General features: G+C 35.0%; 2 protein-coding genes across 4 annotated transcripts in view; one reads left to right on the top strand and one right to left on the bottom strand.

Annotated features, from left to right (window-relative positions):
- Positions 1-8,817, top strand: part of LOC145694595 (G-protein coupled receptor Mth2-like) — a 54,317-nt gene extending 45,500 nt beyond the window's left edge. Inside the window, exon 5 of the mRNA XM_081770965.1 lies at positions 5,779-8,817. Coding sequence (XP_081627091.1) covers positions 5,779-6,091 — 313 coding nt within the window. The 3' untranslated portion in view covers positions 6,092-8,817. The remainder of the gene's footprint in view (positions 1-5,778) is intronic.
- An 18,886-nt stretch (positions 8,818-27,703) lies between these two features.
- Septin4 (septin 4) lies at positions 27,704-118,612 on the bottom strand. Of its 3 annotated transcripts, none has more exons than XM_081770961.1 (9): positions 117,867-118,612; positions 65,658-65,838; positions 61,680-61,772; positions 59,115-59,280; positions 55,717-55,867; positions 52,458-52,623; positions 39,120-39,276; positions 37,081-37,159; positions 27,704-31,040 (listed from the first exon to the last, which is right to left on the bottom strand). In XM_081770961.1, exons 1-9 carry the CDS (start codon positions 118,266-118,268, stop codon positions 30,912-30,914), a joined length of 1,524 nt encoding a protein of 507 aa, XP_081627087.1. In that variant the 5' UTR covers positions 118,269-118,612; the 3' UTR covers positions 27,704-30,911. The 3 variants fall into 3 exon arrangements, with proteins under 3 accessions (XP_081627087.1, XP_081627088.1, XP_081627089.1); XM_081770962.1 differs by lacking the exon at positions 117,867-118,612 and adding an exon at positions 100,025-100,405; XM_081770963.1 differs by lacking the exon at positions 117,867-118,612 and adding an exon at positions 99,782-99,817.
- Positions 118,613-144,179: the final 25,567 nt, after the last annotated feature.

The raw sequence follows: 144,179 nt of genomic DNA, 5'->3' as shown, positions 1-144,179 counted from the left end.
TCTGGGATTGGGTTTTATTTAAATATATAAAATGAGTAAGTTTCCTCTCCTGGGGGTGCAGTCGCCATGATCGCCCCCTGGATCCGCCACTGCTGTAAGGCCAGAATTGAGCCAAACACTGAGGCCCCAGAATTGGCTGAAAATATATTCCTTCAGAATATTATGTTGCCAACACTTCCACAAATATTATGGTGGTGGGTTCCGATATCCCTTTTTCGTTTATATGTGCTTAAATTCATTATGAAGTAAATGTAGAAGTGTTTCTTTCATTCTCTTTCTTTCTTTCTTCTCATCTTTCTCATCCTCGCTCTCCTTTCCCCACCTTCTTAAAATTTGAATAGTATCCTCCTGTAAGATTGTTTCTCTCCAAGGCCCAAGGTTTAGAGACCAACCTGATATAGTTAACTATTAGCAGAACTGTACCAATAAATTCACATTAGAGACAGCGCCGTAACTTAGATTTTTCTGGGGGGCAAACATTAATACGTGTATTTGGGCCTCCTAGAAAAAGTTTTTTTTCTCATTCTTGGGGCCCCCTCTTTCTATCTTTCTCTTACTATTTATGCCCCCCGGAGCCTGTGGGCCCTCCCTCACGGCAAGGTCTGCGGGGCCGTTACTTACGCCCCTGGGCCCGTTCCATTCATGACAAATTAATTAAGGGGACAATATTGACAAATATCAAAGCCATGCGAATAAATGTTATTTCTAGGGCCCCTAATAATAGACGTTTCTTCCTGAAGTGGGCCCACGGCTCACTTTTGTTTTATTTACCTTTTGTGCGCTGCTTTATGTAATGTAGTGAAACTGTTTGATGCTTCATTAATAATTTCATGTTCATATTGTCTATGGATTAAGAAAATTTTGTCTCCAAATGGGCCCCTTCGAACGGCGGAGAACCTCCCTGTGAGGCAGTTGCCCCTCCCCTGTCCCACACAAGTTACGGTCCTGATTAGAGAAAAAGTAAACTCTTTCGAAATTTACGCAACTTGCAAATACCAAACCCTACTAGTGCTAAAATTGATGAGTTAGTGCCACTGTTACCACTGCTATAAGGGGAAAATAGGGGAAGGACTGCTAAGATTCGCTGGCCAGGTTTTGTGTCAAAACACAGCGCCAAGCTACAGTAAACCGACAATACAATATCATTGAAAAATTCTTGTGATGACCCACAGATTACCTGCAAACAGGATTATAATCGCAGATCATCTTAGTCATGGCATCTCTGCAATATTGTCTATATCAGTAAATAAAATATAAGTTACAGGTAATTATTGTTGTGTAATTGCAATACATCTTTGTTTTAAGTGAAAATTTAGAATAGCAAGCGGCCATTAAATATATTGGCGAAGAATGATATGAAGATAACATAAATGCATAATGATATGAAATATGATCTGGGGACTCGATTTCAAAACTTTAAATTGTTGTCATTTGGACATTGATTTAAACGAAGTAGTGGGAGCCTGAAAGATGACCCGCGAAGTTGAAGACGAAAATCTGTTACTATAATAAATTGTTGAAAACGTCCATGATATGACATTCAAGGATCACTGATTAAGGGCAGATGACGAAATCTTTACACATTTCAGGTAAACAAGTGTTTCACATTTCTGACCAAAGAATTGTGCAGGAAGAAATTGACTGCAAGGTGAGTGTCACGCATGGCAGTAGATACGGAGAGGCGAGGGGGGACATTGCCCCGGACGCTGATAGCAAGAGGACAAGGAACGAGCAACAAGAAAGAAAAACTGTTGGGAAAGAGTAAATGGCGCGGCGCTCTATTAAATCAATATTGTTGTCGGTTTGTAGATATAGATCTGGTAATATATATATATATATATATATATATATATATATATATATATATATATATATATATATATATATATATATATATATATATATATCTTGCTCGCTCCACTTGCAATTCAAACGTTTCAATGAGTCAGAAGTTTATACTTATTACTAAAGAAAATGCATATATGATTTGTTAATGACTAGGGCAACCCAAAAGCATAAAAAGCATAACAGCAGTTTACACATATGGTTGGTACCTTGAACATGGTTGTGGTTGTCTAAGGGTCCAGAAGAAACTAATTTTAAAAGCATAATAAATCATAATTTTAGAAAATAAAGTATAAAGCATAATTTAAAATATATAGCACAATTCTTGGAAAATTCTGTTTAACTGCAAGTTTAACATACAGTATTAATATTTTTTAAAACCAATATTTACAATGCAAAATCATTGAGAACATAACAATGCAAAGCTTATTTTTATTTCTATAAACTTTTCGGTGTAATCCTTTGAAGTGAAAAAAAAAAAAGAAAACTTTACGCCAACAGTAAATAGTACACAAGAACTCCACACTATATTGTTATGTGTACCTCTTGAACTTGAGCACTTACTGTGCTTTTTGGTGGCATCTTTTACTTTCCCTTTCTGTATATATGGACCTCTAAGGCGAACACGAGTGATAAAAAACACTGACTCGTGTATAGCATATCTCTTTACAGTGCATTAAATAGAAAGTTCATTAAACTGGTTACATAAAATATTAATAAATAGATTAAGATATTTAGAATATTTATGTATAGTAAATATTATACATTAGATATACACGATTAATGTAAAACAATGATTAAAATTAACAATAAAGCATAATTTGGAAAAATAAAGCATAATGTGGATTGCTTTATTAATGACTATGCAATATACAAAGTGCCGAGTAATGACTTAATAATGTACTCAAGAGCGTTCTCAAAATCAGAAACTGTCAAATTCTGAATTACATGTTCACATTTTGATAGTGATGAATGTTGTTAATTAATTCCGAAATATACCTAATCGCATTAATTACGACGATAGGAATGAAGGTATGAAGATGAGAGGGGTAAAGCGACATATGCAGGCTGCTGTTTGCACGAGATTAAAAATGATGGTAAACAAGGGGAATAATAACATTTTCAAACTTAAAGCACTTGTAGAATAGCGCTCAAAATTAATTAAAATGAATTTTATCTTTTTCAAAGACTAGTCACTACCAGTTTTTTTATTTCATTGACATATGAAATGCTTGCAATTTCAAGGCATTTATTGGGATTATTTCTCCATTTCATACTACTTGTATCACCAGGATATATACAGTATATTGTGCTTTCGTATCTAATTGTGTGGTATTTTTTACCTATCTATACACATACAAAGATACATACGTACATATACACACATTATAAATATAGCTATGCGTGTATATGTGTTAGTGTATTTTCATATGTTAATTAATATTAAGTAACCTTACATTCAGAACTCACATTCATTAAGAAATTAAGTAATTACCATAATTTCAAAGATATGTAGTAACCAAATTAAACCTTGGATTTTATTATCCAAACATTAAATATATTATTCAGCTCCATAGATCAAATTGAGAAAATTTGAAAGAAGGCTGGTTCTGAATTTCCATTACATATCGCAAAATATTTTGTACAGTAAAAAAAATCGAAATTAAAATGCTATTTGTGTAGTCACATGCAGAATAAAATTTCAGTTTACAATTATTCCTGGGAATTAATATTGTTACTCATTTCGAACATTTTAAAAGCTTATAGTTTCTAATGTATTGAAATTTCATTTCTTATCGATAGTATAAAATGTACATAGTTGTAAATCTCCATAACTGATCTTCAAGTGGACCAACCAAAGGTAATTTTATACACCAAATACCAACTGTATACTAACCAAAGGTAGTTTTATATATCAACTACCATCTGTATACCAACCAAAGGTAGTTTTATATACCAACTACCAACTGTATACCAATCAAAGATAGCTTTATACGCCTATACCAACCACCAACTGTATAACAACCAAAGGTAGTTTTATATACCAACTACCAACTGTATACCAACCAAAGGTAGTTTTATATACCAACTACCAACAGTATATCAACCAAAGGTAGTTTTATATACCAACTGCTAACTGTATACCAATCAAAGGTAGTTTTATATACCAACTACTAACTGTATACCAATCAAAGGTAGTTTTATATACCAACTATCAACTGTATACCAACCAAAGGTAGTTTATATACCAACTGTATACCAATCAAAGATAGCTTTATACGCCTATACCAACTACCAACTGTATACCAACCAAAGGTAGTTTTATATACCAACTGTATACCAATCAAAGATAGCTTTATACGTCTATACCAACTACCAACTGTATACCAACCAAAGGTAGTTTTATATATCAACTACCAACAGTATATCAACCAAAGGTAGTTTTATATACCAACTACCAACTGTATACCAACCAAAGGTAGTTTTATATACCAACTACCAACAGTATATCAACCAAAGGTAGTTTTATATACCAACTACCAACTGTATACGAACTAAAGGTAGTTTTGCCAAGTTTAATAAAAAGTTCGAAACAAGCCTCTTGAAAACAGCTCTTATTTGTAAGGGAATATACGTATAATGATCATTTTTGGCTGTTGCAATGTTCTGTCGAAGCAGCTTGATAAAATTTCAGCGTAGCATAACAAGAGCTGTTTCTCTTGTATAGCTATATGTATATGTAAGACAGAAGGAAAATATTAGTTAGATGAGTGTAGGGGGCACCAAATTCTCGTCTCGCCTCGGGCTCCGAAATTTGTGGCCAGGGCTCTAGTATCACGACTGCTGACATCTGATGGTAAACGAATAAGAATACAAAGCCCTAAGGACAATTTAACTCATTTTAATAAAAATTCACGGTTGATTTCATTCATTAATTTATAACCATCACTGCTGAAAAGCATGGGTACACACTGTTATATACCAGAAATGAAACAGCAGTGAAAACAATGAAAACATTCAGATTTTTCAATTCCAAAGAGATTCGTATGAGGAGAAGAAGTCTGTCGGTCTTCACTTTTTTGGGGGAGGGGTTGAGAACGATATCCTTCTAATTAACTATCTCGTACTTGTAAAATCATGTCCACTGGATATCATACAAAGATTTGAGATTAGATACGGGGGTAAGGGATCAATTTTTATTATTGAAGTAATTATATTGTAAAATGGAGTTTCATATCTTTAAACGTTGATAAATGCTCTTCATTATGTTTGTACAATCATTTATAATTTATGTTTGTACAATCATTTATACAATCATTTATAATTTATTAAAATAATTATATCGTACAATCATTTATACCGTAAATCATTGAAGTAATTATATCCTACAATCATTGAAGTAATTATATCGTACAATCATTGAAGTATAATTATATCGTACAATCATTGAAGTAATTGTATTGTATAATTTATTGAAGTAATTTATGTTTGTACAATCATTTATACAATCATTTAGAATCATGTATTGAAGTAATTATATCGTAAAATGGAGTTTCATATCTTTAAACGTTGATAAATGCTCTTCATTATGTTTGTACAATTATTTATAATTTATGTTTGTACAATCATTATGTTTGTACAATCATTTATAAATCATGTAACACTAAAATATGTTTGAAATTTAAAAAAAAACTATGTAAAGGAGTGTTGATCACGAGAGTTTAGAAATTTCTAATTTCAATTTGAAAATGAGACGAGCTCTGCCATGTTTCTAGTCTCGTCTCGAATTTGAAAATACATTTCTAGTCTCGTGGGAAACAGTACTTAAATGTGCAGTGTGTCCAATGATGAAAGTATTAAATTGCTCCCAATAATAAGAAATATGCTTATTCCAGAAAATTAATGTTATTCTTGTACTCTCTTTTACGTTAGGTTCAACTTATACTTGAAGCTTTTCATCATCATGGGAGTTAACTGGATTGTGGAAGTCGTTTCCTGGGCGATTGGAGGACCAAGATACATCTGGTACTTACCGGATCTTAGCAACACGTTGCAAGGGATCCTGATTTTCGTGATTTTCGTGTGCAAACGAAAAATTCGTCAACTTGTTAAATCCAAAATTTGTCGTCGCACAACAAAAGACTCTCTTGTTTTCATAAAACCAGTTTCATCAAGAACTTCTTCCAATAGAACAGAGAGCACCGAGATTGATAGCAAGGCTATCCAGTTGAAATGCGTATCATAAGCGGGAAAATTTAAGTCATTTAATATACTGTACAAGGCAAGTCAAAATGATGGACCCGATTTCAGAAATTTATTTTGTGAAGTCTGATAAGCATATATTATTATGAGACATGCACTTGCTGAGAACGGTTAGCTTTCAAAGTTTAGTTTCCACGCAATGTTTCCACTTCCTACCGCTAGGAGTCAGCACCGAGCACGAAATGAAATTGCTTATATTAACCGCAATATGATACAAAAGGTTTGACAGAAGATAGACTATCGTCTTGATGTGTGTCGTGTTACGCGAGGTGCTCGCATACAGGGTCGTGCCGTGGAAAATCAGCGCCCGGGGCGAGAGTATACGACGGCTCCCCCATTCCAAGCAATTTTTCCTATCTTTTTTCCTTTTTTCTCCCGAAATTTTCGCCCCCCCCCCCAACGGCACGGCCCTGCTCGCATAGAACACTTGTAGTATGTTTGAAGCATGGACTTCGATTCTTTACCATTTTTTTAGGACATGTTCATTAGATTCATAGAATATATTTCTGAAATCGAGTCCATGATTTTGATTTGGCCTGTATTTAAGTAATACAAATATTGACGTTTGTTCGTCCTCGTTATATTCTGAGAAGTGTAACATGTTTGCATTAGCGTCAAAAGAAAGAATTAGGGTGTCTTAAAGCAATCAAGAACTCCGAGAGGGGCGTGGACGCCATTGAAGTCAAAAGGCTTGATTAAAATGTTTAACTGATATATTTTGTATTAGTTTCGGTCATTCGTTCAGTTTACAAATATGGGCCTATCGTAATTTATAAAGTGTAAGATTACTACCATCAAAGAAGGAGTAATTTTCTTACTGCATTCGAAATTTATTCAAATTGAATATGTTTTCGAGGGGAGAAAGTTGAATTCATTTTAAATAGTTCAGCACTGGTTGCTCGACCAACTCTGAATTTATTTATTTTAATATATGATAAAGTGCTTAAGGATCGGGAAATACAATCAACATTGTTTGTTTTCTGTGTAAAAGTTGTGGCCATGTTTATTTCGTGTGTGTCAGCATTCCTAACACTTGTAAACATTCCCTCAATGATCCAGAGCTTCTTTATTTCACATGATACGAACATTACAAATGATACGAACATTACAAATTAATCTAACACTACAAATTATACAAACATTACAAACGATCAAAACACTACAAATGCTACAAAGACCACAAATGATCAAAATACTAAAAATCGTACAAACACTACAAATTATTGAAACACAAATGATCAAATCACTACAAATAATACAAAGACTACAAATACCCCATGAATGAGAAAAGTGGATTTAAAGTAGGAATATAAATTTGTCTACCTACATCTAAGATATTATCGATCATAAAAAAGTGTCTTTAATGTATCGTAAATGATATGATAGTATGATATACTCAAGAAATTTCTTTGTTATGAATAATATCTTAGATATAAACAGGTCTTCCATATCCCAAATTGGACGGATATGATTAACAATAGTTCAATTGAGTTCTGCGCCCTCAAATTAACTCAAAATATGCAATTGGAAATTTTCCATCCGAGGGCGCTTTTACCATTAACATGAAAGGAAGTGAGCAAGGTTACGAAGAATTTCGTTATCGTCGGGAGTACTTCCAATAATCTCTACGATGGCAAGTATGTCATATATATCGGTATTTTGAATTGTTTTGTGGTTTTGTGTGCCACATTTTTTTGCCCCTACTTGTATTCGAATTTTAAAAACTTCGAAAAGGTTTAATCTTTGAGTACATACAACATATTATATCGTTTGTGTATCAAATTTGGATATTTAATCTCTGATATAACTTGGGTTCACTCGAGCAGACGGTTCTACCAAACAGAAAATTTATAGATAAAGTACGATGTGGAACAATTTTCGTGAAGGAATCAGAGTGTGAATATAAGTAATTACTGTCCGTGCACAGCATATTGAAATGAATTTTGTGTATGTGTAAGTAAGTACTGTATGTGTAAATGTGCTCTCCCATTATTTTCGTTTATGCAAATACCCCCGTCGCTGACGCGCTTGCTCCCTGCGAACGCAACTCCTCGCTACCGCTCGCGCCCTCCTGCGGCGCTCCTGCCCTGACTCGGTTAGATAGCTTTCGTGCTTTTTAGTGACAACCCAACACAAATTGGTTGTTTTATGTACTGTAGATTTTTTATGCCATAGACCCTACGTCCACATTATATTTATACTGATTTCTCCTGAAGGCAATCTGCTAGTAGTAACGGAGCTCCTCATTTAGTGCATGTTCTACTAAAAGAAACACAAAGCTCTAACCTAACCTGAAAGTGTAAGAAATGTCTCAAAATTTGGTAGAAACATCTGCTTGAGCAATGCCTATAACTTGCACTTGTATTTATAAAATATTATTATCTTGAACGATCAAGTCAATGAAAAAATACGAGAATTTATATTAGCGAATAGGTTTCTGGTTTCGAGTCACCTGTACATGCATTTTATTACATTGCATTTTAGTATTATAATTAGTTTTTATTACATTGTATTTTAGTATTATATTTAGTTTTTATTATGTTTTTATTATGTGGATTAGATGAATAGCACAGACTTGTTACAGTGTTTCGTTGCAATACGTGACGACCAATTACCACGATTTGAAAATAAATAAATAAATAATTTTAAAGCCACATCGAACAAAATGTGAAAGTAAAAGGCATTAAAATACAGTGATATGAGTGATTTTTTTTTTTTAATGTGGGAAAACATTCACAGATCATGAAAAGGAATATTCATATTTTTGCATGAAAACGCATGGATGAGTCAACTAATTTCATTTTTGGGGTAAACGAAATATAGTGCGAAGTTCCAAAAGTTACATTTTCAGGATTCCAAACAGTAGGGCTGCTAGGTAAACAAACCTAATTTATTTTCATAAAATATGTTTCCACATTTTACTTATTTTTCATTTATATTTACAAGTAGTATATTCGTAAAGAAGTATGTATGTGTCACTGTTAGAAAATGACAAATAACAATCTACAAGTTAACAGTGTATGTTGCTGCATATACGAGTACAGTACATAAGTATAGAGGTCTATGTCAGTTTTTTTGAGCAAAATAAAAACTGTCAAAATTATTATTGGGAACGAATAACATTTTTTAACTCCAGAAAAGTTTTTTTTTTCGATTTTCTCAAAACTACACATGAGAATTTGCCGTCAATCATGCTCCTTTGTTCAGATCGATCTGATTTATTGACCAGTGATGATAATACCGTTCCCATATTTTTTAAAGCGATATTCAAAATATTAACACAGTTGAAAAACAGTGCTGAGGAGGATCAGGGTGAGCAGAGTTGTCTTCAACATTAGGAGGCGGGCAGATTTGAGGCTTATTCTGGAGGGACATCAATTTAACCTTAGTCTCCTTTGTGACAATCGGACACAACTCTTCACATTTCTCACCAAAAAAAAAAAAATCAAATAGGATTATTGGGGGGACAGGCCCCAGTTCCAAGATTGGAAGGCACATGTCCCCCTCATCCCCTAGGATTTGCGTCAGTGGAGAGAGGGAATATATATAATAGTTTAAACATTTGCTGCGATGCCCTTTTGAAAATAGAACGCTGATTAAGTGACAGTTATTTGAAAAATTTTTCTGTAAATTTTTTGATGCAATGTATTAGCTTGCAGTAGTTTGTTTTATAACAGTAAACAGTGAATATATATTTTTTGAAACCTTTGCAAGATAGTAAAATTTAATAAACATAAAAGATGATGTAAATAAAATGAGGTTGAATTACTTTTATAATATAACATATTGTAACTTCTTTTTATTTTGAACCCAATTACCTCAATGTTACTTAACTATATATATATATATATTGTTAACTAGAAATTGTATTTATAATTTTCTGTGTTCTTTTAGCTGACATTCAGACAATCCTAATGATCTCTACTTGTAAATTCTAGAATATAACATTAACATATATTCAAAAAATGTCTAAAGATGATACATACGGGGTTTGTCCGGAAAGTAATAGGACTGTGTCGATTTAAAAAAAAAATTATTGAGCCAATCGTTACAATTCTTTAAAAACTTTCAAAATAGGCTCCTTCTGCGTCGATGCAGCGCTGCCAGCGCGATTTCCAAGCATTGAAGGCGTCACGGAAGTCATTCTCCGGAATAGCCTTGAGAGCCGCGGTGCAAGCTGCTTGGATCACCTCTGTTGTCTCAAAATGCTTGCCTTTCATCGGGATCATACTCAAAGATCCATGATTCGTAACCTGTGATTACGTTATTCAAAAATTGGGGGTCACTTTCACACATGTTCAAATTTTCTTGGCACAATTCCACTCGTCGAAATTTCTGGTCGTCAGTGAGCACTTTTGGGACAATCTTCGCGCACACCTTGCGCATGTTCAAATGCTCCGTCACAACTTCATGAACCACAGTTTTTGGTAAATTTAACATCTGGGCAATTAAACGAATACTTAGTCGACGGTCTGAGTTCAAAACTTCGCGCACACGAGTCACATTGTCGGTGTTTGTCGAAGTCGAAGGTCTTCCAGCACGGTCTTCATCGGCGACCTCTTCCCGGCCCTCCGAAAAGGCCTTGTGCCACCGAAACACACCACTTCTTGCTAAAGCATCATCTGGGTAAACATGCTTGATCATATCAAACGTCTCTGTCGCAGATTTACCGAGTTTAACACAGAATTTAATCGCGTACCTCTGCTCTAAGGAACGCTGCATTTTCGGCTTGCACCACTCACAGAAACACGTCGCGCGAAAAAGCTTGTCCTGACTCTCCGTGTGCTCGGAGACAACTGACCAGCCGCTCGTTCGTTAGCTAGGAACGCTCTCTACCGGATCCAGTCGGTGCGCGCACGCTCCAAAGTACAGTCATGGCGGAATAAAATCTGTCCTATTACTTCCCGGACAAACCCTGTATATCAATTGAGCTGAAGAGTGGCATACTTGATGGTAAATCCTCATGCAGAATTCTCGGTAAAATCGAAAAAAAAGTTCAATTTTTTGGCGCTAAAATATACGAGAAACGTTCGTTATATTCTAAGCCTAAACGTGACGCAAGCAACACCCGTGGGATAACGAAACTTGATGAAATAATTGTATCACTCTTCCTTAGCATAGAAACATAAGTAGAAGGCGCTACCATTTATTCTTCGGTTTTAGTAAGGTGCGGAACGTGGACACCCAGCAATGTCTACGAACAAGTCGCAACGTATACAATACACGGTGAGCAACTGTTTGCAAACTTGTTATTCAACAGTGCGGATTTCATCTTTTCTTACCCATCCATCCTATTCTCCACATTTGGCCACAAGTTACCGTTTCTTGTTTTAAAACTTAAAGGAAGTCTTGTTTGGTTCACGTTGCAACAACGATGATGGGTTAAGCGTTGATCTTTTATGCTGTCCAAGAGTATTTTGATGGCTGTGACAAAATCTTTTGTGTGTGTATGTTTGTTCGACGTGTTACTAAAGGGTATGTTAAGGGAAGTTGTGTAGAAATCCGAGTAAACACTTTCACCTCCTCCTTATACATATGTTAGGCGTAGAACATATTGAACGTTCCTCGTATGCCATTCGTAGCCAACATACTAAAATATACCCCTTCCAAGTCTTTAATCATGACCAGTGGCGTATTTACGATTTTTTTCGGGGGGGGGGCTTTGCTAACTTTCGGGGGCGGCTTTGCCTGAAAATGTGAAAATTCTGCAAGATATTTCATATGCTTTATTACAGTAAGTAAGATTTCGGGGGCTTAAGCCCGGAAGCCCCCCTAAATACGTCACTGATCATGACACTGGCAAAATTACAGCATACCTTGTGGTAAACGGTATATATATACTAAAACTCGTAAGCTCTATTTTTCTGATTTTAAAGTGTAGTATTTCCTGTAATAATTGCAAGAAAACATTGTTTTTTTAAAAAAATTCACATGATAAAATACTATGAAATTTAATGTTCTTAAAAATTATGTTTTTCATTGTGTATATATATTGTATTATTTCACTATTGTATTCGGTAATTAAATAGTATCTATTAAAAGATTGAATAGATAGTATATCTATTAATGTGATTTATGAATATCAATATTGGTTTCATATCTATTTACAATTAATAAATGTATGTGCTATATGTTCAGAAGATGTAATTCCTATGGAGGATTGTGGGGAGTTCATTCTGTGATAAATCATATCCATAGCACGTTAGAACGTTAATTTACTATACGTATATATACTTAGTATGGACACAATGACAAACGATATTGTTAATATAACTTTAAATAGGGAGACACGACAATATTACCTTAGGTATTTTGTATACTATATTATAAGATAAGAGACTGACGCCGATTTTTGTACTCCTGCAGCTGAGGGTATTATAATATTTCATTATAAAGCAGTTTTATCTTAATAAACTCTTTAATTGCTAAACTTATTTTTTAGTTTTATAAGTTGTCACTTTTATACCGCAATTAATATAAAAAAATAACATACCTCATTCAAACCCGGCTCTACCATATTTGCAACACGTGCATTTGAACGGGACGCAAGTTTCGAGACGCGGCAAAATTTGTCATAAATAAATATTTCTTGTTGGGAACAGACTTCATGATGATGGTAGTTAAATTTACTAAGCTGGCCTTTTATTTGAATATTACATTCAAGAATCATGTTCTGGTCGCTTTATTTAAAGCAGGGTATAAAATGTCCTGTCGCCAGGTTTCCATTGGCGACTAGAAATTTAGAGCTGGCGAGCAGTGTTCAGTAAGAATGGTTTTTGCCTAAACTCACAGGTCTGCGCAGTTTCCGTTTCGCACGAATATAGTGGTCACTGAGTGAGAGAAAACATGGAATGTGAAGTCTTCACAACGGACATGGAAAGTGAAGTCTTCATAATGTTGTAACTCGCCCCTCCTTTCCCACCCTCAATCGAAAACTTCATTATGAGATTCTCAAATCTTCTTCCAATTGTCACATTTTATGCAGCTTTACCTGTGAGTACTGCTTCATGTGGGAGAGATTTCAGCCGTCTTAACAGAGTTACGACTACCTACAGAAATTCACTGAAGACTGACACACTGGATGATTTGCTGACAATTTCCATCAATGTCTTTCACTTAAGGACTTTGATCCGAAAACTGCAATCGACAACTGGTACTTCAGTGCAGAGAGAAAGAGAGAGCGATACACAAACGTGAAGTCTCAAGGTAAGGTATTTTTTAACATGTATATGAATTGTTCAATTCAAAATTGATTATTGTGAACCTAATTCTCTGGTTTTGAAAATTTTTGCCCTGATGTAATCTCTTTCTTTGTCAAACCAAAAGCCGTGAGGGCAGGTGTCGGTGAACTCTAATAATTTGTACGTGAAAGATACTGGCGGCCATCATTTTTGGATTGGCGAGTGCGTGTGACTTTGAAATTTTGTGCCCTGCTTTAAGGTCACGTGGACAGTGCTAAAGCAAATGGTCAAAGAAATCCCGGCATGAATTACTTGATTGTTCCAAATACAAGAACTCAATTCTTGAATTTCTTATAAAATTTTAACAGATGTAAAAGGAAAATCAAAAAATAAATATATAAAAGAACTAGTTGCACTGAAATTGCAAACTGATACATTGAGATTGAAGCTTGATATTGAAATCTATAGAAAGGATTAGAATCTCTCCTCTGCAGATGTGTTTGCTTCATCTTTCACTAACATAATAAATTATTGTTTAAAGAAAAAGCAGGCAGAACGAGATTGTATTTAGGTCTTTCTGAGTGCGAGTGCAGTTTCCCTTTCCTTTGTTGTTCATGATAGGGTAGCATATTAAAAATCGTGGATTTCAAGATTTGTACTTTCTGGAAAGAAAGTAGAGGGGGCATATATTGCTATTACACGGGGCGGCAAATTGCCTACGGCCACCCATAAAAACTATCTGTAGCGTCCCTTTCCTAACTAAGCTTATAAATTCAATCTCGTATATACTACGGTGCTTGTCTGCCTCAGAAAATTTCTTATTAAAAATGCTACAGGTTGCATTTTCCCTCTACAATTCTCCTGCGACAGACATCCCGCGATGCTCTTCCCAGCTCCGTCGACGTTAAGCGTGAACCTTTTGTTCAAGTCCGGAGTCTTAAGGACTACATTCTCCACCAAAATACTCTTTAACTTATCCAGTATTTTTTTTATGTTCTGAAGTTCAGATAAATTTTGAATTTGTAGATTTTAATTCACTGAGAGGGCCCATTATCTCTAGCATCTGTGAAGCAAACTTAGCATAATAACTAAAGAAACCGAGAATCATTAGGCCCCTCCGATTTCGAGGTGAAGGTATATTCTTTGTGGCAGTAATCCTAGACGAATCAATTTCCATTTGATCACCCGAAATTACATAATCTAAATAATTAATCTTAGTATGAAAGAACATACATTTATCGGAAGAAGAAATAGTTACATTATATTCCCTAAATCTTTGTAATACATTAGGAATTGTCCTCTTATGATCATTAATATTATCCGATGAGATTAGGACATCATAAAAGTAAGATTTTACTCCTTTCTTCAGATCCCCAAGTATCTTGTGCATTACACGGGATAAGATGTTACTTCCTGTCTTAATACCTACAAGAACCCTCAAATATTGATATAACCCCTTGGGGTGACAATAGTTGTTATGTCTCGTGAGCTATCATCCAATAAGATCTTATTATACGCTTTCTTTAAATCGTATTTTGTGCAAAATTTCTTTCTGTTAGCCCTGCCAAGCATTCTTCAATGCTTGGAGATGGGTAAGGATCATTTACAATTAATTCATTTGCCTTAACGTAGTTACCCACTATCCTAAAGGTGTTATTTTTATTCTTAACTAAAATACAACTGCTAGCACAGTTTGAGTGATTAACCTCTACCAAAATAACCTGACTTATTAAATCTTGAATTTGATCAAAAATTTTCTCTTTATTTTTCGTAATTTGAAAAGGATTGTGTTTGAATTGCTTATTCTCAGACAAATAAATTCTTCCAACGAAATTTTAATACATCCTACACTTTCGGTGATGACTTCAGCACAATCTTTCCTAACTAAATCAATGAACGAATCAATGTCGGTTCCCGATAACTCCAAGGTTCGTCAATTTTTCGCTTTTCATCCTCTATGTTTAATTGGTTTTTCACCTGTTCGGATCGACCGAGCTTTGGCTTCCGACGAGGAAAGTCCTCCGAAACGCATTTCTTATTCCGAGGTAGTAGAGCATGGAAGTTTTCTGCTAACTCGACATCTGCATCCGAAGCTTCCGAGGAACTACTAATCAAACCTTTTTTTATCTGGAGTTGAACACTGATGAACCACAGTATCTGTTTTTATCTAACGTTGTTCCCTTCACTTCACATTGATCTTGCTTTCCTTGGGAGTTATTCATCTTTTTCTTCTTCTTCTTCATCTTCTTAGTTCACCGCTTTGAAGATTCCTTGTGAACAGAAGAATTCTGTTGGCAATCTTTTACAGACGAAGAAATAGCATCCAGATGATCATTAGTGTCTAAAGAGTCTCCCAACCACGGACGATCATCCACCCTTTCAACCGGCTCACAGTTGGTTGAAACCATAGCCAAATCAACGGAAGTTTTTCTATCATATCTCACACTACACTTCACTAAGTCTTCATGATCACTAAGATCTCGATTGACCAATCCAACTATGTTCTTTTCCATTTCAGGATTCTCGCCAACAACTTTATAACTTTTCGATAAGTCACATTCAATCATATTTCGCAACTCCAAAATTGCGAAGGATTCGGTGCGTTAATAGTTAACAACTGAGATTCCAGCCGCTGAAGATCTAAATCACACTGGATTCTTTTATCGTTAATCCCGATGAAAGAAATATCACCACGATCCCCTGATCTTAATCCACAACTACTTCTACTATCACATCATGACGATATGGAAGTCGTAACCTCTTTCTCCCATTGTGAAGAATCAAAAAGTTATTGTTATAATCTAAAACAGCAGACGTCGCACGAAGAAAAGAGATTCCAAGCAAACAATCACATGGCAATTCTTTGACCACCCTGAAGAAAACAGCCTGAAAACACCCTGACAGATTTATATTCAGTACAATTTCTTCGTTGGTCACGAAGATCAACCCAGAAGGAGCATTAACAGTCTTCTCGTCCACTTCGCGAATATATTTTTCTGCACCGCACGTCTAACCAGATTAATGGTAACGAGGTTATAACTCGACCCTCTGTCGACATAAATATTAGTTAATACATTGTTCACCTTTCCAGAAACAAAGGTTACCACAACACCGTCCATTTCTGGTGGAATTCTATTAAAATTTTTACTAACAGCATCTTCTGATCGATCCTTATTATTACTTTGACGGAAACCTGAAGTAACCGAATTCCTAGACTCATTCCTAATTTGATCCAGCTTTACATTATGAGTTAAAGTTTTTCTTTAATTCTTTGTCCTAACATCATAACATGAAGGCTTACTATTGCTGGACAAAACCATATTTTGCTTTCCCTTGCTAATTCCCATGTACCGATTATATTCGAGTTGTTCTCTAGATCTAAGAACAAATTGCTCAGAAATTTCTAAAAGTTCAAATCTATTCGAAGGTTCATAAATAATAAGCATTTTGAACCGTATGCTGAGATTCATACCACACAGAATGATTTTTACTAAATCACCTTCCTCCAAATTCATATTCAAAACTTTCGCGGAAACTACGATAGACTTAATATGACTATGATAGACTATTCATTTACAAATTCTGTAATTGTTTTTATAAACCCTTTCACCTATTAAAGAGTGTACAGTAATCGGTGTGAAAAATTTCGTTAACATATTTTGCTTAAAAATCTCCCAACCCAAATTTCATTCAAGGCTGAGGTAACTGATTTCAAAATCTCACCTTCCCATTTCGGAATCAGAACTGACAATAACATTCCTAACAATAGTTATTATCCATTAGTATCTCCTCTATTTTCACTAACATTTCAAAAACCTGCAAACTATTCTTACCATTAACGTTCTTAACTTTTTAAATCTATTTTCTAAATAATTTAGAGATCGCATATGCGTATATTTTAACATCAACTTATGCTCTATACTGATATCAGAACTATTCGGTTCCAAATGCGAGACTGCATTTGTCAAACCAGCATTTTGATTACCTGGATCGGAATTTCTAAGTTCCGATTGAAAGTTGGGATTTCTCTCAAAAATATTATTACAACCGGTTCGAGGTGTTGAATTTCTTTTATAAAATACTCTCCTATAATAGCTTCCTAGGTTAAGGTACCTATTCCGTTATCGCTCATCGCCAATAGGGTTAACATTATTGGAAGACCCTGTATATATATCACTTAACAGTGGTCCAGTAAAAGCTTCCCTCCAGTCAGTGACGCGTTAGTGTTATGACCTAATATTCCTTGTTTGCAAAAATAAACAAATGATAAATAATCAAAATATATATAAAGAAAATACCAAGTTTCAATTTTTGGATAACAAACTTTATTACAACAACTTGTCGATCGATTGTGTATATACATTAATACGTTAGATTAATATATATACACAAAGCAACAAATAAATCTATAGAATAATCAAAAATATAGTCTGATATTTCAAGAAATATTTAGTTCTCCTTTGTCAAAAATCGTTCAATTAACATTCTTTCAAAAGCTATAATTAACCACTTCAGAATAATCATATAAAATTTCATTAACTAAATCAAGTTCCAATCCGAACTGATATAATATCCGTAATATCTGATATAATATCTAAAGCAAATTCGGCTTTAGATATCCGAATAAATATCAAGAAATTTATCAAAACCGAGGAATTTAGATTTCTTCAAATTAATCAAAATCAAATTCAGCTTAGTCTTCTCAATTTTTCCACAATTGAATAATACAATTTAAATAAGAAGCAAATTCTTTCCAAATCATAAACTCCTAATTAAAGCTAAGTTTAAGGTAATTTTCTGGTTCAATATTTTTTTAACAACCTGTATGTTATTCAATAAATTCATAAAGTTCATAAAGGTCGTATTTGAAATATATCAATGTTATGTTCAATCCTATTCATTAGCAACATAAATGTACACTTCGTTAAATTTTATTTCTGATTTTAGTTTTTCATTCTTTACCATTTTAAGAGAGAGAAGGAAAGCTTTATGCGTCAAAATGGACTTCAGCCAAAAAATAAATCTAGGAAAAGCAAAACTTATCAAAATATAACAGATAAAGTTACGAGAAATATTGGATCACTCGGATGCGCTTTCGGTTTTTTTTAAATCTTCCAATCAATCAATTCTCCGAGAAAAGAAAAGTCGGGGGTGAATCCAACTATAACAATTAGATCTCTATTAGAACAATACGACCGAAACTTTAGATCATACGAAGCGGAATTACAAATCACAACCCCACAATAAGAGAACATGTGACGTGACACAACTACTTGTTTAAAAGGTAATTCACATTCACCTAGTATAATATCCTTTTTATTTTACCTTCTCATTAGCAGTCACAAAAAATTGGTCTCGGTACCTTGTTCCGACTGAACTCTTGATGTTAAATGCAATTGAACAAACTGGTCGAAAGTATTAGGACACCTCGTACAAAATCAAAAGTGCCGCTACTTTGCAGCGTACATAAGATAACAGATTGGATTCTATGTTGGAAACAAGAGGCAAATACGGTCTTTTATTTGCATGTATACATATTAAAAAATATGAAAATTATACATTATAATATCGAACGAAAGATAACAACTGTTGACAGTACAACAAAAAAGTATTTGGACACAACGAAAAATGAACATAAAAAAGCTACGAAATGAAAACAAGGGGACCACTCAGTACTTCGTCTGATACCCTTTAGCTGCGACGACTGCTTGAAGACATTTCGACATTGAATTGATGTATTTACGACAAATTCTGAAATCAAATTGTTCCCATTCCTGTCGAACATACTGAGCCAACTGTTCTTTGCTGGTAGGGTTGCGTTTACGGATATTTTTCTTTAGTTCAAACCATAAGTTCGCCAGTGGATTCAAATCCCGTGATTGCGGCGGAGTTTCCAGATAATGGAATGCATTGTAAAGGATCCATTGGCGAACATCGTAAGCTCCGTTTATGGAGTCGTTATCTTGTTGGAACATCCACTTATCACCCAAGCGAAGTTTTTGCGCGCAATCCTTTAAGTTTGATTTTAAGATCTTCAAACATACTCTCGCAGTCATAATATCATCAATCACATAGATATTTTCCACTCCCTTAGCATTTACATATCCCCACACCATCACTGAACAGCTGCTATGTTTAACTCTTGGAACAATATTCTGTTTTTTGAATGCATTATTCATCTTTTGCCACACATGTTGGTAGCCATCACTTCTAAATGCGTTGATTTTAGTTTGACCTGTGAAAATCACGTTGTGCCAAAAGTCTACAGGTTCATTTTGGTATTTCTTTGCAAGTTCTAGTTCTTTCTTTCTGTTTGTCTGAGAAATATATGTAGCACCTAGCTGCACATCCCCGAAAACCTGCTGTTTTAAGCGCATTTCTTACTGTTTGAGGTGTAATATTGACTTGCATGTCTTGCGTGAGTGACGTAGCCAGTTATCTTGCACTTGTTCGTGGATTTTTCTTCACAATTCTAATGATGTACTTTTCTTGACGAGGATTTAGCTTCCTTGGTCGGCCTGTTCGCGGTTTATTTTGTAGTATTTCTTCTCTTTTGTGTTTCTTTATAATATAATGTAATGCCCCACGTTTCGTGATGGCATTACAAACTCCTAGATGGCAGTATGATTACTCAATGTTTTATTTGTTTACAATAATCATGACTAAATTATGTTTCTAATTTTATTCTGAAATTTCAACGTAAGGTTATCAAAGCTACAATCATTCCAAGTATTGACGAAAAATGTACAATTCTGCACCATAAAATTCTAACATACACAAAAAGGAAGAAAGTAACTAAGACCTAATAAATTATTCTTTTGTTGAATAATAAACAAACTAAAAAACGAAGAGATTTTAATATAAATATGAAGTTTTGAAAGCGAGATGGAAACTGAAGAAATGAGGTACTAATAGTTGAACCCACTCCGGGTTCTCACTAATAAAATCAGATGTCGTTTAATATGTTCTAAATTCTAGTTGGTACTTTATCTAAATTTTAGTAATTATAACCCATTATCTGTCCACGGATCAGCGAATGGTTTTGGAGGTTCCACATATGATTTCGATGAAGACCAGGAAGGTATGCCTGCTGAGGGATCAATAATGTTGATGGAAGTATTTGAAGTTTACTAGGATATGCTGCAGAGGTATTTTAACTATAATTCCACTTTTATTCAATCTATTTCATACTGAAGCTAGCGATTGTTAAGTGTTTGGTACAAGGGTGTTGAGGTATCTAATTATAATATATGAAGAAGTAACAAGACTACATAAATATAATTTACTAATTTTATTAATGATGATGATACAAAATGTGGACTACTACAAATAAATATTTTTATGAATATAAATAATAATATTTAGAAGATGATAATATATCAACCTTGTTTACCAAAGCAATATACGGCACCTGCTATATTTATCTGGAGATCTTAAGTAAATGTAGGTCCAGTACAGACAACTGTAATAAAATAATCATATATTATTAACAGCAATTTAACTGATGCTAGCATATCCCAAGTATATATACTCATAAAAGGAAAATAATCTATACAAGTTTCCGCAGCTACCTGTAAAAGAATAAAATTGGTATTAATATCATGTACAGATAATATGATTTATCAACGTCATCGATTCATGTATGCTGATTTATGTTTGTATGTTTCTATGTATATGGATGTATTATGTTACCTAGTTTCTTTTTATTCAATAATATCATGAATCTTAATCACACTTTAGATATTTTGATTTTCTATTATATCTAATAATAGTTTCATTTTAAATATGTTCGATTCCTTGGGGTACGGGCTCCCTACATTAAGAACTTGGATGCGTTACTGTTGCTTGGAGCTATGCTCTAAACTGGCGACTCGGGCCATTCAAAGTCGCCTAGCACGGTTTTCCTTGAATTATGCGTTGGACGACTTTAATCCAAAAAATCTATTTCCGTTGCGCATTAACATCAGAAGATTCCAGGCAGGACAAATGTGGCGACATCCAGCATCAGGATCTATCAAGTTGCGTCTCTCTTGCTTCGGTATAAGAAGGTCGTCATACTAACTTGTTGAGCATGAATCTTGGCAGGCATTTACCAGAAGGCGCCAGAGGTAAATTCTTCCAAGGAGAATCATTGGAGGTAGTAAGTCATCTTTGTGTCAGATTTATAGGAAATGGAAGTGAGAGAGATTCGACTGCAGAATGTTCGGAGTCTTGGACCTGGGGAATTGATGTGTCTAAATTTGTGAAAAGAAATTTAGTGGTCTTTTAGGAAACAAGTAAGATTTGAAATTTAGTAGACATCGGATCCTAATGTTAGTGGGAACCCAAATGGGTTATTTAATGAAATAAAAGAATGTCACGTATAGTAAATAAGAGAAAGAACTCTGTCAATGATAGTGATGAACAATGTGAATTGGTAAACAATCTAAATGAGAGAAATTTGAATGAGGAAGAAGGAGGAACGTCAATAACAAATAGTGTTAAATCGAATTTAAGAATAGAAGATAAATTAGATTTAATTTTGAAAGAACTCTTCAAATTAAGAGGTCACGTTCAGAATTTTGCAGAAGATTTGAAAGGAGAACATGCCGATACTCTAAAAGAATTTAGAAGACTTACCAGCCAATCGATCGCAAGGTTAGATCGAGAAATTCCTAAAGAGTGTCCAGAAAAACAAGAAATAGTTCTGAAATATGATGAGTTTGACATCGGGAAAGTAAATAAAGAAGAAGAAATCCAAACTGGAATGAAAGAACTGAAAGTCAAAGAAGACATCGAAGATCGTAGTAAAGAATATAAAAATGAACTAGAAGCCAAAGAAGTGGAAATCGAAGAATGTGGTAAAGAAGATGGAACAGAAGATTTTAATGAAACCACACCTGTGACTGAAAATGAATCTGTAATGAACGAAACATGTCAAATATCGGGAAAGAAATGTGTAACGGAAGAAACGGAGCTAGAAAATAACGCGTCAAGTAATGAACTGGAACAGAGAGATAGCGATACTGAAACTACAAGGATGAAATATACAAATGTCTTTCCCAAGCTTCAACTAACGAGAAATAGAATTTGGTTTGGTTGGAAAAGGAGAAAAAAGAAATGTATTAGAAAGATAACTGATGGAAGAAAAACCACATGGAGACGACAATCGAATAATGAAATTATAGATATCCAGAAATGTTGGAAAGAAGTAAAGAAGAAACGTATGGATGAGCACATGAATCTTCCCAAACGGATGGAAGGTCGACTCACGACAAAAGCTCTAAGGAAATATCAAGACCATCGGAAAACTAAAAGAAAGAAACAAAACTGGATGATCATTAAATCAATGGGACGCATATATCTGCAGTTTGTTAGAAGTAAGAAATGCAAAAAGAAAATGTTAAACAAGAAGAAGGAATATTTTAGAGACACAGGATAAAGATAATTGGAAACTCGTATATTTGAACTTATATTGTAATATTGTTAATCGAACGACCAGTTAATTATTAAAGTTATTTATTGGCTATTACCATGTTAAAAATTAGTAAAGTAACACATTTTAAGTTTTGAAAATAATAATGTAAATTCAGGAAAAAATTAATTGGACCTTATATAGTCACGAAAATCAACAGAAATTGTGTGCTGTAAATTGTTAATATTTAGGTTAAGATATATTCAAAATTTTATCTTACGATAAAATTTTTAAGCCTCCACGGGTAAATTGTAATGCCCCGCGCTTCGCGAAGACATTACAAGCTAAAAATTTAGTTTCGGAATTTATTTGTTTATAGTTGGTTGTGAGTTGTTAATAATTTACTACTAAGTTATTGAATTATCAGTTACATTTGTTTTGTTGTTAACTGGTTGTGAGTTGTTAATAATTTATTATTATTTTGACGAACAGGGTCTAATTCTGCACCATAAAATTTCAACAAACAAAAAGGAGAACGTAAATAAAACTAGATTATATAAATTATTCTGTTGTTGATAAAAAAAAGTGACAAAATTTGTTAAAACTATTAAGTAAAAGTTCTAGTTTTCAAATAATAAATTGTGGAACTGAAAACGTCTTTAGGATTTTTCAAATATATGACGATTTGAAGTGAAAGTAAAACAATAAATATACCTAAAGATTATTTGTAATCTGATCTAAGTGAGATGGAAATTGTAAAAATGAGGTGCTAATAGTTGAACCCACTCCGGGGTCTCACTAATAAAATCAGATGTCTTTTAATATGGACTAAATTCTGGTTGGTACTTTATCTAAATTTTAGTAATTATAACCCATTATCTGTCCACGGATCAGCGCCACATATGATTTTGATGAAGACCAAGGAAGTATGCCTGCTAAAGGATCAATAATGTTGATGGAAGTATTTGAAGTTAGTTTACTAGGATATGCTGCAGAGGTATTTTAATTATAATTCCACTTTTATTCAATCTATTTCATACTGGAGCTAGCGATTACTAAGTGTTTGGTACAAGGTTGTTGAGGTATGTTTAATTATATATATAAAGAAGCAACAAGATTATAGAAAATGATTTATTAATGTTATTAATATAATGGTACAAAATGTGGAATACCACTATTGAATGATTTTATGAATATAAATAATAATATTTAGAAGATGATAATATATCAACCTTGTTTACCAAAGCAATATACGCCACCAGTTATATTCATCTGGAGATCTTAAGTAAATGTAGAACCAATACAGACAACTGTAATAAAATAATCATATATTATTAACAGCAATTTAACTGATGCTAGCATATCCCAAGTATATATACTCATAAAAGGAAAATAATCTATACAAGTTTTCGCAGCTACCTGTAAAGGAATAAAATTGATATTAATATCATGTACAGATAATGTGATTTATCAACGTCATCGATTCATGTATACTAATTTATGTTTGTATGTTATATATTTCTTTTAGTCAATAATACCATGAATCTTAATCACATTTTTGATATTTTGATTTTCTGTTATATCTAATAGTAAATTCATTTTAAATATGTTCGATTCCTTGGGGTACGGGCTCCCTACATTAAGAACTTGGATGCGTTACTGTTGCTTGGAGCTATGCTCTAAGCTGGCGCCTCGGGCCATTCAAAGTCGCCTAGCACGATTTTCTTTGAATTCTGAGTTGGGCGACTTTAATCCTAAAAATTTATTTCCGTTGCGCATCAACATCAGAAGGAAGAGCAGGACAATAACCAACAGTGCAAGGTAACTTGTTCACTATACGGCCAATTTCTCGGTAACTTTTACCTTCCCCATACAATTTCACAATTAACTTTACTTCCTCTAGGGTTGTCTCTCTCTTTTCTCCTCACGATAGTAGTTTCGTCTTCAACTGCCATGAACTGCCTCTCTCTACTTTTAGACTACCCAGATGCACTGAAGCAACTTTTCAGCTCCTATTTTTGCGTGATTTTTTGGCGATCACAGCGCTCTCCAAATAGTTTTTTTGCTACCCTCCTACCTACCTCTTTCCTTTTCCTTCACTCATGGTTGTCAGGTGGAGTACATGACAGTACTCAATAGGCGACACAAACTATCATACCTTTGATGTTAATGGCCCAATAATCTTTTGCTCTATACTGATTTTCATATACAATATTTTCTTGTGTTTTCATCCTAGGTCTACCTGTCCAAATACTTTTTTATCCACTGTATATGAGAACACAAATTGGTTATCAAGCCTAATTTTTCTGCACACAAAAGCAGATATATTCCCAAAAGGAAAAAATTAGGCATTCAAAGAAAGCTCTCGAATAAGAAGAAAAACCTTTAGAAGACTTTTGCTATAACTTATTAACAGAAAACTAGTCTTTTCCACCACACAACTTTTAGCTCCGAAAAAGTAATTTCCACCAGAAAACTCAATCCAACCACTAAGCCACTATTCTCTAAACAATTCAGAACACCTATAAAAACAACTGTATTTATTAAAGAATACTCAGGTGACACAAAACCATCATTATAAGCGGCATGAAAAAAGACCCACTTTCGCCCCCGGCTTTTTTTCAAAGCAAGTAAACGATTCAGAAATTCACTATTCTCACGAAACTTACTTATAATAGTGAAACCATAACAGATTTCCAAGCACAAAGCTCTATTATAACTTATTTCTCTCCTTTGGCACACACTTCCAATTTGCCCAACGCTGACTACTTCGACAAACAAGCGAAGGAACTGCTGAAGCAACACACCAACATAGACAGTACTCAAAGACGAAGTTCCGCTTCATGCGGATAATAAAGAGAAAGTCAGCGACCATAGAAGGACACGCTGACTCGAAACCTCATCGAAAAAGCCACATCCACCTTAAACCCTTTAATTGGCAAGCATTGATAGCATTACCAATTAAAATATTTAGTTTGCTTTTATGGTTGAGCCATGTCTTCCTTTCGTAATTTTTAAAGTACTTTTGTACTTTGGTTACAAAATACAGGATGTTTATTTCAAAGCAACATTGCTATAAAATAGGTCTTATGTGTTGCTACTGAGTAGCATTGCCCTATTATGCTCGAATATCATAAGAATATTCTCAGTAATTAGCAGCAGTTTCGTTGAAATATCTCCCTACAGAGCAAGAAATCACAAATAAAAATATATATATAAAAAGAACTTTCGCGGAAAGTATGAGATAAAGCTTCTACAATACTAAATTTCAGTGTCCCCTGTTGTCGAAGATTAGAAATATCTAAAGAAGCGACCTCCAAATCATGTAGTATATGAATATTGTATGAAAGTAATAATGCCAATTAAATAATCACTGAAGTTATAATTCGTGCGGATAACGCAATAGAATGCGATGTTGCTTCAGAGCAACAGTGCCAAATAAAGGGTTAACGCGATAGCATTCCTTATTCTCTCTTGTAAAAGCGCAGTCTATTTCTATTCCTTTTCTTAATTAAAAAAAAGAACAAATCCAAGTAAGCAGTACAATTCTTGAAACTCTGATTCTCGATAACTATTAAAGAACCTGGCCCCTTTTAGAAATTATCAATTATTATATCTTCCATATAAAGAACTGTTGGAACGAGTCCATTTTTCTAGAGGTAACAGAAAGGTCCGAAGACGACTCGTTACATAGTTCTAGTACAGTCAATCTAATAACAAAAAACGCGAAGTAAGTCAGAGTTTCATTTAAGTGCCACCGGATGACAGTGGAAGTTTTATTGATAAAGGAAACAGCTGTTTAGTTTATCAGTAAAGTGTTGCAAGTGAAAACAAAGATAATATGACTTGCACCACAGTTTTTTATTTAATTCCTCGAAATCTATAATTGTGCTGAAAACTTTCACAATAAATTATTGGAAATCTCTATGGAACAGTGTATATATTTGTTTCTATGGATTCCTACAATGTTCATTAATCGAAGTGGTCTAGATAAAATATATTTTTTGGATATTCTTCATTTGATTCACCACGTTTTAAAAGTACATGCTCAGAAGGTTTTGTGAAGATATCTCAACAACTGATGTTGGCACACCTGTTTTCCTTTGTTCATGCATGGCTGGAAATTATTCAAAAATCGACACTGATTTCCTCAGACTTCCTGGGACTCCTTTCAATTTTTGTTCTCTCGGAAAAGAACGACTCATTTGAAGTATGGGAAAAAAGGAACATTCCTAGCTGAGTAATTCGATTTATGGTGTGTTCCTTACACACTATCAGTAATTGATTTTTATTTATCTACAGAAATTACGAGGTTTGTTCAAAAAATATCCGACCTTTTTATTTTTTTGCGTAATCAAATGTATTTAGGGAGGCTTAGTTTGATGCAGGTATGTAGGTGATCCTAATGCTCGTTTCTCTCTCGTTTTTGTTTCTTTTTCAACTTGCAGAAACACTCAGTTGTCGGCAGACCGCCAATAAGTGAGGAGGTGGAAGTGAGCGGCATCGAAATTTTATGTCAAGCTTTGAAAATCCCAAGTCGAAACATTCGCAAGATCAAACAGGCTTTCAGGAATGATGCCATGAGCATCTCACCGGATCAAGTGTGGACAACAGATTCAAACTTTCTTCGTCAAACACGGCATTCCCGTGATCATCAGGCTTCCTACTCTCCTGATCCATGTGCTTTCTGGTTTTACCCCAAGCTGAAAATGCCCGGAAAGGAACAAGATTTCAGTTCAGAGAACACAGTATGCAAAATGTGATGGACAGCTGCGTGCAATCTTAAAAGAGGCATTCCAGCGCTACATCTAACAGTGAAAGGACCGTTGGGAGAAGTATACTGCAGCCCAAGAGAACTACTTTGAAGGAGATTAATGTAAAATTGTAGTATCTGAAAGTACATCTTTTATGACTAAAAGTCGGATACTTTTCGAACAAATCTCATATTTGAAAATCTTAATTAAATACTTTTGTCCAGCTAAAGGAGCAGCAATAGTTAGCAGGTAATAATAAATGAAACTTTGAAATTATGTTGTTTCTTTATTCATTTCAGTTTAAGACAATCATAATAATGAACATATCTCATACAGTCACCTGACACACTCTACTTGTTTAAATATGCAGCACCACAACAAGTATAATGTAGAAAACTTATGACGCTATATATTCACATATAGGCCTAACTTTTACTGCAAGTAAGTGTCCATAGGTTCTTGCACTAAAATAGGCATTATTATTGACATGAATACTGTTATGAGTTTCTAATGTTCTTAATTTTTTTCTTTTCTTACCGAGATTCTATTTGTTTGATTCTACGTGTTGCTACCACAGTGTACACACTAGTTTTGTCTTTTTCTTGTAAGTTAGAAATGCAATTAGAGAAAGTGAGCATTAAGTCTTTCATTGATAGTACGATTGGCCAGTAAGAGTAGCAGAGTTCATTATTTTGTATGATGAACAGGCCACTGAATGGCAACGCATTCTTCTAGATATCATACAAAGAAGATTTACAACCTCAGAGCCACATATGTTGATTTCATATACACAATGTAATTAAATATTGTTTCCCATTTAATCATTTCTGATATAACTAGAAATATTATAATCAGTGATAGGTGGAATTTAACTTACATTCCACTTTTTTATGCGGTAACAAGTTACACTTTCCCGTTTAATTCGAATCAGCTGAAGAAAAATTTGTGTCCCTCTTTCAAGTTTTAAGGTGTTAGTTTGTATACAATAGCTAATCAAGTGGAATAAAGCAAAAAAACATTTAGAGATCACCCTAAATTTATCTTAGCCATTCCAATAGAAGTGTCATTACCAACATTTTCTTTGAGCAAACATAATCTAAAATTTGGTATAATCCTTTATATTTACAGTACAGTGCAATAATAATAATAATAATAATAATAATAATAATAATAATAATAATAATAATAATAATAATAATTGCGATAACAAATAAAATAAGAAAATATGAGATATCGTAATGATTACTCTTCTTACATTTATGCCTTATTTGTAATATAGTTGCTGCATCAAGACATAAATAATTTTTTGTTTTATCTTTTTAGAAACGCTTTTGTTAGCACATTCCTAATTGTGAATGGAATTTGATAATATATAAGGTAAAATAGAGCAATAATATAGATTATCTTCAAATATCAGTTCTTTTCCTGATGTAGTATTTCGTTATATTTTCTGAAATATTACATCAACTTTTTATTATTATTATTTTTACACGAATAACTTTTGTAATGATATAAACTATGATTCTCTTTCAAGAAAATTGTTACCTAATCCTAGAAGTAATTTTTATTTTTAAAAATAAATAACTACCAAATAATGCGTTTCAAATAGTTCTTTTGAAATTGTGCTGTGCTGCTTCTATACTTAGAAAATCCATTTTTTCTTTACATCCACAAAATAATACAATTATTTTTATCAGTGTGTACTTTTTCCTATTCTTTTGGTCTCATGTAGTTGGTTCAATAGTTTTTATTATTATTATTATTATTCAACACATCTATGTCATATAATTAAATCCTGGTATTTTGGTGTAGGAAGTCAGAAACAACGGCAATGCGAATTGGATGTGTTAATCACATATCGCTGAACGAAACACCATTTGGATAGCCCTAGTAAAGCCAGGAAGTTTCCCTTTATACAACACTTTTTATCTTCACATCATTTTTATACAACTAGTGACTAATAAATACATATACAAAAATAACAATTACTATATAAAGGTGGCTTAGAATTGTACACTCAGTATACACACTACATTGAAAATAAAACATTTAATATAACAAATAATCGGTACGTACACTTATCAATATACGTATATACACATATAATTTTTTTTAAAAATGAATTTTTGAATATTTTATTCAAGAAAAAACAAACACTTTAAAAAGTGTTGCATGTGCGTATAAACCTAAACTATAATACAAATCTTATTTTACAAAAACATTACAAATAAAACAAACGAAGTAACTCTATTAGTTTTGGTAAAATTTTTAAATATTGACGTATGTTTAAAAAGAAAAGATTGTCTTGAGTTACAATTCTCTAGGCGAAACATGAAATTGTGGCTGAAATTCACCGGCAGCTGGCAGAGGTTTACGGGGAGATTGTACTGCTTTGTCAGTATGTCGCAGAATAGTGTTGAAAGCTTGCGACTGGTAGAGAAAACTCACCGACGAGGAGCGCAGTTGTAGCAGTTTCGCTGGGACCATCCTCCCTACATCCCGGACCTTGCCCCAAGCGGCTTTCACCTATTCCCCACTTGAAGGAGCACCTAAGAGACCGTCGCTTCGCTTCAGACGAGGAGGTGAAACACTTCGTAACAACGTGGCTGAAGGATAGGATTTTTACCAGCAGGGAATCTTCAAACTCATCCCACGATGCGACAAGTGACTGAACCGATATAAAGACTATGTCGAAAATTAACCCAATATATGTGATATCTGTTGGCTGTATTGGTTGTATGAAATAATATATAAACGTTTCACTGCAGGCTTTGTAACCTTACTTTCTGAATACTCCTCGTAATAACCAGGGGTGTAATGGAAAGTATGTGGAATATAAGGTTCACTGTACACCCACCTATTTTTTTATATAGTCCAGCGTATACTAACCTCAAATTTGCGGATGAAAGAGAGTATGGAGGGGTGGCTATATGTTATTAAATAGTTGAAACGATCTAGCGTATACCTACTAAACAGTCTAGCATTTCGTCACTACTAATAACCAATAATTAATTCAAGTACATGTAAATTACTTCCATACAAACACAAATCTTCATTTTTTACTTGTATCAAGGTGAATCATGAAATGATGATCTTGCAAATGAGCTATAGTCCATTAAATGTATTTTTCTTCGTTGTTCATATTAGAAAATTTTACCAAAATGAATGAAGGTTTACTTTACACCTAAAATCGGAATAGTTTTTACTTCACACTAACAAAGTTATAACCTATACAATTAGCACAAAACGCTTCTTCAAACTTAGAAATCTTTACATGTTTGATATAAAATTTCGTGAAAATACAAATATAATTTTATATATATAATAAGTATATATATATACACGGAGGTCAAAAATATCATAAGCGATTACGGTGTTTGTTCTTTTTTTTTTTTTTTCAAATTGACTGATGGCCTGCATCTCTACTCATTGCAATGTGTTTGTTCTAGTGGAACATGTCTTTGGTTAAATATGTTACACATTCACAACACTATCTCGCTTGGGCTCTTCCTTTCCGGGGAGCTGAGTTTTGAACATTGGGCTATGGCCGGACGCTCTCAATTTCTCTTGCATTTGGGTCAGCATATCTTGCATTCGTCGTATCTATAAAATAGAAAGAGAATTTAATATTAACAAAAAGTCACCAATAAATTTGTTGTCTGTAAATTTGACAATGAATGGTTTGTTTACTAACAAATGACTCGTAAGCTATTGTGGCTGTTAATATTTTGAGGTTCCTTCTCTGCGTCAACTATATTGCATTTCTGTACGTGAATGACAAAATTTGTATATAAAAAAAAATCTCACATATATTAGCCAATTTGCGGAATAACAGACCTAAAAACATCTGTCTATATCTCTTTAATTTTATCGTCAAATTAAACAGGTCAACTTAACAACTTTTACTGGAAGATTAAATTCAAATATTGTCCTCAAAGAAATTTAGAAAAATGAAACACGGTCTTAGTTTTTCAACACGATAAAACTTACATACTAATTTAGTTAAACACCATAAAAAGTGTTATAGGAGTGAAGGGAGCATTCCTGAAGTTGGACAAAAAAATCGAAACAGGTAGAATTTGAAATCAATCAAGGAAAAATTACACTTCTGTTTGTCTCTAGGAACAAAATACAATAAGAGAACTTTCAGGTAACATCTGAATAATGGTTCATAGAAATTTGAAATAATCAAGGAATACATACACCTGGGATCCATAATCGCGTCAAATAATAATCATGGCACAGAACCTCTCATTCCTATTAAAATATTTTTAAAATGTCATAACTGGAACCAGAGGCAGCTCTACAAGAATTAGAACATTAGATCTCTATTCTTCTCTTAGGTTGTAGCCATTATCATCTCATCTCAGGTCAGTAGTGTCTCGACTAGTTTGGCGCAACTTTGTACCCTTCCCTATCCTTTCACGGCCAGACTTTTCGTTTTTTTCTAGCTTTTCTTCCCTATATCTTGTAGTATTTGGTCCGTATATTTGAATCGTGGCCTTCCTCCAGGTATTTTTTCCTCTGTCATTCCCTCCACAGCTAACAATATAATTGCTCATGTCTCATAATGTGTCCAACTATTCTATCTCTCCTTACGAAATATTTTTCACTATACTCTTTATTTCTCCTATAATTTCCAATACTCTCTCATCTGATACCTTGACCCGTCTACATCTTCTATTAGTTCCACATTTTATAACAAAATACTTTGGTTTGTGAACCAGGGACCTTGTAAATTCAGTTCCCGAAGAAGAGTAAGATTGAATTTACTTTTATACTACATTTAATGAATACGTACTTAACCATATTGCGAAGTGGTAAAGTAATCATAAGAAAAATGGTCAACGAAACAATGCAGCAGGAATCAAATACTAGTGACAGCGATGAGACTAGTGTAACACCAGGATTGACATCGGAAGATATCTTGTTAACTTTACAGCGACAATTAATGCAGATGTCTACCGAGATAAACAAACAAAATGAAGAATTAAAGCAGACCATGGAACAGAAGTTCAACGAAGCTAACAAACAAAATGAAGAATTAAAGCAGACCATGGAACAGAAATTCAACGAATTTAACAAGACCATGGAACAGATGTTCAACAAATCTAACCAGACCATGGAACAGAAGTCCAACGAATCTAACAAGACCATGGAACAGAAGATAGAACTGAGGTTTGACGAAGCTAACAAGCAATATGAAGAAAGTTGTCCGAAGAGTACTGATGAGCAAAACATAGATGGTGTGACGACACAGCATGTCATGGATAGGAACTATCACTCAACGAGAACAAGGAATGAGAAAAAGAAGGTAAAGTCCAGTGTTAAGATGCGTGAAATTCGAGATATGAGCAAATTCATTGGTAAGTGTAATGAAAATGACTTTTTGCTGGCAAATAGAGATGCCACCCTTAGAAATCAACACTTCAATCCTCGATTGCATAAATCTGTTGTAGAGTTTGTTGTAAATGTCTACAACGAATTAAAGGTCGTTAATCCATTGCAATCGGAATCGAGAATAATAGCATCGATTCGAAATTTGCTTCCATTTAAATTGCAACAGATCTTATTTTCCACACAGTGTATGAGTTTCTTATTGATGCTTGTTCAATGCTACGAAACTCAATACCATACTATGAATCCACAATCCATGAATCCACGATCAAGAATGGGTAAAAATAAGAATAATTTAGATCATTTGGTGCCTGTTCGGAATTTAAATATTCGGAGTGTGAATAATACAGAACCTAACCTAAGCCGAGTATACTCTAGCAATCAAAATGATCAAAATAGACAAGGTTATGTAGGGAATCCGCCTAATCTAACTAATCATGGTAATTATGATGTCAGATCACCCAACAACAGTAGATATAAAAATAATCGAAGTACTGAGCGAAATTCCAGAAATACAGCGAACTACGTGGATAGACGTAATTGGAGATCAAGAGATGGGACTTCATACCAAAATCAGAATCATGATGAAAGATATGTACAACATAATGTAGAACCTAATCATGATTGTGCGGTACAATGCACTTTATTAGATTCATATGCAAGTACGAATGTAACATGATTACCGTCAATGAAATTAGGTTAAATTCATATTAGTTATAGATTCTTGTGAATTTTCATTTTAAAGTTTATGTGTTAATATCAATAATGAAAACGATTCTTAAAAATACTTGAAATGCTTAAATAGAGTTTTAGGTAGACTGGAAAATTAATTTTCAAATGATTTTTATTCTTTCTTGTTAATATGAGGAATTATAATTCGATTTATAATTAATTAAAAGCAAAGATTATTTATATTAGATTGATTTGTGTTGAAAATTTAATTGTCCAAGATTATGTTAAAAAGAAGATCCATTCTATAAAATCAATTATTCAACGACTACCTTGAATGATATTCTTCTTTATTATAACATCTTAGTGCTACGATGTATACCTTTAAATGCAACATCTGACTTATTTGTTATTTAATGCGCCCGAAAAGATTAATCTTATTTGTAACCCACGTTTGTCCTTTACATTTTTTTGAAATCGCACTCTCCGACGATTAATTGACATAATATTTTTAATGTCAAAGAATTACTACCACTTCGAATTTTTATCTCAGCAAACGAACCAGGTTTACGACTATCTTTTTGATAAGTCGTTATAATTTCAAAGAGATTCCATTCTCGGTTTTTCCTATTCTCCTATTGTCCATATCTCACATCCATATAATGATACATTCCGCGCATTTACATTCAACAGCCTTTCCTTCAGTTCTATCCCGACTCTTATGGTTAATAGCTTGTTTTTCTTCAAATGCCTTCTTCACCTGAGCTACTCTGGATCTTACATCTTGTTTGTATTTCTTACCGCGAGTTATTTTACTCCCTATTGGAGCCATAAAATCGTACTTTTTTTTCCGATGTGACTTACCTCCAATGATTGAACCAGAGCCTACTTTGTATTATTTCCCTTAGTAAGATTTAATATTCTCTCCAAAAATACGAAGACCAGAATCTTCTTCATCGTCATAGGTATTCTGCTCTTATTGGCAGGCCACTTGCCGCAGCTGAGAAGCTTCCATGCTCCACGAACTTCCTCTAACCTCTTCGTCTTCACGTATGATCTTTCTGCTTTTATATAGTCCATTAATTGTAGCCTCCTTCGCCCCCTCCCTTTCTTTCCTGCCACCATACCCTCTAACACGTCCCTCATGATACAATTCCTTCTTAGGCAATGTCCCAACCAATTTCTCTTCCTCTTCTTAATAATATCTAAAAATATTCTTTTCTCCACCACCATTTTTAACAGTCTCTCATTTGTTTTTCATCACTTTTGCGTAATGTCCCTGTTTCCATCCCATACAATACAATACTTCACACGAAGCATCTTATGAGTCTTTTTTTCAACTCTTTATTCAACATTCCGCAAAACAGACTTTTCTTCCTCCTAAAGGTTTCTTTCGCCATTCCTATCCTTGCTTTTATTTCACGGTCGCACTTCATGTTATTACTAAGAATATTACCCAGGTATCGAAAACTGGGTATTCACTTGTTCTATTTTCTCCCACCTACTATTATATTTAACACTGACCGCTTCGTTCCAATCATCATGGCTTTTGTCTTTCTAACATTTATTTTCATCCCATATTCTTCACAGCCCTTCCACAAGTTTCCTAACATCCTATCGATTTTCTTTTCAGATTCCGTAACAAGCGCAATATCATCTGCAAATCTTATAGGCCTATATCTAATCATTCTACCTTCTACCGAAATACCGTCTTCATCATATAGGCTCTTTTTCACTATCCCTTCTAGACATATATTTAATAATGTTGGCGAAAGACAGCATCCTTGTCGAACTCCCCTTCCAACTGCCCTCTCCTCTGACAGTTCTTCTCTTATCCTAAAACTTACTTGTTGATTTATATATAAGTTTCTTATAAGCCTCCGATCTTTTTATTCCATCCCAATCTTTTTTTAAAACTCCCAACAATTCCCAATTCACGCGGTCAAAAGCCTTTTCTAGATCAACAAATACCAGATACACCTCTTTCCCTTTTTGTATAAATCTTTCACTTAACGCCCTTAATATTCCCTCATTTGGATCTCCGGGAAGGGGATGGCTTGGGAAGGACTGTCGGACGAGAAAATGAAGAATAAATAGATAAATAGAAAAAAGAGACCAGAATCTATAGAGCATTAATTAAGCCTAAAGCTACATATGGATTTGAATGTTGAATTTTGCGGAAAGAAGGGATGCAATTGTTAGGAAGGTTTGACAGGAAGGTATGAAGGAAATATATATGAAGCTGTAGAAACAGACGAAAACATACCGAATAAGATATAATATCAGTCTATGTATTAGATACAAAGATGCTGACCCAGTAACGTACATAAGGCTTAGCCGTACAATGGACAGGGCATTTTGTCAAAATGGGCGACGGAAGAGTAGTAAAGAAAATTTTCGTAGCTGATAAAGAAGACACAAAGAGAAGGGGAAGACTGAGAGACAGGTGGTGATAAGTGATATTAAAGAACATGAAAAACGCTGGAATACAGCACTGGAAAGCAGTAGGGTAGTGGGTAGGCCAGGTAGGCATGGGACTACCCAAAAATTTTGAAAAATATACAGTATAAGCGCTAGAAAATACAATAAAGAGTAAATATATTTCCCACTATTTATATTAATGGTAGATAATTATTTTAAAAAATAGCATCAGCCACTTCTGTAAAAGTAATTTCCTACTGTCAGTAATCAATCAAATGTGTATATATCCACAAGAGAGGGAGCGGGCCTACCCAAAATTAAAATCCTAAAGCCGCCCGTAGTGGAGAGCAAATGTAGCGGACTAGAAGAAGTGGACACGCATTTTAACAAAGGGGAAGGCTCGTCTAAGAACTGTAGTGTCATAGGAGGAGGAAGTACTAATTTTTACCAAAACTCCTTCCATATTTACCCTGTCTATTCGTCCGCCCAGGCCGGAGGACAAAAAATGTGTGTCCGTCCGTTAGGTAGATTAAAAAGCTCTCAAGAAGTAGTAGGTGGATCACCATTCATTTTGGCCAGGATGTAGAAGCGCTCAAAAATTAGGAATTGCATTTGTTCATGGATGTAATCCAGCCAACGGAAGGGGTATAAATAAACCACTTTTAATTTTAGCGTTGATCACTATAGAACAATAGTAGTAACAGATAGCAAGAAGCGATTTCTTACAAACGATTAAACGTTCCAAGAATAAATTTTATATTTACCCTTAACTTTCTACTGAAACCGGAAGTGATAGAAATTTACTAGAACTTCCGGTGTTAATATTGATCTACATAGAGCAAAAACGACAAGATATAGCAAGAAGCGTTCTTTTAAAATTGAATTAGCATTGAAAAAATATGTACCATCTTCTCTCTTAGCACTCTATTCAAAACGAAAGTGTCAGAAATCGTTTAGTTCCAGTTTGAATGTTGACCGCTATAAAGTAAAGACTGCAATAGATATCGATAAAGCGGTTTTTTGCAATCAATTAAGCGTCCCAAGAATATATTCCAACTCGACTCTAATCTCGCCATTCAAAGAAAACTCGTTCATGCACTGTACACGTGACACTGATACTTTTTTTATTAATGTTAAAAAGACATTCAAGACTCACCTCTTCATCTTTCTGCTGAAGTAATCGATCTGTGTCTGTAATGGTCTCGAAATGTGGTCCAGAGTCTCTCTTCAGTTTACTGCAAATAAAATAATTATTAAAATAATAATAATAATAATAATAATAATAATAATAATAATAATAATAATAATAATAATAAAAGAAAAGAAATACTCATGCATGTTATATGCAAGACTTCTCAAAGTAACTTAATGTAAAATTTCTAAATGGTATACAACGCTAAAGTGTGTTTTCTTTATTAATTATTTATTCCGGGCAAAAGTGCTATTCAAATATGCACTAGCTAACAATTAGAAGAAGAAGAAGAAGAAAATGTAATATCTAATGTCGCAAAAAGAAATGTTGATTTGTAATGATTATTTCTCGGTTGCCATATAAACGAGTTAGTTTATTTGTTGTTATGGCAATTAATCTGGTTACTAAGGAAACGATTCTGGTTTCCAGGAAGATGTTTAAGATTGGTTAACAACATATAATGAGCCAGGGCATCGTGTAAAATATACAAACATGTATTGTGATTGCTGAAAAGCAATTAATAATTATTGCAAAATAGAGTGAGTTTGAAGTAATTCAGCTGGTGTGTAATTCTTTAATAAATTAATAGTTAGCTGAAAGTTCTGAACTTTAACTGAAAAGTCTACAGTTAATCGTCCTCGTGGGCGTATAAAGAAGATGGAGATGGCGTATGGCTGTAGAAACTAACTTCGATTTCTCGTTGTTTGCGACTAAGGTCAAATAAAGCATTATAACAAAATACATTCTTTTTCTCAGTCATTACAGTTTTCCGTTGCATTAATGTGATTCACTTGAATGGAAAAATGTCCTAAATCCCTCAACTGAACTGAATATTATTCGAACTGAACCGAACCGAACTGAATATTATTCTATTCACCTGCAATTATTTTGTATTGAAAATAAGATTTTGAGTTAAAGTTAGGCTGTAGTATTACCCAACCGAATAGCCCTTTGGAGCATAAATGCCGACAAATAAAAACAGAAAATACAAAAAAAAAAAAAAAAAAAAAAAGTGGACTTGAGGAAGTTTTTAATTTAGTTTCTCAGCTGTTTTTGGCTTCTTAACGGTGTGGAGCAGGATTACTCAACCTGTGGTACGCGTACTACTGGTGGTAACGAGCTGCTTTTGGTGGTATCAATAATTAATATGCTTTGGTAGTAGGCCTACACCTGTAGCAAAGGTTGAGAACCCCTGGAGAGTATCTGCGAAATCTTTGTTTCTATCATATTGGTTTATATGAATCTTTGTTTTAATTATATTGGTTTAGGTGAATCTTTGTTTTTATCATATTGGTTTATATGGGAATGTATTTTCTTTTCTTTAAAATAAAATTGCATCCTAATAGTTTGGTTTCATTGATTTCTTCTTGAATTCTTTAAAAATGTTCTATTCTTCGTTAATAATAAATTGTCTGATATTTAATTTTATTTATTTATTGTTTCATTGAAGCGGCATTAAATTTATTTTTTTCTAACGCAAACTATTTTTAAGAAAGCAACGGATATTTATCTACATTTGAAGAAAAAAGAATTAATAAAGATCAAACTATAATAAAATCCCATTTTATGTAAAAAGAAAAAGAATATTTCCCTATATAAATCAATGGGATGAAAAACAAAGATCGCTCGGTGGGAACTCAACAGCCTTAACAAAAACTGAAAACGGGGAAGGAGATAAAAAATTATGAAGAACCTTTTTATGTTTGGATTTTCATTTTCCTTCTCTCTCCTTGCTTTCCATATCCGCTCAGCTAATTTTCTTCATCATCAATACTCTAAACACTTTTTAATTTTGTTCTGTGAAATTTTGCAGTTAATTCATACGTCAAATCAAATTTGTCGTTACATAAGGACCTACTCAATATTACAACAAATAAGGTAATTTTAATTATATTCTTCAGTAATTTAACTACGATTTTTGGTCAGCGTATTTGTCAACTTTTCATAATAACTCAATTGAGTCATATAGTGAAGATGTATGTATGTCTGTGTAAATTGCTTACCTTCTTTCTCTGATGGCTTGCTGAGAGATCTGTGATATGCATTGTGCTCGGAAGTTCTCGTAATGCACATCCTGAGTAACGTCTTTCAGATCTTGCATGTGAGTGGAAATCAACATCGTCCGCAGCTTAATGAAGTCACTGTGTTTGGGATTCTCCACTGAAATGACATCGAAGAAACAAGTTGAAACATGTTCAGAAATACGACTCGATTCGTCAATAAAATATTCTCTCTATTCATTTCAGTTTCAAATTGAAATGTATATATATATATATATATATATATATATATATATATATATATATATATATATATATATATATATAATTACATGAATATCTTATGCCACGTACATACATCGTATTGCTAATATAGTGGTAACTTTCACCACCCCTTTTATAACCCCTGTATAACATATTTTATATATATATATATATATATATATATATATATATATATATATATATATATATATATATATATAATCAAATGAAAAACGCAAAATTGTCATAATTTTTTTTTCAGCCGTTTGGAAATTTCCAGACAGTTCTTGACGTCTTTCCGAATGCCGGTAGATGGGGATGGGGCTGAGTAACAACTGGTTCAATATGACGGTATCACTACGTAGTTACATCAAGGAAGAACAGCGTGCAGTTATTAGATTTTTATGGAATGAAAGTGTGTAATGGATTGATATTCATTGGATAAAATACGAAATATAGGAACGCCTGTCTGTCACAGCAGCAAGTCTATGATTGGTGCAAGAAATTCACAGAAGGTACAGCTTCGTTGACTGATGCTCTCTGTCCAGGTTTAGGCTGGTATTCATAGCCGCGGCATATAGGCTTGTTCAGGAAAACCAGCGTGTCACTCTGGCTGAAATGTGTTTCATGATGAATATGAGCTTCAGTTCAGTACAACACATAGTGCATGACGAACTCCGCTACAGAAAAGTGTCCGCCAGGTGAGTTTCTCGACAGCTGACCCAGAAACTGAAAAATCGTCGTCCAGTTGAGACATGTCAAGAGCTGTTGAGGCGTTATAAGCAGGAGAGTAAGGATTTTCTAGCTTACATTGTCACCAGGATTGAATTTGAGTGCACCATTTTCAACGGGAGACGAAACGTGCAAGCAAAGAGTGGCGACATTTTTCTTCGACGAAACCAAAGAAGTCTCGCAGCCAGCCCTCTGGTCATGTTGACTTTATTCTAGGATAAGAATGGTCCTACTCTGGAACACTACATGCCCCTAAGTACCACAGTGAATAGTGCCACCTACATCAACCTTCTTGAGAACCATTTGAAGCAAGTAACTTAATACGCACAAAGCGAAGGGGATTGCTGATATCAAGGGCCTTGCTTCAACATGATAACGACCGACCTCATTCTGTTCGTGCTACCAGGAAAACCATCGACGACCTACGCTTCAAGTGGCTCCCAATACCGCCATAGTCGTCAGACTTGGCACTATCTGAATTCCGCATGTTTGGGATATAAAAAGCCTAGAAGGATTTTTCCTAATTCGACGGGGAAGGGGGGATTTGGGTGTGGCAATTATTATAGTAAAACATCGATATCTCCAAATCTCAGAAGGGCAGAGACTTTTGGTATTTGGACTTCCTATTTAATATTTTAGAGACTGAATGGCATGAAAACACACAGCCGGTCGGTCGTTCCGTTGATAGTGAAGTACATAAACACAATATCTGGACAGAGAGGACAGGTATGATTTATAAGCCTCAGCTGCGTTTAATTTGTCAAAAAAAAAAAAAAAAATCACTCAATACCTAACTAGCTATAAGCTTAAATGGCTTTTAAGGGTTCCGTGTAAGGGTTCCAAAGGATCCAAATACTAATCAGACATGTGTTTCACTGTTTTTTTTTTTTTTAATTCCCTTAGAAGGAAAGCGAAAAAGGAAGAAAGAAGGAAGGTTGGGGTTACAGTCGTTATAACAGCATGATATCTGGAAATTCTTTAACGTTGAAGGCATGAATTTTGGTATTTAGATTTTTCATTTGAAATAATTAAAGATATGTTTTAGCATTTTTTATATGTTCCCTACAAGGGGAAGAAAAAAGTGGAAAGCAAAACGGGTTGGAATGACAATAATTGTTGTAATAAGATGGCTATATATAAAAAATCCTTTAATATTAGAGTTATATTAGGGGAATAAGAAGTGCGAGACCATAGGCCGAGCAAATGAAGGGTCTGGGGGCGAAATCCCTAACTAGTCGAAGTCTAGTTGAAATATATTGTCTATTCTTCTCCTCCCCCCAAAAAAATGTGAAATAAAGTTTTTGTTTTTAAAACAAATATTTCCGCTAGTAGACATATCCTAGTCAGTACCAGAGATTCTCATAGGACGGAGTACCACGTCGCAAAATGTGGCATTGGAGTTTTTGGGAAAGTTCAGCGTAAAACACAGTGACGATGCCAGTTTTAATGTTGGGGGGGGACAAGTAAAGGGGAAGAGACATTTTTGGGGGAACAGTTATTTTTTGTACACCGAATAATTTTATATTTCTTAACCTACATATTATAATACAGTCTAGGGGTAGTTGAGGTCCGCATGATGTCACCTAGGACACCCCCTTTGACCCCCTTCTAACACATTTGAAACTAACTGACTGATTCTAACTGAAAACACATTTGAAATCATTAAAACTGTTAACACTAAAACGTGCATAAAAATTGTATCATAATATATCATTGCTGCACAGTCATAAAAGCTTATCATTTTTTTTTCAGATAAGCCAAATATAAGTAATCTTCAAATCAAGTCGTTATAAAGCCTTAAAACCGACAAAATTTTATGAAATACGCTGAAAGGAACATTTCGCATTGCACTCAGACATTTGTTCAGAATACCAAATGAAAGATAAGGTTTTTTCTAGTTAAAAATCTATCACAAAGTGCAAACAACCAAAAGGTGACAAGATGACTGTGCACCAAAGATATCATGTTCGTTTGTGTGTGTGTGTGCGTGTGCATTTGTCATCAGATTTTCTCGAAAAAATGAATCACCTACAGAAGCCAAATTTTGTATATAGATATATCCAATAGCTTACGAAGCCGTTTTTTTTTTTTTTAAATTCGATTCGATGGGGCATTAAGGGCTCCAAATTATGCAAAAATACTTTATATAAATAATGAACCATAGTGTGTTAGGTAGAAGATTCAATCGCTTTTCCGGAGTTCCAGATTCAGATTTAGATTAACCATATTCATCCCTGACAAGAGCAAGCATGGCAGCTGGCATGAGAGAGACAAAATCGAAAGCATTGTTCATCGCTATATACAGGGTGATTCAAAGAAGTGGGTAATTTTGAAAGTTGGGTTGGCAACAATGAGCGTTTGGTAACATTGAATAACAAACATACGCCAGCCTGTCAACGACACCTTGTTATTTAGTTATCATGAATGCTTGGAGTGGTGCGCAACGTGCTTTCGCGATCAACGAGTTTTACAAGAACAATGACTGTGGAGGGGCCACGCAGAGATTTCACCGTCATTCTAATTTAGGACACCATAACCGTGTTCCATCAGCACATGCAATTAAAACATGGATACGTAATTTCGAGCAAAATGGTTCGGCAATGAAAAAGAAACCTCCAGACCGTGTGCGAACCCTTCGTACACCAGACAATACCCAAACTGTTCGAGATGCTGTCATAAGAAGTGCACATCGGTCAATCCGTCGTCACTCATCATCTTTACAATTGCAAAGTTCGAATTGAAAGCCAACATCTGGGAAGTAATTGCCGAAATTCCAGTTGAGATGTTACGTCAAACCACGAACAATATAAGGAAGAGGCTGAAGGAATGTTTGCATAGAGGAGCTCACCTGCAAAATGTCATCTTTAAAAATACATTGTGCTATATGTATTCTAAAATAGCATTATTTTTACTATTAAATGAGATAACTTTTAAAAAAATATTTTCATGAAATTATTTAATTTCAAAATTTCCCGTTTTTTTGAATCACCCTGTACTTTATATATATACATACATACATATATATATATATATATATATATATATATATATATATATATATATATATATATATATATATATATATATATATATATATATATATATATATATATATGGTGCCTTCCATTTCAATTCAGGCAGAGCATGTACCATCACCACCTCAGATATTGTTGAAACTTTTTTTATAGCAACTAGACATGTTTTTAAGAGACCCATATTTTTTTGTTTTGTCGAAAAAAATTTTCCCGCCAAGTAATGGGCCATCAAAGACCGAGAGTACAATTTATGAATTGTAGAAGACATGGAAAATGGTCAACTTCGGAGCTTCACCATTCGGCTATGGAGACAGGTAGAGTTATAATTCTTGTTGTGGTATGTACATAGGGATATAAATAAACTATATTTTATTATAGTTTGGTTTGCACATGCGTATCATTTTGTACATAAATTAACAAATGAACGTCAATTTATCTGAAAAGTCGAAGTTTGCGAATTTTTTTCGAGCACTTCCGGTTCGAATTTTAAAATTCTGTTTTCACGGTTGGTAAGACCTAGCTACCCGCTTTCCGAAACAATTTTTGTATCGCTTCTGTGTGCAACCGTTTTGTCGCAAACAATTCGAGAAATTGTAAAATTTTCAAAAATCGCCATTTTTGGGCGCCATTTTCTCGAAAACACCATCTTTTAAAATTCTGAAATTTTGTCAGATGGTTCAATTTTACATGAATAATAAACACACCAAATATCATTCTCAACCAATGCTTCATGAATTAACTGCAGCCTTTTAAACTTAGCGAAGTTTTATTAACTTTGATGTCACAGTTAGCAACACTGGGAACAATAAAAGTGCAATGATTTGATGATGTTTGTGGTTCACATTCATTAAATGAAGAATAGAAGGTTTTCTTGACTGTTTTTTTTTCATTATTTTGATCAAGAAGGCTCTCTGAAATAGTAAAATGAACCTCCCCCTACTCCTCCGTTTTCTTAAACCGAAATAATTTGAGGTGGAAATTATGATTACGAAACACACAAATTTTAACTTTACTTGAAACGGCCATCCAATAAATTCTGATGATCTTCAAAAAGTCTGAAGTATTACCTCAGTGATGATTTGGAATGCTCCAGACAAAGTCACAATTAAGTGCGATGTCATTACAGTGATTGAAAAAGGGCAAAAAGTTTAAAAAAATCGAAACGTTTTCTTACGCGTTCCAAAGAAATTTACTGACTTTTTAAACAGAACAATCCCAACATAAGAATGGGTCACTCGGAATTTTACAGTGTTCGACTAAAGTGGGTCAGTCCGCAACCTGCGAGGGAAGTATGTGTGTGTGTGTGTGTGTGTGTGTGTGTGTGTGTGTATTGTGCAAATTTTAAGTTAGCTGCTACTGCGTTGCTACAAATCAAAGGTGCAGCCTGTATTGAAGCTGTCATGAGTGACCTATTTCCTTTAGTAGTATGATCCGTAGAAAATGACAACTGTCTTCTTCAAGAATGTGGTGAATGTCCTGGAGTGGAAGGAATAAGTGTGGAGTCTTTAATTATTGATCCTGATGAAAATGAAAGTGTTACGTATGCCATATGGGAAAACAATAATCTCGTTAAAAAACTGTGCCACTTTCTGTTTTCGTATCGTACATTGCTGGTTTAACTGTAAGAATTGTAATTCATGACTACATCAAGAAAATCAAAGAGAATTAATTGCTACCGAAAATCACCGTATAAAATTTCAAGATACAAATTCTATTTTACATCATATGGACTTCGCTGAAAACTGGACTGTTATTCTGCAAAGTGAAATTCAGAGTTATCACCGGAATATGAAACAACTGACAGTTTTGATGTAATAAACGACGATAAAACACATGATTCGGCTTATGTACTCATAGCCATAGACAAGATTCTAAAAATACTCGAAGAAAAGCGAAAATATATTTTATAGAAAAAGGTTTGAATACGAGAAAATAACTGTCTACAATTTCCCAAATCGTGTCAGTGATTTCTGATGGTGCTGCATCCCACTTTAAAAATAGCTTTCAGATGTTCCAGATGCAGACAGGTCCGATAAAGCAGTGGTTTGCAATGAAACCGGCCATGCAAGGGTGTCTGCGACGGTATTGAGGGGGGGGGGGAGGGCGTAAAGAATGTGGCAACGCGGCATAAACTTAGGCAAATACAGATACACAGTATTAAAACCACAGAAGAAAAAAATGAAATGAAATCTTTAAGTTTTACGTCCCACGATTATGCCGGTTACGCTAAAGGAGACGGTGATTATGAGAAATGAATAAAATGGTGGAATGCAGAAAGTGGGAGGAAACGGGATAACCCCGAGAAAACCCACGAGCACGGTGTTTGTCCACCACAAAGCCCACACGGCGCGATCTGGGATCGAACCAGGGACCCCAAGCACCGGAGGTGAACGCTCTAACACTGAGCCACCGCACCCCCACTAAAACCGTAGAAGAATTCGTGAGTATAGTGCAAGTACAAACTCCGGGTATTACTCTCGTTTTGTTGCCTGGAACTGAATTCGACGACTACCGGAAGAAAAAAGGGAAAGTATGCGACCGGTAACTGGTATTCAACGAAGTCATCTTTGGCTTTCGGAAAATGGCGAAGTTTTTATGGCAGTAACGGGTCACCATGAATTAACTTCATGCTTCCCCCAAAATCGAACTTCTGCAATTCAAAGTGTAGATTTAAGAAATCTGCAAAAAGGAACTTTTGTTATATACATATATGTATGATAATCAGTGGTGCGTAGCAGAAATATTATGAATAAATCATGAATTACGTGAAGTTGAAGTGCTGTTTATGCTTCCACATGGACCTTCAGCATTTGTGACTATCGACAATGTGCTACGCAGGGGCGGATCCAGGACGGACTTCTGTAAGGGGGAAGGGGTAATACTGCTACTTAGAACTACTTTTAAGAGCTCCAAATTCTAAGATCGGTTTTATTTATGTATAAAATAAAAAAGTTTCTTCCCCCTAGATCCACTCCTGGACGAGTTGTGAGTGAGCCAACACTTATTGGAGCACATGCACGGTTACATGCTATTAGCGAAGAAGACACCAACCAAGCAAATGATTGGCCCATGTAAAAAATTAAAAAAAAATCAGTGAAATTTTGTTTCCGAAGACCATTTTAAGTAAGTGAACTTGAAATTTGTGAGTTTCGTAATTGTAATTTCCACCTCAGATTATTTCGGTTTAAGAAAACGAAGGAGTAGGGAGAGGCTCATTTTACTATTTCAGAGAACCTTCTTGATCAAAATAATGAAAAAAACAGTCAAGAAAACCTTCTATTCTTCATTTAATGAATGTGAACCACAAACATCATCAAATCATTGCACTTTTATTGTTCCCAGTGTTGCTAACTGTGACATCAAAGTTAATAAAACTTCGCTAACTTTAAAAGGCTGCAGTTAATTCATGAAGCATTGGTCGAGAATGATATTTGGTGTGTTTATTATTCATGTAAAGTTGAACCATCTGACAAAATTTCAGAATTTTAAAAGATGGTGTTTTCGAGAAAATGGCGCCCAAAAATGGCGATTTTTGAAAATTTTACAATTTCTCGAATTTTTTGCGACAAAACGGTTGCACACAGAAGCGATACAAAAATTGTTTCGGAAAGCGGGTAGCTAGGTCTTACCAACCGTGAAAACAGAATTTTAAAATTCGAACCGGAAGTGCTCGAAAAAAATTCGCAAACTTCGACTTTTCAGATAAATGACGTTCATTTGTTAATTTATGTACAAAATGATACGCATGTGCAAACCAAACTATAATAAAATATAGTTTATTTATATCCCTATGTACATACCACAACAAGAATTATAAATCTACCTGTCTCCATAGCCGAATGGTGAAGCTCCGAAGTTGACCATTTTCCATGTCTTCTACAATTCATAAATTGTACTCCCCATCTTTGATGGCCCATTACTTGGCGGGAAAATTTTTTTCGACAAAACAAAAAAATATGGGTCTCTTAAAAACATGTCTAGTTGCTATCAAAAAAGTTTCAACAATATCTGAGATGGTGATGGTACAATTTTATATTTTTTTGCCTGAGTTGAAATGGAAGGCACCATATATATATATATATATATATATATATATATATATATATATATATATATATATATATATTGCATAAACATTCTTTCCGTATGAAGTCGTGCACTTCTAGTAGTACTTTATACAATAATAGTATCACCAAAGGTCGTAACCGAAGGGGTGGAACCATTAAGTAAATTAAAAAAAAAAAAAACTTTCAGAGAGTTTGTTACTAGGATAACTTAGACGCTACATAATGACATAGTAGACACTATTACTTCTAATCAGTACCAAAATAGAAATACACACACACCTCTATAATGACGTTTAAATATTACTGATCATTTCAAGGTTGAAATTTTGATCTACTCTCAATAAGTATCTAAAACACGGCGCACTAGAATAACTTCAGACGCGACGAACTGTTATTTTAATCGTTCATCTTGACGCAATTATCACCAGACATTTATTAATAAACAATGTTTAAAGGATGAGAAACATCTGTTTTCATTCAAAAGGTACTTTAGTTGAAGTGTGTATAAGGTGATGTTGGAATGATGCAAGCAAGCATTTCTCAATATCTTATCTCTTCGCTAACATTTTACAAGTCAAGAAGACAAACTAAAGAATGAGCAACAGCATTGGAATGACATGACACAGCACAGGAAATTGATAACAATACAAAAACCAACTTTCAATTTAAAGTCATAAGAGAGTAGGAAAGGAAATTCATCGAACTTCAATATTAAACCGTTAGCGCGGAGCTGTGCACATATGCAAAGTTTACTTTGAAATTGTATTGCACCATGCAGTTTCTAGTTCGGACATAGAAAAGCAGCTTTGCATATCAGCTAAGATACCCTTTCACTAATGAAGTTCTGAATTTAATGCTAGAGGTCATAGTAAGCCAGCATTAGAGTCTTTGTCTTACTTGTTCCTCGCGGAGTTACGCCATATTGTTATTTTTTAGCTTTCTTTGCTTGTTTAGGTGGACAGGTTTGGAACTGTTGACTTGTTCTGTGTTAGACAGAAGTGTACTGAGTGCAAAAGTTCAAGTACGCTGACAATTCGTCGCGTTTTATTGGTTCTATCTGGTTTTAGTGAACTTTGCAGATGTCAACGCGCAACTTTGCATAGACCTTATATGCAAACACGATAGAATATCCCATAGACCCCATATTATTTACATTAATGTTTTTTTTTTCTTTTTAATAAATTCTATCTCCTACTCCGAAACCACTCCAAATTAAAAAAAAAAAAAACTGTATGATCGGGAAAATGACGCGTTAAAGGGTTTCAATATACAATTAGACCTCGATAACTCTATTTTTTATTTTCTTTTCTTTTCTTTACATTCCCTCGAACTCTTTATATGAACCATTGTCAAAATAACTCTGTAAGTCGAATTAAAAAAAAAAAAACTCGGTAAGTTGAATTTTAAGGGCTTCATGATCATACTTGAAAGCCTCTGTAACTCGAACTTTCATGTCTGTGAATCTCTGTGAATAGAGGTTTACCTCTATAAGTCGAACTTCTCTTGATGTGGGTTCAAAAACTCGAAGCTATAGCTGGGGGGCCGCGGTTGCTCAGTGGTTGAGCTTTCACCTCTGGTGCTAGGGATCTCCGGTTCAAACCCTGCTCCCGCCAAGTGAACTTTGTGGTGGACAAACACCGTGTGCGTGGGTTTTCTCGGGGTCCTCCCGTTTCCTCCCACTTTCTTCATTCCGCCATTTCGTTCATCTCTCTTCATCACCGTCTCCTTTAGCCTAACCGGCATAATCGTGGGACGTAAAACTCCAAAATTTCATTTCATTTCATTTCGAAGCTATAGCTCTATGCTTTTACGCAACTGTCATTGTTGCTAATGTGTACTGTAACTGTATTTTATTCATGTCTAGTATTTTATTTTTACTAGTTATCTTATTTAATTTAAGGAACTGTTACAACTTCAAGTTATAGAGGTGGAACGAATAAAACTTCGAATTATGGAGGTTTTACTGTATAGTCACTTTTAAGTAGAAATGTGGAACCTCGGTATCTCGATTTTTTGTTGTGGTCACCTTGATAACTCAAATCTTGATTTCCCAAAGAACTTGATAACTCCAATCTTGATTTCCCAAAGAACTTGATAACTCGAATCTTGATTTCCCAAAGAACTTGGTAACTCGAATTTTTATCTATTTCCCTCGAGTTATCGAGGTCCCAAGTATTAATGTCAGGGATCAGGAAGTCCAGGTTGCATTCTTGGACTATTCCCTGCTGGTCAAGTGGCTAGCGCGCGCGCCTTGGATGCACATGGTTCGAGGTTTGATTCCAGACAGGAAAGCATTAAACTTTGAAGCATTACGGAGTTGGGAATCCATTTTAAACTGTACGTCCATGTCTCGTACAGCCTCAGTGGTGAAAAGGGAGGTTAAACTTTAATAAATAAGCAAACAAATCATATTCAATTTCCTTCGGTAAAGTCAACATGGAAATGAAAATATTCGGGAAACAATCCATCTTCTGTTAGATTTCATTTCTGGTTCAATTCCTGTTGAAAGAATTGAATTTTCGGACTCAGCTCATTAAAGTGAGACAATTGAGAAAATATACTTGAATTAAGGTCATGGTGATTGGAACGAAGCGGCCAGTGTAAAATATAGAAGTAGGTGGGGAGAAAATAGAACAAGTGTCTAGTTTTGAATACATGAGTAGTTTATTAATAATGATATGAAGTGTGAAGGTGAAATAAAAGCAAGAAAAAGAATGGCGAAAAAAGCATTTAGGAGGAAGAAAATACTTTCTGTAGGACCTTGAGTAAAGAGTTGAGAAAAGAGACTCATAAAATGCTTTGTGGAGTATTGTACTGTGTGGGGCAGAAACATGCACATTACTAGGGTTGCCAGACGTCCCGGCTTTCCAGGACAGTCCCGGTTTTCAATGAAAGAATTAACCGTCCCGAAAAAGGCTTTCGGGACGCCTGTTTATCCCGGTTTTCGTTCTTCAGATTGAAAAAAATCAACAAACCCATACAGTAAGAGATGACTATGTTTCCTCTCCAAGTTGTTCAAAATTTAGAAATTGTTCCAATGGGAGCAAAATAAATCCCTGTTTAGATTTACAATTTTTAACTTGGCCTCCGTAGAGGTATTCTTGAGACACCCTTGATGTCAGAAGCATCATCATGTGAATTTGGCATGTGCACTTTGGTAATAAAATTTTTTGTTTCAAACATTTCTGTGCATTAGAAAATGAGTTAAGGCCCTGCTACGGATTTCGTGAATCACCTTGTATAGCCTGAGATTGGTGTCCCGGTTTTTCGTTTACAAAATCTGGCAATCCTACATATTATGCAAAAATAATGAAACACGACTGGAAGCTTTCGAAATGTGGGTGTGGAGAAAAATTGAGAGAATTAGCTGGATCGAGCGGAAAATAAATAAGAGGGTATTAGAAATGGTGGGGAAAAAAAGAATAATTTTTAGATATTACTGAGAAGAGGAAGAGAAACTTACTGGGACATTGGCTAAGAAGGAACTGAATCACGAGGGAGTGCTAGAGAATATGGCGGCAGGAAAGAGAGGGAGGGAGCGAAGAAGACTACAATTTATGGACGATATCAAAACAGAAAGATCATACGTGAAGACGAAGAGGTTAGCCGAAGACTGTAGAGCATGGAAGCTTCTCAGCTGCGGCAAGCGACCTATGAATATACCCTAAGGTTTCCAGGCCACCCACAGCACTTTGTGACTTAATAAGCCACAGGTTTATTGTTTACAAACTCAATTCTCTTATGCTAGAGCCTATGAAGAGCTTTGGCAGATCGGACGACTTATTAGTTGGGTAATGTTAGCATTTTGGATACCATCCACATTATTTCTAGTTGCCTATACAGATCTGTGAAAGAGGGTAGGTAGCTCTTCAAATGCTTTGCTATGCTTGATCAATAAAGGAAATATTGTGCTTCCTGCAGAGAATGGAACCCGCAACCATCACGATCAAAATCATGAGTGCTAAGTAGTCGCCTAAACAGAAGCACTAGCGTCATCATTATATTTCATCTAACACTCAGTGGTGACTTCAGAATATTTCGCTCGGGGAAACTTTTAATGCACGAGGAGTGAATAGTATTACCAACTACAGCTCACACATAACGAGAAGAACCCTAGCAGAAGTAGTGTGACGTAGCTATGGGCTCGCCCACTTTTTGCACGGGGGTTTCAAATGACACCACGGAATAGCACACAGATAACTACCCGGAGTAGCAGACGACATCTAAGTATAGACCACACCTGAAAAACCGAAAATGGACTTGACCGTGTCGTTGACCTTTCCCTGCTACCCCTGTTTTAGGGTTCTTCTCGTCATCTGTGAGCTGTAGATGGGACTTTAGTCTGTCTTGTCATCAAAAGACAGCGGTTACCTGAGAACTATGCTGCATGGAAGCCTCTTAGTTTATGGCAATTGACCTGCCAGTTATGACCAGTGGTGTCATTCTAATTTTTTTAACAATCGATTCAGTGTATATATATATATATATATATATATATATATATATATATATATATATATATATATATATATATATATATATATATATATAGAGAGAGAGAGAGAGAGAGAGAGAGAGAGAGATAAATATATATATATATATATATAAGATATATAGTAGATGAACAGGTAAATAGATAGATACGTGTATAACTCTCTTAGGAAATAAACCATACAGGGTAGACAAGTGTTAATTTTTTTTTTTTTTTTTTTTTTACTGGATTCCACAAGTGACAAGTAGAGATCTACACAACATCCTAATACAAGGTGGTGTGACGAAATCAGGTACCACTGCGAATATCTTGGGAACGAATTATCCAAGATACATACTTGTCAAAAATATTGGTAAGACCTTAATCCAGCAATGGATTGACAATTGTTGATAATGGTATATATGCATTCCAAATATAAATAACCCTCACCACTAGACTCATGTGATCCTAGTTCTCATTCTTGATATCTGAGCATTTGAGATTAAGGAATAAGCGCTTATGCCTTGTTCTGAGAGATCATATGTTTAACCCTGTAGCTGTAAGAATTGCTAAAAACAAAAATAGGCTAAAATTTACTTATTCCTGGGTATAAATAGGCAAAATTTACTTTTATGTCTGGATATAACAAATGGTTCTTTGAACTTAAAATATTTTAACAACCGGTTCTAGTGAACCGATGCGAACCGGCTGAATAGCACCACTGGCTATAACAGAATCCCGATGATGATGACTAGGTGTATGATTTCCTTACCTTCTACAACTCCCCAGGGATACTGTCGCCCTCTGACCTTCTTCCCGTTGACTTCAATGATGGTGTTGCTTCCGACAACTGCAAAAGGAACGCATGCCTTCAGCTCCCTGTCCTGTTGCTTGAAGTCTTCGTCTTCATCACTGTCACACTCAGGAAATTGGTAAATCTATCGAAATACAAACACTAATCAAATATATATCATACTCACAAAAACCATCGAAATTAGTAATGACTCATTTATGTCAAATCAATTTGAATTTATCAAACCTGACCCTCTCGATTTTAAAGAATCTAAGTATTGGTGGAACTAGTCTTCAATATACCACATACCAAAAATCTTAGAAAAATATTTCTTAGTTACTGAGATACAACGCTTCAAACAATGCAAAAAAGAGCTGCTTACGTCACGGTAACAGAAACAAACATTTTGGCGTGACGTCATATCTCGGTATCTCTCTGAGCCGTATTGAAAGCGTCAGGGAATCCTTTCATATTGAAGTTTCTTACTATAAATAATAAATAAATTTAGTGGAATAGTGAAACGAAAAGTGACAAAATATGTAAAGGACCTACTGTATATAAAAATTAACATGCTAATAAGATCTATTCTTGTAGTCTAGTTTAAAATGCATTAAAAGCCATTTGTAATGTTCTATCATTAGAAATATTTTAGATACATGTAAGCAGGAATACTTTATTATTGTATTACACCAAAAATATTAGGGGTCTAAGTACTACTATATCAAGTCAAATTAAATCAACATCCAGATATCAATTTATCAAATCTGGTCATCTCGAAGAATCTAAGTGGGAAGGTTACTTTAAGAATTCTTTATAACGATTCAATTTCTCACATTTCGCACAATACTTCAGGATCTAAGCTTATCGGAATCTTTATTGCACAGCTCCCTAGTACTTAAGAAAACTATGATATACGTAAGGAGTAGTTGGTGACTTCGACTTTTTACGTGTTGATGACTGACATAGTTGCAAGAAGATTATATCATACGCTTTAAAGACGTATTTCTGAAAAGTACGCAATAGTCACCGTATGGGGAAGAAACGATGCTACAATATACGAGGAGTACTCAAAAAGTTCCCGGAATTCTAGGATGATTTAGGATTTAGATTTCTGGGCTTTCGGCATCTAAGGCCATTTAGCCCTTCACGATTTGAGGGATGACGTCCCTCGGCGAGCATACAAACCAGGGAAAGGGAAGGAAGAAAGGATTGGGGAAGGAAGGAAGCGGCCTGGGACCTATAAGTTAGGTACCACCCCGGCATTTGCCTGGTGTGAATGAGGAAAACCCAGGAAAAAACCTCATTCAGGGTGGCTGGCTTGAAAAAGGGTGTTACACTTTTTACCGGAATTCTGTTGTGGCTCTTTATTACCACAATATAAGTACACATTTACCGCCTTCAAAGTTGTCACCTTCACACAATTAAAGACCTGAAATGCTAAATGATCTGAGTGCCAAAAACTAGGTTCGAGGAAACTAAGAAAAACATTACTATTTTCACAATATGAAAAAGTTTAATGCAGACAGCCCATTCTGTTAGCAGTTATTACAAATATTTAGAGCCGTATTGACACTTAGATCTCATAGCAGGGCATTGGCATGGGGACGTAGATCTCATATAAGCGACAAAACAATATTTTCTAGTTTTGGTACTTAGATCATTTAGCATTTCAGGTCTTCATTTGTTTCACTGCTTCTGCGATTGGTGGAAACACCGAGAAAATTCCTCTTTTCGTATCTTCCGAACTTTAGCCGTCGCGTTAGTTTTGATTTCTACGTTGGCGAAAAGGAAAAGGCCCACTTTTAGCTTTGGAAAGAGCCAAACATCCGATGGTGCTAAACTGTTTTTAAGTCTATCAAACTCTCTGAATCAGATTTTCTCAAATTTGCACATTATCTTGAAGTATGCGCGTTACTCGATCTGTGAAATTATTGCAGGCTGATCACTACACATTTTTCCGTTCAGCTACACTACTCGTACACTGCCTGTTATGACTTGTTATGACCTGTTCATACTTGTCAAGTTCATAATTAGGCAACCTAAGGACCGCACTGTACAAGATTCTTTGTGATTGCATCACACATATCAAAACTAAAACAGCATTCCGGGAACTTTTCGATTGCACCTCGTATAATTCTGAAGGTTAATTTAGGGAGTTCTTTGTTTTAGCTGCCATCCTTGGAATTAATCCAAAAAAAAAAAAACTATAAAGTATATAAAGGGAGTTTGGCTATATGATTCTGGCACTTCGGGTGAGAGATCTGAGTTCGAGTCATAAAGTGACTTTGTGTGGTTCAGATCCCATGTTAAATTGTAGACTGCATGTCTTGTATAACCTCGGTGCTCAAAGAGACGTTAAAATCAAAATCAACCAATTAAAAATATAAAATGAATTGTTCAAAATGTTTTAAGTGGCATAGGTTTTTTAAAGTACTTTTCTTTCTAACTTTATCTAATACAATTGGTCGAAAAGCTGTGAGGCGTCAATAAAATTTTATTAAATTCATATCAAGTTGAAAAAAGTCAAGTGAAAGAAGATCTCACTACTTTATAAGTAAATAGTGTAATATGAAACATGAAAAATTAATATTATTATTTAGTTTCCAGTACACTTTTGTCATTGATTGATGAATTTTTTTTATTACATTGAATCTAATGTTGTGTAATCGACGTGATTTCCCTTCAACTCCAACAGTAAAATGTATTGTGCGCTTGTGATACCTTACCAACAAAACAATCCTGAAAACAGTACAGTAGAACACCTCTAGTCCGCCCTCGGTTGGTCCAGTCACTCAGGTTGATCCGACCGTGCTCGAGCCGAACTTGTCCCGACTCGTCCGTGACTCACGAGGCTCATTGTCGTTTACTGCTGTCGCGGCTTTGTGATTTATTTGGTTACCGCTTGTCCGCTTTAAGATTCCGTCATCTTTCTTCCGATAGTTTCTTTCGTTATGCGTGTTTTCTGTACTGTACTGTGCAGTTTTTAGCGCTTACTGTTCGTTTGTTTTTACTATAGAGAACAGTACAGTCGTTTTTTGAGTTCAGAAATTGTTTACTTTACTGTAAATCCGTATTTTTCTGTATTTTCTGATAATCCGACCTTTTTTGCGTTCCAACCATACCTCCAGTTCCAAAGGTGGTGGATTAGAGGGGTTCTACTGTAATTTCAAAACAAAAAAAAACCATGAGAGAACCATTGCTTTAAATAATAACCACCTGAAATAATGGTCACATTTACCTGTATTTTATGATCCTCGATATCCGCCATCACTCTCTCTTTCAGCTTTTTAATCTCAGCTGCCGTGAGAGTGTCTGCTTTTGCGATGACGGGAACGATGTTCACTTTCTTATGTAATCGTCGCAGGAACTCGAGATCCATTTGTCGAAGACTAGAAAACAGAAGCAAAACAAAACGAAATAAATATATGTATACCCACACCAGAAAAGAAATAAATTAATACATAGTCCTAACAAAACAATAAATGCATTACAGCCATAAAGGAAATAAATAAATGTATGAATAGCCATAATAAAAATAAATGCCAAAGAAATAAATGTACTTATATACAACCATAATAAAAAGAAATGAATGCACATATATAATTAATAAAAAAGTAATAAATACATGAACAGCAAATATGATGAAAAACGACTGAAAGCTTTCAAAATGTGAGTATGAAGAAGAATTAGCTGAGTCGAGCGGAAAACGAATGAAAGTGTATTAGAAATAGTGGGGGAGAAATGAACAATTTAAGATATTATTAAAAAGAGAAACTGGTTGGGACATTAGTTATGAAGGAACTGTATCATGAGGAACGTGGTAGAGCGTATGGTGGCAGGAAAGAGAGGGAGGGGACGAAGAAGACTACAATTAATGAACAATATCGAAACAGGAAAATCGTATGTGAAGGCGAAGAGGTTAGCGGAAGACCGTGGAGCATGGAAGCTTCTCATTTAAGGCAAATGGCCAGCCAATAATGGCAAAAAACCTATGATGATGATTACATAAACACCCACATGCCTTATAAAAATAAATTCATTGTAACTATAATTAGAATTAACTAATATTTCCCTAGGGAAGATTGTATTTCAGCAAGAAGTTGAAGAGTTAAATTTATTCGCTATATGGCTAATTTGTTTCTATTGTGGAATCTGAACCAAAAATTAATGTGTGAGAAAATGTGTAAAAAAGGAGGAGGGGGTCAAAAGTGACATAAATACTAAAAAGATTAAAACAATCAAGGTTTAAACAAAATCAATAGTGGCAGCCTCAAAATTTGAAGATAAAAATAGAGTGTATGAATAGTAATATAGAGTGTATGATTAGGTAATATAAATGAAGATCTGAAATATATATATAGGAAATAAATGCACGAATACAAATGTGAGAGCTACAAGAATAACTTTTCAAATGTTCGTGTGGAGTAGTGCACTGATGGAGTAGAAACGAGGATAGTGTTTAACAAAAATGGAAAAGAACAAGAAGAACGGAAAAGTTAAATGTTATCAAGTGAAAAATTAATGAAATTCTTTTTAGGAATTGCTGGAGAGAAAAGAATAATATTAGGAGTCACTGAGAAGTGAAAAGAAACTAATTAGATCTTTGTTTCAGAATAAATCATAGTCTAAGAGATGTGATAGCAGTGATGGTGAAAGGAAAATGGGGCAAGAGTAACAGGAAAAGTCTTCTAAGGAATGTAGTGCAATTTTGCGACAAGTCACTTAGTATTGAAGGCAAAACTTACGATGTTGGTTATTTTCCTAAATACTCTTCAGGGATTAAGAAAAAAAGATTGTAGTGGTATGAAAACTTGATACAATGAGCTGGATAATAAGTTAACATTATAAAATAAATATAATCGAAACTATAAGGAAGTATAATAATTTTGGATTATAATAAGGTTATAGTGTAAATAATAGTACAAAATCGTTTTCTCCTGGTTATAAGTTTACAAGTTACTCTCTACTTTCGCTTTATAACAACATTTAGGAACTACATGAAAGCGCCGGAAGTTTTTAAACTATAGACGCAGATTGCTAAATCTTGAACGCTTGTAGCCACATCGATTCTATCATGAAGAAACGACTGTTAACGGAATAGCAGCGTCTACTAATAACAAAAAACAATCTTTACTTTAACGATGTTGGATACCACCGGATTTGTCTTTCAACCCATGGATTCATATCGGGAAATATTACTCTCTTTTCTTTGAAATAAATTGGAAATTTAATTATGTTATTTTACTTCATGTCTAATGAAATGTCTCTTGCTTTATTAAAAACAAATTTGCAATATATACAGGAGTAAATTTTATAATTATTACATAAATTAAATGTGATTCTTAAAAACTTAAAATTATATAAAACAAAATTTAATTTTCACGAAGCAAAGGACTTTTATCTAAAGTTGAAGAAGAAGTCAGTGAAAATAAACAATTATAATTTCAGTTCATTTGAAAAGAAAAACAAAAATAAAATTAAATTTAAAAATATTTTTAAAAATAAGCTTTCCTTAAAAAGAATTTTTAATAAACCGTTCTAAAGATAAATAAAACACACACACACACACACACACACATATATATATATATATATATATATATATATATATATATATATATATATATAAGAAAATTACTTTTAAAAATTATTTATATATTACTAGAAAGCAATACATAAATAAATTTTCATAAAGCAATTTTCTTAAAAACACATTCTTTTTTTACTTTCTAGTACCAATTATTTTATTTATTTTACTTTTTAGTACAATTTATTTTACTTTTTTAAAGGAATGCATGTTTTTCAAATTTTTTTTTTCTTTTTTCATTTTGTTAAAGATATTTCCGTATTGATTCTGTACTTGAAATCTATCGTACTTTCACATTCTGAGACGTGATTTACGAAGATTAATGCATGTTATATTATACATCCCAACCCCAGAGTAGTTTTGGTGGCATTACCCAATAGGATATAGTTAGTAGAGAGCAATATTAATAACTTTGTAACAAGATAAAATATATAAAACAATGATCATTGTATTGAACCGACTTGCGTCGCTGCGCAAAATTTCATCATTCTATGCTATCGAGAAATTGAGTTAAATTAAAATTGCAAATTTTGAGGTCAAAGTTGAAGCATTGTGAGTTAAGGGAAATATAATAATTTCTCATGTAAATTTATTTGAGTTTAGTGTTCCCTTCAGCAGCAAGATGTGAATCTACAGCTTAACGTGTGGTCCGAAATACATAAGCTCCTGCCGGGAACTGAAGCTGGGTTCACACCGACGAGACATTTCCTAGAAATCAATGTGCTAGATAAACAAAGAAGACACACGTAATCCATAACGTTAACATCCTGTGATTATGTCTTTTAAACTAAAAGAAAACAATGATAAACATAATTGAATGATTATGCAAAGTTGGTGGAAAGTGGGAGGAAATCTCGAGAAACCCCTCGGGCATAAAGTCGAACACAAGCTAAAATGACCTGGAATTGAAATCGTTGAGTCGTCGAGATCCTAAGTGAATAATGCAAGTTACTTCGAATATGATGTATAAAACTATATATAAAATTATTGGTTTGACACGCTCTCTAGAATACGCATGACAACCAATGCAAATACACTAAAGTCCTTACCCGTGACCATACGGAGGAACAAAGTAGAGACAGCAGTGGACTCTGTTGTCCTGAATGTTTTTCCTATTCAATCCACTTTCATCCTGGAAATACTGACGGAATTGTTCATCGATGTAGTTACAGCACGCACGCCAACTTTCATCAGCGTTAATTGCATCACCAAAACCTGAAACAGGAAAAATAATAAATCTAGCAACTTGCTTTTAAGCTAATGAGAATAAGTTTGTTTCAAACAGAAAAGAGGGATAAAATGAAACCAGAAATTTACATTATCGGTTAATGCAACATTCAGGAGATTTAAGTTTTCTCTTTTTAGCTTCTTCCTCGCTTATTCTATGGACATTTAGGGAGTTGTTGAATAAGAGCGAAATTTTCATAGTTACAAGTATTGCTTAAGACGAGCATATAATAATAATAATAATGTTTTATAAAATATAAATGCGCACTGTCTTTGTTTTAGTGATTGTTATTCGATCTTAAACAAAGTATACTTGTATACAGAACTTGAACACTTTAAAATTATTTTGCAATTTCAGGAAAACTCGCAAAAAGTTTCAATTTAACCAAGAACTTAGCATTTTAGAAGTTAATTTTACAGACGGTCTCGAAAACTGATTTTTCTCATGGAAACTTATTTTAAAAATTACCAACCTACTTTTCTCTTCTCTCTTTTTTTTTTAAAGTTATTTTATATATATAAACTTACAATGCTGATTTGGACCCACTGTATGCAAATCGTAACACTTTAAACTCAAAATATGATTTTGCAGGGGCGGATCCAGGACCGAATTCTGGGAAGGGGGAGTTGTCATACTGCTACTCAGAGCTACTTTTAACAGCATCAAACTCCGGGATGGGTTTTATTTATATATATATATATATATAAAATAAGAAAGTTTCCCCTTCTGAGGGGCAATCGCCCCCCTGGATCCGCCACTGTGATTTTGGTACACAATAATTTAAAAAAAAAATCCTTAAAAATTGCTTTATGGTAACAGATTAAATGGAAATGTTTTTCTTAGTCTAAAGGAATCTAACAGAAATAATTTCATTTCAATATTAGCGCTATTTCTAAAGCTGACTAGAGTGAAAGAGTATCTGAAGAACTTTCTTTTTTCTTTCAGAAACTCTCTTCGGACAGAAGCAAACAAATTTGAGAAATGGCAAGTTTAGCTCTCTATGTTCATTGTAAACGAATGCAGTCGAAGTCACTGATAAGACTGTCTTATCTGACATTGATAAGAATTCGGTCACTGATAAAACAATCGGTCGGAAGTCGCATGACTGCTTCTCGAACCAATTAATTCAAAAATCAACTTAATGCCAGCCCTAACAAAGGAAGAAAACTCTCTTTATTAGCGACGGTATTAAGTAGATTTTTGATCTGACTTTACAGCAAACGAATCTGTTAATTCCAATTCACTGTCTAGGAGTTTAGATCAGCAATCTTTAGGCGTATACAAATTTGACCTCAAATATTCCCCGTCTGCCACTGAGACAACATGTCCTCCATGCTATTCAAGTGCTGCAGGCAAAAATTAATGTAAATTAGCAAATGAAATGAAATCTTTGAGTTTTACGTCCCACGGTTATGCCGGTTAGGCTAAAGAAGACGGTGATGATGAGTAATGAATGAAATGGTGGAATGAAAAAAGTGTGAGTAAACGGGAGAACCCCAAGGAAACTCACGCACACGGTGTTTGTCCACCACAAAGTTCACTTGGCGGGGACTGGGATCGAACCCGGGACCCCAAGCACCAAAGTGAACGCTCTACCACTGAGCCACCGCGGCCCTAATGTAAATTAGCCTGACCAAGTTCTATCATAAATGAATAAGTTAATTACTTATTTTAAACATTTCGTAAGAGGAAGCAAATGACAAAAGAATTAAACTTAACAACGTTTCGAATAATGTTATAATTTAAATCTCTATTAATTTACTTAACAAGCTATTAGATTGTTGTGTTATCATTAATTAATATCATATACTTTGGTTCATTTTATATAGTAGCGTTTCTGAAAATATGGATCGCAGATCACAATTGGTCGTATGCCCGTTTGGTCGCTAACAAAACTAGTCCCCACTTAAACTAAGTTTGATAAACGCCGTTGTATACTATAACTTTTTCAATAGGCCAGTAGCCAACAGTAAACTCTAGTGTGGGAGTACAATATGAAGTTTTAACAGATAGTAAACAATATTTTTGATTATTATTTTGCATAATTTACAAGAACAAGAAAAAGTCCTTGTCCCCAAGGATTCTCCCTGACTGCGAGCTTGCGTGGTTAGCTTGGCTTCTTAAAAAAAATTGGGCTCCGTATTCAAGGACACGTCTAAAGAAAAAGATCGGGGATTATTGTCCTTTTTTAAAAGAAATGCCAGTCAGAGAGGCCTGAAATACCAACTTTCTTCTGTGTAAACTAAAGGATTTCGAAGACATTAGTTCTAATCCCACATACCACTTTGGGTAAGTGACTGTCTTCACTAATTAGAAGGGGCATATTTTTGCCAGTAATAACCTATAAAAATAAAATGACGTAAGAATTAAGTAATGATCACTTTACCTGGAGTATCTACAACTGTTAACCTTAGCCTGACGCCTCGCTCTTCAATCTCCATTGTTTTCTTTTCGATTGAGGTAGTCTTTTCGATGCGCTCTGCAAAAGCAACCACAAATTATATTATAGTAACTCATATAATACAAACTTCGCCAGTTAAAAAATACAATATAAAATATTTATATCGGTGTGAAACTTAATACAGTTAAATAGGAGTCATTTCGAGCTCACACAACACTTGTTTTTAATGTACTAGGAACAGTGGTCGAAGTGAGACGGTATGCGGTGGTATGCCATAGCACCTCTGGTTTTTCAGTGATTAAGGCATACCGTCTCTGGTTTTTCAATGATGCAAACATACCATCACTGGAAAGTAGATACTAAATATCTTTAATAAGTCCATTTTTATACACAGTTATTGACGAACAGCTTTGCACGTAAAAATATTTTATTTCTTATGTGGAAATAATTTCTAAGTCGACAACACCGACTTTTTTTGTTACGTTTTTCCTACTTTTTGTTTTTAAAATGAGGTGTCTTCAAAGAAGTTCACCTAGTTCATATTTTGATGTGCCATATTGAATTGTTTCTTAATTATGTATATGTGTGTGTCCTCTTGCCTTAATGCATATAAATGTCTGTTTTGAGTATAAGTGGATTTAGAGGTTGTCTATTATGGGTGGCCGTCTTTCGGGGGTTTGCAATACCCCACAGTCGAGTGGGGGATCCGAAATTTTTCCGCAGGAAATTGTTAATATCATCATTCGGTTTTAGAGTATTTTCATGTCATACAATATAAAGAGATATTTTTTTCAGAAAGTTGTGGCGGGGATCAAACCACAACCCCCCCTTACTACAGAGAAGCTCTCCCATAGTTTTCAGTCATTATGGAAAAGAAATGCAATCGTTTAGACAACATACCCTCACTGCATTTCAACATTTAGATAGCCGGTATGTCGAGTCAAAATCGTAATAAATCATACCGCCTATGCTTTTCTTCCACTTCGAACACTGACTATAAATATACCGCATTGACTTGATACCTAATCTTCCATTCCAATCGCTGCTATCGGTTGAAGGAATTCCACTCCCTTTCGCTACAGCTCTCTCGCTTAACAACAGCAGAACCCTTATTGGCTCAACGCGTGGGTGTGTAGCGGGTGAGCTTTAGATCACATTTTTGCCGGCTCAAGACATTTTGGCAGCACTATAGGAATAATCATAAGTCAAACTGCTTTTGTCTTTTTGTCAAACCTCTCAAACTGCCAAGTTAGGAATACTTTTAATATTCTTATTAATATTCTACCGTATTTAATATTCTTATAAATAACTGACTTTTTGGGACTGAGACTCGGGCCTGATATACGCTATAAGTTAAAATGGTGCTTAATTAAAAGCAGTGATGATTTGAGGATTTTTACCGGAAGAAACTTTCAATACACGGATGGTAAAATAGTACTTCGTTCGAATATACAGATAACCCATGTTGAGCACGGTCCGAGATATGCCCCGGGGGAATTCCTAAAATCATCACTGATTAAAGAATCTAATTATTTACATGTAACTTTTTTTTTAAGTTTGCCAATAATGTAGTTACACAAACATTAATAAAAACATAACCAACTGGCGTGATAGCCTTTTGTAGGACTGAACCGCTCCAATGCCATCTGTTAGAGACCAGTTGAACTACGTCCCGCCTAGCGACTAATACGTGGCCTGCTCGTTGCGTCATTCTGTCTCTTAAGAGTCTTCATTCCGGCGAAATTAAAACACCGCTAATTTTACAGTAATTATGTGATATCTTCAAATAGATAAAAGATAATCGAAATGTGGAACAAGAGCGCCCTAGACAATATTATTTTACATGAGAAACCGTTATCACGACTAACTTATCTGCTTTCGATTTCGAGCCATTTTGAAAATTGGCATTTATTTTCGCGTTTCTAAACGGCTGAAAACGGAAAGCTACGCAAAATAATATTATCTAGGGTGCTCTTGTTCCATATTTCAATTATCTTTTATCTATTTGAAGATATCACATAATTACTGTAACATTAGCGGTATTTTAATTTCGGCGGGATGAAGACTCTTAACAAGCGTGTCAGGAGCTTTCTAGACCAAGTGCCCGTCACGTCTTTTATATAAGTGACTCCCAAGTTTGACTCTCGATACTGGATGGAAGCCGAGAACTGGGAAGCACCGGCCGGGAATCGAACCCAGGGCCAAACGTCAATGAGTCCAACGGTCTAATTATTAGACTGAGATGTGCCACACAAACACAAACATTAATGCTCAAGTCTAAAGTATGGTTGCGGCCCTTGTCCTACAAATGAAGAGCAAGGCAAGCTATTTATTATTATTTATCTATTTGTTATTTTGTGCCGATGACTTTGTTTCAAGGCTAAGAGAGACAGTTATAACGAACAAAACTAGGAATGAAGAAAGTAGGAGGAAACAAGATAACCCTAAGGAAATCCACCCACACGGTGTTTGTTCACCACAAAGGCCACTTGAAAACAAGTTTTTTCTTTATAATCTCAACTGAGATTTCATATCTTGAGATGCAGAAGAAGATCCCAGTCACCCACACCATTGAGTAATGTTATTAATAGTTATTTTGCATCATAACACATTGAATGTAATAATAATAATAATAATAATAATAATAATAATAATAATAATAATAATAATAATCGAAAATGATGCAAAATGGTGGATCTAACGTCATTGGAAGCAAGTTCATATTCATTATCATCACTGTCCATTTTGAAATTAATTAAATTAACACAATTCAGTTGTAAGTTGCGACTAAATCGTAACAATATTTTACTACAGAAATACAGAATCATTAACGCTCAAATCTAAATATTAAATCGTCTAATACTTTTTAAATAATAAAAAAAATTGCAGCCTCGCAAGCGGCATCTATCGGTGTCAGGCAAGAAGACAGAGGTACCTAATAGCGTCACTGTTTACTATTAGGAAATAGTGTGAAACACTAACTAGTGATATATTTTCCGTTTATTATTCATTGTGCCCCTTGTTTTTCTACAACCAGCATTGTAAATCGCTTAAGCAAGGTTGTATAATCTTTCAGGATAGCATTACGCACAGATTGTCACATTGTCCTAGGATGTGGTTGATGTAAGTAACTGTGAATAATAGTTATGAGTTAGTATTGCCCAAGATACGAGACTGAATTTTCGTGGCGAAATACATGTTGAGACAGAGCTCTTCTAATTAAAACAGATATGCTTTTTGAGACGAGATAGTAATTTCACGACCCCTTTTCGAGTCGAGATAGCCCCAAATCTCGTCTCCTCAGTAACACTACTGATAGTAATATATAATGGTTAGTAACTGTGAACATGATGGTATATGAATTTATCACTTCCTCCAAAAAGTACGCATCAACTTCATCATCATTCGTTAAAAAACATTCAGTTGTTTAACATTTCTATAAAGTTTTAAAGGTGTTTAAAACAAAATGTGTGATCGGTAATAATAGACATCGTCAAAAAAAGGTCAATATTCTTATCGAGAAGACTTTAAATACAAGATTAAGAGTCTTCATCCCGGCGAAATTAAAACACCACTAATTTTACATTAATTATGTGATATCTTCAAATAGATAAAAGATAATCGAAATGTGGAACAAGAGCGCCCTAGACAATATCATTTTAGATGAGAAACCGTTATCACGACTCACTTATCTGCTTTCGATTTCGAGCCATTTTGAAATCGGCATTTATTTTCGCGTTTCTAAACAGCTGAAAACATAAAGCCACTAGGTGACTTGTGATAACGGTACCTCACCCAAAATAATATTGTCTAGGGCGCTCTTGTTCCATATTTCAATTATCTTTTATATATTTGACGATACCACATAATTACTGTAAAATTTGCGGTATTTTAATTTTGCCGGGATGAAGACTCTTAAGTTTAAACGACCAATTATGACATTGGCATTTTTTTTTAACTTACCGCTGACATCGGGAATGCGTCGGTCCCTATAAAGGTCGCTGAGAAACAAACTGTTGACTAGCGTTGACTTCCCAAGGCCCGACTCTCCTACGACCATCAGAGTAAAATCGAAGCCCCTTTTCACAGACTTTCGATGGACCTGCTCCGGGAGGGTGGCAAATCCAATGTAGTCTCGATCTCCCTGCAAGAAGAACAGAATTATTAAATTAAAATTAATCATTTGTATTCTGACCAGTTGCTTATGGATTACGTGCTTTGAGAGAGAGACAAGAACTGAATGTTCTAATGCAAAATTCAATCGTGCTTGTCCCACTTAGTGTGGCTGTCCGGAATGAATATAGACAACCGTCGTATTCTATAGATTTGCGTAATGATTATCACAGTTGGCGAAAGAGTCGCACTCAGAATATTCGGGAATTAGTAATAAGGAAGGCACGGATTTCTATTACATCCTATATTTAATGTCATGCCCTCTGTTTACATGTCTAATTAAAGCTAAACATATTTCTGACACTTGTGAATACGTAATTTTTTTTTTTTTAAATTTTATTCGTTAACGTTATTTTACATTTAGGTCATATTTGAATCCCACGTTATATAAAAACATATTTTTGGTCATATTTTCGGCATATTAAATTCATTACTCAGAAATACATTTGGGATCTTTTCTCTTGATGCGGTCAGCAGTGTGCTGTGATAGATGTGTCAGGACAGAATAACTTTGTGAGCTTCTTAATAAATTGCTATTCTTAGGAATTTTTGTTAAATATTTAGTTATTTGTAGGTTATCCTGTCATATTTTACGCAGTTCATATTTTGCTATTGTCAGCGCATAAATGAAGGTATATTGTATTTTTAAAGTTTTTTGGGCCATAGGAAATCGGACCCCAAGTGGTAATTGAGTTATAACGGGCCCTGTGCAGAGTCGTTTTTAAAGTTGTATTAAGAGCTTGATTAACGTGTAATGTTATCTCCCGTATTTAAAAATACGTTCGTGAAGTTAACGACAGTTTATATCGAAAAAGACCAGCCACGACTTCTCCGCAAGGTTGTCCAAACACAATTGGAAAAAAGAATGTAAAGAGAATAGATCTCTTTTACCTAGATTTCTGACAATGTACTTATGATTATTATTAGTAGTAGTAGCAGTATATCGTCGCTGCGCCTCGAAGAACGGCTATGTGACATTTTTGTCGAAAATGAGTTATGCCGTGCAAATAAAACTGAAAACTGTCAGGCAGCGTTCCTTATAATGTGATAAGTGAATATTCAATAGCTTCGCCACAACAATGAGAAAATAATAGATTGAAATTAAAGGGTTCAGGTTCTCATCACGTACGTATTGATACAAATCCTCTGTGTGTTTATAAAGGCGCAAAATGTAAAACTACATGTGCTACGCGAACACATAAATAGTAATATAATATTGTTGAAACAAGTAACAACAATGTTCAGTGCATAATATACCCAGAACCAATTTTGTTGCTTGTGCTGTGCTGTTAGACTTGCTACTGACATAACAACAGGCCTGATCAGAGAGTATTTCAGAATCAGGTTCATCCTAATGCTAGGTAGCGTGATGATCGTATAGGTCAGCATTTCTCAAAGTGTGTTCCGCGGAACCAAAGGGTTCCGCAAAGAGTTCCTAGGGGTTCCATATAAACCGACCTCAAGGAAGAAAATAAAAAATTCACAAGTCGCGATCTCATCTAAAAGTTGGTTTGAATTTTGGGTCCTTTGGAATTTGTTTTTGGAATTTTTTCCGGAATATTTTTTAAAAAATATACGTTTTCTCGACACTTCTTTCGAACCGTAACGAAAACGTTTTGAAATTCGAAAAATAAATCTAAAAATATTTTGGGAGGGCTTTCCCTCCTTTTTTCCAGTAGGAAATTTCAACTTTTTTGAGTTTTTTCGATGTGCATACCAATACTAAGGAAGCGAATATAAAAACGGAAGTCTCTATCCCGTCTAGAAGTGGGTTAGAATTTAGATGAGTCACTTAGTATTATCGTCAAAAGAATAAATTGTCGAATAATTTAATACTATTTTTGTGGGTTCCGCCATTTTATTTTTGACGTGAAAGGGTTCCATGATTGAAAAAGTTTGAAAAACACTGGTATAGAGTCACCAAAAAACAAAACTCTTTTTCTCGATTTTCCCGAAAACTACGCATGATTATTTAGAATCCCACATATCAGTTAGTTCTGTTCAATAAGCTTTATTAATTGTAGACTTTTCTTTTTAGTTAAATGCTAGTAATACATTGTAAAGTTCAATTCAAACTAAAACATGTGTTTACTATGTTCTTGGGACTATCTACCTTCTATATAAATAAAAATGAAACTGACTATCTTTGTGACTTAATAACTCTTAGAACCACTCGACCGATCTCCATCAAATTTGCCACATAGATGAGGTTCAGGTCTGGGATAGCTTTTTATAATTTCACATTGATGGTGCATCTTAACCCCTTCAGTGCGTAATTTTCAGATGCGAACCGCTGTAAAAAGTGTATTTTTTTTTTTTTTTTTTTTTTAGAACTTTGGAATTTGTTACCTTTTAATAACTTTTGAACCTCTCAAGCAATCACAATGAAATTTTCGGCATTATGATCTTTGTTGCTTCTAATTAGCTACTATAGCTTGTCATTGTCGTATTTATGATTATCATCATCATCATCATATGGTTAGGTTACACAAAATTTGGGAATGCCTCAACAGATCAAGCCCAATTTTTCTGTGTGGTCTCTTGGGGTTTCTAGGTGAGCGCAAACTCGCTAAATATTGTCGGGAATAACATTACTCATACTATGGGCAAGTAGGCTATATTCGCCATATGCAATACAAAATAGACAAAGCAAAATGAAAGCGTATATAGGCCCTATACACCATCCGCACAGCAGGTGCGTTTTGAAGACACGAGTTAACTTGCCACCCACACTGAAGGGGTTAAGAGAAGGGTAAGGGGAGATATTTAAAAATTATCTAAAACGATCAATATTACTGTCGAATCCAGTTTTTGTGGTTGCTGAGAGGAACAGTTACACTTCCGATGTCCCGCTATCGGTGTCGAATCCGTAGTTTTCGGGGTCAGTGAGGTGAACAGTGACACTTCCGATGCCGTTTAAATCCAAATTCAGCCCTTTATGTCCAAATTGAAATGTATTTTCCCCGTGTGAAGAACGGGTTTTCTGCTAGTACACTGTAAAATTCAAACTAAAACATGCATTTACTGCACTCCTGGGATAATATATATAAATGTTAATTCAGCATTTCTTCTTCCGTCACAGCATAAATCAAGGGTTGCTTTATCATTACTTAATTTCAATAAATAACTTGTTGCAATATCTACTGGGTCAAATAGGGGTAAACTTCTCGTGCTCCATTTCGCAGCACGAAAAATGAGAATAAATTGCAATGCATCTGAACAGCTGGTAGTTCGGTGACTGATCATAGAGTGACATGGAGTAGGCCCACACGAAATGGCTGCGAGTCACGAATGCAATGGAAACATTTCTACAATGAAATGTTTTTGAATTGGGCGTTGCCACGAAATTTGCCAGCTCTTATCTCGTTGTCTCTCTCTCTCTCTCTTTTTCAACAACTACACACCACATACAACCTTTGTGATGTAGCAATGACGGATTACGTGATACACGGATGGATGCCAAAGTATCGTATTTGGTGTGTAATTTTGTGTGTTGAAATACATAAATGGGTGGCGCGAGTACAAACCGTTTCACACGCATGAATCGTTTCAACGCCATCCCGTGACACATGAAACCAAAGTACATCGTTAACAAACACCTCTCATTTCGTTATTGAGAACAGGAAGCTCGAATTATAAAACAGCTGATTCTTTTCCACAAATGCCAACACTATATACTACTACGCACAGGCCAATCCAAGGACATACGAAGAAATTTTATATGTCACGCTGTACCACACTCGATCTTGGCTCACAAGGCCAGAGCAAGGTGCTTGAACTAATAAATTTGTAACTATTTACCTATTTGACTGATACTAATGGAAACCAATCTGAAGGTATTTAGCTCTGACGGATGAGATTGAATATGTGTAATTTATTACGAGGACAACAAAATATTTTGATTTTATCCATCTTTAACTGTGCTAGTAAAATCTACTGACGCTAATATGCTGGTGGGGTCCAGCAGACCTCAATGAATAAAAAAAACAGAATTACTTATTTCAGTCGAAGAACGAGAGTTTTATATAATCATACATTACGAAAAAAAAATATATATGTTAACGTCCTGGTGGAGTTCAACATATCTCAAACATCTTGATTTTTGAAACAAGTGAATCCTATACTCCTGCCAATTGTAATGTTAAATAAAGGACTGAACGTAAGAAAGGTATTAGAAGAGCTAGTGTCTGTTTTTAGCACTAAACAATACAATAAATTAAATTATTAATATAATCCATATTCATCCCATATAACTTTGAAGGTGTCATATTCTGTTAATATTAAAATTTATGTTTTATAACAGGGACGCAAAAAAGCAACACAATTTTACTCGCTCAAGAAAAAGCTACTAGCCCGCGGTATGATATCAAATACTCGCCCGCACCGATGAACCACTCGCCCTAGGCGAGTGGGCGAGCAGTTATTTGCATCCCTGTTTTAAAAAGTAAATCAATCACTATAGGCTAATACTTCTCGAAATGTACGAAAAGCGACCGACTTTACAATGAATATTAGTTTGTCTCTTTAAAAAGTTTGCAGAAGTTTAAATAAATTTCCTTATTTCTCGTATCTAAAGAAGCTATTTTAAATACTGGACTAAACATACATTAATATGTAGTTTTAATTATTTGGTCAAAAGAAACAAGTTAACCAGAGTAGATTGAGGTTATAACATACAATATGTAACTCGTTTGCACAATTTGTTAAAATGTACACTTTTTGAAAAAATGAAACATGTAACTTGATAACATTAGAGTTGGAATGGTTTAGTGGGCAAGGCGCCTACCTACCAACAGATAGTCGGTTTCGAACCTTGATGGGATAATTTGAACCAAATTTACCCCTGGTTCAAATATAGCCCTGAGGTTCACCCAACCTCTTTGTCTCTGCCAACCTCAGGTCTGGAGAAGTCTGGTGACAAAGACGGCCACGCACCATATCACTTCCTCTTAACACCGAGAATATGGAAGGGTAAGGCCCTCCTTCACAATGCCCGTGAGTTTTTGACCTGCTTTGTTTGAAGAATGCACCTATATCTTCTAATTTAATAGGAGTAACGTTCTTCATCGTTTATCTGTTCTTAACTACAATTACTGAAATCATAAAGTAAGTTAATTTTAAATCTGTTCTGAACTGAAACTACTCATTTAAAAATAGACATTAAATATATTGCACAGTCACATCATGATTAATTTTTCTTAGTTCATAAATATAAGTCTGTTTAGCAATGAAGTAATGCTAAAACATATGTTTTTAGACTACTTTCAGCACTTTTATTGGTTGGTTTGTTAGTATTTTAAAGATCAACATACATTTTTTTAATGTAAAGTGCTGACATCATGGTAGTTCTAACCAATTCTCTGGTTTAATCTGATGCTCTTCGCTTTTCCATGATATTGGAATAAGTTATTCCCGAATAGCTGCTCCTACGCTATTCCGATCTGAAGATTTTATCCGTTTCAAAAAACTCAGTACCTTTTCTTATACTAGCCGTTGCAGTAAAAGAACAAGAAATTATTAAATGTCTTTCACCCTACAGAATTATGTGGATAAATATCATGTTGAAATTCACAAAATTAAGTTTCAGAATATGCTGGCAACATGCTCTTTCAATACATATAACGGTATAAAGTTACTGGAAAGAGAATAAAACGTACTGAATCCCTACTAAAAATGGTGTACCCTTTAAAACATTTGCGGTACACTAAATGATCAGATACTGCATTTGCTTCCCCCCTCCTTTTTTTTCGTGTATGCGCCTATGACTGCACTCGTCCAAGAACAATCATTCCACGATCTTACATGTAACTTAACAACAAACGAATTTTGACTGGAAGAAATTTCAGTAGTTTTTTTTTTTTAATCAATATCCGAGAAAAGATCGAGACTAGTTTTGGTCTCGTCTCGATTCACTAGTGTCTTTCTCGATTTCGGTGTCGTATCCAGCAAGTCTTGATATTCTGACTCTCGGTCTCGGTATCATCCCTGTTAACAAGATTTCATTGTTTCTATGCCAAACTGCATTCCTATTGTCCTGCGAGGCAAAGGTGGACACACCAGATATCTATTACATTGGTTGTGATAATGTTGTGGCCGATCAGTGTATATAGACGTAGGCTATAAGAATTATATAGAGATTCTCTAGTCTGTGATGCACAATTCACTTAATATTTTTCTCTCTTATTTTGAACTACGACGAGGACCACTTGTAGTCCGCGGACCATTGACTAATGTTTCTTTAGAGAATCACGAGCTTCTAGAATTGAGTGCATACTTGTATTGGGGGATTTATAACTTTGCATTGGTTGTTTTGATTTGCAATATTTGTAGTGTTTTATAAGAATTTAGATTTCTGTAGATTTGTACGAATTTAATATACATGTGAAAAAAAGAAAAGAAAATAGTAACAGAATTTGTAATATTCTGTTTTGGTTGGCTACATTGAAGGATAAGAGAATAATCCGAGGAGGTGAGACAGTCAGAAAGGTGTATAGCCAGAAGTAGGATGCTCGTGCGATTGCAGTAAATAGTGTAATTAATTAGAACAAAATATACTCACTAACCATATTCTGGGCTATATTAATTTGATATCTATAAACATAGCAACCCACCCATTCATGCAAACTTTGCCGTAGTGCGCAATCGGGAGAGACAAGGAGGTTTGTGAAGACATTATCATATCCTCTCAGTGGCATATTTAGGATTTTATTTCGGGGGACTATGCACAACTCAAGGAAGCAGGGAAGGAGCAATTGCCCACCCGAGTTTGAGACTTAAATATATTTTAATGCAGACCTGCACATAAAGTGAAGTTTTAATGGCAAGATTTGCAGACTGGTGAATTTTATGTGATACGATACACACAAAAATTCAGCAGCGAATTTAACCTTTCATTCTATTCATAGAAGAGAAAGGAAATACCATCTTGGCCTACTAATTTTCCGGGCTACTTATTCCCTCCTCTTCATTTTCTTTAATTCAAACATTTGCCTTTCTTTATAACTAAATGATGTAACTATTCCTTTGCTATAATAACTAAGGTCTCATTATGTTGATATGCGTGCAAGTTGGTGTGAAACGCTTCCGCTTATCAGCTCCTTTTAGTTCTGGTGTTCCTGACGATGGCCGACTTGAATCACAACTTTAAAGTATGATGGGAGAAACGAAAGAAAGTAACAACTAAGAAAAAGAAACAGAAGAGTGGAATGGACGAATGAAAGAAAATAACTCAGTTCTTACATGGAATGGAATTTGACAAATACAATATTATTTCTGAACAAAGAGCATAAGAAAATGGAAAGTCAATGGAATTCTTAGAAATGTTAAGAAGGATTATAATTGTCGTATATGGAATGCGAAAAACTAACAAATATATTTCAGGGGGGCTTGAACCCGATGGCCCCCTAAGTACGCCTCTGCTTCTCGATAGAACCGAAGGCATGGGACAATGCATATTTTGACCAGCTCCCTAGCAAGCTACACGAGACGTAGATATTCAGTTGAACGTGAGATTAGAGCCATGTGAGCTTCCATCAGGAAACGAACCCGGATCTTCCGAGCTGAAAGCGTGTGCATTAACACATTGACTGCCATGTGTATGCTATTTCATACACAAGGCGTCTTGCTTCTGCGCCGCGTGTATGCTATTCCATACACAAGGAATATCTTAATTCTAGGCCTTGTGTATAAAAATGTATACACAGTTCAAGCAAAACTATATGATCGTTAAACAGTTATGGCGTACAGCTAAGACGGGGCAGTAAGAATTTTAAGTTCTTTCATTTCACAACAGAGAAAAAATGTTGAAAACTTTATTTACTATTACGAATTGTTGTATTTACTATTGACAATTGAAAGAGATAGTTTGGTCGCAAAATACAATGTGTTTCAAGTTCGATTTTATAAGTTTACACACTATGTACCCCATCAATCATACATCTAAACTCTTAAAAATCTCTTCAATATATAATCATTTTGGTATATGTTTTTAGTCTTAGGTTTTTTCTAAATAACCTATAAAGATTTATGATTTATTGGCTGAGTACTTTTGAAACTTCAATGATTTTTATTAAAACACTTTCGGCACATAAAAGGATTCTTGGGGCACTTTTCACATTCTGTCTTCACCCACTTAGCAAATTTTTCCCCTGTCGAGTCAGATTTTCCACGTCTTCCATATATTTTGTAGCAATGAACAAAGCGTCCTTGCTTCTTTTTTTCCATTATCCCCTACTTTGTCTACCAAATAATGAGTTGGAGTTTTTCTTCCTTGTTGCACAGGTGAAGAAAGGTCTTGTGCTGGAGGTAGTTGTCCTGATAATAGAATTATACGTTTCCGGAACTCGTTTATATGTAGGTTATCGAGATGGATACACTCAGTATAGAGAATATAGGCATTCACGAGCGACGTTTCCCATATCAATTCTAGAATCACTTTCTTATACCGTTTTGTAGTCTTTCGTAGAGATATGTCATACGCAGCTAACTGATCACTTACATCAATAAAGGACTTGCCATTATTGTAATCAACAATTGCAGTAGGCTTTCTAATTTCTAATCCACGTTTTTCCGTCACAGTTACTTCTTCAGCAGAATGAGCTGTAGATAACACTAATACATCTCTACTATCTTTCCACTTCAAAACCATCACACCTTCGTGGGTTTCCTTACCCACAATATCACCCTTCTTCAGTTTCTCTTGAACAACATCGGGTGGCAAATATTTACGGTTAGACCTAATTGTACCGATTAGGTGTGTATTATTCTCAATTGCAAGGTAAGCAAGAGGAACTCTAGAGTAATAATTGTCGGTGTATAGTCGCCGTCCTTCACCAAAAAGATCTTTTACAAAATCGAAAACAATTGTTTCAGGAACTGACAAGTTATTGGACGTATTTATATTTCCAACATACACCGAAATGTTCCACGTATAATCCTTGCTGGCACACACTTTGAAAAGTTTCACACCATATTTATTCTTTTTTGAAGGAATGTACTGCCTAAACGAAAGTCTTCCTCGCCATGGTATCATCGTTTCGTCAACACAATTTTTTTCTCTGCTGGTGTATATATCTCCTGGAATCGTGAACTTAGTTTTTCAATGATGTCCCTAATTTTGTGTAACCTATCATTTGGAACAGCACGTGAATTGTCTGCGAAGTGCCACAGTCGTAGGAGTAATTCGAATCTGTTTCTACTCATCACTCGTCGAGGAAGAGGAAAATCGTACAAAGCACTAGTGCTCCAGTAGTCGGACAATTTTGAAACTTGTACCAAGCCCATCCACCCTAACAGACCAAGGATTTTTTTAAATTTCTAATTTGGGGTGGTAGGCTCCCAATTGTGAAGTCTAGTATGCAGGCTCACATCACTCTACAACATAACTTGGGTTGCATAAAGGTTTGTTTGATCGACCATCACTTGTATTATGTTATCATTTATGAGGAACTGAAAAAAAATCTTGAAGTTCACCTAATGATAACGTTGCCGCCAAATCTGGATCTATTCCCGCTCTTTCATTGAATTGAATATTGGGTTGCTTACCCCTTGGAATATCCCAGAATAACTTATTGAAATCACGGCGAGTGTTCTGAGAAGTATCCGCTTGCTGGACTGTAGCTTCTTCCTCATTATTATCACTGTCTTGGCGATCACTACAAGGCGATTGACTCGAAGATGATGTGATTTCTAGTCTCTAGTTGTAGGAAGTTGAACAGTCATCACAATCCTCGCTTGGAAGATACTCAGGGTCCTGATCAGAATCTCGTAATTTAGATCCTCACCACTCACATCACTCAATTCTTCATCGTCGTGAAGATAAAAGTCTAATCTGGTCCTCATCCATTTCTCACAGGAAATATAGAACAATAATATTCACGACTCACAACAAAATTGCAGCATGCACATAGCATTCAGTTGTTTTTATCACTGTTGCATAGCCATGTCATAAATAGTTTTCATTGTTGGAAAATAATAAATCTTTCTATAATAGCCTAATTGTCAGAGTTGGATTATTTAAAACTTTTTTTTGTGACAAAGCACAGGGATTTGGTGCAAACAACATTTATTTCACCACAATTTGAAATTAATTTGATACTTACAAACAAAACAGGCAAAATATGCTAAAAATAATACAAACTTTTGCGTGTATGAAATCGAATACACGTGGCGCACAACGTAAAATTTCAACCCTGCGCCGCGTGTATAAGAATGCATACACATACAAAAAACGTCAACAATAAGCTTACGGTTCATTGTTTTGAAATGTTATGTATATATAATTACTTTACATTAGGTCTGAAAGAAGAAAATCGTATTGGCCCAGAAGAGGTATATTTTCACTAACACAGTGGCAGTCAATGTGTTAATAATGATCCACAACGGAACTTGTAATTTTGCATTCGTTGAAGTTTTGTAAAAATATTGAATGTGTGCTTCATTACATCCAATGCTTTTGAATTTAAGCGATCGTGCTGCTTCCGTTTCGTTGTTTCTCATTTTGAGTATTAAGTTTCAATCCAGTCGGCCAAATGGCAGCAACGGAGTATGTAAACGAAGGTCATAAGGTTAAGCTGTTTCGCTTTTATATATTTCTTCTTCCGCACTTCGTAGCGAATAGAATTACCATTTCAGAGGTACTCACAAAATGGTGTCTTTGAAAACCAATGTAGAAGATGGCTTTCATTTCCTGCATTCTTTCTGATTATTATCATCATATACACCAACGGCTTATCTGTCAATGATTAAAGATTCCTTGCATCTCTGAGCTTCCATACGATGTAAAAAAGTTTACTCCCCCCTTTTTCAACATATTTTTTTTCTTTTTCTCTTTCTAAGTGAACGTGCACATTCAAGATGTTGAACCTCCCACTGCTGTGTTCATATCGTGGTAATGTTGTGTACCGAGCTTTAGAACTTCAGTATTTCCTGAGCGGATGTTATGACCTTTGAAATTCTCATTTTCTTCTTATTTAAGAAGAAACGTCTTTGTGTTTTTTTGTCACCATTTTCAAAATAAGAGAAAAAATAAAAGATAACAGCGCAGTTTAGTATTCATAGCGGTCTCCTACAAAGAAAAACTCAAAGAACTCACGTACTATTTACATCGGAAATAGTATATGAGTTTATATCGTAATTGACAGGCAGTTGAATAACACGAAGATAAACAACATTTCATGAACATTGCCAATCAGTGGCAGATCCATGTGGGAGACGAAAGGAGTGACCGTTTCCTAAAGGCTACGTTTTCTTTAAAGCTCGGTTGGTTTTGCGATAGACGAATTCAGGGTAGCCTCGTCCCTTTCGTGCAGTAGCTATGTTGCATCTAACCAAAACATTAATTAAGAAATGCAATTCAGGTCAATTCATCCTGTACTTCCTGTTATCAAAGATTTAAAAAGTATTTGATAATGCAACACAAGGTGACTAGAATTTTTACTTTTAAAAACAGGACGCATACGAATCGGTGACGGGGGAGAAGGGGGGTGACTTCCACATTGCATTTTGGGACTCAGCAGTGTTTTCAATTTACAAAATACACAAGTAAGAATTATAACACAGCATTTCTAACTTAAGTACTACCCAAAAATACTTTTAACTACTTCAACACTCAGAATTACCACTCGATTCCCACTTGAACCACAGAACACTCAATTCTCATTTGAATATTCAAAAGTTCTAGGCACAGCTGAACCTTCCCAATGAGTATTGGTACGGAAGAGTCTAGAATTATCATTGACCATTTATACTTTGAATAATAATTACGGGACACCTGGGTCATGTTTGCTTAAAAACGGGACATTTAGGCGTCCCGTTTGAGAATCAGAAAAAACGGGACAACGGTTGAAAATAAGGGACTGTCTCGGCTAAAACGGGACGTCTGGTCACCTTGATGCAACAGCAGTTACGGACTGTACCAAACTTTGAGTTGAACACTAGGAAAAAAAATCGTTTATTATAATGAGTTTGGAGGGTACTGTTCGTTATAAAACTGTATTGTGATTCTTTTATTTATGATGGAAATACGCCACTTTGTCAGAAAACCTTGAGAGAACTTTAATCAGAATGATGATTGGGTTTCGAATCCAGCAGCTCGCAAACTAAATCAATGATATAGTCCTATATCAGCTAAAGCAAGGAGAAATGTGATGTAGCGTTGCTAGGTTTGGTTTTAAGGGGACAGTGAAGACACACTAAATTTTTGAAGGAGCCATTCAAGTTAACTTCAAAAGTTAGTGGTCCCCCACTGTCCTCCTTAAAAACAAACTTAGCTACGCATCTGCACATTCCTCCCCCCAATTAACACTATCTTGGTCCCCCATGGAATAGACGTAATGTGTATACAGGTGGTAGGTAACTCCACCAACAAACTTTGGGAGGCGATTCCTTATACGAAATGAAAGAAAAAAGTTGTAATAAACAAGGGCCGAAAAATGCATCCTTTCAGAGTTATGATCCATTAAATATTCGAGAAATCATTTTTCAAAACTCCCTAACTTAGCAACTATAGGTCCTATCCCAAGCTTTTTAAGGAATTACACAGGAACTAGTATGTTCTCTATCTAAATATCCAAGTTTTATCATCCTCCGTTATCGGTGAAAGGAACTGTTAAAAGGAACTTGAGGTATAGGAATACTCCTTTAAATACTAGTGGTGCGTTCGTTCCGCTGGTACCGGTGAATTCTGAAACATCGATATTTAGATAGAGAGTATACCAGTTCCTGTGTAATTCCTTAAACCGCTTGCGATAGGTCCTGTAGTTTCTATGTTAGGGAGTTTTGAAAAATGATTTTTCGAATGTACAATGGATCATAACTCTGAAAGGAGGCATTTTTCGGCCCATGTTTATTAGAACTTTTTTCTTTCATTTCGTATAAGGAATCGCCTCCCAAAGCTTTTCGGTGCTGTTACCTACCACCCTGTATATAGAGCTCCAAGCTAGCATTTACTTCTATCATTCGAAATTTGATACAATAACGTTCATCTGCCAAGTAAATGAAGTCGGGGAACGCGTGGCAACGATTTTATGTACTAACTAAAATTATAGTTCGTGTATTTTCTTCCTTTCTATCTTTCTTTTCAATTGTGTAGAATTATGTAGGGTGTGTTGCAACGGATTCGTTGTTGTGTTGTAGGATGTGTTGATTCAATTGTGTTGCAACGGATGCGCCAAAAAAAAGTTAATTTTACAATTTAATTGAGATAATCCAGTATTTATTGTAGAATAACTGAATTATATACTACCATTTTTTTTATTTTTGCTTAACATTGTTGTTGCCAGCGACTAACGTCATTTTACTGTCTGTGAATAAAAAATAAAAGTTAACAGGAAGGAGAGTCACGGGAGTGACGGAGAGAGAAGTAAGCATTTGTATTCGACTACAAATAAACTTGAGTAAATTTCAATTAGACAATTACAACTATAGTCTGAAGTAAAGTTTATTTTCACGGAGGGTTTATAAGATTGAAATCTGTCGATTGTAGTGTCAGGGTTTTACAGATTAATAACAATTTAATGTTTCCAGATTTTTAAATAAAAAAATCAATTTTTGAATCGTTAAAATGGCATTGACTAAATCAGCTTTTTCAAAAAAAAAAAAAATGTTTGAGGAGTGGATTTTTCAACTGTTTGACTTTGTAACTTTGGAATTTTATTTTTTTTCTTTGTTCATTGAATTAATGTTCAATTTCAGAAACCGCAAAGGTAGACCGCGCGAGGGATATTTGTGATGCGCGACCCACAATTTGAGAAACGTTGGTGTATATCATGTGTTGAAAATTTATAGGGCTATTATTGTTTCGCAAAACTTGAATTCCCTTTTTCAAGCCCATGTTCAATACCGTCCTCTTCCCTCTTCAGGAAACAATCCATGTGGATCTGTCAAAGCTGACTTTTTTTTGGGGGGGGGGGGTAGTACATAATTGTTAAGTATTAGCCCGTCTTGGAGGCAAATTGTTGGTATTGTCTTCTGTTTCTTCCTGTTATTTCTTCCACATTTTGAAAATCTTGAAAATAAGTTTTTATAACTTGATAACTCAAGGATAAGAAAGCCATTCTCACTTTCCGGATAGCTCGTAAATCGGTCAAATGGATAGCCTCGATCAATACGGGGAGAAGTGTATTGAACGGCCTAAATGATTGATGTGATCCGATCTGAATTCCATTCTTTAATTTCTTAGAATACCCTTCCCTAGTTATGAATAAAACGCAACGGTCTTGATGGCCACTCTGCTCACACTTGAGTGAAATCATAATTTTAGGTAGCTTAATATTCCGATATAACGTCAAATAAATGTTCAGTTTAAAATAAAGGCGATCTGCGAATCTCCTAGGTTAAATACTGCTAATAATAATTATAATTGTAACAAATCTTGCACATTTTACCTATTTTACATATTTAATACTTAAGAATAGTTGAGTTGAGTTGATTTTGAGTTTAACGTCCCTTTTCAGCAGCGAGGCTATATGAGACGTGGACCTACTGATTAACGTGGAATCCGAACCACATGATACTTAAGAATAGATTACAGGTAGATACTATACATAGACACGCACAAACCTTTTGATTCCATAGAGCATGACCTTATTGATGACTCAATAAACATAAACATCTCCTTTGTACATTCGCTGGTTTGTGAGCTACCTTGCTAACAGAAAATTCAGAGTAAAAATTGGTGAAATAACCTCTACTCATGGTTGTATAAATAATGACAAACCTTAACACTTTCACTGCCCATGGTCATTTTTGAGGATAACACCATGGCGCCATTTTATCTTTGCCTTGTGGTGTGTGATATTAAAAAAATACGTACCTAAATATACCTATAATTTCAATATTCAATATTCCAAGTTTTTTCGAACCAGGTCTGGCTCCTGGCGGGAAAAAAATGCGTGAGCCACATGTGGCTCACGGGGGCTCAGAGGAACAAATTTACGTCTAGGCCCTGCGAGCCATATGTGGCTCACATGAAAAACAAGGAAATGGACACTTCTTTAATAGTACATTGTTGCATACCATTTAAATATATATCTTTTATTTACAATTTTAATGATATACAACAATGTATTATTAATAAAAAAGGGGGTCAATTTCCTTGTTTTTCATGTGAGCCACATATGATTCACAGGGTCTAGATATAAATTTAGTCCTCTGAGGAGCCGTGAATCATATTTGGCTCACGCATTTTCCCCTTGAATCCAAAATCCGTAATTTTAAGAATAACCAATTCTTTTAATCTAATTAAAAACATCCATTTAGTACAAAAACATAAATTAGAAGTTTGACAAATATTATTTAGTCTAGGGTGACCAACCGTCCCGTAAAAACGGGATTGTCCCGTATTTTCACTACTATTCCCGGTGTCCCGAAAAATTCTCCCGGGACGCCAAAATGTCCCGTATTTACGTACATTCGGTACAAAAAACCTTTCGAATCGCTAAAATTTCCTAATTTATATTATTTTTTCTAAGCTATGTGATTATATTGGAATATGTCTAATTACTGAGCAACGTTGCGATATTGGATGTAGTAGCTGCACTGTTTTCCCTCCTAGGCCTCCCCACTCCGCAGACAACAGTGCAAGGGGCTGGCAGTCTTATGAAGAACAATGTAACCTGTTTTTACTCTCTGTTTGGGCACATTGAGGCGCTGTCATCGGTACAGTACAGTGTTTCCGTGATTTGACGAACACCCCTGTAAGATGTAACACTACGAAAGGAGAACAAAGGTATAGAACTATAAAAGTAAAAGTAAAAAGAAAACTAGTTGTAAGTGAAATAATGTTTAAAAGTAAGAAAATGCAAATAAAGGGAGTTTGAATCCGATGCTGAGAGTAATTATAAATCCTGTCGGTGACAGATTTGAGCGCTCATATATTTTTAGTAATGTTTTCAAATATTTCATTTTCTGTTAGCTGCTGATAGTTACTTATCTAATTAATTCCACGACCTTTTCAATAGGTTTTAAAACGAAAAAGTGTAAATTTGCCCTTTTTGTGAGAGATACAAAGAGAGACATAGAGAGAGAGAACGGAGAGGCTAAAAAATATATTTAGGGGAGCAATCTATCCAGAAATAAAAGGTGTCCCGTTTTTGCTAGTTGACGATTTGGTCACCCTAATTTAGTCTCAAAATATGTATCTATTTCGAGACTAAAAATATTTGATATTAATTTGACAATGAATTATTGTTTAATCCGATACTATTTTATTTTATCATTATTTTTTATTGTTTCAATAGATACGTTACATTGTATGCAATATGTTTTATTTTTGTCATTAGGCTGTTCATGGTACAAACATTATTATTATTATTATTATTATTATTATTATTATTATTATTATTATTATTATTATTAGTAGTAGTAGTAGTAGTAGTAGTAGTAGTAGTAGTAGTAGTAGTAGTAGTAGTAGTAGTAGTAGTAGTAGTAGTAGTAGTAGTAGTAGTAGTAGTAGTAGTAAGGAAAAGATACGGATCCAAATAATAGCATAGAATGCCGAATATTATAAATCTAATGCTAGTATGGGAAACTTAAAAAAAGGAAGTAAGAGAATTAAAATATCTCAGATGTCCCCTAATGTAGTATCTTGAACTCGAGTCGAATTTCTGCTTCTGTAGTATATATAAAGCAAGGTCAGCTTAACAAAAGTCACTTTAAAATGAATTAAAGTGAAGAGAAAATATATTTGATTTTCTAAATGCATCCACCATTTAGTTTTTAGCAATTTTTTTTCACTACACAACTCATGCCACATTCTAGGGCTACAACAAAACAATAACTTCATATGACCAAAAAAAAAAAAGCATTAGAAAGGAGAAAAGGAAAACTCATGTTGATGAGAGATTCAACTGACATACATCTGTTAATACTGTGCGAATTTTTAACATCTTACTTGTTAGTACGTATAATTAGTCTACGCCATTTTATTTGTTAAAGCATTACGATATTGATACACATGCACACATTTCAGTGAGTTAGTTCATAGTTGAATCATTGTGGAATCTCCTCTATAATATATTTTCTGTGATAGAATGGAACTGTATCTTGAGGGACATCATAGAAGATACAGCGGAAGGAAAAACAGGGAGAGATGAAAGCAGGACTGTAATAAAGCAGGTAATCGGCACAACACGAAAATGTCAACTGATGAGACGGAATACGTATGCTACATTTCTTATTGTTTTAATTAAATACATTTCAAGTATCATCATGAAATGTAATATACAATAATCCACATATTATGTTGATATGTCCTAAATTATTTCTTCATCAACACCATGATTGCTAATAGTCTGTGGAATGCAACCTACAACAAAAACTAAATCAAAGGAAATGATTTTACAAGTTCTATAGGCTATTGATTTTAAAGGTATTGTTTAATTTTGACAAATTCGCTACCACAGCCTGTGGAGTAACACATGGCCTCCAGAGATTTTCTTTTCCTTTCACAACCACGTACTTTAAAAATGTTATAATGTTTTCTGTTTATAGGTAATGGAACATTCCACTGAACAGTACTATATTTCGATGCAATGCGTTCTTTGTTTTGAAACGCATTGTTTACTATTCATGCAACATTGTGATGATAGAAAACAAATATTTCGAAAGTGAAAAATATTTAACTGATGACCTAAATATAAATGACACTTTGTTTGCTAACACTGTAAGCAGTATTGAAAATACAAACTGAGAAGGATGTTTGACAGATTTTTCTAAACTATAATATTTTCGTTTTAAATGTTAAGGCCATCTTCACAGTTTCTAAACACAATTTGTATTAAAACTTTTTTTTTTTTTTTTTTTTATTTCGTAACAAATAGTATATTAATCCGTTTGCCATAACTTGAATCCTATAATTCCACTGGAAGAGTGTCGTAATTTATGATTGCATAGAATACGATTTTCTCTCCATTAACACATTTGTAATTCGTTTCGTATGCGTAGAATTAAGAATGTTTCTGAAGGAAATGTTTCGTAATATCCAAGGTTATTATTTAGAACACTCATGAAACGTGGAAATGGATCAAAAAGGATTCTTTATTGCATTTTTTCAGTGTAGCGTAAAAATACTTCATGAAATTGGTTCATGTAGTATGTATACATTTACATATTTCGTTCAGACTCATTTTCATGCGTTAATTCTTGATTTTATACAGAACAACTCTGATATCAAATACCTGTTATGTCAGTGGCGGATCTAGCCTGAGGTCAGGGGGCGTAGCCCACCAATTTGGAGTGACAAAAATAATTTAAGCTATTGTTCATATAGTTTGGAAGTTTATAGTAAACTCATGATATACCTACTAGTCTGGTTTCTGGCTACCTCATAGTTTTTCACCTTCTAGTTCCGCCACTGTTTTTGCACTACTAAGTGAAGCCCGTACCCAAAGAAAAGATATATATATATATTGGGGTTAGAATCCCGAAATCCTTACCTTTGCACTGCTAAAATTAGTATTGAATTAAGACTTTTCTCCCAAAGAGAGCTTTCGAAAGTCGTAGAACATGATGTTTCAGAAATCACTCTATGCTAATGTTAAAATTTCGGTATATTAACTTTAAAAAAAAGAAGAAGAAGAAGAGGGAGAGAGAGTGTGTGTGTGTGTGTGGCACAAGTTCAAAGGGAGGAACCCTCTGAAATATGCCTGAATTTAGCAATGTCTAAAAAGATGTCACTTTCAAGTATCACTGATAATGCCCATCAGGGCCGGATTAAGGGAGGGGCTTAGGGGGCTATAGCCCCGGGCCTCTGTTCAAAATCTCAACTGACTATCTAAAAAGAGTTATGAAGATACAATCATCATCACCATAAAATAAAATATGACCAAAACTATGAAACATAACTCTCCTACTGTACTTTCACAGAAATGTATTAGGTGAAGTCAGCAGGGGCCACATATTTTTTCTAGCCCCGGGTCTCCGGATGGGTTAATCCAGCCCTGATATCCATCTTTCTTTTGAACCAAATTGTCGCTGCCTCCCGAACCTATTTCTCGATACGCCTTGAAAACAAGTATATTATTGATAGATTGCTATTTATATTTCTCGTTAGCAACGAGGCTGAGGATGAGAATGAGATCTATAATTAAAAGCAGCCATGTGCAACAGCCGGCCCTCGCGGGTCAGTTGCGGCTCACTGAACCCTTTCATCCGCCTGATCCATTATATGAAATTCGTTTCTTACTTAACCTCTTAACCTGATTCTTTTTTTTCTGGATAACTGATGTCCCCCTTGAAAATATCCTTCACGTTGGAACATCCAGTTTACCACCGTCAAAACATGAAGGATCGGATTTCCCACTAAAACTGTAAGTAAATGAATTTTTTCTACTTTTTTTTAAGTAAGTAAATATTTTGGTTACAGGTATAGCAGTTTTCACATTCTAATGTGTTACTATACGATGAACAAATTTCAGGATTCTCCATTCTCCATAGCTATTCCATTCTTGTGAAAATGTGATACATTATCTCGTACGGCCCTCAATATCAGTAAGTCGTTTGTGCTTGGTCCACTCTCTGTTCCAACTTCCTTATGCCTGGTTTAAACTAAGATCTGAGAACCACGGTAATGCGTTTGATGTTCTCCCACCAGCAATCGCACCCGAAACCTCGTGAACCAAGACAGGTGTTAGTCCCTAGATCAGTAAGAAGAGCAAAGCATATTAATTAACTCAGAAACCGTTTACCGGAATTTCAAATCTTCGTCTATCAATAGCACAATCTATAGGCACATTACAGATTAAAAATTTATTATTATTATTATTATTATTATTATTATTATTATTATTATTATTATTATTATTATTATTATTATATTAATAATAATAATAATAATAATAATAATAATAATAATAATAATAATAATAATAATAATAATATACCTTAACGCAGTGTTTCTCAAAGTATGGGTCGCGACCCATTGTTGGGTTGCAGGCCGTTTTTAGCGGGTCGCGAGAATATTTTCGTTTTAATTGTGAAAATTTTATTTTGATCCAGAACCATATATTAATGAAAATTGGAAGCGTTTGTCAATAAGGTGAAAACTAAGTGGTTATTCAGAGCCCTGCTTTGTTATACCGTCAGTAAAGATGTTGGGTTAGGATGGAAAGAGAGTGAGTGAGTCGAAGTCTGTCACGGAATAGGTAGGTTATTGCATCGGGAGTAGCGTAAGCTCTGTGCTATCTTTCTATGAAAACATTTTAACCCTTTTTTGCGCATGTGTACAATTTCATATGATACAATTACTGAGGAAAAAAATTACATTACACTTGTTCGATCGTCACCGACTGATATTCTCGTACTGGCAGGGACACTATATTTATAAATTTAGAATACAGTTTAGTTTGAAAGTGAGATATTTACGATAAACGTTTAAAAAAAAAACAACTAAATTTTGATTTATTAAAATTTAAGAACGAGATCTACTTTGTAACATTCGTGGTCGCTCGGGGTATTCACAACATCCCCAATTAAATTACATGTTGATCACTCATACGAACTGTTATTGAAGGAACTGAAACTTGAGATATGATTTACAAAACTTAATTGCTTTGAAATACACTACCATTATTAATCATCACTAGAATATCAATGTGTATTGAATTTATTGGTGGGCCATTATTTAATATGGGTCGCGGTAACAAGTTTGAGAACCTCTGCTTTAACGAACTTCCAGACATATCCTGCAAGGCACATTGGAATAATTCTAGACTGCGCGAGAGAAACAATGTAAGTCAGAAATTGGCCAAAATGAGATGTGAAAATTAGATATCTATGTATCATGCTCTACAGGGGCGGACTGGCCCACCCTGCTACCCTGCAAATGCAGGGTGGGCCCCCAAACAGGTGGGCCCCCTCCACCAATTTTAAAAAGATGTGCTCAATTAAACCTACCAGTATCAAAAATATGGCAGGGTAGCTCCCGCAAACTTGTGTTTTGCATAAAAAAAAGATGTAAAATTAAACTTTCATGAACAGACCTTATTCTTCTTCACGTTTATCGATTTGAAAAGGTTCCGTCTATGAGACAATCAGGCCCTAAAACATTGCGGGGTTTGTGATACAGCAGCTGTTAAAAACGAGCACGTTAACTACTACTTTTTTAAATATAAGAAACACAGTAGATTTCAGGCTGTTATTGGATTTGGATACCATTGCCTACTCCGGTCCTTTTACAAGCCGGCGAGTGGCGATGTTTTAAAGAAACAATAGTTTCGTAGATATTGTTATTGTGGAAAGTGGAGGTGGATCCGGAACGCTTTTGAACTGCATTGTCCTCAGACCAAGCTTCGAAGAAAGAAATCGGATCAGGATTCGTTTTTTTTTTTTTTTTTTTTTTTCAGTGCGGTAAAGCGAAAAGAAATTAGTCGCCACTATCAACGATATTTTTATACAAACATCAAACAATTACTATGAAGTTGCTGCCCTCGGTTCGTGTATTATTTGTATATTACATCGAAGAGCAAATCCGATAGCGGCAACTCAATTATTGGAACACCAGCTACGTGTCGTTTGTCGTGGAAGACAGATGTGGTTATGTCAGTATGGATGGTAGGAGTGATTGTAAGATTACTGTAAAGAAAAAATATAAAAGTGGTGCTAACAAGCGAGAACACAAACGAAGATGTGATTTACAAAAAACTGCATCTGACCTAAAACAACGTAGGCTATTTGAATCTGTGAAGCCCCAAGAAACAAATGAGCGTGATGTGACTCATTCGAGTACTGCAAGACAGTTGCCAGGTATTTTTTTTCTGTCTAAGGTGTTTATAAATTATAATGTATGCACCACGTCTTTGGATGATTTCAGTCAATTGTAGCTTATCTTTTATGGCTATTTTTACTTGAAATTACACAACTTTAACAGGCGAACACGAAATTAACTGAACTGTTTGCTGCCGCGTAGTGCTTTCAAACGGGTCAGATCAGACTTTCATGGGTCAGGGGTCGAGTCAAGCCTGCTTGAGACACGAGTCGGGTCAGGTCACCTACGCTAGGGTCAGGGCTGCTGTAGCCACGGGTCGGCTCGGGTCAACTTTCTTATGCGCCGTTCCGGCTAAATCCTTCTCGGGTCGAGAGGGTCGGGTTGAGTTGAACGTCGACCCGACCCGACTCATAATCCGAATAGGTTTTTTTAGCCGAAACGACGCATAAGAAAGTTGACCCGAGCCGACACGTGGCTAGAGCAGCCCTGACCTGACCTCTGACCCAAGGAGGTTCGACTCGAGCCCTGACCCGATGAAGCCTGACCTGACCCGTTTGAGAGCACTAGCTGCCGGCACTGGGCTCAGTAAGCGTTGGTGTAACTTCTAAAAGTGCTGAACACTTATGCTGTCAGTCAAATCAGTGTGTATATCGTGTATATGTTAACTTCCCTTTAGTTATTTAAAGTTAATTTAAAATAAAAGTGTAGTAAAATGTAAAAATTATTTGTGATGTGCAAAGTAGGTATTCATATGAAAAGAGAAGTTGGGGCCAGCTGAAGAATGGGCGGAGTACGATAGACGATATCTAATCTTTCTGTGACATGAAGATATGATATTATGACTTACTTACGTCAAGGAAAATCTTGCGTTTCGAAATCTATCACAAATTTACCTCCAATCGCAATCTTTGTGTTGCATTGAGGCCACAAAGTTACAGCTTTTTCAAGTTTCCAACACTGATGCCATGTCTGTTGTCTCACCTGACACGCTTGGGGAGGGGAGTTGTCTGCTAAGAGCGGGGCGTACTTCCTCGAGATTATACAGCAATATTTAGACGAGTTTGTGTATGTGGGTTACAACATTTTCTTCTCGCCAAAAAGACAGGTACAGAGAGAGATTGCGGCACATTCGCGAGCAGACTTCCGACTGAAGTAAGTGGTATTTTTTACGTATCAAGGGGGAGGGGAGCCCCAGATCAGCTATGACAAAATACGGATCTTCGTTAAGTAGGGTGGTTGCAGGTTTGGTTACTTAAAAAAAAGTTTCAGATATGTTATTTTACATGAAAACGCAATAAAAATTGCCTTAAAATTACTTAACGTTTCCGAAATGTCTATATCTCCTCTACTGCTTTTTTTAATCTGATGGCATTTTCTGAAACATCAGTCTTTATTTTGGGATTTCCAGCAGACATGGATAAAATCATGTCAAAATTAACTAGTTTATAATTTTAAAAAAGCTGTTGTTCATTCTCCGCCGGCCCTGAATCAAGTTGCATGAATGAAGTGGGCTACATGCCCTTATCCCATTGAAAAACTTTTTCCGTCATTTATAAATGCGGCTGTGCAACGATAAATGCGGCTGTGCAATTATCGCATTCCTGAACATAAATTTTCTCGATTATGAAAGTGATCAAAAATTTGTTGCGTTCATCGCTTGGACAAGATTTGTTGGAAGACTTTATTCTTTTATACATAGAAAGATCATATACGTTTGATTACGACAAAGTGATTGACGATCTTGTATCTAGCTCCAAAGAATTAGGTAGATATTTGAAATTGTAAGTGTAACTGGGACATAATGAAGATATTAATATTAGGATACATTTCTGGCATTCATATTAATATTATATTATATTAGGTTACAGTATGTAATTCAGTAGAAAATTTCAACCAATTTGATATTAGAACTGATTTATGAGGAAAGAAACTTACATTATGTCAGTGCTTTAATTATTTAGTGTTTCAAAGTTGACTTGAGATTAGTTTTTACTTATTGCACATGTATATATTTTGGGTTTTCTAAAACATGACACTCATTTGTTTAAATAAATGGTTTAAATTCATTATATAAAAAAGAATAGCACTATATAAATAACTGAAAGCACCAATTCCGGTATTGTGTGTGTTTACAATAAAAACACACTGTATGAGTTACTATTAAAATGTTCCTACTTCAGATTTTTTATAATTAATGTTTTGCTTTTGTATGAATATATGGGATACTATTTATGGGTTCGAAGATGGACTTTTATATGTAATACATATGAAGAATGCCAGGTACAGTTTTTACATTTTTATACAGTGGGCTCTCATTTCACTTTAGCAGGGTGGGCCCTATGGTTGCCAGTCCGCCCCTGATGCTCTACCTCCGGTTAAGTTGATATAAGTCAATTCTAAACGTCTAAGTTGAATAATCACGTCTTGGTGCTGTTAGGGTAAAATAAAAAATCGCCTCCTGGAAACTTTTTTTTTTTTTTTTTTTTTTTTTTACTTTGTTTCTCCTGCGCAGTCTAGAATTAATATTTGACTTTTGCATTTTAGGTCCGCATTCAACGGCGAGGTTCTGAAAGACTGGACCTACTATCACAATGTGCACTCCTAACCAGGATCTGGCACTTGAATCTCATGCACTTCGTGGGTACATACACCGTCATGCAACAACTTTCACCACGACACTGCCTAGCTTTCAAGGGTGCTGCATTACAGCACAAGACCACGCCACTGTCTCCGGCACTGGTATCATTAAGAATCAACAACAATGGGGAAGAAAATGAAATGAAGTTGGACAGTGCCTATATTTAAAGGAATTATACTAAGATTACCAGATCGTACCTTTTCCCCGTAAGTTTTACGTCTTTCTATCAAGTTTTACGTTATACGTTTTTATTCTTCCTGTAAAACGATTTCTCCAGTTTTTTACGTTATATGTTTTTATTTTCCCTGTAAAACGATTTCTTCCGGTTTTTTTTACATTATACATGTTTATTTTCGTCGTAAAACGATTTCTCTCGGTTTTTTACGTTATACGTACGTATTTATTTTATCCGTAAAACGACTTCTTACGTTTTTACGTCATGTTTTTATTTTCCTCGTAAAATGATTTCGTCCTATTTTATTTTATATGTGTTTTATTTTTCTCATAAAACGATTTCTTCCGTTTTATATGTTTTTCTTTTTTTCGATGAAATTTTTCCGTTTTTCACGTTATACGTTTTAATTTTTGCCATAAAACGATTTCTCCCAGTTTTTACGTTATATGTTTTTTATTTTCCCCGTAAAATGATTTCTTCCTTTTTTTAATAAATAAAGGATTTGATAGTTCTGAACACTTTCTCTTGTGTTAGTGACATTTTTGTTGTATTTAATTTGAGGAACTGATTTTTCATATACTGTAAGCAATGCAAGCCAAAAATATAACTTAGAATTCCGAAAATTAAAAATGTAAGAAGTTTCATTAAAAAAAAAAAACTCTAAGTAACCAGCAACCGCAGTCTTACGACCTTCGTTTGTCAACACCGTTTCGATCCATCCTGATATACTGATGTCAGAAACAGAAGCCACTGAACTAATAAAGCAGAGCTCCAAGTGGTTGTGAATTCCAATGTTCTGCAACGATCGTTTGAACGCTTAAAAAAAAAAAAAAAAAAAAAAAAAAAAGTGAAACTGTTTAGAGATGCAAAATCCTCATTAAATACGATTAAAAGACAACAAAGATTTGTATAACATACTTAGTTGTTTAGATTTAAATTTAGTGTCCATTTCAGCAACGAGGCTATATGATGCGATGGCTTACAGCTTAATGTGGGAACCGAACCACGGGAGCTCCCACCGAGAATTGTAATTTAACTTTTCTGTCTTTATGTGTTACTAATATTTTTAATGAAAGAGGCTCAGTTTCCAATTGAAACTATTGTTAGTGTGTGAAATTACTTTATTATTATTATTATTATTATTATTATTATTATTATTATTATTATTATTATTATTATTATTATTATTATTATTATTATTATTATTATTATTATTAAGATTGGACCTAGAAATGTTTCTTCTTCCACGTTTCTCGATCTTCAGCTTCCTCTTTTAACTCCCAATAGTTTCTTCTATTTTTCAAATAATCCATCAGTTGTGTTCTTTTTCTTTCTATTCTTCGTTTTCCTTCCATCCTTCCTTCTATGGCGGTATGAACGAGACAATTTCTTCATAAGATGTGTCCAACCCAATTGACCTTCCTACGAAAGATGCTGGCTAAAAGTGTAATCTTCTCTCCTATCCGTTCCAAAATCTTCATTTGTTACTCTCTCTGTTCATTTTAGTTTCTCCATATTCCTCCAACACCACATTTTGAAGGTCTCTAAATATTTCTTCTCTAACTTCAGCAGGCCCGCAACCAGAGGGGGACTAGGGGGACCTGGCTTCCCCTAAACTTTTCGTGGCCCCTCCAGACCTCAACATAAAAAACACAATGTAGATATATGTAAGAGAATTTTTAATTATTCCCCCCCCCCCCTAAGATATCCATGCCCCCCTAAATCATCTGTGGCTGAACCTGTGCGGGCCTGAACTTCAGTAATGTCCAAGTCTCTGAACCATACAGTCCAATGTTCCATATATAGCACTTGACCAACTTCTTTCTTTATCCAATATTAAGCCTGCTAGGTAAGAGTGATCTTTTCTTGTTGAATGTTTCTTTGGGTATGGTGATGGAATTACTTATGTGTTTGTTATATGTAAATTCTGGATACCATATACCTCCTTGTTTCCTCCTATAAAAAATCGTAAAATTTTCCCTTTTACCTCAACCCTAGACCCTTCAATCATTTGCCTGCTGGAATTGGAGAAAAATTCTGGAAAAACATGAGTGGGAATGACTGATTAGGAATCAAGAACACTAACTATAATCGTACCATGTTACGCATGTGGCATGTCGAATATTTTTAATGCTCTTTGAGCTATGTGTAAACAGTGCTCAACTCCTGAATATAGCCTTAAATGTTCGCATCCTATTGCCTGTGTAGACAAACACATTTTGAGAGAAGTGTGTCCGAGGAATTTTCTTCTATTTTATATGTCCATCTCGTGCTTTATCACGTTATTTGGCAGTACAAATCCGAGAGAATTTAAAATTTTAATTCTACAATTATAGTAAAGTAAATGCTGAAACAAGAGAAATGAACGGAGTTCCAGAAGTTAGAAGTTAGTTATTTTAACTCCTACATAGGAAATTATCAGGCATGTTTTCTTGTGTGTACGACACAGTTGTAGCTACGGATTTTGACAGTGTACATCGTCCTTAATACAATGATTTCATTCTTCTTTCCAATTATCAAGAATTCTAAAATTTTATCTGTAATTCTTCAATTCAGTGAAATAAATTTTACGATTTTTAATACACTTAAAAGCCTAATACAATTATAGTGCGTCCAGTAAGAGAACGTCTCTGACAGCTCGCAGTGACATTGCCACTACTCGCGTGTCAAGGTTTTTTTCGATGCAACTGTAGTGGAAATTTAATTAATGGGATAAGACAGAGTGATCGTGGTTGGTAACACTGGTATCGGAGTAGGGGCTGCAATGTCCCATCGCATGTGGTAAGAAACGTCAGAGACCATCTCTTGTTGGCCGTGCTATAGCACATGAGAGAGTTAAAGAGAAGGTGGGCCAGTATTAACTACTTTTGTTCACACCTACATAAAAAGTTACCCTTTAACTACCTTTGTGCCAGTGGCGGTTCCAAGGGGGGGCGATCGGGGCAATCGCCCCTTTTCTCAGAAGAGGAAATTTTCTTATTTTATATATATATAACCCATTCCTGAGTTTGAAGCTCTTAAAAGTAGCTGTAAGTAGCAGTATGACAACCCACCGCCCCTCCCCAGAAGTCGGTTCTGGACCCGTCCCTCTCTGTGCACACAAGAGACGCACCCACGCGGGGTCCACCGAGTCCGGACTGCCCTTCCCCAAAAGAAACTTCTTAACTCAACATACATCTGTACACTGTAAAAAAAAAAAAAAAATCGTTGCGTTATTTCAACGACATGCCTATGTGTTAACACGATTATGTTAAAATATAACACAAACACGTGGTTAGAACAACTCACTCTCCATTTGCAGTTGTGTGTCAAATGCCGGTAGTTGAAGTGACACACAACCTGTGTGTTAAATTAACACAAGTGTAGAATCTTCGGTGTTGTTTTCTGCATGATTTCCAAATATGTTGGGCATCTAATTATAAAGGCTTATCAATTGAAGCTATAGACAAACACAGAAAAAGGAATCTTAAACAAATCCAGGTATACGCAAAACTTCATCTCCCACATTTGATGCATTTATTGCTTCTTTTTCTGAGCGAATGTGTACTAGAAGCAACAAACGCATCAACTTTATTAGATAGCAACTGTCGCCAATCATTTGAAAGTGAATATGGAAAAACTATAAAATAAAGTAAAGAGACAGTCGTCATTTTGTTATAAGATTACATGGCGAGCAGAGTTTATCTTATCCCGAACGGTTATCGTCGAATATACGCGGCTTAAGAGGCCTTAGCACTGCGAAATTAAAATACTGCTAATTTTACTGTAATTATGTGATATCTTCAAATAGATGAAAGATAAAAAATGAAAAGTGCAACAAGACCTCCCTAGACAGTATTATTTTGCGTGAGATACCGTTATCACGACTCATTTATCTGCTTTCGATTTCCAGCCATTTAGAAAATCGGCATTTATTTTCGCGTTTCTAAATAACAGCAAACGAAAAGCTACTCGGTGACTCGTGATGACGGTAACTCATGCAAAATAACATCGTCTAGGGAGGTCTTGATCCACTTTTCGATTATCTGTTATCTATTTGAATATATCACATAATTACTGTAAAATTAGCGGTATTTTAATTTCGCAGTGATAGAGACTCTTAAAGGAGCACTCTGATTAGCCAAATTCAAAAGACCTCAACAATTTATCTCTCTACAAGCAACGTTTTCTTCATTGCCTCCGTGGCCAAGTCGAAAGAGCACGCGGTTAGTAATCAAGAAATGAAATGAAATGAAATCTTTAAGTTTTACGTCCCACGGTTATGCCGTTAGGCTAAAGGAGACGGTGATGATGAGAGATTAATGAAATGGTGGAATGAAGAAAGTGGGAGGAAACGGGAGAACCCCGAGAAAACCCACGCACACGGTGTTTGTCCACCCCAAAGTTCACTTGGCGCGGGCTGGGATCGAACTCAGGACCCCATGTACCAGAGGTGAACGCTCTACCATAGTAATCAAGAGGTTGGTGGTTTGTGCCCTCCCCCCGCCACTGGAGTTTTTTTTTTTTTTACCAGTTTAAAGTGTTTTTTCAGACTCAGCATAATGTAAAAACTTGACGCATATAAGCGATTTAATATATTTTGAGGAAGTAATTTTGTGGTTCATTAACGTTTACGGCACGGCTCAACACCGGTTGTGTGTTAAAGACGTGACACACACCCTGTGTTAAACGTCAACACTGCGGGGTATGTGTTGAACTAACACCGCATAGTGGTGTTGTTGTTCTTAACAGTATGTATAAAAATAAAAATATGCCTATCAGAACAGAATTCAAAATAATATTTAAAAATATTTTCCAGTATTATTAGATTCTCGCTGCTGCCGTTTTGCGTCCCTTGGGGTTTTGATAGTGTACGAATTGATTCCCGTATTCGACAAGTTTGTCTAACGATACGAGCCGAGTTGATTCCCAACAGTACGAACCCTCACTGTCCGTGTTGATTCCCGGGCTGCTTTCACACAGTTCCTGCAGGTATCGCTACTCACTTGCGAGAAACCAGTTCATTGTGCGCCAGTGATAAAGTTTGAAGTGATGCCAAGTGAAAAGGGCAAGCAACTGTTGATGATAGATGGTTACAAATTTTGTTTCCATAAGTGTCTCGTCGGTGGGGTTGAAAGATATAAATGTATGAGAAGAAAATGTGTTTTATAGAAAATTTGTGTGAGCGCTCGTCGAAACTCATACGTATCGAGTTAGCTAATAGTGATATCGACACACTCAGAACACGTGATTTAGTTCGAATTAGGAAAAATATTAATGTTGCTCGCTCACGCAAGTTTCCGAAGTTACCTAATAACTTAAAAAAAAAAAAAAAAAAAAAACTGCACGAAGCCCTAGAGAAAAGTGTTTTCAACACAAACAGGGGCGAAAGTTTTTTGTTTGTGAACGACTCAAAAAAGAATATTATTGGTTTCTCGTGTGAAAGTAATTTGGATTTTCTTAAGAATTCGAAAACTTTATATGTAAATGGGACTTTCAAGAGCTGCCCTAAGCTGTTCCACCAAATATTTATAATTCACGGTGTAAATCAGAAAAACTATTTCCCGTTGGTATTTTTTTGCTCCCAAAACAAAACCTCTGAGGAAGCTTTGTGCTTAATTAAAAATATCACCAATCGAGACATTATATACGTTGACTTTGAGACCGCAATCCACCAAGCAATTGCTTACGTTTGGCCCTAAATTACTATAAAGGGGGTGGAGAAAAATTCAACCCTTGAAACTGTCAAATGATTTTGAATCAAAAGACTCTGAACTAGGACCACTTCTCGAAACCATGTTTGGACTGCCTCTTCTCCCACCAGATCAAATTGAAGACTGCTTCGTAGAAGATCTAATGTCCCGCTAACCTACACATGAAAAACTAGATGATTTTTTTGATGATTTACTTGAGACCTATATTCTCGCAAACAGCGACTTCCCACCCAAAACGTGGGCCGACTTTAATAGTAGTTTTGAACGTACTACTAACTGTTGCAAAGCATTCCACTCTAAACTGAACACTCAATTTTACTCTCCCCATCCAAACATTTTCCACCTGATAGAAACATTGAAGGGTATTCAGACTGAAACTTATGTTAAAATGAGAAGCGAGAAGACCACTCCCCAAAAAATGCGGAACAAACAGAAGTATATAGAAGAACAAATGATTAGACTAACAGAGTCTACCATTACCCGTTATGAATATCTTCGGAAAATCTGCTACAAGTTTCTCCCATGTACATAATTCCATTACTTAATAATAAAAACGCGGAGTAATAATACAAATGTGTAATGCATGTGAACTAGTGTTTCTTAATAGGTGATTCGCGGCATCTTTGCTAGTAATTGTGTTTCTTGACTGTGTTTAGTGAAAGACTGAGTTCAGTGCTTGAAAATAGTTTTGTGGTGTGAAAATATTTTAGTGATGCAAATGAAGTTGACATATTTACTCCAGCATCTTCCAAGTAGCGGAAATGGTGAGTCAAAAGTAATTTTCTTCTTTTTCTGTAGTTTGTTCACTGTATAAAATTTCTCAAATTTATATTTCAACTTGAATCTGTCAAGTGAGTTATTCTAAAGTTGAAAGTTGGAATTATTTAGGATAGTTTGCTTAACTACTACTTCACAAGTAGCCAAGATGTGGTTGGCACACGTGAATCGGTACGGTATGCGAAATCAGAATCGCACGCTATGGGAATCAACTCGTACGCTAAGGGTAAATACGGACACACCAGATGGGAATCAACTCGCACGCTAGGGGTAAATCCACTGTCAGCTAATGGGAATCAACTCGTCCGTTTCGGAATCAATTCGGTATCAGCCTAGATTCTAATTATATTTATCTCTTCCGTTTATCTTCGACTCCATGAAACCCTCTCGCGACTCCCAGAGTCAGACACCCCGGTATAGAGTAAAATCAGTTCAATACTATATAGACGGTTTGTTGTAGTATTGAAACCCTCTCCCCCACAAACCTTGTACCTTTCACAATAAAATATTCTAGGTGCACATCCACATGAAAAGCTCTGGTTACGCTTATTGTGTGTGACAAGGGCAGGGGTGGCCAACCTTTTCAGGTTTGAGAGCTACTTTTCCTTTTAGAAATCGCTGACGGTTCACGCACTTGTTTACCCCTTTCTGGATCTTGAGTTTTTGGGGTATTTTTTTGACTTTCAGTCAAGCAGCTACTGCATCATCGCTATTTATCCTAGGATCATGGTTCATACCTCATGCTCTTCAGAATGGAGCAGGCTTTCAAATGGTACCACTTATACCCGCCCATACCATATACCAGGAGAGGAAAAAGTAAAGTCAAAGGGAAAATTTAGGGGGAAAACATTTTTTTCACAATTTGGGCCCCTCTGAAGCGGCCCTGTGTGAACGTAGAGATCTCAAAAAACTCTGACAAATACTACTCGGTAGACTGAATGTGTGTGCCAAATTTCAAGTTTCTATCTTGAATAGTAAGGGCGGGAGAAATTTTATCAAGAATCCCCACAATGCCCCACATTACCGCAAAAGACCCTGATCTCAGGTAACAAATTTCCTGAGACATCTCTATTTACCCTAGGATTATAATCCGCCAATAATTCTCTTCAGAATAGAACTGCCTTTCAGGCGGTACATTCACATGTCTCCATCGTGTACCTAAGGCGGGAAAATCCCGAAGAAAGGGATTTTTTGGTAAAAATATCCCTTTTTTCAACTTTTTGCCCCTCTGGATCCCCCCTGTTTTAACGCAGAGATCTTTAAAAAAATCTGATAAATACTACTAGGTGGACTGAATGTTTGTGCAAAATTTCAATCTTCTACGTGCAAAAATAAGCCCGCCAAAAAATAATGAACATAGGCTTAATAAAAGAAAACACATTCTTTAAAGTTATGACGTCATCACCTCCTATGTCTCTAAGCATGAAGGTGTGAAACCATACGTAAAGTCTTCTACAATGCCTCTGGACTTGAAAAACAAACAAACAAAAAAAAAAAAAACGGACGAAAAAGTTCAAATAGGAGAGTTATAACGCAATGTACCATGAAACAGCCGTGTGGTACAAATTGTACCATAAGATCCCGAAAAGGTTACTAGCCCGCTAGACGGAATAGTAAAACAATAACAATGATCGATACAGAAAGTCAAGTAGACCGCGGTCCACGCGTTGGTCACTATTGGAATATGATCTCGAATTCGATCGCCAGTGCAAAATTACGTAATTCGTATCCCACGTTAAAAGGTTTGGTATAACTGTCTTACGATATATAGCCATCGGATTGGCAGTACAAATCCGAGAGAATTTAAAATTTTAATTCTACAATTATAGTAAAGTAAATGCTGAAACAAGAGAAATGAACGGAGTTCCAGAAGTTAGAAGTTAGTTATTTTAACTCCTACATAGGAAATTACCAGGCACGTTTTCTTGTGTGTACGACACAGTTGTAGCTACGGATTTTGACAGTGTACATCCTCCTTAATACAATGATTTCATTCTTCTTTCCAATTATCAAGAATTCTAAAATTTTTTCTGTATTTCTTCAATTCAGTGAAATAAATTTTATGAAACAGGGGCGGCGATTAGGGGGAAGCAAGAGGGAACAGTTGCCCCCTACTGTTTTGAAGTGACCCCTTAAAGTATATAGTTTCATTTGGAAATGTAAAGTTTTTGAATGTATTACTGGTTCATATAAAAAAATGGCGCCATATAATATTTGCCGTTGCGTGAGTACGTATTGGCTATTTGTTTTCCCGGGGAGTTAACAAAGCTACAGGAATTGGGTTTTAATTGCAATTCAAAGCAATTAAAATTGCAATTGCGTATTTCTTTGAATGTCGTATATGTTTGTAGTATTTACTGTCTTTCATTCTCTAAGTAATAACACATTTAATGGCATGTGAGGAATTAAAAAAAAAAAAAAAAAAAAAAGTCGTTCATTAATCTCCAGTTTCAATATAACTTCTACAAAACAAGCCTTATTATTCATTACTATGATTAATATTATCCTTCCTATTTATTTGTTTTGCAAACTTTGCATCTTTTCCAGACAGAGTTTTAAGATACTCATGAGCAAGGAATCAAATCTCTTCTTACACTTTCGTTGTTTAAGAGTACAAAGGGCTAGTATTTACTTGCGTTGCTCTTGTCAATTTACTAAATAAAATATGAAATACATTATACGGTATTTTAACTAAAAAATATAGCATCCTATTAGTTATACAACCTTTCGTGAAAGTGTTAGAAACAACCAGGAAAGTTAACACTGATTCAGATCATGTCTTGCACCCCCACTATTAACGTCCAATCGCCGCCACTGTTGTCAAGGCATGTTAAACTGCAATCAAATGAACGAAATAATCTAGCTAGCTCAAACGTTTTTGATAAGAAGGTTAGTGGATAAAAGAATGCAAAGGAAATTGCAACTTACCTCAAAACAAAGTAAAGACATGACAAAGGCGCCGAATTTTAAAAGACAACCACTTAAAGACAACCGTCAATTTCAATTTGATTAGAGATTTACAAATTCAATACACGTGTTCCATTAACACAACACTAATAGTCTATTTCAAAAAAAAAGAAAAAGAAAAATAAAAACAAAATCTACTGATTCCTACTCTAAACTTAGAACATGAATGTGTGGAGGAACCATTTCGCTATTGTATGTACTCACAGTAATCTTCACGTTGAATTGTTTCTTGGGAATTTCTGGCAACATTGCTGCTTGACAAGTGTCCAACTCTATTTTTGGTCCGTCTTTTCTTCGATGAACCATGTTCACGTATCAAATCATTTTCATTCAAATAAATGTTCCGTTATGACTTGTAATACTTGTTTTGCACTCTCTTATATTAAATGGCCACTCCATGCTATGCACGATAAAATCCAAAATTCCATTTGTTTGCTGCTGATGATTTAAGAACAAAAATAACAGTTGGCATCGAGGCGGGTAAAAAAAAAAATACGTTGTTTATATACGTAATTTCACTTGCAAATGTCAAAGCTGTCTTGAATTGCAATCATGCCTCTTACCAATCTGTGCACATCCCCACGTGTGTTTTGTAGCAGCAAGCATACGAGTCTATATAGTCCCCACGCTGCGCGCGCAGTTGTGTGTATATGTATGTATCTTTACATATGTGTCTTCGTGTGTGTGCGTGTGTGTGTATGGCGTATGTGATGTGTAATGTGTGAGTGAGAGAGAGAAAGTTACAGGTTGAAACTTCTATCATAGCAATTAATCAGTTCTTTTTTTTTTTTATTCGAATTTTGTTTTGGCACCATTTCATTAATTATTTCCTTGTTTGGAAGATACCTGTAGACGCCCTTTTTGCGTTATAAATTCAATGCTAGTGGCTGAATAGGTATAATTTTCTGACAAAACATTTTGTGGACTCCTGGATTCTAGCTTAAATGTTGATGCGAACAAGGGCGTTCCTAGGAAGAAAGTTCGGAGCGATGTGTCTAAAACAAGAAAAAAGATACAAAAGAAAAATTAAAAAGGTAGATAGAATGAAAGAAAAAAGAAAAGAAAAGAAAAGAAAAGAAAAGAAAAGAAAGAAAACATTCAAAGTGGACTGGAAATAATTAAGCTAAACTCCATTTTATTTAGTTTGACTTCCAATCTATCATCTTACTTCTCAGCAGTGGCGTATTTAGGGGAAGTGGCTATCGGGCTCAAGCCCCTCCCCCGAAATAAATTTGTTAGTTTTTCACATTCCACGTACAACAATAACCCTTCTTACCATTTCTACGAATTTCATTGACTTTCCATATTCTTATGCTCTTTGTTCAGAAATAATACTGTATTTGTCAAATTTCGTTCCATGTAAGAACTGCGTTCTTTTTTCTTTGTTTCGTCCATTCTACTCTTGTTTCTTTTTCTTAATTGACTCTTCTGTTTCTTTTTCTTAATTGTTACTTTCTTTCGTTTCTCCTAGCATACTTTCGACCGTTGTTAGTTGTGATTCAAGTCGGCCGTCCTCAGTAACACCAAAACTAAGAGGAACTGATAAGAGAAACTGGTGTTCCACACCAACTTGTACGGATATCAACATAACGATACTTTAGTTATTATAGCAAAGGAATACTTACATTGTTTAGTTATAAAGAAAGGTAAATGTTTAAATTAAATAAAATCAATAGGGTGAGAATAAATAAACTGGGAAATTAGGTAGGCCAAGAGGATGCTTCCTTTTTCTTCTATGAATAGAATAAAAGGTTAAATTCAGTGCTAAATTTTTTTGCGGATATCATATTACATAAGATTCACCAGTATATGTACCCTTGAGTACCCGATTGCTCCCTCTAGGTTCTTAATAGCACAAAATAATCCACTAGTCTACGGACTACATACCATATACCATAGGCGCCGACTTGAAGAAAATATTGGGGGGGCCAAAACAATGAATAAATATATAATCATATTCAGCCGTTTTCTACCAACTGCTGGATAAAGGCCCCCTTCCCTCCAGATCTCGGTCTGCTGCATCCGCTCCACTGCTAAATTCATGACCTAAGTCAAATTTGTCTAAAGACATTAAAACAAATTCAAGTTCAAATTCTGGGAACCCACTGCACCACATTGATCTTCACTTCTCATATCAGTGTTACCATAGTGTTGGTTGAAGCTTCAGTGCTCTATTAACTCTTTTTAGGATTTTTGGTAACTTTTGTTACCATGGCGTATTATGGCCTTTGACCTCTTATTTAGGTTCTACAGCCGGTACTTGAGTCGTTTTTTATTAGTCAAGTCAAGGATAGACCAAAGAACACCCCAGATGTGTTTTGGAACCAGATGGCCAACTTGGCTGCGCCAAGTGGGGGCGAAAGAGCGTGACTTTTTACTTTTTCTTAAGGCAAATGTCAAAAATTTTTCACGCCTATAGTTTTCTCGATATTAGATTGGAATTGTATGTACCTTTGGATATTTCTCAAAATTTTATGAGATCTCTACGTGAAGCCGAGTCCGGGCACGAATAGCGCGAATGTTCCGAGGGGCTGATTTTTTCAGAAAAAAATTCAGTTTTCCCGATTTTTCCGGTTCAGGAATACGATACGTACATGTGTTTGGCATCGTTAGAAAGGGCTTGTTATACTAAAGAAAATAACGTTTAAGCCATGACTCTAGGCTAAATAGTAATGACGCAGTAAATTTTTATAATAAATGTATACGTATGTGTGTGTATATAAAGGAAGAGCCTAAATTCAGACTTTCAACATTTTTTCTGCCCTTTGTTTTTAAGATACAAGATTGGAATTTTGCACACGTATTATGTACATAACAATGTATTTTTAGAAGAAAAATCAGATCCCTACGTCAACCCAGGCCTAGGCCAGAGGGACAAAATGTTTTGGTTGGATTTGCAAAAATACTTCCGAGTTTTTCCCTAATTATCTGGTTTAGGTGTACGATACGGACATGTGAGTGATACCGTTGGAAAGGGCTTATTATACTGAAGAAAATTGCGTTTGAACCATGACTCTAGGCTAAATAAGAATGACGCAGTACATTTTTAAAATATTTTATACCTAGGTATATATAGAGGAAGTTAGGGTATTATGGAATACCATTTTTGTTTCGCTTGTAACTCAGCTAATAATTGCACATTGAAACAAAAAGGAAAAGAAGTATACGCCTTACATGTTAGGCTTTATTTATGCATATCTTGATAAAGAAGTTTCGTTACAGGGGTGAGTAAAATTTATAATTTGTAAAGAAACCACTTTGGAGGGTAATATAAATAGTCGAGCATGGAATACAAATGCTATACAGAAAAGAAATGAGTTTTCTGTTGAACATACAATGAATACAGTGACAATATATGAAAATTCTGAATGCCAAGCCAGAACTGATTGTGATTACTTGCAAAAGTCATAAATATAATACTCTGCTTTAGGATCGGCACAGTCATTGTGTGCTCACATTAAACATGATGAACGCTGGAACCAAGCTCACCCCTTGTATCATCAGAAAATCTGCTGTAATAAAAAATACAGTTAGAATTGTTGTCATCATAAATGTATGTTTAATTGCCCAATACCGATAGATATTTTTGTAATCGGAATACCATACGGGATACGGAATACCATGCTTTTCTTGCGGGTATTCCATATTGCCCTCCACGCCACCTTGGGAACGAAAGAGCTGTTAAACGCATTCGAAGGTGTATAGGATAATGGTGCTTATCAAACTACCTCTGTACCTAGGTATATCCAACGTCATAGTAAATAAAAAATTGTTGTTCTATTACATTTCACTAGGAAAATACAGGTTGTAAACTACTCATCTGTAAAAGTATTCCTGAATAAGAAATCAGATCTTCACGTCTACCAACACAACGAATGTCACAATCACATGGAGACTGACTGTAGAGCATCATGGGGACGTGAGGTAGTAGTTTCTTTCCTCTCCGCTTGGAAGCAACACATCACAGGCGAGATAATGAGGTATTCCATATTATCCGACTATTCCATAATACTCGAACTTCCTCTATTTATATACATACAGTATATGAAAAGATGGGTCACCTTCAGACTTTCAAAAATTTCTCCCGAACTCAGTTTACAAGATACAAGAACGAAGTTTTGTGCACGTATTATGTATATAACAAGATTTTTTAAAAAGATTCAGATCCCTACGCGAACCCAGGCCCGGCCCAGAGAGGCACAAAAATTTCGATTTTTCCGAAAAATCTCACGTTTTTCTTTCAATTTTCTTCTTTCTGGTGTATAATACGGTCAAGAGAGTGGTACCATTGGAAAGTATGAGCTATCCTGAGAAAAACGAGGTATGAACCACGATCCTACGATAAATAATAAGGAAGCAGTAGCTGTTTGAGTGAAAGTCTAAAATTTACCTCAAAAAGTGGAAATCCTAAAAGGGTTATACGCCGATTTGAAAACGGTGCTTTTTATCGAATAAGAAGGCAGTTCCTAATATTGAATTAAAGGCACGACGTAATTTACGACAGAAATTTTTGCTCCTCTTTGGTAATTCTTCCTCAACTGGATTATATTGGGGGGGCGAGGACCCCACCTTTAAATATTGGGGGGGCCAAAAGTGCCCTGCCCCCCCAAAGTCGGCGCCTATGCCATATACTGGAAACTAGCCTCAAACTTGACGAGAAAGACACTATGTATATTTAAACATTTTATTGTATCTGTGTACACTTTATTTAGTGGTATACCCTCTTTTCATCCCTTCTTTTTTTCATTGTAGTTGCAAGCTCTGATAAAGAAAGGAATCATAAATAACACATCTAGTTGTTTCATAGTTTTTGCCTTCTTGCTTTCATTGAAATGGCAAAAGAAAAGTAGCGGGATCCGCGTAACATTTGTCTACAACATGAGTTAGGAGATGAAACACTTTTATGAAATTAAGATACTGTATTTATGTCATGAAGATTCACCCCAAGAACTGTATAATTTTACCTATCTTTTGACGAGATTACGAATTCAATACTTATCAAGAGGCTCATGGGCACGTTAAAAATCAGCAGCTAGATGAGAAAGTTACTACGTACTATTTTAAAATAATAATTGTTATTACCTTTCTCTGCTTTGCTTATTGTGATATACAAAAATAGATTTAAAAAAAATATATCTACGTAAAATAAGAAAACACATAATGTTTTCTTTTCTTGCCTAAAATGCTATATAAATTGGTACAGAAATTTAAATTTGTTTAACAATTGCTATACAGAAAGTTAATTCTAAAGCAGATTGCGATAATTAATTTATTTGCTTCGGTTTGTTCCGAGCTTAAGGTATAAGTGAAAATAAATTAAGAACAGATAAGGAATAATCTAAGTCAATACCTGTATGAATAACAATAAGTAAATGATATAAAATGTCATGACCGATCAGTACGGGACTGTATACCTACTTTTGGACCACTCTGTATATACTACCATGTCTGAAAGTTGATACATTAAAGAGGTTCGTACGGTGACGTAAAACCGATTAAAATTTTAGTGGAATATTGCAAAGCAATTTTCACAAACAGGTATATAAATAGTAATAATCTAGTAATAATATAGTAATAATAATAATATAAAATAATAATAATAGTAATAATATAAAATAATAATAGTAATAATATAAAATAGTAATAATATAATAATAATCTAAATTGATCGTACTCTGCTGTGCAAAATATGTGTGTGAAATATGTGTAAATGTGAAAAAGATGATTCTGGGTTTTTAGAACCAAACTGAAGGGAAAGGACGTACCCAGAATACCTCGTTTTGAAAGTTCAAATTTAAATTTTCTATGAATAAGGTCTAAACATGAGTTTACATTTAAAAAAATCCTAGTTAAATAAGATAATGAAGATCATGATGGCAAAACTTTTATAAAAGATATGAAAAATTTTAAATAGCATTATTATTTAATTTTAATAAGTGTATGTTAAAACTATTTTATTTACTACAAACTAAATACAATTATTATTTAAAAAGTAGTTCACAGGATTCCAAGACAACATGATATGTAATCAAATGCAGTTGAGTTCATTTTTCTAGTCATTACCTTAACGTAGATTTTGGGTGAAATGTTATTCTGGCAACACTGTAATTTCTACGGATGGCAACACTGAAAATTCTTCAGACTCATATTTTCTGTTGTAAAATAACATTATCTATTATTGTGGTAACTTTCGTTTCATTATCTCCTTTCACTTATGGAAAACAAGCAAAAGAAAAATGGTAAATTTTGTACTAATTTAGTATTTAATATATTAAGTACTATGGTATGTGAGAGCAAATTAGTATGTTCAGAACACTTTTCGAAGTACTTTCGATTTCCAAGAACCGAACACTTTTCGATAATCCAGAGAGACCCCGCTACGGCATAGCTATATATTATGTCAATGTGTACCTAAGATAAAAATATCTATTGCTTCAATGCTTAATAATTCGAACCCAATATCTTATCAATTGAATATAACAAAAGATAGTGATTTTTTTATGAATTTCAGTGATATAGGCAGGTTGTCAGTGATCTGAGGGAACAACGATCATCTTTAACAAAGACTCGTTATATTTTTCAACAGATAAACCGATTGTAAAATTGAGAGATAAGCACATCCTTTTCATCATGTGTCATAGTACTCAATATATCTTACAACAATCCCAACAAATGTGTTTATTCAACAGAGGAACTAATGTGAATGTTTAACTTCTGTTCGTTTGTTTGTCTATCCGTTCAAATATAAAAGGATTTAACCCACGGAACGCCAGCATCAGGTAAAATAAAAACTGACTGAGACAATTAGAAATGTTAATTGTACGGATATTACCGGAACAATTGATGAAGCGAGCGATCCGGGGGATCATTTTCGTGTATCCTTATTTTTGACTGATTTCAGCTCCAAGCAGTCATTAAGCGAAGACCTCAATAAATATATAATTACACCATATTGTGTTAGAAATGAATTACTTTTATGAAACTAATTAGAGGATGGCCTGACGGGGAGGGGGAGAAATTTCTCTTCGGAGAAACAGAATTTCCCGCCAGAACTATATCTCCCTTCATGCTCAATAGTTTCACAACTATTTTTTACCCTCGATCATGGGTGCCCGAAGAAAATTTTCTAGGAAGGGGTTCAAATCCCTGGTTGCTGTATTACGTTTGGAGTTTTTTTAAAATTATTATTAAGAAAATCTTAAGAAATTTAATATATTTTCGTGAAATTTAATACATTAATACACCCTCCCCTTCGGGCGCCCATACCCTCGATGTATTGAAAATGTTCCCTTTCTCCCAGAAAATCTGAAACCACCACTGACTGTAACAGTCAGAAAAAAATGCATTGCTTGGACGTCTGTGAGATTTTTCAACAAATTAGTGTTACTTCGTAATGAAACATTTTTTTTAATAATTCAATTCAGAGTCGATCAGTTGTATTGTGTAAATCAATGTTCTTTTCTACAAAGTCCACTGGGATCAAACCAGAAATCCCACATACTAAATCTACATCTCAGCCAACGCGGCCCCCTAAAAGAAAATTATTGTACTTATGAGGGTCCTAATTCGATTCCTGCTTTGTTCACATTTTTGTAGTAGGTACGTTTGAAATCTACTGTAGTTAAATAACAATAAAATTTATATCACAAATTGAAATCGTTTTCCTTTTCTTGCATTTAAAATAGTTGCAATTATCTCATCAACTGATACTAGCTGTTCTCGCCCCTCGCTGGATAAAATCACTGTTTCCTACTTATCGCATGTAGAGGAGGACAATATCCTCTGGAGCGCTCGTTGCTCAGTGACTGACCGCCACTCGTGTATTGGACAACCGAAGCTTGGGAACTATCTACAAACCACTTCCTCTGTTCTACTATTACTCTGAGCGTGCTAGTGAAAAAAAAAAGTTAAACTAGCTGTTTTTGAGTTTCACTTTTAAAAAGACTTTTAAACTATGCCTTGGGGAGTTTTATAATAATAATAATAATAATAATAATAATAATAATAATAATAATAATAATAATAATAATAATAATAATAATAATAATAATAATAATAATTATTATTATTATTATTATTATTATTATTATTATTATTATTATTATTATTATTATTATTATTAAATATTGGGACTAATAACTTTTTTCTTACGTCTTCCACTTTTCTTGATCTTCAGCTTTCTCTGTCAACTCCCAATATTTTCTTCTATTTTTCAAAACATCGATCAGTTATATTCTTCTTCCTATTCCTCGTTTTCCTTCCATCTTTTCTTCTATAGCGGTATGAAGAAGACAATTTGTTCGCAACATGTGCTAAATCCAATTGGCCTTCCTACGAAGCATGCTGGCTAGAAGTGTCCTCTTCTCTCCTATCTGTTTTAAAACATCTTCGTTTGTTGTTCTCTCTGTCCATTTTATCTTCATCTTCCTTCAATAGTACATTTCGAAGCTTTCTAAATGTTTCTTCTCGAACTGTCCAAGTCTTTGAACCATACAGTCCAATACTCCATATATAGCACGTGACTAACTTCTTCCTCTTCTTCCTATAGCTCCAATATTGAGCCTGTTGAAATTTTGTAGAATTACTATGTGCATCCATCTGTAGACAGATACTTGAGCAGAACTCCGTCCTGACTATAGTATATGGTTAACGTACGCGTCTCCGGCATGAGAGACCAGTGTCTGATTCCTCCTGGTGAAAGTTCATATGGTTCGGATTCCACGTTAAGCTATCGCTAGATCCACGTCTCATGTAACCTCGGTGCTCAACGAAACGCTAAACTCCAAAAGAGCCATTATAAAAAGATAAAAGACAGCGAGAAACGGTTTCCTGGTATGGATTCAGTAACCCAAGGATAGGTTAAGTCCACGCTTCTATCTCTCTATTGCAATCGGAAGTGGTAGAATCTACTATTTCAGGCTTAAATATTGAATGAATGAATAAATATGGTTTAATGGAGACGTCAGCAATGAGGATCCTTGATTATTGAATGAATGAATGATTATAGTTTAATGGGGACGTCAGCAGTGAGAAGGCTTTAATGATGAATGAATGAATGAATGAATGAATGAATATACTTTATTACGGACGTCAACAGCGTGGAGCTTCAACTTTGAATAAATGAATGAATAAATATAGGACGTCAACAGCGTGGAGCTTCAACATTGAATGAATGAATGAATGAGTATGGTTTAATGGGAATGCCAGCAACAAGGATCCTTCAATATTGAATGAATGAATGATTATAGTTTAATGGGGACGTCAGCAGTGAGAAGGCTTTAATGATGAATGAATGATTATGGTTTAATGGGGACGTCAACAGAGAGGAGGCTTCATTATTGTTCACAATAGAGAGCAAAAAACGATAATAGATATAGGGAGATTTTTTAAAAATGGATTTAGTACCCAACGAATAAACTCCATCTCTGCCATTATTCCTCTAGTAAAACCGGAAGTGACAGAAATGTATCATTTTCCGGTTTCAATAATCGGATTGCGATAGATTAAAAATGGTAGAAATAGGTAGCGAGAAACAGTTTTTTTTCTAAATTGATTTAACATCCCAAACATAGACTTCAGCTCCGCCTTTATCTTTCTATTGAAATCGGAAGTGATAAATTTGTCACTTCCGGTAACAGTATTGGATCCTTATATTTTTAAACTCTACTATACTTTCTCAATGTAAAATGAAACTGTTCTTTTATATAGTGGAAGAACTGAATTACTGGATGTCGTACGTGCTATGACAAAAGTTCAATTAACTTTACAGTGTAGACTCCTCTTTCGCTCATTAAATAAATAAGTAAAAAGAAAAGAAGAGAAAGAAAGAAGAAGAAAAATAAAGACAAAAAATGGGAGGAAAGAAATATAAATAAACTCTCTCAAAAAATTGTGAAGAAAATCACGCGGAAAACGTACATTTATTTCTTATTTTTTAGAAGTTTCAGTTTCATCCGCTAGATGTCAAGCGCTGCGGTATATTTGCTGTCATCTAATAGCGTGATGTCTTAACTTGTAACGTTATATAATTATAAACATCTTTGTTTGAATAGTAGTAGAGAAATGGGAATATGGATAGCCAGAGTTAAAGTCTCCGTTACCCATAAAGATGTTAACGGATTGGCTCGATTAACGAACTCGGTCGAGATAATCGATAATCGATTTAGCTATCTATTGCTGAAAACGGAATTCAAACATTCGCTTCGTTCAAGAGCTATCGTGTGAGGTGACAGGCGGAGTAACTACTTACAAGGTCTACTAACATGATCTTAATAAACACATATAACAACTGGGATTTTTACTACTTATGAACAGTTTTCGATTATTATTATTATTATTATTATTATTTGGTCTAGCAATTAATTCGTGCGGTTGGTACGTACACATTGAAGCTGTAGTACAAACACAAAATACATAAATACCTTAAGAAAAATATTGTCCATCGCTAGCCACCACTTTCGCCCATCTGTCAGGCATTGTACGGATTCCGTGGCGAAAGAAGTCCTCATCCTTGGAAGCGATCCAGTCAGAGACCCATGTTTCGATATCTTCTGAAGAAGTAAACCGCTGTCCAATCAAATCGTTGTTCATGCAATCGAACAAGTAGTAGTCCGAAGGAGCAACGTCTGGTGAATACGGCGGGTGGGGTAAAACTTCCCATTCGACATTTTCTAAATAGGTTTTGACCGGTTTTGCGACATGTGGGCGAGCGTTATCATGTTGAACAATAAGTTTATCATGTCTGTTCTCCCATTCTGGTCATGTTCTGGCCAGAGCTTGCTTCAAACCCATTAATTGTCGTCGATAACGTTCTCCATTCATAGTTTCACCCGGTTGCAACAGCTCATAGTACACCACACCTTTCATATCCCACCATATGCACAGCATAACCTTTGCACAGTGAATATCTCGTTTTGGTTGTGATGGACCTGGTTCACCTGGTTTCACCCAGGCCTTTTTTCGTTTAGGGTTTTCGTAATGGATCCACTTCTCATCACCCGTAATAATTCGATGCAGAAACCCCTTTCTGCTCTGTCGTTGAAGCAGCAATTCGCAAATGGTTTTTCGTCTTTCAACGTCTCTGTCTTTCAATTCATGTGGAACCCAATGTGACATCTTTTGAATCATTCCCATGGCTTTCAAGCGTTTGGAGACTGTTGTTTGATCAACGCCTAATGCTGCTGCAAGTTGTTCCTGCGTTTGACACGAATCCTGCTCGAGCAATGCTGTCAATTCTTCGTCTTGAAATTTTTTTGGCTGTCCAGCTCTCTCTTGGTCTGCCAAGCCGAAATCACCACTTCTAAACCGTGCAAACCACTTCTGACACGTTCGCTCAGCTAGAGCATGGTCACCATACACTTCCACCAAAATACGATGACTTTCAGTCGCACTTTTCTGCATGTTAAAGTAATGCAGCAGGACACCCCGCAAAAACACTTTATCAGGCACAAATTGCGCCATGTTCACTTAACTACAAACTGGTGTTGTTGACGCTTTAATCCACTGCCCTATACTACGAACGATACGCGATGACAGGGGTTTGCAACACATGTGTGGATACACGGAACTGTGGGACGCTCCGTTCGTTGCGCCATCTCTTGTCCACCCGCACGAATTAATTCCTAGACCAAATATTATTATTATTATTATTATTATTATTATTATTATTATTATTATTATTATTATTATTATTATTATTATTATTATTATTATTTAACCGTAGAAAAGCACGACGACGCACGTCTGTAATATTGTTTAACACTCTTAAAATTAACCTCCGTATATTCAATAATCCCGCATTACTGAAGAGTAGAACTGGTTGCATACAACGTAGGCTTACATTCTTTCCAAGAATAATCCTACTTATTTGCTTAAATGGTTAGCTAGTCTTTATTCAGCACCAATATATATATATATATATATATATATATATATATATATATATATATATATGATAAGATTTACAGTTTCTAATGTGAGTAGGGTTTACCTACTAAGACCTAGTTGAGTTTGTCTCATCTCAAATAGGTGTCATGAAAGAGGAGTGTTGTCTCATATTGGAAAGCGTATCTGGTTCTATTGGAAGAGCTCTTGCTCCTTATGGGGGACACGATGGGTCAGTGGTAGAGTGCTCACCTCTGGTTCCTGGGGTTCTTGGTTCGATTCCTGGCCATGCACGTTTGTGGTGGACAACATCATGTCCGGGGGTTTTCTCGAGGTACTCCCATTTCTTACTATTTTCTTATTTCACTAACTCTTCCGTCATCATTCACTTACGTTTAACAATCGTCTCCCTTAGCCTAAAAGGGTATAATTGTGGGACGTTAAACCGAAAGATTTAATTTTTCTTTGTCTTGTCTCGTAATTATATTGTCACGAAAATTCTATCTTGTCTCGTTTGGTGGGCAACCATAGATGTGAGAACCAAACTACATGTGCCATGCCACTATTCAGAATCGAACCCGAGACCACACGAAAACAAACTCGTGCGTTCTGCCTAATTCATAATTAAGGAGTTCTATTATTCTGGATTACTTGTATTACTCTTGAAACAAGTTATTAAATATTACAAAAGTAACGTCCAATCTTAACAGAATAATAACAATAAACACTAAAACTTCAATAGGTGTTTTAAGAAGATTAGCTTGTATCTTGTTCATTAGAGCTTTTGAAAAATTCCACAATAACAGTCATTGGATGCGTTATAAATACTTTAAGCTTTCATATGAAAACAATATTGAGCTTTCATAGCCTGTCTGATGTAGACGATGTTCCATTGCCGAAACTTTTACACGAGTGTAATTAATATATATTTGATGCTTTGGTCGGTTTTGTTTTATTAATATTGGAGTTATTTCGTTAAGCGTATAAGCAAATTGGTTCCCTAAATACTTCGCCCTTGGTTAGACTAGGTGCGAAAGCGGATACACTCTACTATTTTGTCAATTACAGCGAACCACTGACAAGCAGATTCCTATATAGAATCCTTGTTAAATTACATCAATGATTAACAACCGAAGGCGCTGGCATGGTTCACTTGGAGATAAGGTAGATTGGTAAATGGCGGCGGCGGATTTATCAAAAAAAAAAAAAATCTACGATGGACATCGGACGAACAACGAGCACTTCAGCTAACAACGTTAAGGGTCTTCACTACAGCGAAATTAAATTACCGCTAATTTTAGAGATTTTCTGTAATATCTCCAAAACAAATAAAAATATTCGAAAAGCAGAAACGTAGTGAACTAGACAATACGATTTTGCATGTGATACCTTTATTACAACTCATCTATCTGCTTTCGATTTGCAACTGTAGATAGATTTAGCATTTTTTACGGGTTCTGTAAATAGCGGCATACCAAAAGCAGATAGGTAAATTATGGCAAAGGTATCACATACAAAATCGTATTATCTAGTTCACTACGTTTTTGCTTTTCGAATATTTTTATTTGTTTTGGAGATATGACAGAAAATCTCTAAAATTAGCGGTAGTTTAATTTCGCTGTAGTGAAGACCCTTAAGTCGGCTTTGTTCCCTATTCCTAAGAGAAACACAATGCCAATGCCTTAAAACTCTTGTGCTGAAAGGAATAAATAATCATACGTATATAAGAAACGTTATTGAGGCTCTGAATAGTAAAATTCAAACTTCTGCGTGAACAAAAACCGTGTGAAAGATGTCTATCAGACTTTAAAAAAAAAGTTCTCTTTATTTCTTTCTATTGATACTGAAAGAGATTTACGTTTAGTATCTTACATTTCAAGTACGTGATCAGCGTATCAGTCCTACCCCTTAATACAAAACTTACAAAATGATAATGTTGTCTGTGGAAGTGATTGGAAAAACATCACTGTTAAATTCTTTCACGAATACTGTACACACCTTCCTTGTTGTTTAATAGCAGAGTACACTGTATAGTTTATCACAGCCAGAGGCACACCCACGGGTGGATTCACCGGGTCCGAATCTCTCCACCCTCAAAAAAAAAAAAAAAAAAACTTCCTAACTCAACATAAATTTGTACACTTTCTCAGTAAAACAATACTTGTTAAACAGGGAAATGATTGATGTAGCATGAAAATTTGATATATATATATAAATCTAGTTCTATCATTTTCCTCCCCTGAAAATATAGATAGAAGTATTTTACAATTACTTATCGTCTTTTAGGGTACAGAATAATACCCGTTCAGTACAATAAAGACGTAGTGATTTGTCGTATTGGCCTCCATCAAAACTTGGAATCTTCCCAACAAAAATTTCTGAGTGCGTGCCTGATCGTAGCTCAAATAACAATAACAATTTCCACAAAACGAAAAATTAAACCTATATCCACAAGTTGCGATACACTCAAGATTTTCAGAACAATATGCAGAACAAATTTAATATCCCAATATGTTTTCGTTTTTAGACTTCCCGGTGGTCTCGTATAACTTTAATTAGAATGTAATGGTAGTATTTGGAGCTACACCATGGAACATCTCAACAAGCGCAGTGTGAAAAAGCGTAAATAACAGACTTTAATATGGTATGGTCATAATTTGGACATAACCTAGCTCCATCAATTTTGATATGGCTGCCACTATTAACATCCTAATTAACTGACTTCATTATGTACCCTCATGTCCAAAATGATTGTCGCATATCTATAACTGTTTTCTTGTAAGAATATAAATTGATAATGATTTTGCAGGGTACTTTTAATACTGATGCTATGTGTATAATCGGAAAATGTATATTTGTGGTAAATTTCATAGGAAAACAATTATAAATACGAAAATTAGAATAAATGAGAATTAAAATATCCGACTTCAAGAATACACTAAAAAGCAATATTAAGGTACTATATATAAAACAATATTAAGGTACTTCAATAAAAGTGCTAAAAGTAGAAAATAATAAAAGCGTTGGAAAGCATAAAATAATAAGCTCATAAAAGCTTAGAATAGTTCATTACCATTATCTATAAGAAATTTTGAAGTATGTGTCAAGCGAAACAAATTAATACCTAATATAAAATTACTTTTGAAATGGTAGTTTTAAGTGGCATTAATTTGTTCAGCTTGGCACAGACTTCAAATTTTTATTGATAACAGAAATGATTTATTTCCAGCTTTTAAGCTCTTATTATTAGATCCAATATGCTATGCATAAGTGTGGAAAGTCTTATATAACGGCTCTGTTCATCCGTCCGTCTGTCCACAGATAAATCAGAGCAAAAACCGTAAGATGTATCGAGAAGCGATTTATTGCAATCGATTCAGCCCCAGAAATAGATTCCATCTTCTATTCGAAAATAGTTCAAATTGACCATTTCTAGTTTAAATGTTTATCGTCTCACGAGAACATTCAATCAGCACTCACAACACTCTATGGACACCGGAAGTAATTGAAACTTACTAGTACCTTCGATTTCAATATGGATTTGCATACAACAAAAACGGTAAGAGATGTCCAGTAATGGTATTTTGATATGGATTCAGGGTCCGAAAAAGAGGTTCTATTTTTTTATAATCTTATTCCTCTATTACAACCACTAGCTATAGATGCACTACTTCAAGTTTGAGTATTAAACTCCCATAGGTAGGAAGTCTATCGTAGTTTCACACTGTGAAAGGGAACTCACTTCTTATTATTACTACTTTCTATCTTTTAGCGCTTTCATTTTATGCTTTTTAGTGCTTCTATTGAAGTCGGATAATATTGTTTCTTTTTTAAAATTACTTTCTGCTTTTTAGTGCGTTCTTGAAGTAGGTTTATTAGGCCTATTCTTTTAACTTTATTTAATTTTTCTATATATAATGTACAAGGCGTATGGTTTGTTTTCATACGTCCTTGTAACTTTTAAACTAATGAACAGAAAACACGAAATTTTGTACCGTAGAAATATCGCCAGGAGGACATTGTTTGGCATATTTTGTGATACCGCAAGGTTGATACTGTTGCCAACCCAATATAAAGTTTTATTTTTTTCAAATAACACTATGTCAGCTCTGCAGGCGTTCCTGACTTTGGTATAAAAATCCAGAAATAACGGTAACGAAGTCCTCTGATCTGTGACTACAAATCATACAACTAAATTCTGCCTTTATAGTCAAAGCCCTTCGTAGATTGAAACACCAGATACGAGAATCGTGTCTTAAAAGGATCATTTAACATCTTAACTTCTATAAAGATCTTTTTGATTCTTCTTTTGATTTTCCTAAAAATTTAGATCAACATTAGGTTCAGTTTTGTAGATTGGTCCTTGTTATTCATTTCTTGAAAGAAACATCAAATGAAGGATAAAAATTCTAAAATCACTTTCGAGTTATTTGCTGTCAAAATTGGGATTTGAACTAAATCACTCCTTTTTTAAAAAAAATACTAATTGCTATTAAGAAGAAGGATTAGGGGGTAATAATAGAACAAATTGTTAAACATTAATTTGAGATTAAACGTTAACTAAATGTAATGTGCACTTATAATAAAGATTTCCTAAAATCAATAAAAGATCAATCATTTCCTCTAAAGAGAAACTTATTACTGGTTAACTGGTTAAACAATGAACTTTTTAAAGTATAAATAATTTACAGAATTAGAGGAAATTTAGAACAATAATTAGAGTAAAATACATGAATAAACATGTTAAAAGTTAATTTGAGATTAAACGTTAAATAAATGCAATGTGCACTTATAATAAAGATTTCCTCAAATCAATGAAGGACGAGTCTTTATCTCTAAAGGCAAACTCATTATTGGTTAACTGGTTAAGCAATGAAGTCTTCTAAGTATAAAAATTAATACACCAAATCAGAGAAAATTTATAACAACAATTAGAGTTAAATATGTGAAATAAACCTGTTAGATGTTAATTTGAGATCAAACATTAAGTGAATGCAGTGTATACTTATAATAAAAATTTCCTAAAATCAATTACGAATGAACATTTTTCCTCTAAAAGGAAACTCATTACTAGTTAACTTGTTAAACAATGAACTTTTCAAAGTATAAATAATTCACAGAATTAGAGGAAATTTAGAAGAATTAGAGGAAAAATAGACGAAACAAACCTGTTAGACGTTAATTTGGGGTTAAACGTTAAATAAGTGCAGTTTATACTTATAATAAAGATTTACTAAAATCAATGAAGTACTGATCTTTTCCTCTAAAGGGAAACTCATTACTAGTTATTAAACAATAAACGTTTCAAAAGTAAATAGTTCACAGAATTAGAGGAAATTTAGGACAAGAAAATATGTCGAACAAACCTGTTAAAAGTTGACTTGAGGTTAAACGTTAACATATTAAAATTGTTAGTAAATACAATGCAGTTTTAATAAATATTAGTAGAAGTGCAGTTTCTTTGTACAGAAAAATTACGGTTGAATGGATATAAAACGAAGCATTTGAATATTAGAAATTATATTCCTTTAGAAGCGGAACTTTCTTAAACGCTACATGTGCTCGCTTATTTTGAATGAAGGGTCTATATGTAGAACTTCACATCTCCAATTTAAGTAAATTCTCATATTGAGGCATTTTCTGAATAAGGATTAAGAAATGTTAATATTATAAAAATTATCCTCTTTTTCTCTTTAGGAGTCAAATGTTCTAAAACGCTGAAACACGCATTCACTTACAGATATTTTTGATTGAATTTATGAACCGAACTTCACACCTGTAACTTAAATGAATTTTCTCATTGGGTATCTTCTTAGTAAAGAATCGGAAATTTTCATATTACAAAAATTGCCCCCATTTCTCCCCAAGAGCGGAATTTTCGAGAATGTTGAAACCTACATTTCTTTATTTACAATTCAAGAGTTTAAGTATATAATTTCATATTGCGCATTTCCCCAATTCCTGTACGGGAAGAGACCTGGAATTAGGGACCTATGCAGACCATTAAACTTAAATAATGAACAGCTATAGTCTATAGTTCACAAGTTGTTACAAAAGCGCCGTTTCAAAAAATAAATAAAAACAGCGTTAAAAATAGGCTTCAGATGTCACTGCAGGAAAAGGGAAACAACTTAAGAAATGGAAGAAATTAAAAACTACTTACCTCTCCTGGTTCCAATGGAAGTTGTTTAGCAGCCATAGCCGAAGAAAAATTCAGTCCGGAAGGCGGGCAAGAAAGACAAAAAGCATTTTTTAGTGAATCATACAAACAGGTCGGTCGTTCAGGTCGTGATTCAGGAAGAGGAGGCTGAAATTGGGAGGCTTCATGATGGTGAAATGAGGATGGTTTGTCAGGTTGATACTGCTGCTGCTGCTGAGGTTGAGGTTGAGGATGAGTTGGAAGAGGTTGTTGTCTGTGAAGTCTTGCATGTGGTGGGGCTCCTAATGTAAAAGGTTGTTCTCTTAATCCTGCCGGATAGTTGCAAGCCATCGGATTAGTCTTTATGCCAATGGGTATTGCCATTGGCAATGGGCTAGGAGAACGCCGCATATAAAGAGTTAACATGAACAACCACAGTAAGAAAACAAACAACAGAGTACACAGAATGTAGTAAACAAATTGTCAATGAGATTGTCCAAATTACTACTTTCTGAATAGAAAAACTGCAACCACATTAAATTAACGATTTCAAATACACATAAGAATTAAACTAAAATAAATACTGAAAAACCACTATTTAATGAGAAGTGTTTTAAACACGAGTGTAAAAGCACGATTCTGAAATTTCAGCACTGCGACAAATCTCCCACGAAAACACTCCGGCTACCGTTCACAAATTGAAATGTCACGAAACCGTTTTTGACATTTTGAGTCGTTCGTGACATTTAGCTGGTTGGCCCCTCCTTCTCAATATTAATTTTTTTTCCCTTCCAATTATGTCAAGTTTAAGCATAGCATCGCTTTCACAAAAATGGAATAGACCAAACAATGCTGCGTGCTTCCGCTGCATACAATAACAACAAACAGAAAATAAATTACATTATTTTTTAAAAAAGAAATAAATTCATTACTGCTATCTTACGGTATTAGCGAGAAATTAATTTGTATGTTAGCTGGCTCTTATTGTGAGCGACTAATAATTATTAAGTTTAATTCCTATTTCTAGTTGACATTTGGGAGATTAAAAGAACTATATTGGTGATTACTAAATGTCACACAGTACATTGTCCGGGTTTTCACTTAACAGCCGACTCACCTGACATTTCGACGGACTGTAGTAGGGATCCCCACTTGTAATAGTTAAAAGGAACCTTCTCGTTCAAATTATTGTTCGTTTCCAACACAAAGCTTGCAAATAATATTGCATATTCCCTCTAACCATTATTTCCATAACGATGGCTACAAAATACACACACAAAAATAGGCGAATACGAATGTCAGGATACAAAACACAACTGAAACGCTACTGCGATCGATCGATGACAAGAGCTCATTTTGAGAAACAAATGCCGCGCGCAATGCGAAAACACACCCGTGTTGGTTGTTGACCGTCCACCGTGACTTCGAGCAGGGACGCATTAGCCACCCCCTTTTTCCCCCGCTAGCTCGCCGCCCTTTGAGAGATCGATAACTGTAGCACCCACTCGCTTGGGTGATGCTGTTTCACTCTCATTACAATCTCCACGTGATGTCAAAATGCTATCAACAACTTCATTCAATCCAATCTTCATTTTAATTTAAGTATATTTTCTGCCTTAAATACAGTGTATTTAATATACGTAGAATGAAAACTGTAGAAAATATATTATCGAATCAGTTCCATATTTATGAATTTTTATAAATCTACAGAATGAAAAAGTGGAGAAAATTATGTATACAACACTCTTCACATCAAAGCCAATGTCTAATAAACATATGTTCTAATAGATATATCAAATATGTTCTAATAGGTTCATATATATATTAAACATCCTATAATGTTCGATATACCTTTCTTTTTTTAAAAAAAAAAATATATATATATTTGGAAGCAGAAAATAACGAGAAAGGAGAATCTAATAATAAATAAAATAAAATATTTGTGTGTCTGTTTGTATGCGGCGTGGGGACCAGGCGAGTGGAGCGAGAGTTACCAAATTTTGGTCACTTGTACCATGGACCAGGCCCCAGACCAAGACGAAGCGTTTTTTTTTTTTTTTTAATTCGAACCAGGGAGTCAGAGGGGGAAGGCGTTTACCGGGACATGTAAAAGTAGTAGAAAATGACCGATATTAGTGTCGAATTCATAGTTTTCGCGGTCGCTGAGATCAATGGTGAAACTCCGATCGTATTAACTTCCAAATTCACCCCATTCGGCTGCGGGCCGGAGGCGTTTTTCTTAAAATTCAAACCAAGGGATCTCAGAGGGCGTTTACCGGGATATGTAAAAATAGTAGAAAATGACCGATATTTTTTTCTTTCGTTGCTCACTTTGTTTACATAGATGTTCTATCTGACCCATGCGAAGAATGGATATTTCGGCTAGTATTTTATATAACTCAATTTTGAACAAAGCGGGTTTTTGCTCTAACACGGCTTTTATTATTACACATATTTAAAAATTGATAATACATTTGTCAATTAGCCAAAACAAAAAAGAAAGACAAATGAAAAATGAAATTATTCTTTTCAATTTTACGTCCCACGATAATGCCGTGTACAGTAGACGGTAATGATTAGAAATGAATGAAATGGTGCAATGAAGATTGTGAGAGGAAACGGAAAAACCCCGAGAAAACCCCTACACACGTGTTTGTCCACCACGAAGCCCACTGGGATCCAACCAGGAACCACCGCGGCACCAAATGACAAATAAAAGCAGTGAATAGCATGGATGGATGTATAGATAGAAATCTATATTATAAAATTGAAAGTGATTATGTTTGTGACTCTTAATCTCTTGAACCTTCTGACCGATCTCGATCAAACTTTCAATATACCTAGGTATATGAGATTGAGGTCTGGGATTGTTTTTATCATTTCACCTTAACGGTAAAATTTAGTGGAGGGGGAGAAGGGGAGTTATAAAAATATAAATAAAACTTAATAACTCTTGAACCAAATTACCAAGCTCGATCAAATTTTAAACATAGATGAGGTTCAAGCCTGAGATTTTTTTATCATTTCACTTTGCCGGAGTAACGTAGAAGAGGAGGAAGAGGAGAGGGATATATTCCAAAAAAAGTGACTAGGTTTGTAACTTAATAACTCTTGAACCACCCGACCGATCTCAATCAAATTTTGTAGGTGAGTTTCGAACCAGAGAAGTTTTTTTTTATATATATATATAATTTCACTTTGATCTTAAAACCTAAGGGAGGGGGAGAGGAGGAGAGGAGGAGAAAACGAGGGGATATATATAAACCGATCACGATCAAATTTTCAACAAATGAGGTTCGGGTCTGGGTTGATTTTTCGTTTTACTATGAAGTTGCAACGTAGCGGAGGGAGATATATGTAAAAAAAAAAAAAAAAAAAAAAGAAATTGTTTTTGTGAGTTCATCACTCTTGAACCACCCGATTGATCTCGATCAAATTTTCAACATATATGAAGTTCGGAACCTGGGATGGTTTTTAATCAGTTCACTTTGACGGCAGAACTTAGGGAGGAGGAGGAAGAGATATGTAAAAATAAATAAAACTTAATAACTCTTGAACCACCCGACCGATCTCGATCAAATTTTCAACATAGATAAGGTTCGGACCTGGGACTATTTTCATCATTTAACTTTGACAGTGCAACGTAGAGGAGAGGCATATAGAGGATCGAATTTAGGGGTGCAAAGGTGCACGTGCACTCCCCCCTCGTTGTAAATATACACTACGGGTACCTAAAGTGAAGAGCTAGCAAGAAAAATAGCAACAATTTCCGAAAATTTCTGCTGCCATTTTTCCGTTTGGGCTTAAAACAAAGGAAAGTTTTGCAAAATCGATAGTTTAAGTCGATTTTCTAAAAGTTGGAAGAAAAGGATTCACCGAGAACAGACACTTAGCATTAACATTTCCAGGGCATTCCTCATTCACACCATAGATGCCTAAAAAATTCCAATTCAATTCAAACGTGCTGGTAGTTATTGGTGCATCCCCTCTCAGAAAATCCTGGATCCGACCTTGGGGATACATATATACATACACACACACACACACTTATATATATATATATATATATATATATATATATATATATATATATATATATATATATATATATATATAGATAGATAGATAGATAGATAGATAGATAGATAGATAGACATAGATATAGATATAGATATAAGTAACTGCTTTGTGATTTCGCTCTTGAACTACCCGACCGATCTCGATCAAATTTTCAACATAAAGGAAGTTCGGACGTGAAATGGTTTCTATCATATCACTTTGACGGTGCAACTTAAGGGAGATGGAAGGGGATATATATATATATATATATATATATATATATATATATATATATATATATATATATATATATATATATATATATATATACTGTATAAATGTTCTAAAATGACCGATATTAGTGTCGAATCTACAGCTTTCGGGCTCGCTGAGATGAACAGCGACACTTTCGATCTCGTTTAAATCCAAATTCAGCATCGCAACTTGGGGGAGGAATATATATATATATATATAATCGAAAATGACCGATATCAAAGAGCGCTTTAGCAATAGTAAAAAGGACTAACGGAACATACTACTATCTTTTTCATAATTAAACTCACCGAGACAGGTAACACTGTTCAACAACGAAAATGTAAATTGAACAAAATCAGCTAATTCTTATTGATTTTGTGATGCTGATCACGAATTTGAAAGTTATTTTCGAATATTAGCTCTACTTTTCGTTTTACAGGTATGTCTAATAATAACGCTTTAAAAATAAATATATTCGCTTCGTTTGGGGTAAAATGTTACACTGATCCGGCAACACTGGAGAAACTATATGAACGCTTGGTTTCATTGTGTTCCTTATCTCAGTAGTGTTCTGCTATTGTTAGAAAAGACAGGTTTAGCAGTGGCGGCCGGTGGATTATGGTTTCGGGTGTTGCAGTACGAACGATAAGAGACAGAAGATATAAAGTTGACTCATTGGCTAATCAGCATAACTTTAGATGCAAATGCTATGTGACATGTTAAATTAAATAAAATTCTGTTTTTAAAAAATAAAAAATTCAGAACATTTTATCCAATTAATCATCTTAATTAATTAGTAAGTTCATTCTCCTCTCTTTGATTGGAGCAAATCTGTCTGGTTGAACTCTGGTATTCTTATTGTCAGGTCTTTTTCGATGGAAAGCATAACCAATGGTGATAAGTTTTCTTGGGACATTCAATTCCTTGAAAGTGTCAATTCTTTCTCAGGTGGAAAAAAACTTTTCGTCTTTTGCTGACGCCATTGGTACTGTTAATATTAATTTCAAAGCTTTGTAGATTTACTAAATATTTTTTCTAGATTATTGCGAACGATTCATTTTAGCAAACTCAGTCCTTGGCAGTGATCCGAATTCCTCTTCAGCGTTAACTGAAGAGAGTTCGTAGCAGAGATTAGTGTTATAAAAAAAAATGTACATTGAACACACTTTATTTACAGTTTATCCAGGAAAATTTAAAATAAATTGAGGAAATGTATCTGGTGCAAACAACACTACTGCATAAAGATATCCTGTAAATTTAAACTGGATTTTTTTTCGAACACTCTCCTGAATTGCCCTTTGCTTATTTTGTCTAAACCTTAATTGCAAATTTTTCTTCATTTGAAAGCTGGTCAATGGTTTTGTAAGTTATTTACAGTAGTCATGGTATACAATTCATTCAGAATTTGTAGGTTATTTACAGAATTAAAGCACACAAAATAAAATTAAACCTAATAATTAAAAACCAAAACAGCTGATACAAAACAGGTACTGGTATATGAATTCCGAATGTCACATATTTTTGGGAGGTCCGGACCCGGTGGACCCCCTCGTGGCTACGCCCCTGAGCATTGCTAACTAGTCCCAAATTCAATGTGGCGTTCCCTATCATACAGTTTTATGTGGAAATTATCAAGAGTATAAAACATACTTATTTTATAAAAGAAATATGTTTATACTAAAATACTATCCACAGAGGGGGGAGGGGAGCGATTCTACATACAGACTTATTAATATTTGATTCACAAATTACTGTAGAAGAAGCCTTCATTATCAATATAAGCTAAGAATTAACTTGTAAATGCAAGTCTACTTTCATTTGTTTTCTTCTCTACTAGATACTTTCTTTCTTATTTTGTAATTCTGCAATCACTTTTTTAAATTGTCATTATATTGATTTGCTTCAGTATGGTCCTGTAATTTAAAAATATGAATGCATAAAAACAAGTCCATTTGTTAATTGCTAGTGAAAGAAAATTGAGAAATCTTATTTAGCGTGAAAAACCTTCTCGTTCACTGGAAACCGTGCTGTGTTGCAGAAGCACTGCAACGACCAGTCCCTTTAACTTCTGAGATAGGGGAAAGGAGACTTAACATTTGCTCCAATTGCCGCGCTGAAGGAATCTGGTCGTTGCATGCTCGCTGCAACACAATGTAAATTAGAGACTCTGTGACGGATTATTTTTCGCTTTTTAAAACGGATTAACGGAACGGACAGTTACAGAATTAAAAAAATATGTTATTTAAAGTGTATATATGCAAGTATTAAAAAGTATTTTTTTCCTGTTCTTTACTACTATTGATAATAATATTTTTTTCTTGAAATACTTTGGTCGTTGCGCAACGCTGCAACAGTAACATTAGCCGCCTCTGAGGTGTAGTGCAGTTATCAGCGTTTTGGGTGTGACGTTTGTGTAGTGCAGGACATAGAAATACAACTACAAGTACGCAAAAATACTGGCATTTCGAATGTATATTTTTAAATAGTTGTCGGAACTATTTCAAGTGACATTTTGAGGATTTCAATAAACAAAAATGCCGCGAAATTGTGTAAACAGTGCGGATAGCTTCTGCTACGTGTGTGGGGAAGTGACATTTTCCTCACAAAAGCAGACTAACACCGCTAATAAGAAAAGCCTATCAATATTACTTTGGTTGTAAAATTGGAGACCAAGATAAATCTTGGGCACCCCACATTGTGTGTAACACTTTTGCCAGCAACCTAAGAAATTGGATTAATGGGAAGGGGCGCTCAACGCCTTTTGCAGTGCCCATAATTTGGAGGGAGCCAAGCGACCACATCAGAGACTGTTATTTTTGTATGGTTCCTTCCGTCATACTTTCGATCAAAATTTGTTGAACAGTGTGATGCTAGTGCTATATAAGTCCAGTCGAGTATTTGGCTTCTTGGAACGAGATTTTTAAATTGAAGAATAGGAGGATGGTGGCTCAGTGGTAGAGTGTTGACCGCTTGCGAGAGTGGGTACTGGATGATACCAGGTCGTATCGTGTCCGCGGGCTTACCCGCGGTTTTTCCGTTTCGTCCCACATTTTTATTCTATCAAATTTTACCTCTAGAGCGTGGGGTACTTGGTTCGATTTCAGCTCGCGATAAGTAATCTTTGTGATGGAAAAACACAAATTGCGTGGGTTTTCTCGATATTTTCCTGTTTCCTCCCACTTCATTCATTCCATAATTTTATTCAATATCACGATCATCTTAAAGTTGGCCTGTCAGCTCCCGCATCAAGTCGCTGCATATGCCAGGCATTTGGAGAGAATGCCATTAACAAACGCAATACCAGGCATTGATTCCAGAAATTCCGTTCAGGAAATGTAAGCCTTTCGGATGAACCTCGCAGTTTACGACCACAGGTGTTGGATGACGAGGTTCTGAAAGCAGCCATTGAGGAGGACAGTGGTCTAACGTGTGATGAACTTGCAGAAAGGTTCCATGTTTGCGCTGAAACAGTCAGACTGCATCTGCATGGAATAGGAAAGTCATACAAGTTAAGCAAGTGGATACCCCACACATTGTCAGCAGCCAACAAGAAACAACGAATGACAACCTGTTTGTTCTTGTTCCCTCGGCACCTGAACACATCATCTTTGATCGCTTGCTCACTGGTGACGGAAACTGGAACCTCTATGACACTTCCAAGCAAACTAGATATTGGTTGTCGCCACGTGAGCTTGTTTCTTCACACCTCAAGGCCACCTCTGCACCCACGAAAAGTTATGCTCATTGTATGGTAAAATTGTCGGCAAGTGGGCATTACGAGCTCCTTTCAGCTGGTCAGACCATCACTACTGACCTCTACTCCCAGCAGTTACAAAGGATGCACCGTGCATTGCGGCAGAAGAGCCGGTATTGGTGAATGCAAGTGTGTGCTGTTCCTGCCGGCACGACAATGCCAAGTCACATGTGACAAAGATGATCCAGGTGATCCTTCAGCAACTTGACTAGGAAATATTCTGCAATGCACTATATTCACCAGACCTTGTGCTAATAGATTACCAACTGTTTCATTCCCAAGACAACTATTTCCGCGGGAGATCTTTCCAAATGAGGGACAGCTGTGAAACGCATTTACGGACTTCTTTGCATCCACGATCATCGAGTTTTGTCACCAGAGTGTTGTGTATCTGGATGAACGTTGGCAAAAGGTGTTGGTGATGAAGAAGATTACTTCGAAGCCTCTTGTTCTTTGTTTATCACTGCTCTAGAACGGCCATAACTTTTACGTTATCTTGTACATTAGCTTCCATACCAAGGTTACATTTTAACTTGAAAGAAATTAATACCGAGATCATTATTTTTAACAGTCATCGAACCACTCCATAAATATACTTTGGACTCCAGTCACAGGTTACTTTAGTAAAATAAGGAATTAACACACTGAAAACGTTCGACAAGATACAACAATGCATTAAAGCATTTATGGCACTTGGACATATTCAACTATCGGGTCAAGTAGTTAACGCATTTGATTATAATTGATTTTGAGTCTAGCGTCCGTGTCAATAGCAAGGCTATATCAGAAGTGGACCTGCAGTTTAACGTGAGATCCAAACCACATGAGCTCATACCAGGAATTGAACCCGGGTCTCCCGCGCCAAAGACGCTATGCTAACCATATAGCCGTGAGGGAGCTCTGTGTTTCGCTACGATTTTGATCCATTGGCAAGTGCATGCCTCCAGTATAAATCCCAAAAGTGGTTCGGATTCCACTCTAGCAAGTGGTCCTGTGTCATATACCCTCGGAGCTGGAAAAAAAGTTGATCGAATTAATTAATTAAAAATGCAAATATCAGAAACGCTGTTTGATGCATATTTTTAGTGCGTATTATTTTATGTAGTATGATTAACGCTTCTTACTATTTTACTCATATATTACATTTTAATAAAACCAAGTGCTTGCTACTTCATGGTTTTAGTTAGATCTACTGGAGTAAAATAGAAAACGACATCAAACATTCAACTGTAGCACATCGACGCCAATATTATAGTTTCAATCGCTTTGTAATGTGTATATATTTAAAAAAAAATGCACTAAATGCTTTTGGACTTTCTTACACTTCCTATCAGATTAATCTGGCTACTGTCACCAGGGACGTACATAGGAAATTATTTCGATAGGTCCAAAGCTTTTCGGTGTGTCCAATTTCAAAATGGGGACTAATTATTTTAAAATTTATAAAACTACTCCCAAAATTAGAATAAATTTACAGAAAAATCGAGATTTCTGGACATTCAAACCACAGGATCCACCCCTTGCTTACGTCCTTGACTGTCAATAATCTTCAGTAGATAAATTATAAATTACTTCGAAGTTTTCTAAAGAATTATAAATCTCTCATCATATATGATAGAACTAATATGAACTTTAACTTTTAAGGAAATTAAGCAACATCGCAACAGTTCGACGAGCCAATAAATTGGCCATGACAATAGCCTTGATTTTACACATTAAAGTACTTTGCAGATAAATAAATTTCCGATATCCAAACATACGTGTCACTTAAGCGTCTTTTGTTTTAATTTATCTAAACAGCAATAAGCAGCACAAGATATTGAGATTATTTTCCCTCCAAACGTCATGCATAATTCACAATCCCTACAAGTAAGCTTTTGTCATACACTAGGGCGATTGAAAGGGTAACGTGTTTGCAGCGCCAATTGTGCCCCTACCGGTTATTTTATAATTGTAGTTTCAAGAAGACGGGGTAATATGCCATACGTCAAATGAAAACAGTGGTTCTCAACCTTTTTTGATTGACGACACACTTTACTGTGAACGTCCAGGGCATCGCGACACAATTGCTTGATATCTTTATTATAAATAATAAGAGTAATAATAATAATATCTATCATAATAGTGAAACCAAATAGTTTTTATAATAACTCTATATAGCACTTAGCATTATTGCTACTAGAGATGGCCAGAACCGGTTCCTGGTGGAACCGGTTTTCGGGTTTGAACGGATCCGGTTCTAGAAGATCCGGTTCCGGATCCGGTTTTTCGGATCCAGGTCTGGAACCGGTTCTTCGGATCCAAGTCTAGAACCGGTTCTTCGGATCCAGGTCTGGAACCGGATCTCCAAGAACCGGTTCCTCACGGAACCGGTTCCGCTGGAACCGAAACTTTGTGACCATCCCTACGCTAAACCCGAGTTGCTGGCAGGCTGTGAACAGTGTGCTAGGTGAAATGGTGGAAGCGACAGGCAGGCGCCCAGGCGGCGGCCGCTTGTCCCATTTGGCTAAATAAACTGGGTAACTGGCAAACTCATCGGCTAAACAGGCAAACTGGCCAATTGATTTGGCTAAACACCCACTGGTGGAGCAAATTTTTTTCTGGGGGCACAAGCGGGTCTGGGCGGAGAAGATACAAGCGCATGGTCCTCTCTGCATTTTTTTTGAAGGTGAACTTTGTGCCCCCTTTACGTGTCTTTGGGGGCTTTCGGATCCAGGTCTGGAACCGGTTCCTAAGATCCGGTTCTGGAACCGGTTCCTGAGATCCGCTTTTGGAACCTGGTTTTCGGATCCAGGTCTGGAACCGGTTCCTAAGATCCCGTTCTGGAACCGGATTTTCGGATCCAGAACCGGTTCTGAAAACCGGATCTTCGAGCGTCGGAACCGGAACTTTGTGGCCATCCCTAATTGCAACCGCTGGAGGTGTTGACTGGTACAGGCGGTCGAGAGTATGAATAATTGATGCTTTCTTTATCCGCATATTAATCAATCACTTAGTATACGTAAATGAAACAGAAGAAATACGATAATATATGCAGCTATGAATTACGAAGCTTACGGACGTTTTATATGGAAAGAGAATATGACGTATAATGAATGACTTCCGCCTGGACAAGGTTTAAGAAATGTTAATTTGACAAGCAGAATATAACTTGCCTTTAGAAATGAAATATGCAGATTACACACGTACAAGAAACAATATACATTTTTGTTTCATTTATATGCATGACATTGACCACGGCAGCAGTCGTTGGAAGGTGAAAGAATATTCTGGAATTTTGGTCGTTGGAATGGGGGAAAGAAGATTCTGGAATTTTCGAGATTGCTTTCAAAGTTATTAGAGTTAAATAAATACCGACTCATTTGCTGGTAGGTACTAACTTTGTAGTATTTCCATTTTTGTTTTTATACTTGTTCATTTTTACTTTTTATATGGGAAGTAACATTGTAAACTAAATACTTGTAAAACACTCGTAATTATCGGGAGTATAAGTGAAAGGAAGTATTTGTTTTACCGGGAATTGATTGCAGATTTTCCGACTTTGAGATCCATATAATTCGATGCTCTTATATAGAATTATAAATTAACTAAGGTATAGTGTAATGTAATATGTAGGCTACAGGGAATCTAGATTATTTATTGCATCGGCAATCGAACGAGGATTCTCCCACTTGGAAAACCGTACGCTAAACTTTTGGCCTGCAGGCGAATGTGTAAGAACAATCTTATATTGAACAGGTAATCAGCAGACTCACCAGGAATCGAACGGGAGACTTGCGTGGAAATTTTGTACACTAAACATTTTGCTCAGCAGACTTTGTTACTTATATGTATCCATAATATGTGTAAGACATATAAAAGGTATATATAAAGTATATGCTAAGTAGGAAGTTATATTTAACAGGAAGGTATGACACTACCGGGAATCGAAGCAGGGATGTTTCACGTGGAAAACTATACGCTAATTTTTTAATGCTCGCACTATGGACTTTTCAGTTATATGTAATTATAAATGGTATAAACGTTACTGTGTAAGAACAAACTTCTATCGAACAGGGAGTCAGCAGATTGACCTGGAATCGAACCAGGGGTCTGATATGTGGAGAACCATACGCTAAACCTTTTGCTTGCACTGCGAAGTTTTTACTTCTAAATGGGATAATCTTAACTGCATAAGAACAAACGTATATTGTACAGTAAGTTAGGAGACTCATCGGGACTCCAATCAAGATTCTCACACGTGGAGAACAGTTCGCTAAAACTTCTGATTGCAATGCGGAGTTTTCACTTAGAAATGTTATACACTTTAGTGTGTAAGAACAAACTTATATTGAACAGGGAGTTAATAGGTTTACCGGCAATCGAAGCAAGGCTCTTCCACATGGAAAACCGTACGCTAAATCTTAATTGCTTGCAGTGCGAACATTTTTTACTTACATGTAATGATCTGAACTTTATTGTGTAAGAAAAAGATTATATTAGACAGTAAGTTAGGAGACTCACCGGGAATCGAATCAATTGTTTTTCACGTGGAGAACCGCACGCTAATTCTTTTTATGCTTGCACTGTGAACTTTTCAGTTATATGGAATTATAAATGATATAAACTTTACTGTGTAAGTAAAAACTAGGATTGAACAGGGAGTTAGCAGAATCCGCGTCGGGAAGCGAATTTGTCTTTTACATGCAAAGCTAATGCGTTCCATATATGTTTGGGAATGTTAGTGTTACTTTGAATTTAATTTTGTTTTTTGTAATTTGGTAAGTCCTAATAGGGTAACTATTTGCATTTTTTGTTTTTTCTTTTCTAGGTCGCGAAGCAAATAGAAACCGTTGTAATTAATAGAAACACTGGAGAATAAAACCTATTTTCGTGAATTGTTCGTTGTTGAAATATAGCGGTGTTTTAACGAAAAGGGGCTATAGATTGGTTTTAAAAGGGATTTACTTTTGAAACCTTTGAAACTTAGTTGTATGAAATATCGAAATATTGGATAATGTCCGGATATTGATATTCAATGTTAAAATATCGATATAAAAGTTATTATAAGTTTTACGTCCAACGAATATACTGGCTAAGCTAAACGAGTCGGTTAAATAAGGTATGCATTTATAAATTACTGAATTGAAGAAAGTAGGAGGAAACGAAAGAACTCCGAGGAAACCCACCTACACGGTGTTTGTTTACCAAAAATTCACTTGACGCGAGCTGGGATCGAACCAAGGACCTCATGCACCAGAAGTGAACGGTGTACCGCGTACTCACCACAGCGCTTCTTTGTATTATATTTTTGGATAAAGACGAGGGGTGAATAAGAGGGGTTAAAGTGTATGCCTATGTGTTACATGTGAATAACAGTGATAGTTACGTACCTACTACGATTAAAAAAATAATTTTCATCGTGTATAGTGACGAATTTTTAAAAGTGTTGCTAACTGATAAAGTGACTCGTGGAAGTGTTACTGGGATTTACCCTATTGACAGACTTCCTGTAACGGTAGAATCTCCTGCTTCACTTGTGATGAATCTCGATACATCTCATTCAAGTGGATCACATTGGGTTGCAGTGTACATCGATGAGAAACAACATGGATATTACTTTGATAGTCTTGCTATGGACATTCCCAAGGAAATAAAAAACTTTTGATCAAAAAATGCTAAAATGTATTTTACGAATAATAAATATCAACATGATAATTCTCTGTTGTGCGGATATTTTGTTTTCTTCTTTTTGCATCATATTATTCGCACTCATTCCTTTCAAAAGTGTTTAAAATGTTTTACAAGAAAAATTTGAAAAAGAATGAAGAATGACTACGTACATGAAGATTAACTTCCTCAAGTGCAACTTTATAACTCGTATTTTCAAGATACATTAAGCAAAAATTATCTTTACTACGGTGTAATTTTACACGTAAACTTACTTTGTTGGGAAACTTACAATATCAGTATGAAGACATCCGTACAATTTGAAAGATTTATTATTTTTCACCTTATTAGCACGTTTTTGAACACAAGCATTTGTATTATCTAATTTATTGAAATGTTTTGTAGTATCTTTATGCCAAATGGCACAAGCTGAATGCGTTTCAAAAGCATCATGAGAATAATTTAATAATGTTTCAATGTATGCACGATAAGGAAAAGATCCTGATGAAGAACTAATTAAGTTATCATTTAACGAAGTAACAATTTGATTAAACAATGAATAGAAGGAAATTATTTACTGGTGCAAAGGTATCACCTTGAGTTGAAGTTGTACCGTCAGCTTTTGTAATTTTAGAACGTACATAAAGATGTTAATATGCAGGATGAATAAATTCCCCTGTTTCTCCAGGAATAACAAGTTCAATAGGTTCTTCTGAGGTTAATGTAGAAATAGGGCAATATTCAGCATTTGTACTTGCTTCAATAGCTGTTTGTGTCATTGGTATAGAAAAGAAATCAAATTCATTGGTACAACATTCAAAACTATTTGAATTTAGGAGCGCGATTATGAAAAGATATCGTTTATATGTTTAAGTTTCGTTGGTGGTCCAAACTTTACAATTGTAGGAGCCTTCCTCTTGCGTGACCGTCTCTTGCCGCTACTAGTTAGCAACTGTCCGACCTTATTAATGTCTTTTGTCTTTAAACTATCACCAGTTTCTTTTACACGTGCACGAACAGGTTCTTTAAATGGACGATTTTCAAATACATCACTCGCAACTTGTATACCCGTTTGTAATGCCTGACATCCTACAGTTTTTGCACATTATTTAAGAAATGGTAAACGAAATAACCCTTTAAAGAAACTACCTATCCCATGCCCCTTTGATATACAGGTCCTGAAAAATATGGTATTCCACGACCACGATAATAAGTAACACGACTTGTTCTCATCTTTATTAATATTTAGCAGACGCAGAAGAGCGTTTAAAATGTAGTGTTGCGGTCAGTGTCCCAGAACGAGATGGCAAATTTCGACCTGTATGATCTTTTAATAGTATTTTCCGATTGTATTAAAACAAAAATTTGCAATTGGCATATAATGAATATCTTCAAAGGTAATTGTTTGAACTTTTCCCTATTTAATATCAGAGATTGTTGATATACGTAATAATGACGCTTTTATATCACCTAAAAATTGATATTGTATAATATCTGTATAAATAAAACATGGATGTGGATATCCGATATCTACGTATGGTTGTTTGAATCCAATATTCTTTAACAAAATCTGATTTTTCAGAAAAACCTAATTGTATAGCTAATGTAAGCGACAATGTAACTGTTTCAACATGTACATTTGAAAAACTAGATCTTATAAAACAAGATATGGCGTTTGATTCTTCTAGTAAATAATGAATGGATGGATAAGCTCAAACAATAATTTTCTTTTCATAGGCTCTCCATTTTTTAACTTGTACCATATAACATGTTCACCTTCGGTAACATTATAACATGTTAATGGAATATGTACTTCACTTATCTTAAATGCCAATCGGATTCTGATAAACAAATATTAGTTTTTAATTGATTAACAAAATATGTTGAACTATTTGTAGGATATACATCTACACTAGAATTTGAAACTAATGTAATGTAAAAACTATCATCAATACTTTCAGAAATCCTTTTCGTTTAAAGTGGTGTTAGGTTTGAAGTTCCGAAACGAAATGGTAATTTTAACTCTTGGTCATCTTTTACGTTTACTTCTCTCGTATCAAAATATTTCTTTTCAACTTGAACATATTGCGGCGTGTAAAACCAAAAAAATTACCTGTCCGTGTTGTACATTATATACACACTAAAGTTTCAACTAATGCTCCTATATTTTGTTGTTTTACAATATCAACGCATACATTAATTGTATTGGGAAAACAATCTAAATCGCATGGAAATTGTCCACGTGTTAATATTAAATCAACATTTCTAACTTTTGTGTATACAGCATTTTTAATATCAAGTGTATTTTCATTAATAAATCCAAAATATGTTGTTATCCTAGTGTAATACCAATCATACATTGATATTGTAATTTTAATGAATGTTTAATAACAGTTAGATTTTTATTTTGTAAATAATGTAACATACAAACATTTTCAGGAATCAACTGTAGAATAGATTCAATCACTGAATAATATTCCGGTGTTATTTGAACATGATGACGTTCAACTTTATCATCGATAATAGTAGTAATTATAATTTCTTAATTTTTACCAACATTATAAAAAATCCACGGAATGTTAATCTGTGTTAATGCAACACTTCATTCCCATCACTTAAATCAATAGGTTTAACCCGAAACGATGATATAATATTGTCAAAAAGATTGCTATTTGAATTTGAAGGAAAAGTAACATAAAAGTTGTGTAAAGTTCGAATTCATTTTGCAGACTGAACAGAATCTGATCTAATCCACGAATTCATACTTGATGGATATCCCAACCATTTCATATATATCCACCCATTTTTACGTTTCAATACTTTTCCAATTAAAAAGTTTTCTTTGAATGTATAATTACTTTTTGTAATTCTTGTGCATAAAATATTCCTTTAATTTCTTCACCATTCCAATCTTTTAAACTACAAGTGACAGGATCTGATTTAATACATTCATCAACAATAAATATTTCTTATGACCATTTAGATAAATATCCTTTTTCTAATATATGTTTATACTAAAACGAACATAATCACCCTACTAAATTTACAAATTATATTCATTTTATTTCCGTACAATGGTTCCCACACTTGATTCACATTGGAATCATTTACTTGTGCAGGTTCCATTTTAATACTTGAATGATGAATGATTATAATTATTTACAATTTGATCTAATACATTAATATAACGATAAGTGTTCTTTGCAGTAAAATAACGATACAATCTCTCTTTTAATACACTTATAAACCGTTCTGCTAAAGCACATTTAATTTCGGAGTGAACACTATAATGATTAATTTCATATTCTTTAAGCAATTGTTTTAAGTGACCATTATAAAATTCACCATCTAAATCTGTATGTTAAACACGACTTGATTTTCTAAAATTTTTGTTATTGCTTTCACCATTTCAGGACCTTTGTTTTTAACGGAACACAATATGCATAACATGAAAAAATATCAATACTACATAATATATATTTATAATTATTATTATACTTTGCAATATTTTGCAAACTTGCTAAATCCATTTGTAATGTTTCACTTGGTGCACTAACATAATACTTTTTACGGTCAAAAACTTTACGAGCTGGTGCATGTAATGTATAAGCATCTTGAGAAGCTAACCATTTCTTAATTTTATTTTTAGATAACTTTGTTTTACGTTGAAATGTATGTATACTTGATAAAGAATCAGGATTTGAATAATCATAATATATTTTGATAATTTTGTCATTTTACATACTATATTGTTTCCAATGTTTAAATAAATTAGCTACTACTGCGGGACTAGGTGTTTTTCTTACTTTACCAGTACATTGTCTACTACTACTATTCACTTTTGATGCTGGTGTGCTAAGAGATGTACCAATAATTTCTTTAGGAACCTTAAGATCTAATATTTTTTTAAATTCATGAATACCTATAGGATTTCTTCATATTTTCTTGTAGGAACATCATTTACTAAATCTATAATACTTGAACCTGGTATTGTTTTTTCATGAATACGTACTTTACCAGATTTATCCTACTGAATTTTATCAGAACTTGTCAACTGTTTTAATAATACATCTGTTTTCCTACCAAGTGTTTTCGGTACTTATTGTAAAATGTCTGATACAAATGGTAAAATCGAAATAGTTATCATGTTTGAAAGTTGATGATAAGGATTTTTTCTCCTTCTTGAATGACAGGTAAAGTCATAGGTTTATGTGAAAAGCTTGATATAATTTCCACTTTTGTTGTACACTAAGATCACGGCGTTTTAAAATGTTATTCATTTCTTCATCTAAACGTGACTGATGTGAATCTATGGATTTAAGATTGGATTGAAATTCATGTATAGCATTTTCAGAAAATAAAATCATTTTACGTAATTCTGACATACTTAACAACTAAAAATAATACTCCCTACTGCTGAGAGAAGTACCAAGATTAAGGGTAGAAACACACAATCTTTTTGTATTAACAACTTCTTTTCTTCAATGCCGTACGCTACTGAGATAGAGCACGTAAGATCTTTTTATGTCTACTTAAACGTTGTTTCTGACGCGAGAATTTAAAGGATGTTTTCTTTTATTGTTTTTAGCTACTTGAAAAATTGTTCTTATTAAATCCCCTGAAGGATTTTGTAAAATTTGTTTTCGTTTTGTACTCTTGTACTTGCACAGAGCACGGAGCGTGTTGTAGTGTTGTTTCACCTTGAACATCTTGATAAAGACTAAACAAAAATATCTGAATGCGTGTCTTTTACGTTAGCGTATACATACATAATTTCATTGGGAAAAATATTTGTACGTATTCCCAAGGCATCGTTTGTTTTCAGTGTCAAGTCAAATAATAAATAAGTGTAAGGCTCGAGTGCCCGAAGTACCACATTCATGATTTGTTTACTATACCGAGGCATAATTTGCCTAGCTAAATATTGTATTTGTAATTTAGCACGTGAATTTTAAACACTATTATATAATGTGCATTTAAACTAATATCACATGCACGTTTTCCTTTTAGAAATAAATTTTGAATAATAAACATTAGTCAACTTTTTATGATGTGAATACTTTGTAAATAAATTAGCATCATCATTATTAGTTTCTGACATTAAATAATCAAGTATTAATAATGAATTTTCTTTAATTTCAAAATCATTCATGTCAGGTATTTCCTCTACAAAACTTATTTTTGCATTTACATCTAATTTTAGTATTACGGCATCATAACACCAAACAATATCATTAAATTTTATACTAAACATTTGATACGTTCATTAAGTAAACGACTAACAAAACAAGTTTTACCAGTCCTTGAAAGACCAACAATAAAAATAGTAGAGGGATGTTGAAACTTTAACATCCTGTACTCAAATAAATGCATATAATAGAGCATTTGCTTTTTATATATATACACACACACATTTACTGGGTTATAATATTAAAGCTTGAAATAACTAGAATTAACAATGAGTTTTCACAGAAAACGATCCAATAAATAAGATGATCTTCCATAGGAAGCGATCCGACAAGAAACAAATTAAAAATAAATTAGGAATGAATAAGAATAAATTAGGAATAAATAATTCAAAGGGTTTACAGCACGAAAAGAGACATTATAAGAGTTTCATTCACCCGTGCATGGCCTATAATCGTAAAGTACACTTGCACGTTTTCGTGTAGGTTCATCGTCAGTTACGTCATGTTCGTGAATACGTTTCCGTTTTTTGACCTCAAAGTGTCTTTGTCTCTACAGCTAAAGATAGGGAACCCTGGTCTACGCACGATGCTATCTTGATTTTCTATTACGGTGGACTCAAATTCTCCAGACACTAATTTATAGAAACTCTCAAAGTTAGTTTTCTGAGAGGTCCTATCATTTAGTGTTATCCTTCTAATTTTAAGTATACGCTGAACATCCGATTGGGCATTTGTTAGCCTCATAGCATAATTTTTGTCGCCTAAAACTATAAAGGTTGTAAACTCCCAAACTTCTGAAATTTCATTTATCAGATCACCCAAATAATTTCCAAGCTGTAACAAAGGTTTCTCATCTTTTTTCTGCAGGTACATGATGCTGTTCAGTGTCACAGTAGATTGCTCTGTCTGGTCCTGCAGTCATCAGTAGCTCGTACAGTGTAAGTCTAGCTGCTAGTATTACATTGGAAAACTAACGGTACGTTTTCAGTTTCAATGTAGTTGATAATCAAATGGTCATCATGAATTAAGACACACTTCGAATTTCATATCTTGCCGTGGATAAATACATAAGAAACGTTACTTCATCACTAACGTTTACACTCTGTGACATGTCTGTGCGTTGCCTCCATTTACCATACAATGAATTGAGGTATAGTTCACACATTGCCTCAATCCCGGATACATACTAATGTTATAATTCAGCCATATGTCTTCATGGGCATAATATTCTTCGATATATTTTCTTTGTCTCCTTTCGTTTTACAATATGCGGGAAAGCCAGAGGCTTCCGGGGAAGGAATTAACATAAGTCCCGAACAGACCACCGGAATTCCCCTCATCGAGATCCAAGAGTTCAAATTCCCATGTATATCGAGTATTTTGTAACCTTCTTAAAGAGCAAGGTGTAACTTTGTAGTACAAAATGTTCCTGTGAGAGCACACTCAGCATCACTATGACTACAATCGTTAATGTTTTCTTCTTCCATGCATGTGCTGCATAGACCGAAGAGAATCAGCCTCTCGCAACGTATGGCAATATCGGAAAATAGAGGTCTTACGGAGGCAAGATGGTAAATTTCACTACACCGTGAATACTTCCCACATCTGGAAAGTACGGCCCCGTATGAATCTTAGATTATTTAAGCGGCATAGGTTTACGTGCCATCACCCATGGGTACAGACTTGTCACATCGGCATAGGCATTTCGTTCATCACTCTTACAATTGTCATAAGAACGAAAGACATCCGTGCGGTTACCGTTGTAACAATTCTTGGAAATAAGAAAATCAGGGAGATTAGTACAACGTTCTTAAATAAACCATTGTTGTTCTTTATCCGTCTTTGAGAAGTTGTCCCAAAAACATTCCCATATTTTGTATACGTTTACATCTATACTTTTCAGTTACCTACGCGCAGCGTGATTTGTCCATATCGTTTTTCCATCGTATTGTACGACTCTTGAGCGTCGTGCAGAATGGTGTCACAGTTTAAAGGGAAACAAAGCCTATAGGCATGGAAATAACACCCGTAAAAATCGAAGGCCATCCATCGACCTTGTACTTACCAATATACTTTTCCCTTCCTCCTACCATGCTGGATTTCTATCCCTAATTGGTCTTCCATATGCATAAGCCATTGCATAGCTTTAGATTTATACTTGGTCTTATGATGGAAACTTAACGCGAGAATTACAGGAATAATATTCTCCAGTAAGTGCAAGTACGATATGTCCGCATCGTAAGACTTGCAATGGTAGATGAAGTAATGAAACATTGCAAACCCTCCGTTTTCTCTTCGATTATATCGCTAAATTTGATGACCGATTCTGTTAGAATTCTAACGTCATTTTCACAATAAGATAGCATTTCCTTCTGCAGATTAAACTCCTCGCCACTTATCGCACGTTCTTGTTTCCAGACTTCCAGTTGTCTTTCTTCCGTACGCTTTAGGTAGTATCTTTGACATGTTTGCCAAGTAACAAATAGCGCAACGTATTCTGCTGTAATCGGTCACTAAAATAATTTTGTAAACCTATGAACTGACAGTAGTTACATCAGTGCAGTGCTGCTACCTGTTGATCTTGTATCCTAGCTCAGCGAACGTTATGGAATTTTTATAATCATTCAGCTGTGATTCGTCGAAAAGTCTCTATAACACCGCCTGAAGGAACAACGACACCTACCAAAAATGAAGATTACTTTATATTGTTGACGAGAATGAGAGTAAAAGAATGAAAGTAAAGTATACACTTGCACGGTATTATGGACGTATCATACACACGTGCAGTAGCCGTGCACATGCACATGTGCACATAACGGCTTAAGCACGGGTTATATAAATGTGTGCTTCATCCAACTAAATGCACATGTGTACATAACGGCTTAAGTACGGGTTCTGTACGTGCGCTGCATCCACACAAATGCACATGTGTACATAACGGCTTAAGCACGGGTTTCGTACGTGCGCTGCATCCATGCAAATGCATATGTGTATATAACGACTTAAGCACGGGTTATATAAATGTGTGCTTCATCCATGCAAATGCACATGTGCACATAACGGCTTAAGCACGGGTTTCGTACATGCGCTGCATCCATGCAAATGCATATGTGTATATAACGGCTTAAGCACGGGTTATATAAATGTGTGCTTTATCCATACAAATGCACATGTGCACATGCACGACTTAGTCCCTGGTTATGTACGTGTGCATAACCCACGCAAATGTACATGTGCACATACACGGGTTATGTATGTGTGCTTCATCCACGCAAATTCACGTGTACGGGTTATGCACGGGTTAAGTATGTGTTCATCATCCACACAAATGCACATGTGCACATGTACGGCTTATGCATGGTTAGTGCACATGTGTCGTACACGTACGTGTTGTCTGGGATATCGGTTATGTATGTGTTTTAAAGTGTTCTTTATATAACTAAAGTGTTCATTTTCTGGAAACATTTCCCAATATGGTCACAGGTTCTCAACAAATAGTTCAAACAATGTATTTACATATCTCTACATAAAAATAAATAAGTACCATCTACAAACAATCAAAAATTGTTGGTCAGTACGCAATTCTGTGTAATCTCGCTTTCAGGATTACGTAAAAGCATGCAGTTATAAAGATCACAGCAAATTCTACACTTGGTTCTGCACTAAACTATGAACTCCACTTAATCATTTTTTCCTTCAGTGGGGGCTCTGAGGGAAGTTCGTATACATTTCTAAAAGCCTAACTGTTTCGTAACTAGTCGGATATTTCCATGTAAATAAGACTAACTTGTTCAAAAAGTATCATATGTAGTTTTGAACCCACACATATCCTTCGTTATAACACCACAGATCACTCTTCCCATCTCCCAATGTCAAATGTCTAGAAAAAGACAAAAATGTGTGAACCAGCAGTAATAATACTAATAATAGTTTCGTCCTTCAATCTTTAATGTTAGGCTTGCCTATGAGACGAGACGAGACAAAATCATACTCTTCAAACAACAGTTTGGTTTGGCGTGAAACAATTCATAATTCCCTTCTCCTTTTACATTAGTTAATCACTCAGAAAGTTATAGCATCTCAATATTCATAAACAAATAAAATGTTCACAAAATTCGGGGGTGGCGCATTCCCGCTATCACCCTCAACCAATCTTTTCAAAAAACAAATATCTCTCGTTCGTTGGGCGTCGGTGGCTCAGTGACTCTGAATCGTGGGGCATGGTGGTTCAGTGGTAGTTTTCCCCGGTTTTGGAAACACGGTAGCTCAGTGCTAAAGCACATATCTCTGGTGCCTGTGGTCCGTACTTCGATTCTAGCTCCCCTCAGTTATTTTCATGACAAATCACGTTTTGGATTTCGTAGGGGTTCCCCTGTTACCTCTCATTACAAATATATCAAACCAATTATTATTATAATAATGTAAAATCTTACTTCAATTTGATGTCACTTGAATAGATATGAAAGACACAAAAAACACGTTAAAACACAACTTCTTACACCACGAAAGATAACCACACCGAGACAGTAGGTGGATTTATAAAGCTTATTTATTTAATAAGGTTATAGGGGGATATAGCGTACATGAATTTTCGTTTGTAAAGCTGCTTAGGTAGTAATAAATGTCATTATACAAAGAGGAAATGAGTATTCTGTTTCGAGACAAAAATGCGCGACACCGTCTCATTTCTCAAGTCATCAATTCAAATTTTATTTTTTCTTTATTCAATAATATGACAGAATACATTCAAAGATAACCAACGTGAACATCCCAATAATCAAAATAATTTATCAATTTTCTTTATTTTCCCTTAGTTTCACAGAGACTTCGCTAGAATACTTGTGGAGGTAGATGGCCATTAAATGTAACTTTTTTCAAACTGAATATCCGTTATCAGACAATTTCACACTGGGCGTAACAACTCTAGTCGCCAAGTTTTATTGCTAATGTCTAAAATCGTGAGAAGCAAAACTATAAATACATGTTGGCACTCTTAATGACATGAAAGGCTTCAGCAAACATACAAGAAACTGAAATCTACAAAGGCTAGCGAAAATTCATTTACGAGTTTTATTCTCAAAAGAAACATTGTTGAGGCGGGGTGTTAGTTGCAATTTTCACTGAAAACAAGAAACGAAAAGCATTGTCCCCGTTGTTCCGGTACCCGTCAAAGCTTTTATTGGTAGCAAATTTTAATAAACCATGTATTTAATGAGAAAATGGAAGCCGTTTTCAGTTTTTAAATTTATTGCCTTCATTTCGACGTATATCTCAATAAATGTATTTCTGCCGGAACAGAAAATCAGATATTTAAATACACAAAGACCAATAAACCCATTCAGCAAAAAATAAAGCTTTCCCTTATAATGACCGCCAATTGGTCGCTCAAGAGGTGGGCTGAGAGGCCAAGCCCTTATCCAAATTGCTGGCATTGGGGAGAGACAAGGGGACCAATAAATTCAACCCTTCCGCGTCCTTTCAGTTGTCGGTAGAGTTCACAAGAAAAAACAGGAGGAAACTCATTCATCCCTATCCACGGCCGAGTTGTGAGGGAAAACTTCAACTCGCAGAAAGAGTTGTCCCCAGACAGAAAGATCATCAGTGGAAAAAGAGAGAAAAAGAGAATGCAATCTTCAATTCGCAACATGAAAACTGTGTTCACCCAGTGGGGTATTCACCTGTATACAAAGGTAAACCGTTATCAATCATCGCGGAGGGAGGGAGAGAAAAAGCCCAGTTCACAACATGAAAACTGTGACCATTGAGGGGGAAGAGGAAAGGGAAAATGGAATCTTCCGTTCACTCACAACTAAAGGAAGTGATTGACAAGTGCGTAGATGAAACGTTCTATTGCCTGGTGAAGAAGTGACTAAAATGTCTCCCCATGTTTGGCTGTGCAGCAGTGTGTACGCGCGAGCATTTGTTACTGGCTCTCAGTTGAGAGAAAGCAAGGCTGGAAGACGGATGACTGTACATACGTTTCTGCAAAAGAAAGTTCATCTCGCAGCGAAAAAATAAATGAAAAATAAATAAATAAATATTCATTCCTTCTTCCATTTCCTGGACATTTTATTCATGTTCATACATTTTTAAATATTTTCAGAACAATTTTAACATATTCAACTTTCATAGTAATTTTTCAAAGTTCTCAGTCAATGAGTGTTCTGTTAAGAGCAATTAGTTAACAAAGAGCTTCTGGAAAAAGCAAACCAAGTAATATTTCTATGGAATTTTTAACAGCAAGTAATTTAATACGAGCTTTTTAGTAGGATCACAATTAAAATTTGTTCATATATTAAATTAAGAGGAAAAAACCTCGTGGGAGCTAGGGATCGCGTTTCAAGGCTCATAGTGGAGTTCAGATGGTCTGAAACACAAATTAATATTGTTATATCAATAATCAATAATTTTAAAAATTATTTTTCGAATAAAGAAGCATGTCGGATCATGTTTTACACAGCAAGAAGGTCATTTAACCTTCCAGGGTCTACCTCATCCCCCTCTAACGGTTGTATAATAAATCCTTCCCCCTCCTAAGGCCCTCTCAGTGCTTGTCCTACCATCTGGCTTATAAACAAGCTGGTATACAAGGCAATAAATCAATCAACTCCTATTGTTGAAGAGGGTCTCGTCGATCTCTACTTAATTACATGTAACAGAAAAGTCCACAGTGCGAGTGTTAAAAATTAGCGTAGTTTTCCACGTGAAACATCCCTGCTTCGATTCCCGGTAGTGTTATGCTTTCCTGTTAAATATAACTTTCTACTTAACATATACATTATAAATATCTTTTATACGTCTTACACAATTTATAGCTACATGTAAGTTACGAAGTCTGCTGAGCAAAATGTTTAGTGCACAAAATTTCCACGCAAGTCTCCCGTTCTATTCCTGGTGAGTCTGCTGATTACCTGTTCAATATAAGATTGTTCTTACACATTCGCCTGCAGGCCAAAAGCTTAGCGTACGGTTTTCCAAGTGGGAGAATCCTCGTTCGATTGCCGGTGCAATAAATAATCTAGATTCCCTGTAGCCTACATATTACATTACACTATACCTTAGTTAATTTATAATTCTATATAAGAGCATCGAATTATATGGTTCTCAAAGTCGGAAAATCTGCAATCAATTCCCGGCAAAACAAACACTTCCTTTCACTTATATTCCCGATAATTACGAGTGTTTTACAAGTATTTAGTTTACAATGTTACTTCCCATATAAAAAGTAAAAATGAACAAGTATAAAAACAAAAATGGAAATACTACAAAGTTAGTACCTACCAGCAAATGAGTCGGTATTTATATAACTCTAATAACTTTGAAAGCAATCTCGAAAATTCCAGAATCTTCTTTCCCCCATTCCAACGACCAAAATTCCAGAATATTCTTTCACCTTCCAACGACTGCTGCCGTGGTCAATGTCATGCATAT

This window comes from Thermobia domestica, chromosome 9 (genome assembly GCF_964235325.1).
Source record: "Thermobia domestica chromosome 9, izTheDome1.hap1.1, whole genome shotgun sequence".
Taxonomy (NCBI): Eukaryota; Metazoa; Arthropoda; class Insecta; order Zygentoma; family Lepismatidae; genus Thermobia; species Thermobia domestica.
This window is presented reverse-complemented; position numbering and strand designations above follow the sequence as displayed.

Excerpts from the sequence above, each read along its gene's own strand:
- Septin4 (XM_081770961.1), bottom strand. The coding sequence starts at position 118,268 with ATGTTAACTCTTTATATGCGGCGTTCTCCTAGCCCATTGCCAATGGCA. Across the intron at positions 65,839-117,866 it reads TTCCATTGGAACCAGGAGAG|GGAGATCGAGACTACATTGG; the intron begins GTAAGTAGTTTT and ends TTCTTCTTGCAG. Across the intron at positions 59,281-61,679 it reads AACAGTTGTAGATACTCCAG|GTTTTGGTGATGCAATTAAC; the intron begins GTAAAGTGATCA and ends TTCCTGTTTCAG.